Source organism: Cyprinodon tularosa, unplaced genomic scaffold, assembly GCF_016077235.1.
Source record: "Cyprinodon tularosa strain WSP-4 unplaced genomic scaffold, ASM1607723v1 ctg84, whole genome shotgun sequence".
NCBI lineage: Eukaryota > Metazoa > Chordata > Actinopteri > Cyprinodontiformes > Cyprinodontidae > Cyprinodon > Cyprinodon tularosa.
In genome coordinates, this window is record NW_024039607.1 from 1,298,180 (window position 1) to 1,410,455 (window position 112,276).

The following is a 112,276-nucleotide window of genomic DNA, read 5'->3' on the forward strand; positions in this document are numbered from 1 at the left end:
TGAACGGGTTGTTGAGGAGATGAATACCGTGCTCTGAGAGAATCCCCAGACATTCCTTGGGGAAATGGGTTGATCAGAATCACACCCTTGAATCCTCATTTCATCTTGATTCTCAGAAGATCCTTCCAGCGGAGAGAAGGTCCAAAACATCCAGTTGCAGGTTGACTCCCTGCCGAGAGGCAAAGACAAAAAAACGATATTAAAACTCAAAAACTCAGTCTGACTCAGCAAAACTCAGCTTGGCTAGAGTACCCAAAACTGGCAAACACTCTGGCGTCGAGGTAGTGGCAGTCAGCAGCTTAAGAACACTCCGTTAACGAGGTAACCCTCCGCAGGTGTGTGAGGAGGCGAACCAGGACCAGGCGCCGCCTGGTGGAGGAAGGAAGACAAACACACAAAAACACAAACCACACAGACAGGAGTCCTAACACTATGTAACATAAAATTCAAACGATATTGGAAAAACTAGGTTCTTTGTGGCTTCCTCTAGGTAAGAAACCGAGTTTAACAGATGAGCTCTGAGTTAGTTGTGAGGTCTGGAAGACGGAAGAAGGAACAGTTTTTAGCACCCCGCAGGAGCGTGTCACAGCTGAACAGAGCTCCAGGCCAGATGCTGCTGCTATGAAGAGAAAAAGATAGGTAAAACAAGAGTTACCAGTCGAAAAAATCTGCACACAACTTTCAATTTCTGAATTGTAGGATAATATGGTAGAGAGCGGAAGATGTTTTTGTCATGATCTGGCCTGTTTGCTCTCCCCTAATTAGTAATTCCTCTCATCTGCCCTCTTCCTTCCCTGCCTCCATTATAATTTATTCCTCTCACCTGTTTCCTCTGGTTTATATTCAGTTCAGCCTGAGCATTCAGTGCCAGATCATTGCTTGTCTCTCTGTCAGTCTTCCTGTTCAGTTTTTATTTGGTTCATGTCCTGGATCCTAGCTGCCAGTGGAAAGAGGGTTTTAGTGTTTGTCTCATCTCCTGATTGTCCACTGTTCCTCCCCCGTGGAGTCCTCTCGGTTTTTGGCTCATTATGGGGGGAGGTTCAGTTTTTATCAAAGTAAGCCTGGCTCCAGGGAGGAGACCAGTTTAAAGTCCTGCTTCAAGTTCCGGTTCCTACGTCCTGTCTCGGCTACCCTCTTCCACTGTGCCTGCCTGTCTGCACCTGATCCTGTCTGCTCCTGTGCATGACCACCTGGTCATGCTTCTGGTCCCACTCAGACTCTGAACCCTCCTGGAACCCTGTGCATGCCTGGAAGTCTGGATCCTGCCACCTGTCTCTGTTCCTGCCTTATCTGGATCCTGCCTGTTTCTGTCTGTTCCTGACTGTTCTGGATCCCTCACCTGGATCAGCTTCCAGCATGACCTCTGGGACTGCAGCACTGGGGACACTCGTGGTCTGGACTGTTAAACCAGAGTGTCTGAGATTTGGCAGTGCCCCGCCCCCCGCCTGCAGTGTCCGCGAGCCACAGCTCCACTTTTGTTTTGTTTTTATTTTAATAAATCTTTTGAACTTTCCTACTGACTGTCTCTCCTGAATACTGGGTCCATCTGTCCTCGTTTCATGACAGTTTTACTATCTCTTCTAGCAGCTGAATACTATAGAAGCATAGGCCAGGACAACCCACACAACTTTAACTGTATGCTTTATCACACAGGAACATTTAAGTCTTAAAAATAGTTGATGTGTCTGCCCTCTAAACTAAAAGATCAAACTTCCATTCGTCTTTCAGAAACTCTCTAGAACCTTCAACAAACCTGCAGTCTGGGAGCAAAGTGTTCTGTTATGCATTTATGGAACAGTCATATCTCTGATGTGTGATAGAGATTAATAATTAAGAGCTTTATGTTTACCCTGTTAAATTTTTTATGCAGCATTAAACTGCAAGGGTTCCAACTGCAATAGTGACCCTGAATGCATGGTACTTATTAATCAACTAACACTACTTGCATTCCAAGCAGCGCTTTGTGATATGTACTGTATGTTGTATAAAGTGATCATAAGATAACAATAAGATTGCCAGATATTGAGCAGCCTTAGTATGTAAAAATAAAAAGCATTTGACTTTGTGTTTATGGCTTTTGTAGTAATTTGTTCCTATCTAGTTGGTAATACTGCCCACATATTTTTGGATTGTTGTAGGTTTATGTCTTTGGCCACAGAAAACCATAAGGGAAGTTATTTAAGCAGGTAGTCCCTGCTGTACCAGTGAAGCTGTCTGGCCTTTTTATTTAGTGTCAGTCCAGAGCAGAGTGGTGTCTGGGACGGAAGAATCGCTCTCAACAAAGCAGATATTGATCTTCCCCTAGTCAGTTTTGCTTTGACATGTGCACATTTTAAGGAATACTTTTAACCAAATACCCCAAAGAGATTCTGAAAATACTATCGTGGGGAACTGACTTTACTTTTCCGTCTACATAGAACTCACTTTTACCAGTATACAAGTTGGAGACCTGTTTTTAGTGGTCAGGGTGATGGCTGATTACTCAAAAGTAAAATTCAAGCTTCACTTCTCTATCAAAAAAATTCTGGTTATACAGATTTTAAATTGCCTTAGTTGTTACACTTAAAGTTTTATTTTCTTAAGGCGTCCTTTAAAAAAGCTAGAAAATCATTTGAAAAATAAGTGGTGTTAAGCATGCATTCATGGTATTGGCACCTTGTCCACCTGGTAGCTGATTAGAGACACTCTGTAGCAGTGAGTGGGTGTGCAGTATTTATGAAGTCATACAAAAAAAGTCAAGGATCAAGAAAGAAACAATTTATTGGATATAAATTGGCAGGTTTAAAGGCCAGATGGATGATTGCAAGAACGCTGGCATGCCAAGAACAGGCATCAGAGGATATTAGGCTGGTAACAGTCATACAGTCATCTAAAGCAGTGAGGTCACCTAAGTTTGAGGATGTCTGCTAAACACATTAGATAGCTGATGGTGTTACCACTTCAGAATTTAAAAGAGGTCATAGTTTGTCTTGTTCAGAAACTGCTCAGAATGAAATGTCCATTAAACTGATCCACAGTTGGAACCAGTGGTTTTCAAAACCAGTTTCGGGTATTCCTTTTTTTTTTTCAGGACCTCAAGGCTACATGTTCCCAGTATTTTTTCTTTTACGATCCCACCTGTTTCTCTAGTCCATTTTCAGGCGGATTTTTTTTAGAGTCCTCCATTGGTGCACCAGGTTTTACTAAAATAGGTGCTTTTTCCAACGCAACACCATATCATCACTGCATTTGGGGCTGGCTAGCACAACACCGGCTAATATATCTTTAACACGTGGCTTAGTGACAATCTGCTGTAAACTGAAATAGGGCTGGGCGATAATTCAATAACGATATATATCGATCGATAGACGTGTGGCGCAATAGAAAAAAAGAGGGTCGATAAAAGTTCGATAAAAAAGAAACGCTGTTTTCCTTCCTTCTCATTGTAGCCTAGCATGTAGGTTTATGCTAGTCGCTACTTCCTCCCAACCAATCACAATCGCGGACCCAGGCATGCCGTCACCAAGCGCCGCCCTCTCAAACCACAACACAGAGCACATGAAGATGTCGCAGCAAGGAGAGGCGGAGGAAATTGTTTCAAAGAAGGGTTTTTGTAGTTCGGCAGTCTGGCAGTATTTCGGTCATGGCAAGTCGGACCAAAAACAAACCACAGTCATCTGTAAAATGTGTCGGTAAAAAGTGAAAACGAAGTCTGATAACACAACCAACTTTTTTTTTTTTTTTATCATCTCAGCCGCTCACACCCGCAGGAGTACGAGCTGTGTAGGCGCCGGCGCGGCTCTCCTCCGAGGAATCTTCGGAAAATATATATATATATTTTCAGTTCTGGGCAGTTTCCCACGTAGTTCTAACAATTGAGAGAAAAATGCTGAGGGGCCAGCAACTTCAAAGTAATAACTCAGGTTAAAGCAGGAAACGGGGGCGGTGGCGGCGGTGGGGGGGCATTTATTTATTTGTTATATTTATTTTGGTCACTTTAGTTTATTCTTTGTCAGTATTTAACAACATAACTCAGGTCTCTTAAGTTATTTTTCTTTAAAACAATTCTGTTATGGTTAAAAAAGTTGGTTAAATAAAGATTTAATTCGAAGTCTGTGTTTGTGTTTTTTATTAAAATTAAATCATTTAGCAATATTATAAAAAGTCCAGGCAGACCTGCACATAAAATATGGTTTCAAATCTTTTCAATAATTATCGATATCGATCAATATGCATTTTTTTTTTATCGATACGCTTTTTTTCTATATCGCCCAGCCCTAAACTGAATTGATAAGTAGGGTTCTACAAACCTTGTTTGATCAGTAAATCTTGAATTTTTTTTTGCTGCACCTCATATGACCTCATATGGCAACATTAATGGTAGAGGAAAAATTGTGTGGTGAGATTTATGTTATGTCTTCAGGTAACCTATAGTAGGGATTTCACAGATTGCATAGGCATTGTTGTGCAATTTACATCTACTGGTTCCTAGTGGTTTGGTATTTCAGCAATCTATAAGGGAACGCTGCTCCAACTCAGGGGTGCTCAAGAGCTTCCATCCAGTAACTTTTAGATGCATCTCTTTAACACACCTGAATCAAAAGCCTCAATCCCCTTCTTTAGCCCAGCAGGGGCATGGTAACGAGCCACTCATTTGATTCAGGTGTGTTAAAAATGGGGTGCATCAAAGAGCTCTTGAGGACTGGACTAGAGCTACCCTGCTCTAACTGAACTGGGTCCCTCAAGGTTTTCTTGGCGGAACATCTGCAACATTGACAGCAATCTATTAAACTGTTGGATTCTCATCCAGTTCGAATATCTGTGAGGCAACTTGCCAGGAGAGAGAGAACCCAAAAATGTCATGTTCTGTATTAGCATCTATGCTACCAATTAATTTATGGAGAAACTTTATCTCCCCGACAATGGGAACTCCTACAGGACTATTGGAAAAGAGTTTGAAATGCTAAGAATGTTCAAAGCAATAATCAAAAGAAATAGGTACCATTTTAAAATATCCAATTTTTCACAATTTCTGTAGAATTTTGCACAGTTTGGCTTTATAGGTTATATTAGGGCTGGGCGATATAGAAAAAAAGGTTATCGATAAAAAAAAATGCATATTGATCGATATCGATAATTATTGAAAAGATTTGAAACCATATTTTCTGTGCAGCTCTGCCTGGACTTTTTATAATATTGCTAAATGATTTAATTTTAATAAAGAACACAAACACAGACTTCCAATTAAATATTTATTTAACCAACTTTTTAAACCATAACATAATTGTTTTAAAGAAAAATAACTTAAGAGACCTGAGTTATGTTATTAAATACTGACAAAGAATAAACTAAAGTGACCATAAAAGTGACCAAAATAAATATAACAAATAAATAAATAGAATACCCTATTTGGGTGGGAATAGTACACCACCAGCTTGTGGTAATTAAAAGATTGTAGGACTAGGCTACCATGTAAACTCCACTCAACAAGAACAAAAACCCAAATCAGCTCACCCTTTAGCCTAGCATTTCTATGGGGTATTTTTTCTTACCCCTATTCTTCTAGAGGTGCTGCTATCGCCTCGTTATGGTTCAGCTTAGTTTCCTGATTAACCTGAGTTATTACTTTGAAGTTGCTGGCCCCTCAGCATTTTTCTCTCAACTGTTAGAACTACATGGGAAACAGCCCAGATCTGAATATATATATATATTTTTTTTTTCTTTTCCCGAAATTCCCGAAGATTCCTCGGAGGAGAGCCGCGCCGGCGCCTACACAGCTCGTACTCCTGTGGGTGTGAGCGGCTGAGATGATAAAAAAAAAAAAAAAAGTTGGTTGTGTTATCAGACTTCGTTTTCACTGGTTCCCTACACATTTTACAGATGACTGTGGTTTGTTTTTTGTCTGACTTGCCATGACCGAAATACTGCCAAACTGGCGAACAACAAAAACCCTTCTTTGGAACAATTTCCTCCGCCTCTCCTTGCTGCACATCTTCATGTGCTCTGTGTTGTGGTTTGAGAGGGCGGCGCTTTGTGACGGCATGCCTTGGTCCGCCATTGCGATTGGTTGGGAGGAAGTAGTGACTAGCATAAACCTACATGCTAGGCTACAATGAGAAGGAAGGAAAACTGCGTTTCTTTATTGAACTTTTATCGACTCTCTTTTTTTCTATTGCGCCACACGTCTATCAATCGATATATATCGTTATTGAATTATCGCCCAGCCCTAGGTTATATATATTTAATACATAGCTAAAACAGAATGTAATAAAAAAGTAAAAGTTATAGAAGTCGAAAGGTTTTGTGTGGTAAAAAAACGTATATGAACATCTGCATTGTGTCATTATAGAAGGTTATTGACTCTGAAAGAAGGTCAATCACTGAGAGAAAAGGAGTTTTTATTTGGAAAAACACCAATGGACCGGAGATAGAAGCCAGCTGACTGGATCGCCCCTGTTCTGCAAAGAAAACGGGGATCAAGTGTAAATCAGACAGAAGCTGATCAGTAAAGGTGAGGAGCAGCGGTCTTACAAGGTAGTTGTATTACTCCGGGGAAGGTGACACTCGGGGTTTTCAGAGAGAAGCTGGTGCTGTTGGTTCCGAGCTGATCATTCCTCGCTTGGTTTGAACAATGTTGGAGGGTGGACAGGCAGGTGTGGCTTAGGCAGGAGAGCAGAGGCAGCCAGGCAATGGAGGATTTCCTTGTTCCAGGAACCAATTCACGATCTTGATTACTAAGAGAGAGAGACAGATGCACAGAGTAAGAAACATGCCTAGATAATAACTGGGAAATTCAGCTAGAAGTCGGTCAGGTACCGTGCTGGAAGCTCATTATGAAGATCCCTTGATTAGCGGAGATGAAAACACCTGCAAACCACACCCTGCAGAGAGGAAGAGAGAAAGACCCACGCCAATACAACCTGCACTTATAACCATAAGTATGACACATTGGTCTGTTTTGACAAATCTGTCATTAATGTAATACTAAAGTAGTTGAACCATACCTCACCTACAAAAGGTTGCTAATGTTTACCTTTATTTTCTGATGTAAACAACAAACTATTTGAAACTTTGCTAGACAGAGAGAATGATGTGTGATTTTCCTTCCCTTCTCTCAAAAGGAGATCTGTGTATTGCATACTAATGTAAGCATTGATCTATGAACTGCCTGGTCTCCCTTTTTACTATAGAGTCTATTTTTCCCTTAATTATAAAGTACTTGCTTTCAGAAACCAATCGAGATCATTCATATGAAAGGCATAATTGATCTTCAGATACCCTATATTTGAGACAGACAAGAGTCTACTTATTAAATTTTAGACGAATATTCAGCTTTTAGTTTGATGTTGGGTTGAAAAATGTTTTTACTGCATTTCAAACAAGATGGAATAATATAAGTTTATACCTAAAAGCCTTTTTTTTTTTGCTTTAAAGTAACTTAAAATACAAAAATAGAATAAAAAAAATTGGCTGGAGGGAATATTTAGGATGAACATTTCATCCAGACTGAAAGACAGGCCAACTCTCTTACCCTGATTATTCAGGATCTCCCCACACTGTCTTCCTACTTTCTCAATGGTCATCTGCGAATATAAAGCCTCACAGGGTCAGTTAAACACACTGCCGCTCTTCCATTTATTAATTAAATGACTATACTTCACAACCTGCCCTAACCTGAAGAGGAAGCACTTGATTGGAAGCAGGACCAGGGGCTAAACATTATATTAAAAATTTTCTGGCACTTTGTTAAAGTGGTGTGAATTAAAATGTGATTAAAACTCGTTATCAATTCAGGGAATGTTTTCATTAAGCATTAAAAAGCAGGTACTGCTTTGTGAGGTACAGAAAAACTAACTCTTAAGGTAAGTAACTGGGCAGTTTGAAAATGGCAGAGCTGCTGCATCCTTTGCCACTGCAGCATCAGTTGTTCAAGGCCACATTTACCAGGATGGGGCATGCTTTTTTTTGTGAAGGTACAAAACAAAAGAATAACACAATAATAAAATAAGTGCCATATTTTATCATTAAAAACTATATATTGACTGAAACAAAGAGCCACTTTTATCTTTGAATCTGCTGGTTGTAAATCCCGGTTTTGGCAGATGAATACTGTGTTTCTACCTTATGAAGCTAAAAGTATAATAGCTTATTTTTTTTTATCATTAAGGTTAATCTGTAAAGGTAGAAATTAAATGTCCAAGCAAATTCTCTAATATATTTGTAGTCCAGGACACTTAACAAAAGCAGTCACCCTTGTTGGCCCGTATCTGGAATGTCCACTTCAGAAAGCCGTACATTTATACAGAAAACTAAATAATGGACTGTAACAGGGCATCAGATGCACAGCTCAGTTATTTAATCATTTTATTAAGATGAGGATAAAGATTAAGTTGAGCTGTAGGGTATTTCAAGGTGAGCCAGTATCAAACCAGGTGTAACCAGGTTAATTTAACTCTCACACCCTACAAATGGAGCTGCAGCAACCTGCACAGCTCCTTCAACTCAACTCATTTATGATGTAGAGCTTAGCCACAAGGGGGCAGCAGATGATCAGTCATCCTACTCCAAAGGCGAAGAAGTCCCTGCTCTCTGTAACAGACGGCAGAGTTTTTTCTAGAAAAACCTGGATCATCGCCGTCTGCGGTTGGCGTGGGAGGCAGAAGTAGAGAGCTTACAGTGATAAGCAGAATTGCTGTTGTGTTACCGAATTAATCGGAGAGGATTTTCATTTCTATGATCGTGCTTGGATTTCTTTGAGTTTTGTGTGACCAATATCCCGGTGAGTTTCTAAGTTGCTTACACTGTGTTAGCATGCTAATTGAGTTAGCAAAGTGTCAAATGCTACTAAAGGAGTTCCTTATTTTATTAAAAAACCAGTCGGGAAAGATTTTGAAGGGATTTAAATGAACAAAGTTAAAATATGTGATGGTTTAGGTGCATTTTATTTAACTTGTGCTGTAAATATTGAATTTTTGGATTGTTGTTTCAACCACTTTATTGGTATACTGAGGGGAAAATGTTTTTTATATGTGGTTATTGCTTGAGTAAGTGAGGTTCCTATGAGTTAGATGCAGTAAAAGAGTATTTGTGGAACTAGTCATTAACAATGATCTAATAAATGCAAATTTGTGTAGAGTTAGAGAGTAATTTTCCTGCACATCTGTGCAGGCTGGTTTTTTTCCTTTTGGAGATTTCAGCAGAGGCGAGTCCGTACCTTGCTGCTTCCACTTGTTCCATTGGTTCCCACTGTGGCTGGATCTTCTACTGGGTTGCACCGCCTCCCTTCGTATTGCCTGTTCTGGACCATTTTCCATTCATGGACACTTATTGAGAGGGTGGTAGGACTGAGTGCACTCAGTATTTTTATTTTATTTTTGGACCTTGAACTTTTTATGCCTGAGATCTCAGAGTGTGTTTTTTTAAGTCCTTCAGTGGTTCTAATTGTTGTATATAAGAAGGAAGGACTTGATGGACTTTTATTTTTCTGATGTTGAGTCAACTGTTTACATGTGACTAAGTTCAATACACCTTATATATTTCCGCTAATCTGTTGTCCAGTGTGTTATTTGGGGTGGATATCTGAACCTTTGTGCAGGTGAAAAAACCAACAGCCTCCTCACTGAACCTAGACTAGATTCTCCTTCTGGGTTATAGGTACTACATATTTGTATTACTAATACTAGTAATAAAGGAGGGGTTACAAAGTGGCGAGCCAGCCAGGAGGCTGTTTAAAAGTCCACCCCAGATTTTCACATTGCAGATTTTTAGCAACAAGAAACTGTAAATTTCTTTAATAAAAGACAATTACTTAACAGACTTTTTTTTGGAAGATGGATCTATGTAATAAGTTCAAAGTGCATGGACAAAGCTGTCTGTATGTAACAGGTATAGATCTAAATTACAGTGAGGAAGAGATAGCCGATTTTTTCAAAGTAAATGGAGATGTTACAAAAGTAATCAGGGTTCCTGATGATCCAGATCAACCCAAGGGAAGAACACTTGTACAATATTCATCAGACCGAGCAATATCAAGAATTGATCCTGCCAATCTTGGTGATCAGCCAAGCCCTAAAGACCCCAGTGCAATTTGGCATGTTTCTACCATCCGTGAAATGTGTCAAAAGGAGCTTGGAAGAGAACTAGCCCAGAAATGTCTGGCTGAATTAAGCACACTTGCTGAAAAAAGTAAAGCTGGGTTTTGGGATATGCTACAGCAGGAGATGCACCATATGTGTTCTGATTCTGTATCACCTCAGAGTCCTGACACAAATCTTTACTCACCAGAACAACAAGCTCCCGAACCAATCCTCAACCCTCCGGTCACTGATGGAAGTAATCAAGATTTCCTTGCATCAAACCCATCTGATGCAGCTGCTGGCACCCTACCCCCAAGTCCTCTGAGCCCAGATATGGTAACTCCACCACAGATCCAGAAGGTAACTGTTGAGCATTTCATCCGCAATGATGCAACACCAGCTAGTTACAGCCAAAGCAGAATTAGGACTTTCTCTGGGCGACTGCCAAAGCCAAATGGCGAGGTTGACTATGAAGCCTGGCGCATTCAGGTGGATCTTCTTCTTTCTGACAATTTGTTGTCTGATTCTCAAAAAGTTAGAAGGATTTTGGAGAGCTTGCTTAGCCCAGCATCAGACATTGTCCGGCAACTTGGGACAAATGCACCCCCTAAAGCTTATCTCATTCAGCTTGAGTCAGCATTTGGAGTGGTGGAAGATGGTGAAGAGTTGTTTGCAACCTTCTTAGGCTCCAACCAGAATTCAGGAGAAAAGCCCTCTGTCTTTTTGAACCGGCTACAGACCCTTCTCACTAAAGCTGTTTCTAGAGGGGGAGTTCCTGCAGCTGAGTTTGACAAATATTTGCTCAGACAATTTTGTCGTGGCTGCTGGGATCAGGGCTTAATCGTTGGCCTTCAGCTTGAGCACAAGAAATCCAATCCCCCATCTTTCCCTGACTTGCTGCTGCTTTTGAGGACAGAAGAGGACCAGCGCGCAGCTAAGATGGACAGAATGAAAAAACATTTGGGCAGCACTAAGGCAGCACTACATGCCCACTCAGTTTTAAGTTTGGCACCAATTGATAAGGAGCCTGTTACTACATCTCCGAGTAAACAGGATGCCTGTTCTAAACTAGAAAAAGAAGTTTCTGAACTCCGTAAACAAGTTGCACAATTAAGACACAAAGAAAAAGTGGAGGTCGAACATGAAAAGCTCTTCAGTAGAAATGAGCCAACCCTGCCAGGTGAAATGCTAACTCTTCATGTCAAAAATCCCAATCCCACATATAGGGCCCCCAACCAACCAAAGCCATGGTTCTGCTTTAAATGTGGGGGTGATGGCCACATTGCTGCTAACTGTTCCAGTGACCCCAATCCTGAACTTGTGCAAATTAAGAACGCAGAGCTCAGGGAGAGACGTAAGAAGTTCTGGGCCCAACAGGGAGCTCAGAAATATTCTTTAAACCTGTAGAAGCTCCTGGTGTGGGACAACCAGGAGCTAAGGAATCCAGGTACTTAAGTCCCTTAGTAATGACACTTGATGTAAAGGATTGCACATGGCCTGTGGCCCTCGAGGGGGGTGGTTGGTCAAACAACATCTTACCTGCTGGACTTATTGGTCCCCGCTGCCTCTCCACAGTTTTAGTAGGAAACATAAAATGTGAATCTATTCTTGATACTGGGTCCCAGGTTACAACAATCACAGAGACTTTCCTTTCTAGATACCTGCCATGCCTTTCTGTTCAACCCCTTAGCCATTTACTTGAGATTGAAGGAGCTGGGGGCCAGTCTGTTCCTTATTTGGGCTATGTTAACCTACCACTAACCTTCCCTGACAGTGTGACTGGTAGGGAGGAGGAACTGACTGCTCTTGCTCTTGTGGTCCCGGAGTGTTCATTTAACAGTAGGACACCACTGCTAGTGGGCACAAACATCTTGCTCCAGCTCCACCAACGGGGGATGAGCCATGATGAAATGAGGTTCCTTAAAAGATCAGATAACTTTGCCCTGCTGCTCCAACATGCAGCCAAGGTGCTTAAGAATGAGACCAAACCTCATCTTGTTAAACTGCATGGGAGAAACCATATCACTGTTCCAGCAAAGCAAAAGTTGTGTGTGATTGGAGATGTCAGGATTTCAAAAGCAAATCCACACAGATTTTTTGTTCTCGAACCCTGCGAGGCTCCGACCCTCCCTGGCGGGCTTTTTATCCAGTGTGCACTGATGGACATCACCTGTAAAGCTTCAAGTAAGATTCCTGTAACTCTCACAAACACCACGGCTTACGATGTCACATTGCCTCCAAAGTGTGCCATTGGTGAGGTGTCTGTGGTTCAGTCCATTACACCCTTGAACTTAGACTCACCTGTGTCCAGTGATTCTGGCATGTCTTGCAGAAAGATTGAATTCAACCTTGATGATTCCCCTTTGACTGAGGAGTGGAAACAACGAGTTGTTGAAAAGTTAAACTCCATCCCAGAGGTGTTTGCTTTTGATGAACTCTCTTCTGGTCACACAACTGTTGTGAGGCACCATATCCGGTTGCAGGATGAGACCCCTTTTAAGGAGCGATCGAGACCCATACACCCCAGTGATCGGGAGGCAGTAAAACAGCATCTCACAGATCTCCTTGATGCAGGAATAATAAGAGAGTCCGAGAGTCCATTTGCATCTCCGGTGGTGATAGTAAAGAAGAAAAATGGGAAGATCAGGCTGTGTATTGATTATAGGAAGCTAAATAGTCGAACTATAAAAGATGCATATGCCCTCCCTAACATTGAGGAAACATTCTCAGCCCTGAGTGGAGCAAGATGGTTCTCTGTAATGGACCTCAAATCTGGTTACTACCAGGTGGAGATGGCTGAGCAGGATAAACCTAAGACAGCCTTCACATGTCCCTTGGGCTTCTATGAATTTAACCGAATGCCCCAAGGTGTGACCAACGCACCAAGCACCTTTCAGCGCCTCATGGAAAAGTGTGTAGGGGACCTTCATCTCAATGAGGTTCTCGTCTTCTTAGATGATCTCATTGTTTTTTCAGAGACTCTTGAAGAACATGAGCAGAGACTCATGAAAGTCTTAAATCGTCTTAAAAGCTATGGTCTTAAACTGGCACCTGAGAAATGTCAGTTTTTTAAGTCATCTATGAAATATCTAGGCCATGTGGTGGATGCGCAAGGGGTCCACACTGACCCAGGAAAGATCTCTGCTCTCAAAGATTGGCCTCGTCCTGTGAACCAAGAAGAACTGAAACGTTTCTTAGGGTTTGCTGGATATTATAGACGTTTTGTTGAAGGCTTTTCTAAGATCGCCAGACCCCTTAATTCACTCACTGCAGGATATTTTCCCTCTGCAAAGAGAGGGAAATTTTACAAAAGAACAAGACCCAAACATCATGTCAACACACGGGTTCCTTTTGATGCAAAATGGACACCTGAATGTGAACTTGCTTTCAAAACACTGATTGAGAAACTAACATCAGCTCCTATCCTTGCGTTTGCAGACCCAAGGCTTCCATATGTGCTCCACACGGATGCTTGCTCCAGTGGTTTGGGGGCGGCTCTTTACCAAGAGCAGGATGGGAGGCTTCGAGTGATAGCTTATGCCAGCAGAGGGTTGTCCAAAAGTGAGCAAAACTATCCAACTCACAAGCTAGAATTTTTAGCCTTGAAGTGGGCCATCTGTGATAGGTTTAAAGATTACCTATATGGCGTGGATTTCACAGTTTTGACGGATAATAATCCACTTACATATATACTCACTTCAGCTAAACTTGATGCCTCCGGACACCGTTGGTTGGCGGCCCTTTCAACATTCAGATTTAACATCAAATATCGGGCAGGGGTCACTAATCAGGATGCAGATGGTCTGTCTCGACGACCACATGCAGCGCCTCATGAGGATGAAGACTTCCTTCAGGAAAAAGAGAGGATTAGTGAGATGGCAAAACGACTAACAGAAGGAGAAAAAAGAGAGATCTCCGCTGATGTAATCACAGCAGTAAGTCAACATCACTCTGTCTCCTCACTGCAACTTCCAGTTCTAGCAGAGTCTCTTGCTGTGGATGCTCTCTGCTTACCAACTATGTTTGTTGATCAAGGCCAGAGTACCCTACCTGGAATGACCAAAATCAGTTGGCATAAAGTACAAAGAGAAGATCCAATAATCCGGAAGATGATCTCCATGGTGGGAGGTGCGCAAAAGCCGAGCTTTAAAGCTGTCCATGCAGAGCACCCTGAAGTCAAGCTGTTGTTAAGACAGTGGAACCGGCTTGAGCTTAAGGATGGGATTCTTTACAGAAGGTGCATTGATAGGGGAAGGGTAACCTACCAGCTTGTGTTGCCTAAACTGTATAGAGAAAGAGCTCTTCGGGGGTTGCATGATGAAATCGGACATTTAGGACCAGATCGTGTGCTCAGTCTTGCCAGAGCAAGATTTTATTGGCCAGGAATGAAGCAGTCTATTGAAGAAAAATGTCAAACCTGTGAAAGGTGTTTTCGGAGAAAAGCTCAGCCACAAAAAGCAGCACCTATGAGTAACATAACAACAACTTTCCCACTACAATTGGTCTGCATGGACTACTTGTCCTTGGAGCCTGACAGCCATGGCACCAAAAATATTTTGGTTATTACAGACCATTTTACAAAGTTTGCTGTGGCTGTTCCGACAAAGGATCAGAAAGCCCGGACGGTTGCCAAGGCATTTTGGGAAAACTTCCTGGTTCACTATGGGTTTCCAAGTCGTATCCATAGTGATCAGGGAAGGGACTTTGAATCAAACTTAATCAAGGACCTCTGCTTATTGATTGGAGCAGAAAAAGTGCGTACCACACCATATCATCCCCAGGGGAACCCAGTGGAGCGTTTCAATAGAACACTGTTGAGCATGCTCGGGACCCTGGAGGAAAATGACAAACAAAACTGGAGAGAGTTTATCAAACCCCTTGTACATGCGTACAATTGTACGAGGAATGATACTACAGGGTTTTCCCCATATGAGCTCATGTTCGGCAGGCAGCCAGCCCTCCCAATTGACCTCATATTGGGTACTGATATTCAAGCAGAAACTCATGAAAATCATTCAGATTATGTGCAGAAGCTGCGTCACCGGCTACAAGAGAGTTACAAGCTGGCTGCAGAAAACTCTAAAAGGTCAGGTGAGAAAAACAAGCTGCGATTTGATGCTAAGGTGAGAGCTGCTGAGTTGGTTGAAGGAGATCGGATCCTTGTGAGGAATGTCAACTTGCGAGGAAAGCAGAAATTAGCTGACAAATGGGAAAAATCCATTCATGTTGTGGTGAGGCGAATCGATGATGGCCCAGTATATGTTGTTAAGCCTGAGAGAGGCAATGGTCCTCACCGTACGCTCCACAGAGATCTTTTACTGCCATGTGGATTTTTGCCAGTGGAAGAAAATTCAAAGGAAGGACGACAGTCAGGCAAGCCCAAGGAAATGAACTTACGTAGCAGAAAAGTCGCAAATCAACAAGTGGAGCTTGAGGATCTAGATGAATCAGAGGGTGAAGAGGAGGAGAGTTATTGCTTTGAACCCCCACAGCTCACATCATGGGGTCCATATGTGCAAGAGCTAAATAGGACAAATCCAAACTTGATGAGCACCGTGGGTCCAAGGTTGACAATACACCAGCGAGCGTCATCGGACCTAGTGACCTCTGACGAGTCAACAAATTCTCACAAGGTTGTGCCAGAGGCAATGAGTTCTCAGGATCCATTGTGTGTTCAAAAACATGACCACATCGTTATAGAGATGCCAGAATGCGAGCCTCCTCAGGAAGTGGACGATATCAGAGTTGTCTCACCAGAGACAGGTGAAATTGGGACACATTCATTTGTCCAGCAGCATGATTATACTTCTTCAGACACCATAACAGCAGAGGAAAGCAGGACTGTGATCCAACCATGTGAGCCCAGGCGGTCCCAAAGGGAGAGACATCCACCATCTAAGTTCACCTATGATGAGTTGGGGAAACCTCTGATCCTCGCTCTTACCTTATTCTTCGAACATCTGCAGGCTGTCATCTCTCCTACTGACTCAGAAAGCTTTTCTGGGGTGTAAGGTGCATGCAGGGACTCATGCAATCAAGAGGGGGAGAGTGTAACCAGGTTAATTTAACTCTCACACCCTACAAATGGAGCTGCAGCAACCTGCACAGCTCCTTCAACTCAACTCATTTATGATGTAGAGCTTAGCCACAAGGGGGCAGCAACTGATCAGTCATCCTACTCCAAAGGCGAAGAAGTCCCTGCTCTCTGTAACAGACGGCAGAGTTTTTTCTAGAAAAACCTGGATCATCGCCGTCTGCGGTTGGCGTGGGAGGCAGAAGTAGAGAGCTTACAGTGATAAGCAGAATTGCTGTTGTGTTACCGAATTAATCGGAGAGGATTTTCATTTCTATGATCGTGCTTGGATTTCTTTGAGTTTTGTGTGACCAATATCCCGGTGAGTTTCTAAGTTGCTTACACTGTGTTAGCATGCTAATTGAGTTAGCAAAGTGTCAAATGCTACTAAAGGAGTTCCTTATTTTATTAAAAAACCAGTCGGGAAAGATTTTGAAGGGATTTAAATGAACAAAGTTAAAATATGTGATGGTTTAGGTGCATTTTATTTAACTTGTGCTGTAAATATTGAATTTTTGGATTGTTGTTTCAACCACTTTATTGGTATACTGAGGGGAAAATGTTTTTTATATGTGGTTATTGCTTGAGTAAGTGAGGTTCCTATGAGTTAGATGCAGTAAAAGAGTATTTGTGGAACTAGTCATTAACAATGATCTAATAAATGCAAATTTGTGTAGAGTTAGAGAGTAATTTTCCTGCACATCTGTGCAGGCTGGTTTTTTTCCTTTTGGAGATTTCAGCAGAGGCGAGTCCGTACCTTGCTGCTTCCACTTGTTCCATTGGTTCCCACCGTGGCTGGATCTTCTACTGGGTTGCACCGCCTCCCTTCGTATTGCCTGTTCTGGACCATTTTCCATTCATGGACACTTATTGAGAGGGTGGTAGGACTGAGTGCACTCAGTATTTTTATTTTATTTTTGGACCTTGAACTTTTTATGCCTGAGATCTCAGAGTGTGTTTTTTTAAGTCCTTCAGTGGTTCTAATTGTTGTATATAAGAAGGAAGGACTTGATGGACTTTTATTTTTCTGATGTTGAGTCAACTGTTTACATGTGACTAAGTTCAATACACCTTATATATTTCCGCTAATCTGTTGTCCAGTGTGTTATTTGGGGTGGATATCTGAACCTTTGTGCAGGTGAAAAAACCAACAGCCTCCTCACTGAACCTAGACTAGATTCTCCTTCTGGGTTATAGGTACTACATATTTGTATTACTAATACTAGTAATAAAGGAGGGGTTACACTAAGCAACAGAGCATACAGCGGTAAAACCCGCCGAAGGGTGGACCTGTTCGAATTTACAGCCAAAACTCTTCCGGCCTCCTTATTTTCAAGGACTTCGAAGGATCCAGTCAAGGTAGACCGCGTCCTTGGAGGATGCGTCCTAGGTTTTCGAACAGAGCCTCTGATTAAGAACAGGGCTGCCCGCACTGACGCGGCTCAGGGATTACGTCACACGCAGCGTCGAAAAAATCAGGACATTTCCTCACTTTCTAAAAAAAACCCGGGACGCCCGGGACAGGATGTGAAATACGGATATGTCCCGGAAAATACAGACGTTTGGTCACCCTAGCTCATGGCGAGGTTGAGATGTAATCCTAGGCAACACCACAATTTAGATCAGGAAAAGGCAGCTGCAAAACTACAAAGCAACAAAAGAAATACATTAATTTTACTTTTCTGTAGCCTATCTTTACTGTCCAAACATTAGCTTCACTAAAATGTTTTCACTGACATGCAAATACACACAAATATTCAACGAAAAAGATCTCTGTAGATAAAAACAAATACAAACTCTCTGTTACGATATTGCCCATCAGAGACTTTTTCTCCTGTAAGGACAGAGTTGAGCCACTGGAAGTCCCGCAAACCTTCAGGAATCAGGACATACTTTATACCCTGTCAGAAAGAAGAGCAAGACAAACTTGTTTTACAGTTTATGGGAAGTGCACGCAATAGTGCACATATTTGTGCTTTTATACCTCATCATGCGGAGCTGCCTTGTATCCAAACTTGCCGTAAAAATAAGGGGCTGATGTTATTGAGTGAGCCGTGTGAACATACACTGATGTTCTGCTCCCGACATCTTCCTCAAAACCATTGGTCACTGCAGCATTCATCCTGTCACACAAATTAAATAAAGACTTTCAGCTGTTGACCTGCTGTTAAGTTGCTTACTACAGCAGTTTTAAAATATTGTTAGATGGTCACAACCTGAAATATCTGGAAAAACTGACAAATACTAGGATTTGACTGATAAAATGAGAACCTGAAGAAGTGGTTAAAGAAAGAAAATCATCAGACTTTCATTTTCCAGAAAAATCTTTTTCCAATAACACTTTGTTTATAATATGTCATTTTGAGAAATAATAAAACAAAAAATGCTAAATAAACAGGTTTGAATTGTTTTATTGTGAAATCTAAAACTAACAAAAGCTTCTTTCGTTTTTAGATCAAGTTAAACATTACCTATTTTAATGCAGCGATGGTTATTTTTAAAATAGAAATAACTTTAAAATTTAGAAACATTGGTTCCTGCCTGCAACAGCTAAAGTTAAGTACGGTAGTTAAGTTTAGTCTATTTTGCAACCTTAATAAACCTCCTCTTACCTTTTTAGTGAATCCAAAGAATAAAATAAAGCATAAAAAACGGCAGCAAGCCAAAAAACTTTCAAACTTTCCAAGGCGACCTTTGAACTAATTTACAAGGTGAATAAAGTTACAATCAAAGGTGGTCCGGTCACTAATAAAGGAAGGCCTTTTCATCATGACACGTCCTCATGGTTTAAAAACACCACATGTAACAGATGCCAACATGTGCTTAAAATAAGGATCACTTGTTCCCTTTTTTTCCAACGGGAAATAATAACCATAAGAGAAGCACAGAAGGTTAATGGTTACAGATTTCACAAGCCATATAGTTAAACTTTAATAATACTAATATTTATATTTGTTGTTTTTTTTTTATTGCATAGCTTTACTAAATCAGATTAAAGTATGCATTTTCTATTAGGTGCTTTGTAATAATGTACTTATACCACCCTTGAGCCTGAATTACATAATTGGAATATAAAGTTCCAGAGGTACTCAGAGCTATGACTGCTCATACTGCTATAAGGACAATGAATCAGCATTTAAAAACTAAACATACTTTTATTTAATGACTGTCCTCCTCCAGTGTTTGTGATGTGCAAAGGTGTGACAGAACAGACTTCAAGCCGACTCTTTCCGCAACGACACGGCGTCTCTCCCCTTCCCGTTCAGGACCTAGAAGCTACACCAACGCGCATCTCCAGACCTCCTGTGTTACATTAACACACAGCCTACCCTCTATATAGTATAAAGCTATATTCTATATATTCTATATAGTATATTGTATGTTTTATATTGTATATAGCTATAGATTCTTAATTCTAGATATATACCTAATTTGTCTGCACCATCAACACCAAGTCAAATTCTTCCTAAGTGCAAACCTATTTGGCAATAAATCTAATTCTGAAATTTCTGAAATTTTTCTGAATTTTATTTTTTTTTTTTTATGTTAGTTATGCTTTAAATAGTGTCTGCATAAAATGTACCTAATATGAGGGATGTAGTTACATGAAATATTATAATTTACAGAATTTCACATTTAAACAGTTAAATTTCCTTTTTGAAATTTCCTGGGGGGGAGTAGTTTTGCTTTACAATAATTCTACATTTACTCAAATGATATCAGTGTGTGAGCAACCAACTCTTACATAAGTAACATTTCTGATTACTCTGTCCACCACAACACAATAACCAGGTATTCAAGATCAGGTAAAAATACCATAAGCGATAAATATTGTTGATGGAAGTTCTTTATCCTTTCCTGATATAATCTTTAACCTACAGACAGGATTTCTTTTAGAGTTATAATGAAAATTATCATTTAGAAAACTTTTTATTCTTCTCTGGATTAGTGATTTTGTATGGAAGCCGAGAGCGGTCGTAATTCTTTGTCTTCTCGAGATAATGACATAACTATCTCATTATAATTAAGAAAACTCCACCAGCCGCCACTGACTTGAGTGATTATTTTACCAAGTCCCTTTTACTCTTGATTCATTTCTTGCATGATTAGTTTCTACTTTTACTTGAGTAAAAAAAATGTTAAGGTAGTGCTACTGTTACCTGTGTATTGTTTTGGGTACTTTTTTGGTGTTAATTACAAAAAAAAACACAGAGAGACATTTTCTATTTTTTGTCTTTTACTTTATTAGCACAAAATGCTGATGTCAGTGAAGAAGTTGTTGGTCAACTGTAACGAATATCCCTGAGGTGTCTTTACAAAGTCTCTCTGTGATTGCCTGACAGCACTGATTGTTGCCATGGTTATTTGGACTTGCAGGGGGTCCCTTCGCGGTATCTTTACTCATTAAATGTTTATAGGTTGAGCCGGTCAAAATACATGTAAGGCTGTGTCATTTTGTCAATCTGTGTACCTGAGTTTTGATAATCTGAATTCTGTTGTGTGCCCTTTCTAAATTTCGCCCTACCAAAAATTTTAGCATGTAATTGTGCAGCCTTTTCTACCTTGGGCCCCAGGTTTTCGTTTTTTTGTGGTTTGTTTAGTATTACCTTGTTGTTAATTTATGTTTTACTAGGTTTTGCCAAATTCATTTGTTCGTTTTTTAGTTTATTTTCATGTTCTGTTCTTTCTATTACTGGATTTTTTTTTATTTTTTTTAGATTTCTGGTTATCTCTTCATCATTATTGATCACTTCTTTTTGTTACAGCTCTGCAAATTTTCCACATATTTAATTACTGTTCTGGTTTGATAGTAATTTCTACACCTTTGCCGCTGTATTTAAGCTCCCAGGTTTTCATTTCTCTTTGCTTAATTCTTCTGTATGCTCTCCTATTTGCTCTCTTTGGTTGTGTATTTTGTCATATTTGTTCATTACTTTGTGTTTAGCTTCTGATGTTTATCTTATGTTCATGTTAAACTTGAAGCTCCTTTGTGTTTGAGTTACGCTTCCCTCTGTGTTGACTGTGTAATGAGTCTCTTTCCCATAGCCTTGATGCTAGCACTCTCCAAAAGCTGTGCTCTATTCAAATGATTAGTTTTCATGTCACTGATAAAATCTTCTCTGCATAGAAACTCCCTTGTTTTATTTGTTCTTTGATACAGTACATGCTTGTGCTACGGTCCTCTGCCTTCCATGTCCTGCTCTCCTCATATAAAAACCTGTATGCTCTGCCAATTTTAATTTGGGCCCTCGTTCAAACAACACCACTTAACATCCACAATTCCACCCCTGATCTGTCTGTTGTGTTTAGACTGTGATAATTGGATGAGTTTTTTTTGTTTTTTTTACACAGGATTAGATTTATGCAGAGTAAAGGTTGTTGCAAGTGACTCAATGCTACATGTGAAATTTTGTTATAAACTTCATAGCTATCAATTGTTAACTTTATTGTGGTTATCACATCTAAGACACAATAAAGATTGTGGTTGTAAAGTGATAACCTGGGGAACTTTAGCGGGTATAAACAATTTGGTATCTTTTGTTGGTAGGTACTAAATTTCAACAACCTGTTAATTTATTACCAGCTTATTATGACAAACTTGTAATTTGTGGGTTTTCCAACTGTCACTAAGCTGCTCAACTATGTCAACCGACAGGTTTAGGCGCTGTTATTTTCCTACCCAAAATTAGGATGAATATCAACGAAACTGTAATTCAGACTTCCTCAACCGTGAACACACCTCTCATTGTCAAAAGAATTTTAGAGAATAGTTAAAGTTGATATTGCATCAACAAGTTGGACCTTACAATTTAACAACAGGATGCCATCAAAGTTTGTGCACATGTAAAACACTGGTAAACACATCCAGTAATATTGTTTATTTATCCTCAATATACTGACAAAAAATAGATAATCAGTAAAATCTTAACTGCCTGGATGCCTTTCTTGACATTACCTGACACTGTGACCAACCTCATGCAAGAATGTGACTGAGAAAACATTCAGTTCACGTTAAAAATCCCAACTGCGCAAGCGACTAAAACAGCCTATTTAATCTGATTTTTTCTTACCGAAAGACGTAGTCATGAGCATCAATCTCGGCGCCCATTTTTGAGCCGTTCATGATGCCTGCAGTTCCCACCACAGCACAGTGCACACAGCCATCCCCACCTGGTTTTGGGAGAAGCAGTGGTTCTTTTGGCTTTGGGATGAGTTTCACTACAGGCATTACATCTGAAAAAAAAATTTATTTAAATCTGTCAGATGATAAAATAAGGGAAGGAGATGAGCACTTGTTTGGGGGATTACCAAAATCTAGCTGTGAGATAAAGACAGTGATCCAAAAAACACACCAGAAGTGATTTTTAAATTAATAAGAAGCTATAATTAAGATGTTTAAACCTCTCTCAAATACCCTGAACCTGACTTAAAATGTTAAAATGTGTGTAAAAAGGCAGCAAACCAACCAGTTTAAATAATCTAGTAATCTTGGGTAAATAGTCAGGTATGAGGGACTGTGGAAAAAACAGCATGATGCAACATGGGAAGGGAGGCTTAAAAAAATAAGTATTAGAGGGGAGGACTTTCGTTTCTCTTTGCCCCAATAGTGCTGCTTAAAAAAAGGATAATATATTTTTAAAATTGTAGATTTTTTTTTTCAGTTCCTACATTAAGAGTGAGTAAACACTCTAAAAAATTAGCAAGTTTAAAGACAACGAGGGACACAGGTTTCTTAAATTAAGAAAGCGTGAGTTACTCAGTTTAGGAAAATACCTACCGTCATACTTCATTTCCATAAAACCAAAAGGATTGTTAAAATGTGAAAGTCGGTTCCACTCTCTAATGTTAAAGTTGTTTTTGTGCATATACATGCGTATGTTGGGAAGGAAGGCTTTCTGGAATTCCTGATCCTTGGAGTTACGCAGAGACTGCGGACATGTCTGCACAGAAGATTAAATGAATTACAATAACCCAAGCAAAGGTGATTCATAGAGGCAGGGCAAGTTTATTTATACAGTGCATTTCTGAAGGGGAAAAACATGAAATGATCAAAGCAATATGCTAGTTCCAGTCAAAGTGTGATTAAGGTACTTCCAGGACATCTGTTATTTTGAAGTAAGAAAGCTATTTTCCCCCACTGCCACACTGAAAAGGCTATTTTATAGTTTTTAATAAGATAAGATAATAAGAATAGGGCTGGGGAATGCAAAGGGGGAAAAAGAAGGGATAATCCTAATTTCCAGGGGGATTCTTGGGATTAATTAACAAATGACAGTACTTTAAACAATTTAAATAATATAATGAAACAAATTGTTCAGAGATTTGGAAATTTGCATTTTGCTTTAAATTGCTGTTAAAAATACAAGCAAAAAAATTATCCATATTTATGTTTGGAAGATAATCAGGTCCAAATTATTTATCCTGGTGGATAACGATTTAAAGTAATTATATAATATATTTCAGGTTTTTCAGTGGATTCCCAGCTCATTTCACACATTTGTGATGAATGTGAGCCTGCCTCAAATTCATCACAAATGTGCTTAAAATTAAGGCGATGGTAATGGGGCTCATAAAAATGAGAACTCATCAGAGAAAATATAGAAACATGCAAAGTTTGTTTGGCACCCTTTTTTCAGTTGATTAATGTGAAAGGTGCAACTAAATTAATAATTTTCACAATTCCATTTATCAAAATGTAAGTTAAAAAAAAGATTTAAAAAATTTTAATGTGGAATTTTTGGTCAGAATGTAAATAAAAGCATATATATATATATATATATATATATAATTTTTTTTTTTAACCATACTTAGAATCCTTTTACATTCTTATCTTCTAAGAACCATCTTTCTAATTTCCAATCGGAGGCAAACTTCTTGGTTTAATGATATAAAAATCCACCAGTGGTATAAATCATATATATATATAAATGATATTTGTGCATGTAGTTGGGAAATAGTACAACATATTTTCAGGCAGCTAATTTCTTTGTATTGCTCCCCATCAAAACATTTTCTCAGTGTTTTTAGGTACGACTTTGTTTTTTCCTCTGGTATACTATAAAAAAAACTTAGTTGGATAGATTCTGAATCAAATAATTCTCTAAGGCAGGTCTAAATTTATAAAAGCTTTTTTTCTATATCCATAAAAGTAAAGGCAGCTTTTTAGTGCTTTTTTAAAAGGCAGGACTATGTTAACGCTTGACGAACACAAAGGCTCCAGACCTGTAAAACTTGTTATTGATTATTGGACACTGAAACCTTTCCTCTATGAATTTGAAAAGTTAACAACAAAGACAAACCAAGGAGGATTGTTAGTTTCATGAAATATAAAATGTCTGATATCCGATAATGACTAATGCACATAGTGAACTTTAGTTCATCTAAATACACTGATTTACAGTGATATCCGGATTGAGGCTCTAGCTCGGATAACAGCTCAGCACACAAGGTAGGCAAATATTTATTCAATCCACCCGAAAGACAATCCCGGTAAAAAAATAGCCTTTTCTTTCATCTAAACCCAAAAGGAACTGCCAACATCTGCAAACTAAACAGATATATAGATATATATATATTTTTTGTCTTTTTATCATGTCTCAGTAAGCTTACCACCGGTCTTGGGGGAGCATCCAAGTTGTAAATATCTTCAAAGCTCCACTGAGGAAGCTTCTTGAATCTTTTTTTCAATAAAATGGGTATTGGAGTCTCAGAAGGAGTTGAAGTCACTGAAACATTCCTTTGAGATGTGTCTGCTGTTGGACTTAACTTTTCCTTGTTTTGCAATAAATCGCCAATTTTCAACAAGTTGTATTCTCCACTGACTCTGTTTCTTTCTGAGATGGCCGTCCAGGTAGAGTCGAAGCTTAAGGACATTTAAAAAGAAATTTTTTACAAAGATCAATCATGTAATTTGGAAACAAAAGATTACGTCAACAGTATTCATTTATAAGAAAATAAATAAACAATTCACATTTTCCCTTACCCCATTACAGAAAATAAAAAGGTACTTACTCTTTTTTTATGGTCAGATTTTCCAGTGCAAGCAGAAAAAAAATAATGGTGGCTGTTAACACCAGCACCAAAGAAATAAATTTAGTTGATCGACCAATCATGGCTAGAAAGCGGAGGTTTTGCTGCTCAGCTAAACAGCAATTTAGAATCAGCTCTCTAAGGGTGCTGTTTAAAGGAAGTCTTTTTTTAAAGTGACATTTCAGGGAGCAGGAAAGAAATATACTTATGTCATAGCATCAGGTTAGTCAAACCAGAACGGTGAGAAAAGTCAAGTGTCAATGCTAGTTCATTCCACTTAACCACTCTATTGACCACCCCATTGAAATACAAGATACAGGGCATGGCCAAAGCAGGGTGTTGTGACCAAAGGCCACTAAGAGACAAACATTGTAAAAACTTTGCCTGCAAGCATATCATTTTAATATACCATAAAGGGAAACATTTGAAAGGAAGAAACAATGACCTTCTGATATCAGTTCTGCAATGCCATCTAGTGTGGACTGGTTTTTATGACAGCGTGGAAACTTTAATCCAGGGATGTCAAACTGGTTCCAGAAAGGGCCGTGTGGCTGCAGGTTTTCTTTCCAACCAAGCAATAGCACGCATGACTGCATTCATCACATCAAGTGAGTCCAGTCTTAACATGATGACTTGATGAGATGAATGGAATCAGATCCTGGTCCCCATATTGTAAAGCTATTTTCTTTAAGCCAGGGTTAGGTTTTGGACTGAGGTGTAAATTCAGTTTAGGTAAATGCTAGGGTTAGGTATATCTTGGTAATAGTTAGGATAAGGGTCTGGGCTAGGCCATATAAAATGAATTAAAGTCAATGAAATCTCCCCATATGTCATGAAACAAGAATATGTATGTGTTTGCTTGTGAAAAAATATACAAGTTCTGTTTGGATAGTTGGTATAGCTAAATGCAGACTTATACAAAAAGATGGATTTAAAGCTTACATACAGGATAAGTCCTGCACTTCATCAGCAGTCTTTCTAACTTTGCTTTTTTAGTCATCTAATTCCAATCCTAAAACAAAACAGCTTAAAAAAGTATTAATTCTTTCAGAAAAGATGTTATCACATCCCTTGCACCTTTATTCTTGCATTTCCAGTTTTCAGTAAAAGAAAAATATTTACTCATAGTCATAAGGCATTAGCTTACATACTATCTCAGCTGATTGTCGATCCCTCTGGAGGAGGGGTGTGGATTTATTTCACTCTTTTTACTCTTTTTGTACTACAAAAAACATGGGAATTTACTCAGCTTTATTGACAGCTATTTAATGGGTAATATACAGACAAGCATTACCCTGTAAGACCAGGTAATTGTCTCTTATATCACCCTTGGCACCAAAAGCAACCCACATGCTTTTTAAATAACGGCAATACGTTTTTTATGTTGAGGTGGAGGAAATTTTATAATAGGATATTGAGGTGTGTTGGTGAAATGGCCATCTGGTGTGGCGTTTTTTTTTTTTTTTTCTAATTCCCAACCTTTGGACTTTGGTTGCCTGAGGCATATTCCTCTGTCTTCTGCTTGTTTTTTAACTGTGGAAGATTATTTACCCATCCATGGAGCTATTATTTGTATCTTTAGAGAATCGCTGGTGCCTGTTTCCAGCTGCCTTGGTAAGAATTAAACGGGCTAATACTCCATCAGGGCCACAGAAATCAATAGTAAATTTCTAAAATTTAGTAAAGTGAAAGACCAGACTTTGAATAGGTTCATTTATATCTCAATCTGCAAGAGATTTAACCCGTAAGCTCTACCTTACCTGTAGCAGAGAGCTTGTTGGAACTGGTGGAAGGTTTACAGTGGTTGTACAGACTGAGACTGCTACTTTATCAATCTCTTTCCTAGTTTTTTCCAGGCTAGCAGGGGGTATTTCCATTCTGTTTGAATGGATTCTATATCAAAGCCAGCTTGCAGGGATCTGCATAGGTTTAGAACAAATGTGGAGTTTAGCTCAAACTGCTTAAATGGTGACAACAGCCCTTCCTGGGTTAGCCTCAAAGTTGTGCTGTGTGACTGCTGATGGGCTGTGTTTGTAGCCATGTGACATGTCTGTCACAGTCTTGGTTCTGTTATCTTTTCTTTTGAGTATTCAGTTTAACTTTGCTCCATGTTTTCTAGTTTTATTGGTTTAATTCTTATTTTGTTGTGTTTTCTGGTTATATCTCAGGTTTTTATTTGTTGCACGCTTGTGTTGATCTCCTTTTTCCATAGCCCTTTAAACTGCTCTCTTCACACCTGCTCCCAATCTGCTCGTTAGTCCCCTCTTTGTTCAGTTAGCCATAAATACTCTCCTTGTACAGTTCGTCGGTGCTGGTCCTCGTCTAACTCCGTCTTACCTCGTTGTGACTGTTTTCCCCTGAAATCTCCATGGTTATGGTTCGTTTTTCTTGTTGGGTTTTTGGATCCCTGCTTCTGTTTTTTATAAACCACTCATTAAATCTACAAGAAACTCACCTCTGCCTTCCTGCCTCTGCATTTGGGTCCTCAAACCACAACCTAACCCTGACAATGTCAACTGCACATAACAAGATAGAAAGGTACAAAAAAAAAAAAAACTCCCATAAAGTGTTGCTGCATTTTTTTTTTTTTACTTTCTACTACATCTAGATAATTTACTTGTTTTCTTTTTTTCAATAATTGGTACCAAAGAGAATTTAGTTGATTCTGAATCTGGGTGCACTGTGTTTTTTATTTTTATTTTTTTATGAGGATTTGGATGTAAATTATACCTACGACTCCTCTCTAAAGAACATTTGACTCAGATAAAAAACAAAAAAAAAAAACATAAAGACAGAGTAGATTTTATACATTATATTAAAAGTGCTTTTTTTTGCTGCTGAATTAACACCAAAAAAAGTAAACAGATTTGACAATTTGACTATTTTTGCAAATCCTGAATTAAATAATGACTTCAGAATAATACATTGATAAACATAGAAAATAATCTTCATTTCAGCAGCTTTAGCTTTAAAAATATTTGTGCCACTTGTAAAGATTTTAAGTCTGTGTTAGCTGCAAAATAAGCCTAAAGTAAGGACAGTTGTAACAACAATAATGCCCAACAATAATATTTTGTCTAGATGATAAAACAGTTCTCCTATATTCGTCATGCTCAACCAGCCAGCTTTGATTAATCACAGATCCTTTGCTTTTCCATTACATCCAAAAAATTAAAAACAATCCTCTGGACTTGGTTTCCGAGTTTGATTTTTTTGGAATGACTATGACTTGGATGACTGAGAACCTCCACCACCATTTTCCATTACTTGTTATCCAGTTCTTTGATACAGCTTCATTATTTTTTTATCATGAAATCTTTTCCACAGATTCTTCTCTAAAATGAGGTCGTGGTTAATATAGAAAATTACTTCGCTCCTCAGATGCTTTTCAACGTAGTAGCTCGAGTATTTGTTGTAGTCGTCAGTCATGAATCCATAGGCACTCACCTGTAAAAAAGAGTGAAAAAGTAGAGTTTTAACATTTTACGTAAAAAAAAAAACAGTGTGCATAAAGGATTCTGCTTTATTTAGCCTGCTTTAGACCTTTAAAAGCTTCTTTATATTATTGATCAAAACAAAGGCACCTAAAACCTGAGATTTCTTTTAGCGGTCCAGTTTGACAAGTAGAAAAGGCATTCTTTAGAAGAAAAAAGAAGGCTGAATCCATTTTTTGTTGTTTACTAAAAGCTGCAGAAAATACTACAATACAGGAGGTAATTGTAAAAAAAAATTAACTTTTGGAAGTATGAGTGTAGATGATTGACCTAAAGATCAAAATCCATCATAAACAGACTTTTTAATTTTGAAATCTAGATATAGATATAAGTGCAATAGTCATATTCAAAACAATTGTAAAAAAAAATCCAGTTAATTTATTTCATCACCTCAAACTGCTAGATTAATAATATGAAGATTGATGTGCTTAGGTCTATATATGTGTTATATATTAAGGTTTAGCTTATGGCTATTTAAAACAAAACATTTCATTTTGGAATATAACATCAGACTGATAGAAACAATTTTTAAAAACATACAGGTGCTGGTCATAAAATTAGAATATCATGAAAAAGTAGATTGATTTCAGTAATTCCATTTAAAAAGTGAAACTTGTATATTATATTCATACATTACATACAAACTCATATATTTCAGATGTTTATTTTGTTTAATTTTGATGATTACAAATGACAACAAATGAAAATCTCAAATTCATCATATCAGAAAATTAGAATATTGTGAAAAGGTTCAAAATTGATGGCCCCTGGTGCCACACTCTAATCAGCTAATTAACTCAAACCACCTGCAAAAGCCTTTAAATGGTCTTTCAGTCTAGTTCTATAGGCTACACAATCATGGGGAAGACTGCTGACTTGACAGTTGTCCAAAAGACGACCATCGACACCTTGCACAAGGAGGGCAAGACACAAAAGGTCATCGCTAAAGAGGCTGGCTGTTCACAGAGCTCAGTGTCCAAGCACATTAATAGAGAGGCGAAGGGAAGGAAAAGATGTGGTCGAAAAAAGTGTACAAGCAAGAGAGATAACCGCACCCTGGAGAGGATTGTGAAACAAAACCCATTCAAAAATGTGGGGGAGATTCACAAAGAGTGGACTGCAGCTGGAGTGAGTGCTTCAAGAACCACCACACACAGACGTATGAAAGACATGGGTTTCTGCTGTCGCATTCCTTGTGTCAAGCCACTCTTGAACCACAGACAGCGTCAGAAGCGTCTTGCCTGGGCTAAAGAGAAACAGGACTGGACTGCTGGTGAGTGGTCCAAAGTCATGTTCTCTGATGAAAGTAAATTTTGAATTTCCTTTGGAAATCAAGGTCCCAGAGTCTGGAGGAAAAGAAGAGAGGCACTTCATCCACGTTGCTTGAAGTCCAGTGTAAAGTTTCCACAGTCAGTGATGGTTTGGGGTGCCATGTCATCTGCTGGTGTTGGTCCATTGTGTTTTCTGAGGTCCAGGGTCAACGCAGCCACATACCAGGAAGTTTTAGAGCACTTCATGCTTCCTGCAGCTGACCAACTTTTTGGAGATGCAGATTTCATTTTCCAACAGGACTTGGCACCTGCACACAGTGCCAAAGCTACCAGTACCTGGTTGAAGGACCATGGTATCCCTGTTCTTAATTGGCCAGCAAACTCTCCTGACCTTAACCCCATAGAAAATCTATGGGGTATTGTGAAGAAGAAGATGCAATACACCAGACCCAACAATTCAGAAGAGCTAAAAGCCACTATTAGAGCAACCTGGGCTATCATAACACCTGAGCAGTGCCACAGACTGATCGACTCCATGCCACGCCGCATTGCTGCAGTAATACAGGCCAAAGGAGGCCCAACTAAATACTGAGTGCTGTACATGCTCATACTTTTCATGTTCATACTTTTCAGTTGGCCAACATTTCTATAAATCCTTTGTTTTTATTGGTCTTCAGTAATATTCTAATTTTCTGATATGATGAATTTGAGATTTTCATTTGTTGTCATTTGTAATCATCAAAATTAAACAAAATAAACATCTGAAATATATGAGTTTGTATGTAATGTATGAATATAATATACAAGTTTCACTTTTTAAATGGAATTACTGAAATCAATCTACTTTTTCATGATATTCTAATTTTATGACCAGCACCTGTAAATATGGACTTATTAAAGTAGGTCTACTGCATGCTTAAAGTTTTTTTTTTTTTTCTTTTCTGCATAAACCACAAAGTCCATTCAGGACTTAATAAGGCACAACTCGAAGGCTGATGCCCAATTTTTTCAGGAATACTTTTCAAAATAAAAAAACATCTGAAACACCAGGAGTGGATTTCTTTTTCAGATCTATTAGCCTGTCTTTTTAGATGTGTCTCAATCCTTTTCTGCATCTCTAACCTGAAAGATTTGCTTGTTCCTCTATGCAGAATATTTCAACCTAGACAGATGGAGAGAAACTGTGAACTCTGTGATTCTTTTACACAGACTTTGACTAGACCATTCCAACACATGAGCCTGCTTAAATTCAAACCATTCAATTTTAACTTTGGTAGTAAACATTTTAATGGCTAAAAACCAACATCAAGACAAACATTTGTCCCATTCTAAAAAATTTTTAAGTTGTAATAGTCTTTTCTTTAGAGGCTTGTACTCCATACTTTTCCGAATCATTTTTTAGCAGCTGTTTTCCTTACAGCAAGGTGCTGCTAAACCTTTCTTTAAGCATATGTGAGTTGTTCTTTCCAAACACTGTTTGGCCAAAAGTAATTTTTGTATTGGATTTAAGCCTTAAGGATAACAAGAGGACCAAATCTGTTTGTGGTTAAAAGGCACTGCCTCGTTTACTATCCTTCATATTTATGACGCTGAGCTAAGAGAAACAGGAAACTGTTATCAGTAATGTAATATAATAGACTGGTGAAGCTGCACTTACTGTGTCGCAAGTGTGCAGAGCCAGAAAGAGAGTGAATGCCCCGTTGGTTGGTCGTACAAGCGCCCAGTGTTCTCCTTTGACATTACTTGAGTTTAAAAACCTTTAGGCCGCAAAAAAGCAGAGGATGGGTAGTAACAGTTATAGTTACATTTACTCATGTAATATTAAAAAAAAAAACAACCTTTGGGAGTAGCTTTACAGCTTTGTACTTTCCAATCTTACTTGACTAAAATTTCGGCCTACTTCATCCATTGTGAGTAACTTCACTTAATGAAAACACAGGTTATTAAAGGCTATTTTCCATCTGCTGAGTCTGCAGTGTTATTTGGGTCAAAGGTTACACAGTGTTGCTTTAGAGGTTTTAATTAAAATTCATTCAGGGTGTTTTTTTTGTTTTTAGACAATAAGGTTTTGTATCTTATTTTCAATACAATGTGAGGAACTGGATAGGCCTGGGATCAAAGACTGACCTGTTTCGAACATACCGCAGAAAATCCTGGTGTAGAACATAGAAGTGGCTCTCATTGAACTGTCCCGAATAATAACCTCTGGGTCTGGATGGAGAAAGCAAGACATGTGTTGTTTTGGTAGAGAGATACATACTTTTTCAAAAAGTTTTTAGCAAGTAAACAAGAATGCACATATATTCCATGTAATGTAATTCACTGAATCCTTTTTTAAATATCAGACATACTCGAAGATTTAAGCTTATTGTCAGTGTTCTCTGAACAATTTAGGATTTCATCTAAATAAAAAATATGCTTTTACCAGAAACTAAAAATCAGGGCCGTCAGCTGACCCAATACTATACAGGGGCACAATAGGGCACCAAAAAATTTTATTTTGGGGGCAATTATCTATTTTTAAAAAGCATGGCCACAGATAATTACAGAAGAGGATTATGGCCACTGAATTATTTTTTTTTAAATAGTTAACAGATTTTTACATTTTATTTCAGTATAATATGAGAAAAAATTCAGAATTCTGACTTTAGTCTCAGAATTCAGATTTTTTTCCCCCTCAGAATTCTGACTTAAAAGATAAGACTTCTAAATGAATTCTGACTGAATTAACAAACATGTCAGCATCAAGCTGTACCCATGTCTGTTTAGACTAAACTAGCTCTCTTATTTTAATCTCCTCCTGCTTTTCCATTAATGAAATAGCATCACCGGGGACCCCTCGGGCACGTAAAAAGTCGCCTAATTCCGTCATTTTTCACCAATGTGTCACTGGCCCTCCCAAACAACGCACATATTTGTCAGCGAAGCTGAGTGCTCCTAAACCTCTTCCCATCTACATTAAGATCAACAAGTCTGAGATTAAAGTCTGAGAAAAAGGTCAGAATTCTGACTTTTTCCCCATATTAAACTGAAATGATATTTAAAAATTTGAATTAAAAATCAGTAAAAAAAAAATTTCCCATGGCCCTAATCCTCTTCTGTCGATAATTAATGCAAGCACGCAAGCAAATATTTTTATAAATAAATAAATTGCACAATCACATTGTTATTTTCTGCATCATTAAATATCTACCTGAACCAAACTGAATTGAATTAGCCCACCTGTGAACTTATCTGAATATCTCTAATCCACTACTGATGAAGGCACAATTTATCTTCATAAAATATATGTCAACAAACATGAACTTGAACACTGAAAACAACTGTAACTGCAACTGTAAAAGGAAAAACGCCTCTACATACATACATACATGTGTGTTTATCATTTTTGGCAGAGCATACAGGTTCTATCATGGTTCTATGATCCTATGAGGTGTGATGGTGAAGAGCCTATGAGGTGTGATGGTGATGATCCTATGAGGTGTGATGGTGGAGGTGTGATGGTGATGATCCTATGAGGTGTGATGGTGATGATCCTATGAGGTGTGATGGTGATGATCCTATGAAGTGTGTATATCATGGCCAGAAAGATGGGAGAGCTGGATGTTCATTTTTTTTAACAGTAAACGGTAGCGTCTCGGCTTCACTTTTGCAAAGCTGTCGATCAATTGTGATTTGGAGAGTTCTCCTCTCTCAACCCGCTGTGAGAGCAAAGCAGATTTTTTAATCAATTAAAAAATCAGTGCCCCTGATCCACAATGGTGCACATGCCCCTGTGAAAAGGGTCTGCCGATGCAGATGATAAAAATCCTTCTACATTTGTATGGTTTCCTGACAAAGACCAAGCTTTATTGCATACAATTTAGTTAATGGCCATAAGAATAAGTTACTGAATAAGACGCTTTCCTTAGAAATTAGCAGTCAGAATATGTTTAATTTTGTGTAGCTGATAAATAAAATATAAAAGAATTTTAAAACTGTACTCACTCATGATCTAGATATTCACCAGAGGAAACATTTTCTCCTTTTAAAAGACCCTGGAGCCACTGGAAATCCCTCAGACCCTCAGGAATTAGGACATACTTTATTCCCTAAAAAGAAAGAAAGAAAGAAAGAAAGAAAGAAAGAAAGAAAGAAAGAAAGAAAGAAAGAAAGAAAGAAAGAAAGAAAGAAAGAAAGAAAGAAAGAAAGAAAGAAAGAAAGAAAGAAAGAAAGAAAGAAAGAAAGAAAGAAAGAAAGAAAGAAAGAAAGAAAGAAAGAAAGAAAGAAAGAAAGAAAGAGGGTAATTCTTTGCTCTTCAGGAAATAGTTTTAAATATCGTTTGTTTCGTAATTTCTTTGCACCTCATCATGTGGGGCGGATTTGTATCCATACGCTACCAATCTTTTAAGGGAAGTTGTAATGGAATGTCCAGTGTGAACATAAATTGATGTTCTTTTCCCTACGTCTTCTTCATAGCCATTGATCACAGCACCGTTCATCCTGCCACACAGACGAATCAAAGATTTAGGTCACATTTTCAACATTTCTATTAGGGTTGTCAAAAGTATCGATACTACAAAAAGTATCGATACTGAAACGTTGTATCCGGATACAATACTGATTATCAAAAGTATCGATATAGCCATCTAAAGTGCAAAATTGTGGAAAATGCACTTTCTGAACACTGTGTGATTGAATAATTCTGTGCATTTTTCAGTTTCAGACTTTTTCTGTAACAGGTGCAGCTGCTGAGAATTATTTTTATTTAACTGGTTTGGCTAGTGTCATTGTTATGTCTGCAAAACATAGCCAAGGAAGGAACACTTAATTTTAATTTTGTAAGTTTTTTTATCAAGCTTGCTTAATATTGCGCACAGCATACAACCTCAAAACATTATTCTTATTTTTTTTATTAATTAAAATATTTCTGTTGAATTTTAGAGTATTTTTTTTTATTCTTGTTGTATCGAAAAGGGTATCGAGTATCGAATATTTTACTTAGTATCCGTATCGAGTTGAAAAGTTTAGTATCGTGACAACCCTAATTTCTATACACAAATAATGCTATCAGAAGTTGTTATTGATCTCATCACATCATCTATTTTTAGCTGGTGGCTGTTAAATCGATTCTGCATTTTATCCAAATCTGTTGCCTCCCCTCCTTCCTTAGAGTTATTCCATGCTGAGGCTTCTTCAGCAGAAACAGTGCAGGACTTTGAATGTAACCCGGTCTGCCTGTTGACAGTCTGAGATTGAAAGACTGATTTTTCCATTTGATTAAGGTTAGAGAGATCTTTTTTCCGGTTTCATTTCTTCCTAACAACCAGTGACAGGCATCCAGAGATTCACAGAACCACGGTTACACCACAACTCCCTCCTGTTGAGGTTAACCTGAAAAGTTGTTAAAAGAGGGAATTTAGGACCCTTTTAGCTAATTTGCTTTATATCAAGCCTTTGCTAACAAAGTTTCAGAAATGTCTGATAGAGTCTAATTAACCATTGCAGCTTTATGATTGCTGAATGTTCAACCATTAATTACTTTTTTATCTATTAGTAGTAGTTTTTTTCCTTTTTCAAAAAAAAAAAATTAAAAATAAAAAAAATTCACTGGACTTAGTTTCCAAGTTTGAAGACGTTTCGCTTCTCACCCAGAAGGCTTTTTTTTCAATTCCAAATGTCTGATTAGCATTGAGTTCAAGGCTTTATAGAGAAGACATAAAAAAGTTGTTACAAAGATATTACTAAGATGTGAGGAATGATTATTTTAATAGGTTTCATTGTTTCCTTAGCTATTAAAGTTAACTTCTGAAAGAACAAAGCCTAACCTTTGTTCTAAATAGTATTACGCAAATAAACTTGTCTTGCCTCGCCTAACCACATTTTGGCAAGGCAACACTCTCATTGTAATGTAACATTCTTTTCTTTTGTGTTGCTCATCAAATACGTTTAAAATAAGTTCTAACTTGTCATCTTGCAGTTTTATTGATTACACAGCCTTTTTATGGAATTGTGGCTACCAAATAGTTCCAGGCACACATCCACATTAACACAAAAAGATGCATATTCCTTTACCTATAAAGTAAATAAAAGGAAAGAAAGCAAATAATTTATTAATGTTCCGTCATAACAGTCAATGAGCCTTATTAAAAGCCATAAGGAGAGTTAATCCTGTTTAAAATAGATCTAAAAAAGTGATTGCTGGAAAGTATATATATATATAAGATTGCTGAAAAAAAAAAATAATAATAATATATATATATATATATATATATATATATATACAGTGCTGCTTGAAAGTTTGTGAACCATCCAAACATGGCCATTGTTTTCTAAAGAAAAATTATAATAATCATGTAAAATGAACATCCAAAGCTCAAATTGTAATGCGGACCTTCCAGATAAGGAACACAAAGACAAAAAAGATGCATCTTTTTATTATTTATTCAACAAAAGTATTTTATCTGTCAAAGACAGAAAATATGCCAAGTGCAAAAGTATGTGAACTCTTTCAGTTAGTACCTTGTGGCACCGCCTTTTGCAGCCATTACTTCAACTAAACGTCTTCTGTAACCACAAACAAGTGTCTCACATCTGCTTTTTGGGATTTTTGTCCACTCCTCCTTGCAGAACTCTGCCAGTTGAGAGATGTTGGAGGGACATCTGGCATGTACTGCCCGTTTCAGAGCCACAGCATTTCTATGGGATTGAGGTCTGGACTTTGACTGGGCCAATCCAGAGTGCAAATCTTCTTTCTCTTAAGCCATTCTTTGGTACTTTTGTTGGAATGCTTTGGGTCATTGTCTTGTTGCATAATCCATTTCCGTCCCAGCTTCAACTCCCTGACTGATGGCAAGAGATTCTGATCAAGAATTTGTTGATAGCCCTGGGAATTGACGGTTCCCTGGATAATATGGAGTCGTCCAGGTCCAGAGGCAGAAAAGCAGGCCCAGACTTTCACATTTCCACCCACCGTGCTTCACTGTTGGCAGGAGGTTCTTCTCTTTAAATTCAGTGTTTACTTTTCTCCAAACATGGCGCCTGTGATTGTGGCCAAATAATTCAATTTTGGACTCATCCGTCCAGAGAATGGACTTCCAGAAAGCCTCTGGTTTGTCCAAGTGTTCTCTGGCAAACTTTAAACGTGCAGCTTTGTTCTTTCTTGAGAGCAGAGGCTTTCTTCTAGCAACTCTCCCATGAATGCCATGTCTATTGATATTTTGCCTGATTGTAGACGCATGTACATTTATCCCAGACGCTGACAGAGAGGTCTGCAATTCTCTGGAAGTGATGTTAGGGTTGGCCTTTACCTGCATCATTATTTTTCTGGTGGTTCTTTGTGAAAGTTTTGACGGCCATCCACATCTGGGCAGAGTTGTAGTGATGCCTAGTGCCCTCCATTTGTAAATGATTTGTCTTACAGTGGATGGATGAAGCTGGAATCTTTTGGAGATGGTCTTATAGCTTTACCCAGTCTGATGGGCTGTCACCACCTTCTTCCTGACGTCCTCAGATGTCTCCCTTCCTCTCGGCATTGTTGATCTGGTCTTTATGCCTTGACACAACAGTGGTTTGTTTGGTTTCGTCTCCCTTTTACCCAGTGCACCTCAAAACTTTTCCCAAGGACGTCTCATTTGATTGGTCTGCTTAATTGATTACTCAAGCACTAACATGTGCTTCACCTGAGTCTTTTACCTGATTGTCTTTACCAGTGCAGCTGTGGTTCATTTACTTTTGCAGATGCTCTGATTCCGTTTATCATTTAGTTTGCTTTCAACTCCCACATTTTCCTCAAAACAAATGAATGGAATTGATGAACATAAACCTGACATTTCATATAAAAAAACTGGTGATGAAAAAATAAGAAAATCATGATAAAAATAAAGAAAAATCTAAACTACTCAACTAGTTCACAAACTTTCAAGCAGCACTGTATATTAGTGCTGTCAAAATTATTGCGTTATTAACGCGAGGCCATTTTAACGTCGATAATTTTTTTAACGTGAGATTAACGCTATGTGGTTTTATGGTACAATTTTCCAAGTACATCCCGCTGCAGCCTGCGAGAAGGCGGGGCTATTTCCCCCCAGTCTATGCATTTCTCTGATGCTGCGTTCACACCGGGGGCAGCTGGCGCGACAGAAGCAGCGAGTTTACATGCAAAGTCAATGGTTGACGCGCGTCAAGGCGCAGCAAAAGGTCCCGCGGCGCGTTTTGAGCAGCAGGCGCAGCGCGTCTGAGCAGCTGAAGCAGCGCGTCGGGCGCGTTTAAGCATCTGACGCGCGTGACGCGCCGCAAACGCGTTGCTGCTCGAGATGGAAAAATTGAATTTTTGCTGCTCGACGCGCCGCGTCAACCAATCAGACAAGCTGATCTGGGAGCTGGCTGGGAGAGAGACACAGCGCTGATGACACAGACCGCTCTGATTACTCCTCTTAAACAGTTTATTAACGCATAATTAACTTAAAATATATACATCTGCCGGCAGAATATGTTCGCTTTTATTATTCTGGTGCCTGCAGATCGGATTATTTAGATGAAAAACACCTACCAGCCGCCGCGGTAAACCGCGAGGAGGCGACCCGGCCAGAGGCTGCTGATGAAGGGATTCCTTCTGTCGGCGCACCGCCGGTATGTGGGGGTCTGAGGGGCTCCGACAGAAATAACATTGGGAGGCAGGATTGTAATCTGGATGAACTGACTGCACTGATGAAGTTTTCAGGTGTATTTTCTCACTTAAAAACATATTAAAACTACTTTATTCCCACTGATCACAGCAAATATAGCTGCAAGGCAGAGAAAGGATAGTGAAGCTCCGCCCAACGCGCGTCAGACACACTTTTGCACCACGCAGCCAGAGCAGCAAAGCTGCTTCAGCCGCGCGTCAGAACTAACTGGTACAAGCAGCAAAAATTAAGAAGCAGACGCGATTTTGCTGCTTTTGCAGCGTCCGGTCTGAACGTAGCAATAGGCTTCGAGAGCGGAGCTCCTCAAGGGAAAAAGACGCTCATACACTGGGTGACGCTAGTGCCTTTTCTTTAAGCCCCACCACCAACAAACAAGTTGAGTGTCTGGTAACTAGTAGCAACCTGAAATACGCTGAGAAAACAGATTACTGAGGTGAAATGGAATCTGCTACGGCACTCTTGCTGTCTGTGTACGCCACAGGTCAGTATCGTGTGTGTGTGTGTTCTCATTTTTGTTAAGAGTCTGAAAAGTAACTTTCTAGAGCATAGACTACCTCCATCTAGTGATGTCGGTCTATTGATTTTGATGTATTGATTGAAAATTTTTCATTATTATCTTGGTTAATTAACATCTAATGTTAACTCTACTACATTTTATAGAAGTAGGGTAAAATGCTTGTCTTTGTTCAAAAGACTGTATTAACTGTAAAGACTGTCTTTTACATCAGCCTGTTTTCAGGATCTTTTTTCTTTGGCTACATATTTGTTATTTTTTGCTACATGCCTCCCCATCTTCTTGCCATATGTTTCTATGGCATAAATCAGTATCTGTGACCTGTTCTCATTTAAAAAAAAGAACATTGGCACAAACCTAGCCTGTATGTATTTTTTTGTATGTCATCGAGAGTATTTAAATGATTTTCAATCAGAAAAAAAAATGTGCGATTAATCGCGAGTTAACTTAGGCATTGATGCGATTAATCGCGATTAAAAAAATTTAATCGATTGACAGCACTAATATATATATATATATATGGCAAATATTGTCTGGATTTAAACAGAGTACCAATATTCCTTTGCTGTGTTAATCAGCTATAATCTGTCTAAACCTTGGTTATATTCATGTTACTTTTAGAACCATATTGCAAAGAAAATTACAACAACACTTTTAGACGTATTTATATATTTTTCTTACCGAAAGACGTAGTCATGAGCATCAATCTCAGCTCCCGCCCTTGAGCCGTTCAGAATGCCTCCGGTTCCCACCACAGCACAGCGCACACAGCCATCACCGCCTGCTTTTGGGAGGAGCAGCGGTTCCTTTGGCTTCTCGATCAGCTTCACTACAGGCAATATATCTGCAAATAAGCATTTCACATGGAAAGGTAGAGATAATGTATTGTCAACAGTTAATCTCAGGTAGTGAATCCTGCATGAAGACTACCACTGCTACATTTCTCAGTGTTTTAAGTAATTATTTGGACTTGGAGAGCAGCCCAAAAAAAGACAACAATGTTCAACTTTGTTTTGAGACTGTACCTTGAAAAAAAAAATCACATTTTATGTAAAAACTGTCATAGGGAAAAGAAATCCCATCCTATCAGATCTATTCTTCATTCTAAAATCATGTTAATTCTAAATTTGTGCAAAAATAAACAACTTCACATCATAGTATAAAAAAGCTATGCGTTGGAGCAAAGAATACATCGCTGCTTTAATGTCAGGAAAGTACCATCCAAGTCTATGATTTTCAACAACTGTGAAGAGCTCAATAGAGGAGGATTTTCTGCACTTTATGATGCTCAACCAGCAAAGCTGTTCTTTGACACAGCCTTTTATCTATCATCCATCATTCCCATGTGGTGTCCTTACAACAGAATGAGAGCAGTCAAAGCTCTTGTTTTGAAATTAGCTTCAAATTATAATTATGTGGATTCAGGTGCAGTTTGTTATCTTATAAACTGCTATATTGACCCACAGTTCCTCCCAGTGTTTCTCCATGATACTGGTAAATCTAACTCAGATAATAAGCCATGCATCATTTTCCACAAGATCATTAAGATCTGTCAATAACATGCTCCTTTCTTATTCTTCAGTTGCAATGTTCTGCTAGAGAGCCAAGGCTGCTATCCCTCAACAATAACACAGCTATTTATTGACATGTGTGATTGTCTACAGCTTATCAATCTTTTGAATCATTATATCTCCCTTTTTTTTAATTAATCTGTTGATTGGCCTCTGTTTGTGTAGTTTGTTGTTTTCTTTCCATTTAGAATTAAAGTGCTCCTTTGAAAAATGTTTATTATCCTGTGGACACACGCCGTGGCTCATTTACCCAACCAAAACAGAGGACTATATTCATGGTTCACATCACATTTAGGTTGTGAAAATTTTTTAGGGGTTCTATTCATTGTTTCAGAATAAATTGCTAGTGTAATAATTTAAGCTTTACTCATAAAAGCTAAAACTTTCATACAACATCAAGGTTGTTGCCCCTTGTGTTCAATAAAAATTCAGTCATACATCTTTTTCATTAAGTGAGGTTTTTTTGCTTTGTAGTTTATTTCTTAGCTCAAAAAGTTTGAATTGCCAGAGGCGTAGCCAGAAAATTTTTATAAGGGTGGCCAGGCATGAACCAATGTACACTGAGGGGTGGCCGAAAGTGGACAGGCGCCAGAACCTCAGGATCAATTTACAATGTTCCAACAGGAAAATTAATGAGCAAAACATCCATATTCACTAAATAAAGACTAACTATACTTTCCTAACAAATACACGCATACACTCACCGGCCACTTTATTAGGTACCCCATGCTAGTAACGGGTTGGACTCCCTTTTGCCTTCAGAACTGCCTCAATTCTTCATGGCATAGATTCAACAAGGTGCTGGAAGCATTCCTCAGGGAGTTTGGTCCATATTGACATGATGGCATCACACAGTTGCTGCAGATTTGTCGGCTGCACATCCATGATGCGAATCTCCCGTTCCACCACATCCCAAAGATGCTCTATTGGATTGAGATCTGGTGACTGTGGAGGCCATTTGAGTACAGTGAACTCATTATCATGTTCAAGAAACCAGTCTGAGATGATTCCAGCTTTATGACATGGCGCATTATCCTGCTGAGAGTAGCCATCAGAAGTTGGGTACATTGTGGTCATAAAGGGATGGACATGGTCAGCAACAATACTCAGGTAGGCTGTGGCGTTGCAACAATGCTCAATTGGTACCAAGGGGCCCAAAGAGTGCCAAGAAAATATTCCCCACACCATGACACCACCACCACCAGCCTGAACCGTTGATACAAGGCAGGATGCATCCATGCTTTCATGTTGTAGACGCCAAATTCTGACCCTACCATCCAAATGTTGCAGCAGAAATCGAGACTCATCAGACCAGGCAACGTTTTTCCAATCTTCTATTGTCCAATTTCGATGAGCTTGTGCAAATTGTAGCCTCAGTTTCCTGTTCTTAGCTGAAAGGAGTGGCACCCGGTGTGGTCCTCTGCTGCTGTAGCCCATCTGCCTCAAAGTTCCACGTACTGTGCGTTCAGAGATGCTCTTCTGCCCACCTTGGTTGTAACGGGTGGTTATTTGAGTCACTGTTGCCCTTCTATCAGCTCGAAACAGTCTGGCCATTCTCCTCTGACCTCTGGCATCAACAAGGCATTTCCGCCCACAGAACTGCCGCTCACTGGATGTTTTTTCTTTTTCGGACCATTCTCTGTAAACCCTAGAGATGGTTGTGCGTGAAAATCCCAGTAGATCAGCAGTTTCTGAAATACTCAGACCAGCCCTTCTGGCACCAACAATCATGCCACGTTCAAAGTCACTCAAATCACCTTTCTTCCCCATACTGATGCTCGGTTTGAACTGCAGGAGATTTTCTTGACCATGTCTACATGCCTAAATGCACTGAGTTGCCGCCATGTGATTGGCTACTTAGAAATTAAGTGTTAACGAGCAGTTGGACAGGTGTACCTAATAAAGTGGCCGGTTAGTGTATATTTCAACATCCATGCTTTCTAGATTAAAGGTATAGTGGAAACAATTGTTTCAAGTTTGAGTTCTGGGGCGAACATCTTTTCTATTGTTTTTACTTAACTACTTTTATCAATAATCATTATGCATAAATTGATATTTACAAGTGTCTACATAAATTAATTATTTAATAAGTTTTTACTAAAATAGTTATCTATGATTTCTATGAAGACTCAAGAAGACTTGCAGAGACATCATTTTCTCTTTACCGCATATAACGCAAAATCTAGTTCTGAAAAGAGCATGAATTCTGTACTTATCGTCCTAAATTTTAGTACATTGATGTGTATAATTAACAACAGTGTTTTTGTTGTCAAGTAAATGTTAAAGTATGACAAATTAAAATGTTTTGAATATTCCACCGGAGAGTATTACTGCTGCCAACATCTGTATTAGAAGGGAAAAAATGGTAGATCTATCTAGCTCCGCCCCTGCGCATTGCTGCAAAATATTTTTACCGGAGGCCAAAGTTTTTGTGAATTATCCCAGAATTTTACAGAGCAATAATGCTTGTGCATGCCAAGTTGTGCTTAAAATATTACAATGCAAGTTTTTTGTCCATAAGCAAACCTGGAATGTAGAGCTCTTCTTTGGATGGCTTTGCATGATTGCAGGGCATCATATAAATCTGCAACTAAAGTCATCATATTAACATTAAACAAAATCACATAACAAACACCTACCTTCATATTTCATTTGCATATATCCAAAAGGACTGTTGAAGTGTGAAAGCCGGTTCCACTCTATTATGTTGAAGTTTTCTTTGTGCAGAAACATACGTATGTTGGGAAGGAAATTTCTCTGGAAAGTCTTGTCTTTGGAGTGGCGCAAAGACTTGGCACATGTCTGAGTATGTAAAAATAAATGTTATTAAATTATAGATAACTGAAAGTGTTGGTTTGGTTAAGGAGGCGGAGAGCTACACTCCGGCGCCAGAGTGTTTTGCCAGTTGTGGTTAGCAAGCCTGAGCCAACCTGCCTGTCTGAATCTCTGACTCCCAGAAAACCTGAACCTTAACCTAATCTGTTTTGTCCTCTCTGCTTCCCAGGTTGAACCTGCCAGAAACCTGAAACCTTGAAGAGTTTCTCTGTTGGAAACCTGTCAGTCTGATTTCTGAAGAACCCTGGAAAATCAAACTTGTCAAAGACCTGCCTGCCCGCTCTCTGAAGAACCTGAAAGAGAAACTCAAATCAGAACCCCCCAGCTCTCAAACCTAGCTCTGCCTCCACCAAGCCCTCAGCCTGCCGACAGCCTCTGGACCCTCCTGGTTCCCCCTCTCTGCCGCTCTGCTCAAACTCCAGAACAGATACAGACCTGCACTCACTCATCCTGCAAATTACCTGGACTTCAGCTAACCACTCTGTCCCCCTCTGCAGTGAACCCAGTCATGACCAGTCCTGGATCTGATAATCCCTTGGATCAGTTCTTTATTCAATTATGTTGTTCAATAAACCTTTGAACTTTTTCTCCTGTGTCCGTGTGTTCTGCATGTGGGCTAGAAACCTTAAACCAAACATGACAACATGAATCAGTTTGACTGAAAAGATATCAATAATTTCTTGTTCAAAATATATAAATGTTTATTTCTGGTTATGATGCCAACATTAACACAATAGGATTTTGTACCAAAGGGAATAGTAGGTTGAAATCCCATGAGATGGAGCTCAGGTGTTGCTAGTTACTAGTAGCTCTCTAACAGCGCTCACAAATGGCTTCTTACCTGCCTTAGATTTCTCAAAATCAAGCCTGATAAACAAAATAGAAGCCAGAGAACCCACACATGCATGGGGAGAATATGTAAGCTCATTGGGAATTGAACCCAGGACCTTCTTGCTGCAAGGCAGAGGGATTACAAATTGCGCCACTGTGCAGCCCTAATTAATTAATGAGTTATTCACTTATTTTCTTCCAGTTTTCTGAGGCTCCCCTGGTGCCTGCAGGCAGACTCCACTTTAAAAAAAAAATCGATTTAGACCAGAGGTTCACACTTTTTTTATTTCTTATTTTATTAAAACAGTAACCCAAACTATTGCCATGGCTACAAAAAATAAATTCTAAAAAGCCTATAAATAGAAATAAAAACATATATTCTAATATCACTAAACACGTATAGTTTTTTTTTTGTTTGGGTTAAGTTCTGTAGAGAAACTTAAGACCTCCATACTTGTTAATTTGTGATCCCAAGAGAAGTCATGACTAAGACTTTGAAAAAAACTGGCCTAAACGGCTGAAAATAAGTTGCCTCAAACTACCAGCATGGAGACAGTTAAGGAGTCAGCAGCTTTGACTGCTGATGGTACAGCAAAGAGCAAAGAAAACGTGAAAACACAGCATAAAACACTTTCTAGGTACTTACTGTTGGTCTCGGAGGAGCATCAAAATTATATACATCGTCAAAAGCCCATCGAGGAAGCTTGCTGAAGGAACTCTTGTTCATGATGGGAATTGGGGTCTCAGCAGCTGTCCTTCGAGGTAAGTCATGTCTCAATGAATAAATGCTAGTTTCATCAATTTTTCCAGTCTGTGTGGGTAAACCAGGCTGCCGATTCAACTGTTCCATTCTTGGAATAAATCCATTGAATAATCTGCCTGCACTTCTGGACAGTTCTTTTCCCAAGAGGACTCTCCAACTTTAAGTGAAACAAACAAAAAAATGTGGAGTGTAAGCTTTTAACAGAATGAATAATGTTGAATTATTTCAGAAGCATCTAACAATGAATAAATAAAAAAATAAACTTACTTTTCACCCCCTTGGTCATTTTTGTGGGAGATAACAATAAAAAATATTACTTCCACCGCCAGTATAAGACCAAACACCTTCAGATTTCGAGCTGCCATCCTAGATATTTTAGAGCTACTGTTCAAACCAAGGCTGGAGCAAAATTGACATAGACACCATCTGAGTTTAAAGAAAGAACTGAAACACACCTTTTTGGTTGATTTTAAAACAAAAACGCCCATAAGGTCTATGGGTAACTTTAAAAAAATTTAAAAGGCAGACCTATAGGCCTCTCTTCAGAGAAAAGAACAGCAGTGGTTAAAAGAAAAAAGCTGCTGTCTTTATAGACTGAAGAGAGAAAAATGTATCTGTTTTCAGCTTTATACATTCATTCACTCTGAAACAAAAAGAAGGCTCATTTAAAGATTAGAATGTTATGAAATGGTAGAATTCAGTAAGCTGTCTGAAACCCTTAAAAGTCCCTTACCTATCCTAGGATGTGGTTACATGAATCATCATCCAACAGAAACCTTCCTTACCAAATAGTCTGGAATTTCCCAGACACAAATGGATTTTTATTTTTTTTTTTAGATAGAAATTTAACCACAAATAATAATGATGACTTTTATGTGCTACTGAGAGAACTTACCACTACTGTTATGACACAAGCCACGGCAATATGTTTTAACATTAGGAACCAATGCCCCTGCAGTTTCACTGACAACACCTTTTACGACTATGTTTCCCAACATTTCTTTTTACTTTTGTAACCCTTTGGATATTTTGTCTTACCATGAGTATCCCCTTCAGTCAAAAGTATTGATGATTGTCCAAAAGTGGAAATAATAAATAAATATAAAATAAAGACTATTTTACTTAATCTTTTAATCAGGGCATTTAATTCTTATATTTGTATTTGTTCCATCTCATATATAAAAAAAAACATCATAAATATGTTGCCTGGAAGTTGGTAAGAATTCAAAATAAATACAAAATAAAATCATATTATAAACCTGTATTTATAAAACTGGTGCTCTTTTGAGTAACTCCCTTATAATCACATTTAAATTTAATGAATTGGGAACAAAATTCAGAACAAAAATCAGACTGACTTAATTAGTTTAACTTTGTTTTCATCAAGACACCTGAGCTGCTTTGATTAGCTCCACTAGCTCACTGTGATAATAAGGAAGATAGGTTTATTACAAACGCTGGATTAATCCTGGTTTAGTTTTTCTTGATAATAAAAACGAAACAAAATAAATTAATAAAGAAAAACTTGCATGAATTTTCCATTTATGATGTACAGCTGTACCCGGATTGCTGGCATCATCAATGATGTGATTCCCCTCCAACAGTATATATATTCATGCTTTGTCTTGCTGTTTAATGCTGAAAACACAAAGATTTTCTATTTTACTGTGGGATTTTCTTTTTATATTTTTCTTCTTCTTTTGGGGCCCCCCTCATTCAAGGACCCTTGAATGAGAACACCCCCTCACACCCACACTATGGACTGTTCTCCCTCCTGACCCCTGGGAAGTGGCTTACGCAGCATTCTCTGCAGGTCTAGCAGGTTCTGAAACAACATTTCCCTGCTGCCATCAGACTGTTGAACTGTTGAAACTCCAATCAAGACTGCACCATATTTGAAAACATATTTGCACTACCAACGTGACTGATTTTTTCATAATCCTTTTTAATAGAACATAACTCAATGTTCTACTGCATTTTGCACCATTTTTATTTATTTTGCACTGCACTGAACCTTTCCATATCAATACATTTTGCATCACAATTAAACTGGTTTTCCTTTTCTCCTGCACTGTCAACATTCTTGATCACTGCTGCACTTTATATATGGAAATGTTCATTTCACTGTTCTAAGCTGCTCATTTGCTGCTGAAAAACTGTATGCATCAAAATTTCATTTTGTTTATACTGTGTGTATACAACATAAAAATACAGTTTGTCTAAATCTAAGTCAGCTGCAGGTGTAGAGACCAATAGGTCTATCATCAGCAAATAAAATGTTTACTTACTGCAGAGTTACATATGATGTAGTCTAATAAAATGGACTATTGCTTCTAAGTAAAACAAATGCTGTCATTTAGTGAAAAACTAGATTTGAATAAAAGTTGTGCAAGACTCCTACATGAAGTCTGGGGCACTTTGTAAAATTAGTTCGTACCTGAAAGAAGATTAGAAATAGAAGAAAATTGTAAATGCATCATATTCTCCTAAATCACTCGTACAAACGATTTAAGAAAAAACTTGTGAGTACAAAGAGTTCTTGCATGAGCCCCAATATCCCTATCAATTAAAGCTGAAGTCTGTAAGTTTTTAAAAATCCCTTTTTTGTCATATTGGCTAAAACTGTCCCTATGCCCAGACAGCAGTACATGTGATATGTAACCTGTGAAAAAAAACTGCTTCAATTGGTCCCGCCTACTGCCTGTATTTCAATCTGGAAAGAATAATTCGGGACGAGTCAAAACAACCAATCACAGCCAGAGGAGCGTCTGATGGAGTGTCAATCACAGCTCACACACGCTGAATCCCGCCCCCCCCCCTTCTGGTCGCATGCGGTAGCCGCGCAGATGCTGTGAGAGGGGTGGAGCTTGGAGGTGGGGCATGAGTGCAGCAGAGAGGGTGGGGGAGTGGCGTGAAACCTGTTCTTCTTCAAATTTTCAGTCGAAGTCTGCTCTCTTCTCAATGTTACAGACTGCAGCTTTAAAGGGGTTAGGAAGAAAATAGGGCAGGGGTCTTGTTTAAAGTTGTTCAAGGATCCTATAGTTAGAGCCTGTACGCTTTGAAAAAATCGTATAAGAGCTTGTGGAATCCAGTGCAAGTAGAGTAATGTATACTAGAGTATCCATCTAGAACATGTTTATATGTTTAATATTAATTTATTTGTTTCATATCCTATTCTAAAGTATAAACTAATTTGCGAATTGCATGTCACAGTGTTATGGTCACTGACCTCTTGGAGCTCTCTTCATGAGAGAACTCTCTCTTTGTGTTTCAGGTCTACCTGGCTGTTGCAGGTGCAAGGTTGAAGCTCGTCAGCCACCTCATAAAGAGCTTCAACCCTGAGATGTCAGGCCCCTTTTCTCTTATTCACTGGGCCTTGATCTGCAGTGATCTTATCTGTGAGCTGAGTGTTACTGTATGTTCATGTTGAACAATTGGCTAACCAAAGCATTTTCTGTTCCCAGTGGAAGCTGGTAGGGGTGCTCTGCCATTTTTTTTAAAACTGTTTTTCTCCTTGTTTCGGGGTTGACCAGGGAGTTCAGGTATTGTACTTTCTTTTCATTTCTGTGTTAGAAAATGGTTGATTTTATAAGTAAGGGGTGTTTTGTTTGTTGCTTTGGCCTTGGAGACCCTGAGCCTTAAAGCTGCCCTGTTTTGCTGTATTCTGTGACCCCTGAAAACTGTGAATAAATTATATTTTTCTACTGACATCATCTTTTAGTTTACTGACTTTTGTGTTACACCTAGTGCCAGAATTTGGTTTGAATTGGCCAATGTTTGGTTTGTTCACAGCATAGGAACTTTGTCCACGGCATATTTTGATGATTTTCTTAATATATTTTATGTTCATTCTTTATCTATTCTCAATAATTGTTACACAGTGAACCTAATACTCCTATAAATAAAACAGTATCATTCAGATAAACAAAACAGGTGTGGAATCAGCTTGATTTCCTTGAGAGAAACTTTTGATCAATTGGTGTTAATTATAATGTAAACTGTCACCATGAGATCTGTTAGACCTTATACTTCAGATATCTCCTCCAGCTCTCATGGGGGAGGCACGAGACCCCTCCGGGCAAGCTGAGAGACATAAGTCCTCCATCGTGTCATGGGTCACCATCTAGGCCTCCTCCCGATGGGACGTGCCTGGAACACCTCCGAAGGGAGGCGTCCAGAGGGCATCCAGAAAAGATGTCTGAGCCACCTCAGCTGTCTTCTCTAAATATGGAGAAGGAGCTCTACTTCAAGCCTCTGCAAAATGACTTAGCTCAGAACCCCATTGCTAGGGGAGAGTCCAGCCACCCTGCAAATAAAGCTCATTCCAGTCGCTTGTATCCGGGACCTCCTTTAGATCATGATCCAGATTTCATGACCATAGGTGAGGTTAGGAACGTAGGGTGACTGGTAAATTGAGAGTTTTGCCTTTTCACTCACCTCTCTCTTCACCACGAAAGACTGGTGCAGCATCCGCAATATAGCATCAGCCGAACCGATCTGTTTGTCGGTCTCCCACTTCATTCTCCCCTCACCCGTGAACAGAACTTTTATACTTGACTAAAAAGCTTAAGTTGATACTCTAACTTCTACAAAGTGTTTTTGAACAGTATGATTCATACTTGTACTTGACTAATAAACATAATACTTTTCTAACCTTTTGACAGCTCTGCTGTTTACCCAAGGATCCCTTCACCATTTGGCTGTATGATCTGGTGAACCGTAAAGTGCCTTGAGATGATATGTGTTGTAGGGGTGAAACGGTTCACAAAATCCACGGTTCGGTTCGGTTTAGTTTCGTGGTCACGGTTTTCGGTTCGGTAAATGTTGATTGTTAGGAAAATCTCTAAGCTGACATGTTGGTAGTGTTGCATTTAGCTTTAACAACACAATGCTGGCACACTGTTGCACTTTTATCCACAACTTTCTTTCGGCCGTCATCGTAGGTCACTCTACAGGTGCTGGTCATAAAATTAGAATATCATGAAAAAGTAGATTGATTTCAGTAATTCCATTTAAAAAGTGAAACTTGTATATTATATTCATACATTACATACAAACTCATATATTTCAGATGTTTATTTTGTTTAATTTTGATGATTACAAATGACAACAAATGAAAATCTCAAATTCATCATATCAGAAAATTAGAATATTACTGAAGACCAATAAAAACAAAGGATTTATAGAAATGTTGGCCAACTGAAAAGTATGAACATGAAAAGTATGAGCATGTACAGCACTCAGTATTTAGTTGGGCCTCCTTTGGCCTGTATTACTGCAGCAATGCGGCGTGGCATGGAGTCGATCAGTCTGTGGCACTGCTCAGGTGTTATGATAGCCCAGGTTGCTCTAATAGTGGCTTTTAGCTCTTCTGAGTTGTTGGGTCTGGTGTATTGCATCTTCTTCTTCACAATACCCCATAGATTTTCTATGGGGTTAAGGTCAGGAGAGTTTGCTGGCCAATTAAGAACAGGGATACCATGGTCCTTCAACCAGGTACTGGTAGCTTTGGCACTGTGTGCAGGTGCCAAGTCCTGTTGGAAAATGAAATCTGCATCTCCAAAAAGTTGGTCAGCTGCAGGAAGCATGAAGTGCTCTAAAACTTCCTGGTATGTGGCTGCGTTGACCCTGGACCTCAGAAAACACAATGGACCAACACCAGCAGATGACATGGCACCCCAAACCATCACTGACTGTGGAAACTTTACACTGGACTTCAAGCAACGTGGATGAAGTGCCTCTCTTCTTTTCCTCCAGACTCTGGGACCTTGATTTCCAAAGGAAATGCAAAATTTACTTTCATCAGAGAACATGACTTTGGACCACTCACCAGCAGTCCAGTCCTGTTTCTCTTTAGCCCAGGCAAGACGCTTCTGACGCTGTCTGTGGTTCAAGAGTGGCTTGACACAAGGAATGCGACAGCAGAAACCCATGTCTTTCATACGTCTGTGTGTGGTGGTTCTTGAAGCACTCACTCCAGCTGCAGTCCACTCTTTGTGAATCTCCCCCACATTTTTGAATGGGTTTTGTTTCACAATCCTCTCCAGGGTGCGGTTATCTCTCTTGCTTGTACACTTTTTTCGACCACATCTTTTCCTTCCCTTCGCCTCTCTATTAATGTGCTTGGACACTGAGCTCTGTGAACAGCCAGCCTCTTTAGCGATTACCTTTTGTGTCTTGCCCTCCTTGTGCAAGGTGTCGATGGTCGTCTTTTGGACAACTGTCAAGTCAGCAGTCTTCCCCATGATTGTGTAGCCTATAGAACTAGACTGAAAGACCATTTAAAGGCTTTTGCAGGTGGTTTGAGTTAATTAGCTGATTAGAGTGTGGCACCAGGGGCCATCAATTTTGAACCTTTTCACAATATTCTAATTTTCTGATATGATGAATTTGAGATTTTCATTTGTTGTCATTTGTAATCATCAAAATTAAACAAAATAAACATCTGAAATATATGAGTTTGTATGTAATGTATGAATATAATATACAAGTTTCACTTTTTAAATGGAATTACTGAAATCAATCTACTTTTTCATGATATTCTAATTTTATGACCAGCACCTGTAAATACAAAGTGGTCCCATACAGCAGACCTATAAAGTGCTGCTGGCGCGTCTTCCAACTCCTGTTCTTTCCCACTCACCACACCCACACAATTCTCCACAACAACTGATTTTTTTCTGCTACACCCGGCTACGCTGCTTCGCTTTTTCTTCTTGCTTACTACTGGTGGTTGGCTTTGGTCGCAGTACCGCCACCTTCTGCTCTGGAGTGTAAACGCTTCGCCTATGAGAAAAAGGAGCAGCGAATGAACCAAACGCAACACACACGAACCAAACCGAGACAGTCGAACCGAACGGTTCGGACGGTTTTCATAAACCGTTCCATCGCTAATGTGTTGTGATATGGCGCTACATAAATAATCTGAATTGAATATATATATATGTGTGTGTGTGTTTGTGTTTTTTAAAGGGTTGAACTTTGTAAGTAGTAATTAAGAGGGATTAGCCTTCAGACTTCACACCACATTGTTGCTGGAAAATTCTGATGCATGTACTGTGGAAGCTGTGCTGATACAAAGACATGTTTTCTCAGAGATCATATATACACTGCCTTTTAAATAGGATGGGTCGTTTTACATTTTTCAGACAGGTGTGGAACAATGTAAAAGGGCAAAGAACAAAATGAGAACAGACTGGTGCAGCTCTCACAGAAATTAGACTGAACACATATTCACACAACATTCTGGTTTATTACAACAGGTCCAATGTTATCCCAAGTAACCAACAGAAACAATGATCCATTGTAATTTTTTCAAGGTTATATGACAGGTGGAGGAGTGTAAGTGTGTGTGATACAAATTATAAACACAACAAAAAAATACCGGTTAGTGAGATGGACAGCTGTGTTGAAATACTGCAAGGGAATTAAATTATTTGGAGTCCTGAATACGTCCTGCAGATGATAAGGTTCAATAGAAGCCTCAGATAGAGTAGAGTCTGAGTTGCTCCTCCAAGTCTCCTTCAGACATGTTCCCAAACGTCTCCTTGTTGTCTTTCAGCAGTTGGAAGATTGCAGCAAGCTGCTCCCTCTGTACCCTGGGGAAAATACCACATACAACGGTTAAATTCTTAGAATGTTTTTTTAGAGAAAGATTTCTCTAAGATGAGAGGGCAGTTTCAAAAGAGCAGAGTTTAGAAAGCCATGACGAGGTATAAAGCCAGTTCTAGCATGTTCTGTGGATCCTGGCATAATGTTTTTTAAAAAGGCTAAGCTGGTCTCGACAAGTGTGGCTTTGACTAATTTAAGTAATCAGCAAGTAATCCTGACGAATACACGTTTGCTGTTTTCTTTAAGAGACCGTGAGGTCGATCACAGATTCAATGATGCAGTGAAGTATAGTGGATTGACTGAATGCCTAAATAAATCATGTTCTAAAAGAGCAGCTGTAAACTTAAAAGCTTCTCAAACTAAAATTGTAAGATGCATGAATCTGACAGCTGTTTTTCTCACTTTTCATCCTTTTTTAGTGATAAAATTTTTGTTATGTCAAGAATGGTGTTTGGCATGAAAACTCTGGAAAAGCAGCAGCAAAGAAACCCACTTTTTTCCCACAGTTAAGAACATTTAGCAGATTGGTAGTATTAAATCGAAATAAGGTACAAATTATTTGTACTAATTACTTAAAAAGTGCCTTCACACATATTTGATTATCTTATCCAGGTATTAAAAAACAAGTCTTGTGTGTCTGGCACTTTGACTACATGTTGCTGAAAATGCAGTCAGCATAAAAGATTGTCTGAAGATTAATGCAACTCATAAATTGATGTAGTTAAGTCATTCTTACTTAAATATTAATATGGTAGAAGTGGGGCTAGACGATTTGGCCAGAACTTATATCGTTCCCAATTTCACTTACTATGATGTAATTAAAATATCTATAGAAACAAAAATAAAATCCTGCCAAGAAAGGCCATAACAGATGCCTATCCAAGCTTATTAATGTTATGTCAAGTCCATGACCCTCCTCCAATATAAAAAAAAAAAAATGTTTTAATTGTTGTTAAAAAAAACAAAAGCAGAAAACATGTTACATTTTCTAATGCTACAGATAAGGGCATTATCTTTCCCCCATTTAGTCCATAGCTTCTTGCCTCTTTCACATTCGTTGTCATGGCCTGCTTTATTTTTTGTAATTAACTTTCATAAGTTCAGGAAGAAAAAACAAACGGGGAGATTATGCTCCAAATTCACTATAATACATTAGCAAAACAACTAATAATGTATAAATAGCTCTAAAAAAAAAAAAAAAAAGACTAAACTGATTGAATTCCAGAAATCTAACAGTTGATAAACCCTCATTGATGCTATAGGCAGCACTTTCCAATAATAACTTTTTTGGTTGTTTTTTAAACTTCCCATGTTACTAAAAACAAAGCTACGGAGCCCTCTGGGTGTCAGGGTAAAAAAAAAAATAATAATAAGCCGGTGGAAATCCATGGGCACGGATTGATAAACTGAGTTTTTCCAATCCGTGTGCGCAGATTAAGAAACTATGCTCTCTGTTTATTAATCCGTGCCCGCGGATTGAGAAACTGTGCTCTCGGTTTATTAACCCCTGCGCTAGGATCAATAAACTGTGTGCCCTGCTTTGCATTCGGTCCGCACACAGCTGCTCCGGAACCTTCAGAGTTTGATGCATGGGTCGCACCTACAAGGTAAGTTTAGTCAATTAATTGTTTTTTATATATATATAAACATATAGACCTAGCGCAGTGGGATGCTTTAATGAGCATGCTTTAGAGCTTGAACTTGTATGGAGTAGGATGAGTTGCGGTATCTAATATGTACTTCTGAATACTTAAGTATTTTCAAAAATTAGTACTTCAATACTTTAGAGCAGATGTTTGACTGAGTAGCTTTTACTTGTAGCTGAATAAGATTTGACTCTGAGTATCAATACTTTTACTCAAGCACTACTGTTGAGCACATCATGTACCACTGGCTGGGTGTTGTCAGCTCGGGAGGGAAAGCCGCAACAAGTATAATTGCAGCAGATCCATTGACAGACAGCTCATTTTCCGCATGGAATGTACGCATGTCAAGCATAATGAGCACTTAAGGGAACAAGTTAGACGAACTCCAAGCCCTAACAGGTAACGAGCAAGAATATAGGCTATGCAGTATTATGTGTTTTACTGAATTTTGGCTGCCGGATCATATTCCTGAATTCAAAATGTCTCTATCAAGCTTCCTAACTATTCAATTGCAGAAATGCCCTGGTCACATCAGAGAAGTACAAGAAGCTGGGTACAGGGAGCTGGTGAACTGCTTTGTGGAATAAAAAAAAAAAAAAAAGTCATCTGATCTCAAAAGTGAGATGATTGTAGATTTTTATAGAAGAAACAGGAACAAATAGAATTTTTTAACATCATGGGATAGGAATTGGAGGTGGTGGAGAAGAATAAGTTCCTTAGTGTTCGCCTGGAAAATAACAAACTTGACTAGAGAGGCAAACGTTAAACAGTCAACAAGAAGGGACAGAGCAGATTGTACTTCTTAAGAAAGCTTGGAGACTCCAGGATTGGCAGCAATATGCTGGACATCTTCTATAAGTCTGTTGTGGAGAATATCATCTTTTCTGCCATCAGCTGCTAGGGTAATAACATTAGAGGAAATCACTTTAAAAATTGGAAATATATGATAAAGGATAAAGGTTCTAGGAGCTCATCTAGAACCTGTAGATGAATTCATAAAAAATAAGTCTTCATAAAATAAAAAGCACTATGGACAACAGTAAGCATCCTCTCCAGAATACTGGTAAATACTAACATATCTAACGCAAATCAGACTGCTACCAAAGATCCCTTCTGCCTACAGTTATCCATATCTACTACTTGTTAAGGAAAGCTGGATGAGATACTTTAACATTTAATATCCCTTTTAATAAAGTATTAACTGAATTTGCAGGTACAGGTCACTCAAAACATGGATGTTTGGTGATGTTATCGTGGGCTCTCTTTTTTTTTTAAGCTAAAACTTTTAAGCCTAACAGCTGAGCAGTGCAGCCTAGAGCTGCAAAGCACCTGTTTGTGGTGTCCGCCATTGCTCAGGTAACCAATACGCTGCTGCTTTTTCTGCTTGGCTCGAAAAACCTGTCCCTGGAGTCAGTCGGTGACAAAAGCTGTAATCCCTACTGCATATGTTCAGATCTCATATCGCCATTACTGTGTAAACTGTATTGCAATGTATATTACTATTGAAACATTATCCAGACATACCCAGATGTACCCGTTGCCTGGCAGCAATGGGTACGGTGGCCAGGAACGGCCATGGTTATCTGGTTCCTTTGGTTGGATGGCTCCCCACTCTGGCGTCTGGGGGCAGATATGTGGTTCATGGGGGGTTGCTGTGGGTAGGTTTTGGCTGGCGTTGTGAGGGAGGTGTCTGTCTGAGGGCTGGGTTGTTTGGGGGTTTAGCTGGGTTGGTAAGGACATGTGCCAGCCATGGCCCCAGCTTTGGGACCACCCTTGGTTGCTGCTAAGCTAGGTATGATCAGGTGAATGATTGGCAGGACCTGGGCTCTTCCCCGTAGGGTAGTGCTGAATCCTAGTCTTATTTTTTCCCCACAGCTGGAACCGTAAAAAAGGGCTACCTCTGCACCTGAATATCGATCTGCATCAGTGTTAATATGATGTAGGCTGATAAAAGTACCAAAACACATGGGCGAGAAAATGTAATTACTGACATAAATCAATGGTTTTGGCATGAGCACTGACTGAATAGATAAAGCACCAGGATTAAGTAAGGCTGGTTGTTAGCCTGTTCTGTACACTTTAAAAACAATCTAGAAATAAGTAAAGAGTAGAGAAATAAGTGTATTTACCCTTAATGTGAGTAGGTAAATAAGACGATTTGCCAGTGGAATGAGTATTTTTACTCTTAAAATAAGATAATTAGATAAAATGCACTTGAAATAAGACAATGCAATAATTTTTTTCTTATTTTAAAGGTTAATTGTCTTTTTCCATTGGCAAAGTGTCTCACTTACCTCCTCAATCCAAGAAAAAATGCGCTTATTCTAAGAAAAAATTACTTGTTAAGATTTTGCAGTATAGGAGACTAGATGCAGGCAATAAAATACCAGAGTTAGTTATGTTTTGTGAAAATGAGTCAAGGCTTAATTAAACCAGGGAAAATCCCGGCTTAATCCGCTTCCTTGGTTTTGCGAAACAGTCCTCTCGTCCAGGAAACTGTGTGTACCAAATCCAGAAAAACATAAGCAAATAGAATCTACATATAAAAACTATTGCATTCAATCATTTTTGAATGTAAATCATTTAAACAGAAAACCGTGTATACCTGGCATTACTTAGAAAACAACCTTACCAATGCGTGCTCACATCTTTCACTTTTACATTTCTACAGACCTCCACGATTTTATCGATGGTTTAAACTCAGAATATCACAATTTTAACATGAGAAAGAATTATTGATGGTCTTGATTAAATCTTACAAATTAATATCCAAATTATTAAAAGTGTGTTGTGCATTCATATGCCGCCCACTGAATAAAATAGAAGTCTATAGCAGCAATAAATTAAAAGAAAAGCTCTAAACACCATATGGGATGCTTTTCTTAAGCAGGGAGCGTTAAGCTGGTTAGGGTTAAAGGTAAGATGGATGGAGCTGATCCAGGACAATCCTGGACAAAAACCCGGCTGTAGAAGACTTTATTCTGGTGAGTCGGTTCAGTAAAAACCAAGACATAAATAAGTAACATAATAGCTAAATAAAAGACTTGAAAATAAACACCTCTAGATGACTATATTCACTTTCATTGAGTTATTTGGCAGAGATTTTTAAAGCTGGTACAGAAATAACGCAAAAGAATAGCAGCTGTAATTGACTCTTCAAATTCTTAACCCCATGAGTACTGTAAACAAACCCTCTCCACACTATTCAGATATTCTTGTATAAAATTTTCTCTAAAACTGTCTAAAACTTTACATATAGCTTGCTTATTGTATATTTCACAATCTTACATTTTTGTCTGTTGCTGTGAAGTTTCTATACTGATAATGATTAGTTAATTTATCCGTGTTTAATTGTAAAATAACTCTGTATGTTCTCTAACTGTACAAATAACTCTTCAAGTGTTGAATAAAAGTCATGTGCTATAACTCTTCTCAGAGGTGCATTAAGATAACAGTTGGTTATGGTAAAGTTACAGAGAAAGTTCTTGAAACGTTGGACAGATTTGGTTGTGGGCAAACCTTCACTGACATGAAGAGCTTAAACCAAAGCTGCCTTCCTAACAATAGAATAGCTTTTATTTAGTTCTAGTAATGTTGGAATTGCACATTTTTGGGGTAGATTGAAATAGGCTGCAATATAGTTCATATTAACAAAAAAATAATAAAACCCAGTGTGATGCAAACTCATCAAATACTTAGCTCATCTGAGTGCAGAGCAATAACCTCTGGAATCAAAGGCCTATTACATACAGAAACGTACATAGAAAGAAATAAAACAGCAGTTTTACGAGCAGTTTTACATATGAAAAGTTTAAGGCATTTGTTGAGCAGAAATAACTGAAATTTTTATTAAATAAACTGGAATACCATTTTGTTTGGAATCTGTGAACAACTTTTGAGCATTTATTAATTACCATTAATCCTTTTAAGATATTAAGCGGATGATGTAAACTGTGCACCGCCTCTTGTGTCAAAGGATATATTGCAACATATTTTCAGTGCAGTCTAAGTCAGTATCAAACTGATCCCCGTTGAAGCAGACGAGTGAAGTGGAAAATATTTTTATGGGATTTAAGCTAAAAGCAGGATGGCTGACCACAAACCTCCAATCGTCTGGTTAGGTGAGTAATCAAAGAGAAAATGTCGACTGAGAGGGAGCGTAAAAAGGAGAACCTGACTGATGCCTAATAACTATCTATTTTTCAAAAATAACTAAATTAACTAACTAGAAATATTTTACTATCAGCCTCATCTTTCAGAATGAGATACCATACTTTCCAACTCTCCCTTTTTTTAATGCAGGAGACTCACGATTTTTTATGTTATCTCCCGCCAAACTCCCAATCAGTAATTTCTCCCACTAATCTCCCTATTTTTACAGAAAAAAAAAAGTATGATTGTGGGGGATATATACATTGTCATAATGGAGGCAAGGTATGCACACAGAGTCCCTATATGCCCCTCCCCGGACTTTATTCAGCCGTTACAACAGTTAAACTAGTTTTTAGCGTGCAGTAACTTCTTTTTCCGAGCTGTTTTTGAACACACCATAGGCATAAATATGCTAATACAGAAGTTTGACACGAGACGCAATGCTAAGTAGAGGTGAATGTGAGTAAACCAATTTCTAAATTTCCCACAATGCACCTTGAAAAGTAGTGATCATCCAGGGTCACTAGACGAGCAGATATATCCCGGAATGCTTTGCGAGGACAGCTCTTCTTGCAAAGCATCATGGGATTTTCCTGTCACGGTGGCCCGATTTTGGTTACAGTTGTTGCTACCCGACAGCAGCAACAAATAAAGATGGCGCAGGCACCGTGCGGGGAGGAGGAGTCATGTGACAAACAGGGAGCAAAAAGAAGTGATCATCTGTCTGAACAGTAAGTTATCTAAGTTCACTACAAAGTCCACTATATAGTCCCCGCCCTATATAGGGAGTGAGGGATTTAGGGGTTAAGGCAGACATTTGGACACAGCAAATATCTGCAAATTAGACTGATTAGAAAATATGTACAGTAATTTCAAAGGTTGCTACCTCCATAACATTACTTGCTAGCTCTTAATTCTTGGAATAAATCCATTCCTCTTTCATTTCTGGGGAGACGTCATGCACACAAATGCTCGTTATATATTTAAAATGAGTATTATGGTCACAACAGAGAGACGAGAGTCAGGGAAGAGATGTAAAAAAATAAAAAATACATGACATAAAATGAATTTAAATTCAAAGGCCATCACAGTTTTACTCTTCTCTTCCTAATTCTATCTCAAAATGTTACTTTCTCCTTTTTTTCCATCAGGAATTAGAGGTAGGGAGAGATATCATTATCTTTTGCAGGGAACCAGGCAGGTATTATGAAAAGGTTTTCTCAGATATTTCACAATAAAGGTGAAATTGACTTTAATAGACTGATAAATCACTCTGAAAAATGAGCCCTGATCACTTCTAAGAAGATGTCCCAGGATAAATGTCATATTATCTGGAAACTGGTTTGCCAGATACTGTCATATTATCCCCTTAATTTTGATATTTTCTGCACACTAGTGGCTGTATCTCTGCTGGTATTAAATTAAACAATTTTGTTTAAGTTGTCTTTTTTTAAATGCATGAATTTGAAGTTAGATGGATGTGGCCACTTTTCTTCATAGCAACAGCCAATTAATCGTTGAGATGGTGTTAGTCAGTGGTCCACAATTTTCAACTTGATCCCCAACGCTGCATACTAAATGCATTTCAGGGTAACTGCCTCATTATTTATCCTTCTGCGAATCATTTCAACAATTAAAAAGTCTTTTTTTTTTTTTTTACGTTTCCTTAAAAATTATCATTTCAATGACAGAGAAACCAACTTTTCAGAATACAGTTGCTTCTTCTGGTTTAAAACAAGGCATGAAAATTACACAACCCAATGGTTGGTAAGTATGAGAAAAAAATGACTTCAGTGATATGATAATTCAACGCTAATAATTATAATAAATTAATTACTCATATACAATTATAAGCAGGACTACTATTATAATCAACTACAACTCTATTTAACTGGTCAACCTTGAAAATTGTAAGTGATGTGATACTATAGCGCCCTCTTGTGGGAGAAGACAGAAAGAAACCCATCAGGGATACAATCAACACCTGCGGATGGACACCTGTGGACCACACATCTAATACAGGTTAACAGGGCTGCAGGGGGGGAGAAGAAGTGGGAAGGTGTGAGCAACACTGCATTGTTAACCACTTCATGGCCACATGAGGCTAAAGAGCTGCTGACTGTACATCACAGCTGAGGTTAAGGTCGACAAAATACTAACTATGCAAGTTGTTTCATCCATTGGCCAGGAGGGAGCTCTCTAAGGACTGCTAGTAAAGTATATCTCATACTTAACTATGTGTCTGCTCCTTTTTCCGGCTATCAGACACATATCGTCTGCTTTGCATTTACTGCTGCAATGATAGAAGCAGGATGTGCATATTTGTTATAGAAAAAAAATCCAACCATCTTCGACTTTTCTTCCCCAAGTAGTGATGACCTAACGCTTGGCTTTGTGTCTTTAAATCCCCTGTTATGCATCCGTCAGACAGCTAAGGGTGTTAAGAAGAGGCTCAGTATCATCTTTACTCTGTCTCGCGTAAAGCTGTGCCCTAATGCAACAGACAAACATGCACCATGCAGGACTAGAAGCAGAGAAATAAGAGGATGGAGGACGCCCCGACTTTTAATGGAAAGAGAATACAAGCTTTTCTTTTGGTCTGGAAACTGCTTTTTGGGGGTTATAGGTTAGATTTTTGCTATTCTTAGATGAGAACTAGTTACAGGCTGCCAATTTATGCACATTTTGGAGCAAACAACACCAGAAAAGCACCTACCATCTAAAAAAAAAAAAAAAAATTTTTTGATCTTTTTATCCTGATTTGTCAATAATTTTGTAGAAATGAATAAAAGGGCAACTTTTGGCAGGTTGTTTTGAAGGCTAATCCTTCATAAACCACTGATTACGGATCAACGTGTAAATTCAGCAACTTTTTGCGCACAAACAAGCAATTTGACTTCGGTTTCACACCTTCACAGCATTCATCCATACATCAACTGTCCTCCACTTATCCGGGATTGGATTGCAGGGATTACAGGTCTAGGAGGAACCTCCTTCAGATCCCTATGTGTTCTAAGGCATGTGAGGACATGTAGTCCCTCCAACTATAGCTCTAAGTCTTCTCTGACGTTTAGTTTATAATATTTACTCACAGGTAAGGACTTTGAACTAACTGGGATTAAAAAAAATAAAAGTCAAAGGAGGAGAAGTCTTTGTTGTTTAACTTACATTTTCTACCAAATAGGGGATTTGATTTCAAAAAGCAACAATGGCATCTAAATAATGTGATGAGTAACATAGCTGTTATTTCCTGCATGGCTATCAGTCCCATTAACTATTCTCATACTAAAACAGCAAACTGCTGCATTAAATAGAAACATGATTTATGTTTGTAGAGTGAAAAGCATGAAAAAAGAGTGAAACTAGCGTCTAATTGAATATTACTTAGATATCCATTACATTGCAGGTGAATGATGAAATGATTAGGCTAGTCTCGCAGCAAAGGAGCAGACTGTTTAGTCTCTGTTTACTGCATGAAGATGCATCTAAACAAAACATGACAAACTTTAATTTTTGGGAAATGCTCTGATGCGACTCAGGGGATCTATAGCTCATCTGTTTTAACAAAGCTGAAGAAGCATCTAGACATGAGAGGCAGCTGAGAGGCTAGGATTTAGCATTTAAATAGCATATGTACTGTATATACCACACTATACTGTTTAAGGTGCTCAACTTGAGGAAGTTTGATTTGTTTTTGCTCTGAAAGAAATCATTTGTTTACATGTAATATGGCTGCTTTGAATTTTGCATACGTATCACCCACAGAGCATCATGGGTAATTTTAATATGGTACATATGTGGTGCATCTTATAAGAAATGTGTTTTTCACTGACCTTTGCTCCTCTTCCAGCTCTTCTTTGGACATCATTGCCTCTAAATGGTGTGATCGTGCCTTTCCAGGAACATACTTCAAGGAATTATTTGCATCTGATTCCACTTTCACCATTCAAAGAGGAAAAAGAAAGGGGACACAAAGATTAAACGTCAATAAACAATAGATATATTGTAATCTTAAAGGATTTAATGTGGCCAAAAATGCTTACGGTTGTCCCCAGGGCTCTCTGTGGCTCCTTCTGTCTGAGGAGAAGAGAAAGCACACTTTAGGAGCTCCGTACCAGAGAGCCCGATGAACGACCCGCGGCTCCTCCCTGACGAGGCTTCGCACGAGTCCACCTCTAAGCTGGAGCTCAATGTGGAGGACGAGTACTTGACACATGCACCCTCTTCTGTCTGAAAGTGGGGGTGTTCCTGCTCCTGTCAGAGAATTTCAAAGAAAATCAGAAGCTTCCTGTCTGTTATTTTGCTGTTGTTGCCTCTACTGAATCTCATGTGACCCAGGCGACTGCGTGCGCTTTCATTTTGAGGTGTGCAAGTTATTCTCCTGTCTCAGATGACATATTATGACCATTTATAAATGGTTAACATGGGTCAGGTATGGCCGGAGAGAGGATAGTGAAAGCCTTCTCCACAGGTTACCATCGTTGGACCTTTCAAAATAAAAGCCAAGCCAAACAAGATATTGTAATCTTGAATGTTTAGAACTTTCATTTTTGCTCTACATGATTTAACATGAAGAAAATGGAGCCGATATGATAAATCAGAATCAGAAATACTTTAATAATCCCAGAGGGAAATTACTTTTGTTACACACTGACAAATGACAGTAAACTTGGATGTTCAGCTAGTATTAGTTTACGTTTGTAGTCCAATTTTCTTTCATTTTATCAATAAATCCTTGTATTCTTATTTTCTTTTGTAAGTACCCCCCCACCCCAGTCTATATAAAAAACTTGTCTGCAAAATGTCAGAGTAGTCATCCATTTTCCTTCCCCATTATTATTTGTTGTGATTCCTCGCCTCAATTTACTTGCAATTAATATCACTATAGTGTTCAATTCTTTGTCCAGGATTACTTTATAAATTCATTCCCTGTGTGCACCATTTAAAAAGACTTGCAAAACTGCAAATTTAATATTTAAATTTAGTTTTTAAGTCTTTTGGAAATTACTATCAGAGTTTCGATGAACCAGTTTACTTTTAGGCAGTATTTAAAATGCCTTGTTCGCTGACTTTCATCTTATTCAATGTATGATTTATGTTTATTTTAGTTCAGATGGGTTTGATGGCAAGTTAAGCATGGTAATTACATGGTCTCAGTGACACCTTTGGCATTATAGGTTGGTACTAAGGGGTGCAGCTATCTTAATTATTATAACCAGTGTTTTGCAAGAAAAAAGGCAATTACTTTATTTATTTCTTTACCTTACCCTCTTGTTGCAGTGTCAACAAACTTCCCCATTAAGGTGTAAGACATCACATATGCCATTTTTTTGTAGATTTTATAAAAAAAATTAAAAAACAGGGGTTTCATTTTTGTCATTATTTTTGAAATAAAAGTAACAGCTGAAAATAAATCCCCCTATTTATCTTTATATCCTTTTTTTAAAGGGTAGTTTTGAACCCTTTAAAGGGCAGTCAGTGAAATACTTTAAATATCTAAATTTCAAGTAAAGAGTGCACTGCAAAAAACTGAAATCTAAGTCAGTCAATTTTTCTTAAAATAAGTGCAAGCTTTTTGCCTTTTTTCTTGCCTTGTTAACCTTTTTTTCATCTTAATTTACAGTAATATATCATTAAAGGCTCATCTAATTGGTCAAAGGCCAAATTAAGATTTAAAGCCATGTAGCAGCATCGTTAATGAATGGCTGGATATAGATCTTGTGCTTCTAGACTTCACTGAGGGATGGGGGGAGACTCCATTTCTAAGGGGTATCCAAGTGATCAGAAATGGTAACTTGCCCTATAAAGGGTTAATGCTAAATAACGTATGGAGTTGCATCGCATCCCTTGCACCTTGTTAAACCAGAGCTCCCTCAGGCTGTGTCGTCCAGACGCTGCCTGCACTCAGCAGATTAAGGGAGAATTATGCAAAGAAGCAAATCTCTAAAGCGATCGGAACTTCGCTGCAGGAGGTCGGGACCTACTCACAGATTTCACTACATCCCAGTGGTCGTGTGAGCTCCCACTGATCTCGCTCCAGTTGTCTTCCTCCTTCTTCTTCCGCTCGGCTGCTACGTGACCGTTCAGCTTCGCCGACCCTTCGGCCGCGCGCTCTCCTTTACGACTGAAGCCACCGCGCGCGTTCGCCGCGGGCAGCGAGCCTTTCAGCAACGACGTCGCGACCACGATTGCGAGCAACGTGAAAATGACAGCGGACAATATGAGAGTGACGTCCATTGTTGGCCCGCCCTCCCCCCTTCAACGTTCACCTGAACCGCCAGACAGCATTTACTTCAGCTAGCCATCCCGCTGCTGCTGATAACCCTGCAAACGTCAAACATCAACGTTAACGAGCAGTTTATCTCACCTAACTGAACGTCACATCCTCCGGTTACGCCCCCTCCCCTCCATCTTTAACGCCGCCCTCTTGGTCAGCATTCGCTGGGCAGGTGGGTTGGCACGAAACGGTTCAACGTGTCTGCGTCTGGATAATCCCATAAAGGACAGGACAATCTGGCGGATTCAAATAGTCCCTGACAAGGTCCCGTGTACTGATGAACCTGTTAGCTTTAGTGAAAACAGTCTTATTTACCAACCAGCGGAGTGTATGGCAAGCCGTTTTAACATACATTCGGTTTCGTCTGACCATCCATAATTACGTTCCAGATATCTTAAAATACATTTTGATTAGACAGAACTACATTTTGACTATCCGGAAAGGTAATTTAAGATATCTGTATTTACATTCTGATTAGGAAGAATAATAATTCAAGATATCTTAAATTACATTTAGACTAGTCAAAATTCTTTTCAAGTCATCTCAAATTACTTTCCGTCCTTTGGATTAAACTGACTGTAAGAAATCTTTTAGGAATGATCCTCCTGGACGCTCATTAAAAAGATCATTACACATTTTGACTAGTCAGAATGTCAATTTAAGATATATTTAGTTAAATTCGAGATATCTTAAAAGGAATTTAGAATAGTCAAAATTACAATCCAAGATATCTTTCAATTTTTTCTGTCTAGTCATTATTTGCTTTTAGGATATCTATAATTGAGTTTACTTTAATAATAATCAATTTAACTTAGATATAAATACATGTAATTACTAGTTTTATAAAGAACAATTATTGATAAAAGTATGTTAGTAATGACAATGAATAAGATGTTTGCACCATAACTCAACCTGAAATTTGTCCACACCTCAAATTTGGACAGCATGGATGTTTAAATGTATGCGTCTATTTGTTATCAAAGGCTGTAGGAAAGTATAGTTGTGCTCGTTCATTTTCCTGTTGGAACAGTGTAAATTGACTGAGGTTCTGGCACCTTTCGGCCACCCCTCAGTGTACATTGGGTATTGCCCCTTATTAAAATGTTATGGCTACGCCTCTGTGTTGGATTGAACCACTAACCTTTATTCCAGGTTAGACCAGTTATTTCAGATTATGATTAATCTTTCTGAAGATTAACATCCAGTACAGTTATACAATTTAACAGCCTGAAACTCAAAAGCCAAACACTACATTTTTGCATTTGTACATCAATTGATACTTAGATGGGTATGGGGCATTGCAGGCTAACAAAAGAAGCCAAACGACCCCCATTCCAAACAGGTGGACCTGTTCATCCATTTCAATTTGCAGGTTTTCAAAAACAAGGCTTTGTTGGTCTACTGTATACAACCTTAACGCAATTCCTGATATTTTGATTTGAAAAAGCTTCCTGGATGAGAAACGAAACATCTTCAAACTTGGAAAAAAAAAGTCCAGTGGTTTGTTTTTAACTTTTTTTTTGAATGACTGCCTGGATGACTAAGAATCTTCAACATGTTCACCAGAAAAAGGAAGTGATTCAATGTTTAAGACTAATCCACCACAACTAAATTTCAATTCAATTCAATTTAGTTTATTTATATAGCGCCAAATTCACAACACATGTCATCTCAAGGCACTTTACAGTTCAACCAGATCATACAGTCAAATTTATAAAGTTTTCTAAGGAAAACCAGTTGATTGCATCGACTCATTGACTCAAATACAATCCCTCACACTAAGCATGCTTGTAGCGACAGTGGAGAGGAAAAACTCCCTTTTAACAGGAAGAAACCTCTAGAACCAGGCTGTGTGAGCGGCCATCTGCCGACTGGGGATTAAATCCAATTAATACCAGTTTCCATAATCCAACTGTGAGTTAAAAGGCTTTAAAATTGCTCTACTGCATTTCTATTTGCATGTTTGATTTTGGCAGTCCCCCTTCACCGAAATCCAAACATGATACAAATGTAGTATGTCAGAACAATAGGCATTTTATTTCATCTGTAGTACCTAAACATATGCTTTTATGAAGAATCCACTCTAATTGGTGAGAACAGTTTAAACCCGCTTAATAGAGTTGATTAAATCATGTACTCATTATCCACTACAGGATTAGAAACAAATTGGATCATCTGCTTCTCAACACTGGCTTCTTGTCAAAAAAAAAAAAAAAAGAAAAAAGTGAAAAGGGCTAAACTCACTGAAGGTCAGATATTTTTCCTCCAACCTCCAACTCCTGTTTAGGGATGTTGAGTTTACATCATTTGGTTTTCAGCAGTCCAACACAAAGTTCTTATTTAGTAAAAATTGATTCTGCCAACAAACGTTTCTAAAGTATGTACACCAAATATCAAAGAATTAAAAACAAAAAACCAAGGGAAACTGAGGTAAGAGTCAGTGTAATTCTGCTTAGCCTCAACCATCTTCAGAGATGAACACGGTTGCCGTTCATAAACAGATAATTTAAAAAAATTCAGAGGGCTGGTGTATCATGAAAATGTATTTGATGAGTTGCTCTCAATCTCAAACCTTGAAATCTCCCTTGTAGGCTGGACCTTACGATCCTCATGGCTGCAAGTTTTCCTTCCCCTCAACCTTCCATCAATTTGTATAGAATCAGCACTCAAATGTAAATGATTAGATTTTTTGGGGGGTGAACTCCATAAAGAAAAAAAACAAAAACTACTCACAACTACTACATAGAAACTAAAAGATGTAGAGAACCAGGACAATCATTAGTTAAGAATACGGTCAACATCAAGCATCAAGTGTTGTGGGGGAAAAAAGCCATTAAAACATTTAAGTTGAACACAGACCTTTATTGGCATCCATTTGAAGCAGTTACAACACATCTGATACACACAGAAGTTTGCGGTTCAGAATTTTTTATAAGAAACCATTAACTGCCCTGTGACCATTCTCTTCCGAGTCCCACTGGACCAGTTTTTAAAGCAAGCAAGACCAATTCAGTGGATAAGCCACAGAGGGAAGGCTGAGGGTGGGACACACAAGAGAAGGAAGGGTAAAAAGGATAGAAGACAATATATACAGCACATGTAGGGAAGTAGAGGTCACAGACAGGAGAGGAACGATGATCTGCCACACCTGTGAGCTTACAAACCGGCAAACGGCAGCGAAGGGTCGAGCCCCGGAACTGCACCGGGCACTCAGCACCGCAACACGCCACACCATGTCACCACCGCACTGCACCGCATCTTAACAGCTAACCAGCATTATTCAACTGCTACACAACTGCGCCTAGTGCACAAAAGATACACAAGAAAGAGGGTTAGAGTCATAGGAAAGCAACTTAAAACTAGACAGAAAAAGCAGAACACATGTCGCTGGATTAAGCGAAACACTAATTGAAGTGGCCTTTAATACATTTTACACAAAAAAAGCCCCCCTGAAAGAGTGACAATACAACTAAATGCTGCAAGCAAAAATTTAGATGTTTTCTACATAAATTTTACAAATGGGTTTCATAGTCAATTAAAAAAAAACATCAATGGAGCCTAAAAAAAAAAAAGAAAACAAGGTGATGGAAGAGGAATTTATTACTTACAAATTGAAAGAAAAAAAAAGCCCCCCACCCCCCTAAAAGGTAAACTGAAAAACACCTCCCTTTCATATACTCAGCTTTACAAATTATGCCAAAGTTACAGAATTTGTTTTGGCAGATTACAAATTTCAACATTTAAAACAAATTATACCAAGATCCAATTAACCTTTCAGTCTGCATTCAGTGGTAATAGGATTGTTCTTGCTCAAACTGAGGCAGTTCCGAAGGTCCTCAAAGGCTCAATGCAACAGATCTGGAAGGAAAAATAAACCGTTAGTCAATAAGAGTGAAAACAGAAGCTGACATCACTTCCTGCAGCTGATCTGAATATTTAAATGACTGCAAGATTTGAACTAAAACTGCTTAATAAAATAAAGCACACAGATTTAGAATAAACTCAGTAACTTGCTTCGCTTTTTTTTACATTTTCCCAACCCAGCTTTTCCCACACTAGCTCTAACACCTGGCCATATTGGGGAAAACAAACCTCAGGGTCCGCTCCCTTTCTGCGAGGCGGAGGAAACCACAGGCACAGGTGGGTAAACTGCTTAGTGCATCTGCCTGTGTGCCCCACAAGAGAACGTACCTCTGCACACCACCTCATACACCAACTGACAGCTCGAACCACCGCCATGACGACCTGCTTCATAGCAACCACCGTTGCCTCGGTGACCTGCTCCTTAGCAACTGCCATGGCTCTCAGCAACAGGCAGGTCACATGGGAGGGTCACACACTAACTGCTCTCACACTGCAACACCCCCATCTCCTCCTCTCTTTGCAAACAGGACTCAGCAGCTTGGAGGAAAGAATTCCACATTTAGGTGAACGATTTGATTGAGCATCCCACATTCCAACCACCCGCCTCCCCTCCCTGAACAAATCAATTTGAAATCCGAGTACCCCATAATAATGATGCTTTTAAACCAGATCTCCTGTTGCCTGCGTGTGCTTTAAATTGGTTTGAGAAATGTTCCAAAGTAAAGCACACACAAAGCTAGCACTAAACATGTTTTTTTTTTTGTTCTAACAGCATTCTGCAGACTTTACTGTATTTAAGAAGCTTTTTTTTGTTCTAACAGCATTCTGCAGACTTTACTGTATTTAAGAAGCATAAAGACTGCAGAAAACACTATAATGACTAAACAATGCAATACATAATTAAAGAGTAGAATAAAAAGCCCGTTCCCCTGAATACCGTGATATTGCATCCAAACTTGGGTTAAGGCTCTGCTTCGTTGTTTCCTGGTGATTTAGGTGCACTCTTGGACTTAGACCTGGACCGGGACTTCGATCCCCTGTTGGAGGCCGGGGTTGGACTCCTTGACTTGGACCTGGAGCGTGATTTGGACTTGGAGCGAGACCGGGATCTGGAGGGAGACTTGGACTTGCTGTGCCGGGGTGTTCTGGACTTGGATTTGGATTTTGACCTGGATCTCGATCGGGACCTGGAGTAGGAACGGGACCTGGAGCGGCTGTAACGGTTACGGCTCCTTGATCGGGAACGGCTTCTGCTCCTGGAGCGGCTTCGGCTACGTCTGCGGCGCCGAGGGCTGGCTGATCGACTGGACACAAAGAAACAAACATGTTGAAGCAAACAGCAAATAAACAGAAAGCAAAACTAGGCAAATCACCACAGTTTGGACAGTTTTTTGTTTATACCAATTTCCAAATAGGACGACTTCATTGATTTTACAAATTAAGATTTTCAGTTTAAAAATACATTGCATATTAAGACATGAAAATGTTTTATACGTTTATTCAAAATGTAAAGTTTAAAATTATAAACTCAACCTATAGCTAGTTTAGACAGAAACCACACATGATAGTGGTTTAATGTAAATTATTTAATAGCAAATTAAGTAATTGTAAATTTTAAGAATCTGTTTGGATCTCAATCTTGACTCATATGCAAGTTCTAATAGTCTAAATTCCATATTTTCACAAACTTAATGGGAATTGAGGATCACGTGACCACGTGCTCTTAGAGCACATGCATAACCAAGAAGTTATAACAGCCCTAAATGAATTACCTCCTACTCCTGCGTCCGTAGCCCCCGTATCTGCGCGGTGGAGCTCCTCTCCTGCTGTACATGGAGTCCGGTGGACGGCCGTAACGGGCCATTTGAACTCGCAGCTCGCGCCCGTCCAGCAGCGCTCCGTCCATGGCGTCCATTGCGTCTTCGGCGTCGCGCTTGTCGAGGAAACGCACGAAAGCGAAACCGCGGCTTTCCTTGGTGTACCTGTCGCGGGGGATATACACGTCCCCCACCCGACCGTACTTCTCGAAAACTCGACGGAGAGTCTCCGGCGAAGTTCTGTAAGTCAGGTTATCCACTTTGAGGGAGGTCATTCCCTCCACGTCTGGTGGCGGCCTTCCGTAGCTCATTTTCTTTCTTGGTCGTCTCCAAGCAACGGAGCGAGGCTGCTTAGACTGAAATAACTATGCTTCTTTAGCGTAATACACTCACTGAAGCTGACTTTAAAGTACATAGACGATAAAATCACGCTGACTGAATCAAATTTCTGAAAATAGGACTACCCAGTAGTGGTCTGAGCGCGCTGCTTTTCACGTGAAATGGCGGCAGCGCAGCTTCCTTTTACCCCTTTCTTTGCGCTCCTGTTGGCCTCCTCTTATTGGCTGTTGAGATATCCGCCTCTTTCTGTGTTGTTTTTACAGCGCTCCCTATCGGTTAGGGGTTTAATTTAACGATAAATTTGCTTTTATATTGTCGTCTAGTTACTAGATACATAAATCGTTTCCAAAATTCAGTAGTTTAATTTAAATATAACCTCAAAGATTCACAATTCTCCCTTTTTTCTACTCTAATATAGTAAAAAAGCCCTCTTTTTTACCAGCCTGTTTGTCAGCCAGAACATAGAAAGGGATGAATGTTGTCCAAATCAATAGACGAGGGATTCATTAGGATTTTTTCTAATAACGTTATAATAAACGTTAGGATGATATCTGTCTTTATTTTATTTTATTTTTTAAATTACACTGGCATGACAGTAGGTTGCAGTGTGCAGTAGTATACTATAGTAAAATGAAGTAGTTTGGTTTCCAACCTTGCTCCCCAATTAACCCTCCCCTTTATTTTACTTGTTTCTGACATACAGGTGCTGGTCATAAAATTAGAATATCATGAAAAAGTAGATTGATTTCAGTAATTCCATTTAAAAAGTGAAACTTGTATATTATCTTCATACATTACATACAAACTCATATATTTCAGATGTTTATTTTGTTTAATTTTGATGATTACAAATGACAACAAATGAAAATCTCAAATTCATCATATCAGAAAATTAGAATATTATGAAAAGGTTCAAAATTGATGGCCCCTGGTACCACACTCTAATCAGCTAATTAACTCAAACCACCTGCAAAAGCCTTTAAATGGTCTTTCAGTCTAGTTCTATAGGCTACACAATCATGGGGAAGACTGCTGACTTGACAGTTGTCCAAAAGACGACCATCGACACCTTGCACAAGGAGGGCAAGACACAAAAGGTCATCGCTAAAGAGGCTGGCTGTTCACAGAGCTCAGTGTCCAAGCACATTAATAGAGAGGCGAAGGGAAGGAAAAGATGTGGTCGAAAAAAGTGTACAAGCAAGAGAGATAACCGCACCCTGGAGAGGATTGTGAAACAAAACCCCTTCAAAAATGTGGGGGAGATTCACAAAGAGTGGACTGCAGCTGGAGTGAGTGCTTCAAGAACCACCACACACAGACGTATGAAAGACATGGGTTTCTGCTGTCGCATTCCTTGTGTCAAGCCACTCTTGAACCACAGACAGCGTCAGAAGCGTCTTGCCTGGGCTAAAGAGAAACAGGACTGGACTGCTGGTGAGTGGTCCAAAGTCATGTTCTCTGATGAAAGTAAATTTAGCATTTCCTTTGGAAATCAAGGTCCCAGAGTCTGGAGGAAAAGAAGAGAGGCACTTCATCCACGTTGCTTGAAGTCCAGTGTAAAGTTTCCACAGTCAGTGATGGTTTGGGGTGCCATGTCATCTGCTGGTGTTGGTCCATTGTGTTTTCTGAGGTCCAGGGTCAACGCAGCCACATACCAGGAAGTTTTAGAGCACTTCATGCTTCCTGCAGCTGACCAACTTTTTGGAGATGCAGATTTCATTTTCCAACAGGACTTGGCACCTGCACACAGTGCCAAAGCTACCAGTACCTGGTTGAAGGACCATGGTATCCCTGTTCTTAATTGGCCAGCAAACTCTCCTGACCTTAACCCCATAGAAAATCTATGGGGTATTGTGAAGAAGAAGATGCAATACACCAGACCCAACAATTCAGAAGAGCTAAAAGCCACTATTAGAGCAACCTGGGCTATCATAACACCTGAGCAGTGCCACAGACTGATCGACTCCATGCCACGCCGCATTGCTGCAGTAATACAGGCCAAAGGAGGCCCAACTAAATACTGAGTGCTGTACATGCTCATACTTTTCATGTTCATACTTTTCAGTTGGCCAACATTTCTATAAATCCTTTGTTTTTATTGGTCTTCAGTAATATTCTAATTTTCTGATATGATGAATTTGAGATTTTCATTTGTTGTCATTTGTAATCATCAAAATTAAACAAAATAAACATCTGAAATATATGAGTTTGTATGTAATGTATGAATATAATATACAAGTTTCACTTTTTAAATGGAATTACTGAAATCAATCTACTTTTTCATGATATTCTAATTTTATGACCAGCACCTGTACACTTGACTTATATGAGGGATTCACAGGTTATTGATGGGGTCATGCGTTTATTTTTTTAATTTCTTATTTATTATGATTTTTTTTTTTTTTATCCGTAGCGTTTATTTTAATCACATGTGCTGGAACAGCTAGATGGAACCAGCCATATAGGTTGGCATTTGACGAATTGTCTGTAAAAAAAAAACATTGTTATGCTTGACGGGTTGGTGGATGGAACAAAATTGTATTTTTATTTTATATAACTTTTATTTAACCAGGAAAAAACCTTCCACTGAGATTAAAAACCTCTTTTTCAAGGGAGTCCTGTCCAAGAGGCAGCAAAGTAACATAAGAAACAGAGATACATTAAAATAAATGACAGGTACATAAAAAAAAAAACATAAAGTAAAACAATTACAGATAATTGAGGTTGCTTCAACCTGGTGACGAGGAAGGCTGGACAACAGTTTCAAATAAGTAAGAGAAAGAGGAAGTAAAAGGGGAAAAATTGGCAACAGCCGGATGTCTACAGCTGGTGACTCATCAGAGTCACCAGCGATCTGCTGATGGCTTCTGATTCCGGTTTCACGTCCCTCCTCATTCTTCTCGACCTCTCTGCTGCGTTTGACACAGTAGATCACCACATCCTCCTCCACCGCCTCCAGCATTTCATTGGTCTCTCTGGCACTGCCCTCCACTGGTTTCACTCCTACCTTACTGACAGGACCGAGTACGTGGCCCTGGGGGAGGCAAAATCCAGACCTCACACTGTCACCTGTGGGGTCCCCCAGGGCTCCGTGCTCAGCCCTACCCTGTTCACCATCTACATGCTCCCCCTTAGTTGTGTTGTCGGCAGGCATGGGGTCAACTTCCATTGCTATGCTGACGACACACAACTTTACATTAAAATGACTCCTCCCAGCTCCCCCGCCAACTTTGTCACCCGCCTTAGCTCCTGCCTGGAGGATATAAAGGCATGGATGAGTCAAAACTTCCTGCAGCTTAATGCCTCAAAAACAGAGGCCATCCAAACTGGTACTCCTCATCAACTTTGTTCCTTTCCTCTCACCTCTGTTTCATTCTGTGGTCATACCATTCCCCTGTCTCCCTCTGTTACAAGCCTTGGGGTCAAGCTTGACCCCCACCTCTCCTTTGACAATCATGTCACCTCCATCTGCAAAACGTCCTTCTTTCACCTCCGTAATATTTCCAAACTCCGCCCCTCCCTATCCCTCCCTGCTGCAGAGAAGCTCGTCCATGCCTTCGTCTCCTCCAGGCTGGATTACTGCAACGCTCTCCTCATCGGGATCTCTGGCAGGAGCCTTCAGAAGCTCCAGTACATACAGAACAGCGCTGCCAGGGTCCTGATGAGGGTGAGGAAACACCAGCACATCACTCCCATCCTTCACACTTTACACTGGCTCCCCATTCACGCCCGTATAGAGTACAAGATTCTTCTGCACACCCATCACTATGTGCACGGTGCGGCCCCCACGTATCTCACTGAACTGCTCACACCACACACCTCTTCGCGGACCCGGTCAGGCCAACAGCACCGTCTGGCCCCACCCAGGACACGGCTAAAAACAATGGGCGATAGTGCCTTCGAAGCCGCAGCTCCCCGTCTGTGGAATGCCCTCCCAGACCACCTTAGGGCCCAACAGACGGTGGATTGTTTTAAGAAAGGACTAAAAACTTTCCTTTTTAGAAATGCCTACAATTGTTGATTTTAGTTTTTTTTTAATAGGCTATGTATGCCTTTTAATGTATTGATTTTAATGACTGTCTTTTTACTCTGTTTTTAATGTTATGGTCTTTTAAACTTGTTTTAATTTTCCGTTTTTAATGTAGCACTTTGAGATTTGAAGTTAAATGTAAAGTGCGTTATAAATAAAATTCCTTATTATTATTATTAAAAATGTGGTTTGAGAATCAATGAATTAAACGGGAATTAGAAGAAAGCAGTTTAGATGAAGAAAGAGTTGTGCGAAGAAAGGTTGTGAGAGGAGAATTAAAATAATACTAGATACGGTGCTGAAGATAAACAGAATCGTCTGAGCCCCATTTTGATTCCCAGAGAAATAAATGAGTACATTTTGAAATTTAAATTAGTGAAGGAGTTGAGAGATGGAAACTTGCTGGTAACTTGCAAAAATGAGGTGCAAAAAATCTAAGCATTGGATGTTGAACACGTAGGAAAGCGAGAGGTAATTTATATAAAAGAAGTAGGAGAGAATAAAGCAGTGAGAGAAGTGATAACAGGAGTACCAATTAATGAGGATTTAGATTGATTAGGAAATTACATTATTGGAGGCAAGGTTAACAAGATACAGAGGCTTTATAAAAACATACAAGGGGAAAGAGTGTCAACAAGTCACTACTGATAGAGTTTTCAGAGTCAATTCTAACAGAGAGACTCAAAAAAGGGTTCATTAGATTCCCAGTTAGGCTGTTTATTCCGCCTCCACTCGCTTAGTGTAAGCGCTACGACACCATGGACAGTTCTCCCTGCTTCGAAGCATTCGATGCAGGTCCAGCAGATTCTGCAGCAGTTTCTTCCCCATTACCAAAAATACAGCATATTTGCAACATATATAATTGTCTTGCAAAGCTCTGACCTTCCATATTAATGCGTTTTTTTTTTTTGCACCATGTTTTTTTTCTCCCACACTATTTACATTTGATCACTGCTGCACTTTAAGAAATGGAAAATTTCATTTGCTGTCTGAAAAGTTGTACTAAATGAAATTTTGATTTGTATACACTCTGTGTTTACACAATGACAGTAAAAGTTGTCTAAGTACGGACAAATGGCAGCAGTTGTGTAGTTGTTTGTAGGGGGAAGCAAAGATGTTCAAAATGTGGAGAAGAACACAGAATCAAGGAGTGCAGGGAAGATGCTGAAGAATGGTGCTGCAACTGTGGAGGCCAACACAGAGTTAACTGTAGAGGATGTGAGGTGAGAAAGAAAGCAGTGGAGATAAAACACATTAAAATGACAAAAATTTGAGCTACGCAGAAGCAGTGAAGAGAGTTCAATAACAAAGAGCAGGAGAAATTAATCAAGCACAGAATTGGGTACAAATGTAAAATAAAGTAGAAAGAGTAGGTAATTTCACTCCAAAAGTAGAGAAACTGTATTTATTTATAGTGTATGTCATCAACTGCACAGACCAAGCCAAACAGGAAACAGAGAAAATCAGGATCATTGCCAGATAAACTGAAAAGTTTTTGGGACTCAAAAAAGTTAGTTGGGAAAACATTGTAACACTGTTGGAGATGTAGAGAAGAGCAGGAGCATCTGAAACATAAATGATTAAGATATTGCTAATAATAAATAGCAATTATATTAGATAAAGATTTAGGATATTACCCTATTATATTATAGATATAAAGTAAAGTAGATACATTTATTGTTTAAATGTTGTCATTTTGTTCTGCAATCCATACTAGTAGGTGGTAAATTGTTTGCCAACCGCCATTAAACTTAACAAAAGAAAGAAAGAACAGAGGGATTTTTCAAACATGGATGGTTTGGATGCCAGGGAGATGAAAGCAACACCCAAACAGCCACTATTTAAATGGTATAGCACTTCATGCTTTTATCTGCTGACAAGCACAATGGAGAAGCTGTTTTTGTTTTACAGTAAAACTTAAAACCTCCCACTGCCGAAACGTTATAATGCTGGATTAAATGAACACCCACTATATGGCAACCCTGAGTCTTTCTTTCTTTCTTTTTTTTTTTTAACAAACTTTATTTACAAATAAAGAATATACAATTGCAGACAGTAGTATGCTCGAGGTACTGGGGTAACAGAACTACAGGGTCCATGAAACAGAAAAAGAAATAGATTACAAATTAAGTTCACCACTCAGGGTTATAAGTTCCATAGCTTTAGAGTTGGTGCATATTTTTAAGGAGTCCAAAAAACATCTTGTTTTCAATGTTTTTAGGAGTCCTAAAAACATTGAGGTTGGGTGCAACCCCGTTTCTGTCAGGCTGTCCCAGGGCAGCTGTGACTACAATGTAGCATGCCCCGTTCTGAATCACCCTAAAGAGCTTTGGGGACCTAAGACTTGATAAAGCTCTATATTAATAAAGCCCATTTACCATTTGATGAATTACATATAATTCAGGGTCATCGCGAGCTGATGTTCTGCAACCTTTGATGCATCCATTTTACATCACAGTTAAATCGAATATATTGACCTTTACTAGGGTTCTGTGAAGCTGGAAGAGATACTGATGATGGACTTCACTGATTCAGGTGTGCTGAAGCTGGGATGCATCCCAAAGGTGCAGACAAGGTTGAAGTTGTATTTAAAGTACTTCTGGTACTTCATGTTGGTCATTCCCTAATAGATACTTCTTACAGTAGCGCTTTAATCACTCATGTGTTGGAATTAAGATTTTCACATTCACCTAGTAATTAAATAACATTTATTGTAAAATTGTATGCTCTTTTTAATAAAAAAATAAATAAAATAAACTGTTTTCTAACATCCATTTGCCGGTTTCCAAGAAGAATTTACCCCTCACAATATGGAGGACGGGCTGACGCATAGTCTGTAAGGAGCCACACTTCCGGTTCCGTCTTAGTCTCTTCTTAGTCTCTTCGACATAGAGTCACAGTGATTAGTGACTGTTTTGAAATTTTCACAGAGAAACCAGCTAATAAATGAATGCCAGATCAAGTACTGTTTCAACTTTCTTCTTCTTTTTTTATTCTTCTTTTCACACAAATAGAATTTTGCTTTTTTTAAAGTTACTTTTGAAAAATAACAGCAAATCAAATATAAGTTTCACCATCACTTCAAATATTAACAATGTTTCTGAAGTTGTAAAAATGTGTGTACAATAAAGAGTGGAGTTTGAAATTTGAAACAAGCGTTGTTATTATCTTTTCAATCAAGCAGAGAATTTATGAAAATGCAATACAAAACCTCAAATACATAAATAATGCAGAACAGTGCAAAGCTTCAAATGTTTTACTTTGTCTTCCTCCCTCGTATATAGCAGATTGCTCTTTAGATTAAATTAGAAGATTTTCATTTTCCCTGGACTTGTTTTCACTGTGGTCTTCCGTAGAGATATGACCTAACAGGTGATATCTGTGAAGAAGACTGCAGATCCCAGTGAAAACAGGCCTGGGTAAAGTGAACAGCAAATACAGTGTGCAACTTATCAATGTGCAAAAATTCTGACAAGTTTTTCCGTTCAGTCTGATGAGCAGCACAAACTACTCTAATAACTGCAGCGATCTGTGCAACTGCCCACAACATCTGCCTTGTCACTGTAATAATAATATCGTTCCCTAGCAGCTTTAGAAAGTTTGTCTGGGTAGGGTATCCGTTCAGTTTTCTTGTTCTTTTCCATTCAACTGATAATCCTCGCTGCTGGCTTGCAGCGCTCTCCTCTTGTTTTCTGCTGTTTTGTTTTTCTTCCGCTCACCACAAAAATGGCGCTAGGGGGCGTGTCAGTCACGTGGCTGACAAAGACCGATTGGCTACACGGTAACCGCCTCCCGGTGTTGTGTCGTTACACTGCCCCCTGTAGAACTGGAGTCCATAATAGCCATCGCCGTAGACATGTATTTCTGTCTTTTTTTTTTTTTTAAAGCGACCTAGGTCATCGTCGATGGGCAGCTCGGGTGGTTTTTAACGTTTTTTTTTCTCAGCCTAACGGTTTTATTTCCCTTTTTCTCTTTCCTTAATCTCAGATGTATTGAATTAGAGAGCGACACATTTTTTTTTTACTTAAGCCACTCACTGCAGTGTAACAGGAGAAAAGGGGGACTGCGCAAAAAAAAAAAAAAAAAAAAAAAGTCGGTCGGGATTTGCGCCGGTGTGACGTCATGGGGATCCACGGAGCTCTCTGACAGAATCAGGAGTGGAAGTGGGGAGGAGGATGTATGATCAGCCTCGTCGGAGGTGTCGAAAAGCGTCTCTTTGCCAGGAGATGTAGGAGAGGATGCATGCTCGGGGATTTTTTGCTTCCTAGCAGTTAAAGCGACTGCTGCCTCTATTTTCTACCCGAAAAAACACAGACACACAGCAACAGACAGAGGGGGGATAAGCGGCTACTATATAATCCCTGGAACGGTCACATTCACGGCAGAGGCTTGGATCGGACAGAAATGAACAGAGGCAGCACCATCTGGATTAAATGAGAGCGAAAGAAGAGTCTGGGCGCACAAAGCGAGCCTGAAGTGTTATGCCCGTTCGGCTGTACGGCGGTGATTGGACTGGAAATGGGAGCTTTAACCAGCAGGCAGAACATCGGCGTGGAAGAAGTGGACATTCCGTCCAATTCGGTGTATCGTTACCCTCCGAAATCTGGTAAGTCACCAACTAACAGGTCGGACTGTGGTGGATTGATCGCTGCAGCTCCATCACTAAACCTGCTGCTTATCTGCTGGCTGGGCCTGCAGAGCCTCAGCCTCTGTGCCCTCAGACCTTCTATTAGAATCTATGCTGCAGTTTATTTAAAACATACACTTTATATCTATAGAGATATTTGTTGAATATAGGGCTGCAACTAAAGATTATGTTGCCAATGATTAATCAGTCGATTATTTTATCTATTAATAATCATATAGCAAAAGGTTCCGTAAAGAAGATTTTTTCTAACATAATAAAACCAGATGGAACTTAAAAAAAAAAAAATCTACTAGAGCAGTTCTGGGTAGAGCATATTGACAGACAAAAAGCTATTTGTTTCATCTTATATATATATATATATATATATATATATATATATATATATATATATATATATATATATTCATACATTAAAGTAATTATATATATATTTGAAAATAGCAGCAGCATCAGAGATTAGCAAAATGATAGCAGCATATATATATATATATACACACACACACACACACAAACTTGTTATTACTGCTCTAAGTGGGTTGTTCTGTCAACTAAAACATGTTTTTTAGTCTCTATACTGATGTTACCATGTAATCCATTACATGATAAATTGACAGTTATTTTAATGATAGATTAATCTGATTAATTGTTGAATTGAAAGATACTAGCAGATATGTTCTGCGTTAAAATGTATGATTTTGTTGTTTTTTCTATCACCGTTATTCAGTTTGCAGGATGATGGGCCTTGGATGTAATTTAAACCATTTTTGGTCAACTGTTTGTTCAATATGCTATAGAAATAAATATGAAATTAACCCTCAACACATCCTCCTAAATGCAAAAGTCTGGATTGTGGGAACAAGGTGGTGGGAGAATCATGCTGGGGGGGATGCTGTTCTTCAGCTGTGAAAGGGATGTTGAAACAATTCAAAAATACTTTATAAATCATAAAAGGGAACTTCAGTTAAGGATTAAATTCAGTTAAGAATTAAGGAGTTAAATGCAGAGCTTCCCAGGAGGACTCCATGTTTGCAAAAGCGTTGGATGGAAGATCTTTTCCACGTGGGCAACCTTGAACATACAACAGGATGCAAAATGGAATGATTCAGATCAGTCGTCTCCAACTTCTGTCTATGGGAATTGTGTGTTGCAGGTTGTTTTTTATGCATTTCTGGCCCAATGAGTTTAAATCAAATAGCATTAAATCAAGTTAAAACAAGACCTACTGCTAACCAACACATTTGCTTTAGGTATGTTGAAGCAGATGAAAACTACAAGCTCCAGAAGCCTGGAGTTTAAATTACTGGATTTAACCCTGGCCCGGACAAAGTTCAGGCTGAATTCCAATTAAAAATCCGTTACAGTAAGTCGTGAAAATGGCTGCTCAGAAAAAAAAAAGTTTTCTAAATCTGAAAAGCTGCAAATCATTAAGTCATCATCAATCATTCTGTTTCTAATATGACATAAAAATGTTGAATGGATACTTTTGGGCAGCATTGTTTAGCAAAAACAAAACTGTGAAGATTTGAACTGCGCCTAAAGCTGCTTCTGCTGTTTTCTGCTTCAGTTTTTATCCCCTGTCTGTTTCTTCTTAGCTCCACCACGCTAAGCTCCCCATCCTGATTTAGGATTAATCCTATTTTAGTGTCAAAAATGAGATTGTGTTGGAACACATCAAGATATTACCCCTCAGAACTAGGGTTATATTAGACATGAAGTAAGACGATCGTTTTACCAAAAAGAGGTCGGAAACATCAGGCGATATATTTCTAGTGTTATTTTAACAATAAATGCGTTGCATTATTTTATTATTTAGATAAAACACTTGAAAGATAGACGATTTTATGTGTTGGATGCTGTTTCCACGGCAGCCAGTGAAACCAGTCTATCAGCCCCAGTTCCCGTCTGTGGGAACTGGCGACAAGGCCACTTTTCCCACATGCTGTAAATAATAAGAAAAAGAATGTGATGAGGATGAGGAGCTATTTTTTTTTTCTCTCCAGTGTGGTAATGGCTGTCATTGTATGACAGAAATATAATTCAAAGGAGCTATTTTGGTTTTCCCCAGGCAGAAACATCTCTTGTGCGCTGCATGTCATGTGTTGAGACCATGAACCACCATTATGGTCTTATGATATTAGCCTCGCCTGTCATTAAAAAGCAACACGTCCATTAAAGCCTCTTGTTGTCCTCCTTGGATCTCTGTTATCATCAGAAAAAGTTTCTAGCTGGTAAAAAGATTAAAATTAAATTTTTTCCCCCCAAACATCTTACTTTCTAATTATTGCAATTGGATATAATTGGTATAATTTTTTTAAACTGTAATGAAGCCATTTTCTTCATATTAGGTTCTTTTTTTTTATTAAAAGCTCTTACAGCTTTTAGGGTTTTACTGTTTTTATGCTTTATTTTCACAAAATGTGTCATTTTATGGAAGACTTTGTATTTAAGTTTATGTCTTTAGTTCTTTAGCTTTTATGAGTTTGAGTTTTATTCTGGTTGTAATTATAATATATTTTTTAATCTCATATATGTTTAAAATATATTCCTTCTTTCCTCATTCTGCAGGGAGTTACTTTGCAAACCATTTCATCATGGGAGGGGAGAAGTTTGACTCCACCCATCCGGAGGGCTACCTGTTCGGGGAAAATACGGATCTCAACTTCCTGGGAAGCAGACCAGTAGCAGTAGGTTTTTCTTTTTTCATAATAAAGGTTGTTTTGACTAGAATTGTCAAATTAGAAATAGTTTAACTTTGTTAGACGAGAGTTTTAATTCTTTTTTCATTATTGTTCCTTTATCCTCCCTTCACACATCCCTCATGCTTTCTCAGCGTTTGTCAATTAGCTGCTGTTAATCTATTTATGATAGTTTTCTATGGACAGAAGCAGATATTTATGTTTTTAGGTCATAAGAATTATATAATTGAAAATAATCTGTAGCTCTATAGCACATAAAACATGTTGAACTGAATACTATAGAAAAAAAAAGAAAAATATGTTAAACGTTAAATTAGAAAAGCAATTATTTCATTTTAATTATTATGCATTTTTTATGTGCTTTTTTTACTGACCATTGACAAACAAGCCTTTTGTAAAAAGTTGAACTAAAATTAAGCTTCAAAATGTTTCTCTTCGAGGTCCAAAAAGTGACCAGCAAACAGAACTTAAGTCCCTTTCTTTCTTCATACCGATCACCACACTGATTGAGCATGCATTTAAAAAGGAGCTGCTGACTTTCTGACTTGTGCAAAGACAATTAGCCGCCCTTCAAACCATCACAGATTGAAATTTATTTCGTCTCATTAAGCTAATTAGACTGGAAAATCATTATCTGCTGACTCCATGTGCTGCGAGACGGACAAGTGACACATTCTCTGGAGAGTTTGTTCAAACTCCATCAAGAGCCTGAAGGTCAAATTAGAGAGAGCTGCAGAATAAAAGCCCTTGCGCCTGCAGAGGGAAACAGGGAGTCAAGCTAAAATAAAAATGCATCCTTTTCTCAGCACCGATCTCAGTGGTTCGGCTGTTTCTGGCTCTGCTAGAGCTGAAATTAGTCAAACGGTTTTCCCCTGGTTTTCTGGTTGTGTGTAATCCCGCCGTAGGCACATCATTTAGATAGTAGCTTCAGTGTTGGTTTTCCATTTTGATCTGTATTTTTTTTTTTCAATGCTTTAGCAGCGTTGTATAATGGGGTTTGGTTTCATAGGACTAGCCGCAGTTGTTCTTTCTGTCTGCTGCACCACACTGGCGCCACAAGTATGCCAGTGTCTGAAGCTATTTTTAAGGGTTTAATAGAAAGTCTTAGGAATAAAAAATGTTCTTAGACAGCTTTTATGAACTATTGAACCATTCAGTAGGGCAGCAAGGTAGCAGTAATTTTACCGCAGCAGTTGTTAAGCCCATTTAATGTTGACAGCCATTTTCCTACATTCTACTGTTTTCTGTTTTACACTCAAATAAACTTAGAAACTTGCAGCCATTTAAGCTAGTCTGTTTCCTAAATTACTCTGTTATCTTTAAGTCCATCTGTCCAGCAGATAAAACTTAGTTGAACTGTCTTTTATGCAAGGGGTGCAGTTCTAAGCAGGCCAGTGGCCGATAAGTGTAAAAACACAAAGACAAAAAAATCTCTGCCACCATAAAGGGTTTACTCCCTAGTTATGACTTTATTTAACCAATGAATAGGTTGCATCATATGTTAACATATTGTTCTCACAGGATGGATTTTTACTCCTAGTAAAATCCTGAGTTTGCTCCTATTATTTATACCTTAATATGCCGAATGTAGGCCAGTAAATAATATGCAGAATGATGTGGTGTGGATGGGAGCAGGGTCACAGCTGCACCCTGTCGTCACTGGATGACGGTGATTGTCATTTAAATGGCCTGAGAGCACATATCCAGGTGAGCATTGCTAGATAAAAGCTGCATGTAATAAAAGATCAAATTAACCCTGAGAACATGCGCAACGATGCCTATGATGCTTTATGTAATCTGTCACTGCAGAATAATAATAAAAAAAATGTTTAAAGTTATCAAGATAATAGAGTTTCTATTAGTTTATGATAATTTTTTGTGTGGTTAGTTTCGGTTTCATCAATCGGATACAATAGGGGGTGATTCTGCTAAGGTTCAGCTACTTTAGACACAATGTTTTCCTCTTTATCTAATTCTAAAGCAGCTGCAGTGCCAATAGAAAACCAATTAAATGCTCCTTACTTTATGTTTTTGCAAATTGTTATGGTAATTGCATATTAAATATCATTTCACATGTCAAATGTTTTGAATTGTTTTTTTTTTCCATAAGTAAAACACACAACATATTTCAGCATGTCTTTTTTCTAATGAGAAATATACCAAACATTACAAAAAAACAACAACATCATCCATTTAATCAAAAATGACTACATTCACATTTCACAGCGAATTACCTTTTATTTACTCTACTTTCTATTTTCTAACGTTACACAACATTGTCGATGGTTAATCAGTCAAGTGGGTTAAAGATAGCCAGACTAAAGTTACGCTAAATACTATACTATTGGATATATTGGCGCATATATGGATTTTCTTGGTTAGTACATCCACTGACTGTAAAATTAGCTGCGAAAAGTCTTCTCAGAACCAGCATACTTCTTGTTTTTGCAGCCAAATGCTACACACGTAGGCATTTTTAGCCACGTCTCAGTGAGAGTGGGGAGTAGCAAGATGGCGGCAATTGACTTCACCTTTTTCGGGGTTTCAGAATCCAGTGAATAAATAGAGATCAGTGCTTTAAGTTCATTAGCCCTGCTAACAGTTGCAGATTTCGGAAAGAGATCTAGTGCCATAATATCCTGGTACTCAGCAAGAAACAAAAAACAACTGAATTTGTGCAATATGCACCTTATCAAGATATTTGGTGATATTATCGTGATAACGATAAAAGTAACAAAAAAACCAAACATAATTCTCCTGTCTTTTTTTATGTAACTGTATGGCTGTGACTGTGTACCACTGCAATATACACATTGAAATGCGGCACCTTTAGGACAGAGGTAGGATATGCATCACTAAACATCTCTAGGAGCTGCATTTAATCATATTCTTCAAATATATTAATGCCCCACTGGAAAAAGACAAAGAAAGAAAAAGTAAAGTTCTGATAATTCCCCCCACTTTCTGGTTTTTAATCATCATTGATTCTAATTTCTCATATAGACTATAAATCAAAACTCTTATTATGACCAGAAATATATCATAATAAAAAGTACAATAAATTCCCGCCCCTAGCTGAACAAAAGGAAAATTGTCTTTTTAAATCTAAAATCTTTCTGCATTAATGTTAATCCACACATTCACATAGCAAATTTTGATTAATTGCAACTCTATCTTTTGTCAACATAATTTTTTACTAATTTCTATTTAGTAAAAAGCTCAAATAGTTTCGACTGAACCTTAAGTAGCCGTGTAGGTAGGTAAAGTGACAGAGTGCAGCCAGTGAGGTCTGAGTGAACGGTCTGTTTCAGCAGCAGCTCTGTGTGTGTGTTTGTTTGTGTGGTTTGCAGGCGTGACTCCTGCTGAGCCCAGATGTGTAATAGTGCTGAATATGGTGTTATTCAAGCCACACAAACACCCTTAAACACACGGGAACTCAGATGAGGGGTTGTACTGTGGAGGTATCCCGACCACATCCTGCATGTTTCTTCTCCTGGGATCCTCAAACCGCTCCGGCTCGGCCCTTGCACTCATTCAGCAGCTTTTGGCCTCAAACGCGCACGGAGAGATTTTTTGGCAATGAACCGCAAACAGCCCTGTTTAAAGGTTACGTATAAAAAGGGCAAAAAAATTAGATTACTGTTTGATATCTTTGACAATAGCTGCAAGCCTCACCTGCTATTTTGTGACAAAGTAAATGTACTCATAGTCATTTTAATATTTTGCTTGAATAATAAAAAAGGCCATTACAATTAATTTCCTTTTTGCCCAATTTAGTCACTTTTGGCTCACTACACTGGAAAAAATCGAAATCTAAAAAAGTCATTTTTTCTTAAAATAATTGCATTTGTTCTTGGGTTGAGGAGGTAAAAGAGACATTTTGCCAATGGAACAAGACAATTTACACTTCAAATAAGAAAATGCAATTGTCTTGTCTAATTTCTAGTGCATTTTTACTAATTATCTTATTCTAAGAGTAAAAATACTAATTCCATTGGCAAACTATCACAATTACATACTGAAATTAATGGTAAATTAATTTAATTAATTTAAGACATTTTTATTTATTTCTAGATCGTTTTTCCAGTGTAGTGTAAAAAAAGCTCCAACTAGTTGGCTTTTTCTCATACTATGTAACTAGTAGTTATTAAAAACCTCACAATGTTGACGCCCCGACATAACTATGGGCTCACTAGTGACATTTTAATAAGCACGCTAGTTGTTCACTATGGTTAGGGTAATGTGAAAATTCAACTTGTTGTCTTGGTGGCCAAACCAGCTCACTAGAGAAGGTTCCTGCACACTTAGGAGCTCAATGAACCAATTAGGGTGTTTTCATTTATCAAACTCAAATAAAAACAACACATTATTTTCATCTTTATAGACCAGACTAAATATTTTAACAGAAAATTTTGAAATTTTAATTTGGTAAACAAAGAATATTGAAATTCAAATCTGGTAGGAACCCTGATGAACTGCTTTAAAGTGTCTACAGCTTGGTGAATAAATAATTTAGGTCATTTTTTTAATCTATCTATTTTAATCGATCCTATTTGGACAATTGGCGTTTTTTTTATATGCACCAGTGTACTTTTTAGGAGTATAAAAGCTTTGCTTGGTTTTTCTAGACAATGTTTTTTAATGTATTTACATGCTGACATACAGTGTTCAGTAATGAAAATAACAGCCATTTATGCTTCTAAGCTACTGTTAAAAATGCAGAGAAAAGGGAATAATAAAAAACGGGTAATAAAATGACACCTTATATACTTTTATAGGCTGTTTTCTTTTAAGTTGGTGCATGTATTTACAAATAAATTTCCAATATAAGAAGTATTTGTAGTATATATGAATAGGCTCCTAATGTCTTAATAAATATTATACTTTTTCCAGTTATCATCCTTGTGTCTAAAGACAGCTTTATAGACAGTATTTTTTTAATTTTTAAGTCACTTTCTCCTGAAAATACTTGATTATAAAGCTTTAATTAGTTAAAAATTAGACATCTACGGTGGCCGGGAGGTGCAAACAAACATTACAAAATCAAAAAACTTTTACAAGTTCCAAAACAAATTAGCATTTCAGAAAACAAATGTATATGTAAAAGAAATAAATAAAAATAAACAAAACACTTCTAAAAATTCAAAACAGATAGCATTTTAAGAAAACAAATAAAAAAAATTTGAAACACTTTTACAAGTCCCGTTGACATCAAATAAAAGTCAAAGTCATAGCTTGTAACTTTTGGCCACTAGGGGCACTGGACCCGTAACTGCCCGTATTTTGCTTGTCCTAAACGTACAAAAAATAATAATAAAGATATAAGACTGTTTACTAGGAGCAAAGTGTTAACTTACAAGCCTAATAATAAAGATGAGAAAAGAGAATCGGTTTTACATCCGGCTTCTTCTTCTTTCAGCCTGCGCCAACGAATAAACTCCTTTCCAAGACTGACTCTGGTTTTTCCTGGCGTACGATCCTTTTCACGTTTTCTCTTTTTAGCTTCCTCAGAAGGTTTAAAGTTTTTTCTTTCCTCAGCCATGACCAGTAGTCGAGCAGGCAGAAAACTAGTAGAGCAAACAGCCATAGCTCCATGAGGATATAAGAGCCTTTTGGCCATTAAGCGTTACGTTCTTTCAGGTCACATGACCTGACCAACGACTGTGCGTCTTCTCCTATCTTACAAAGGTGGTATTGAAAGAGTGGGGCCCAGCTCGTATTATTGATAGTGTCAACCTCTCTATATTGGCCTGAGGAATCATTTAAAATAACTAAAAGCATTCAACTCTTTAGGTCACAAAGTTCGCAGTGTGCCTTTAAGTTAAAGCCCCTCCCATATGCTGATAAGTTTAGACGTATTAGCGAAGGTATTTTGTCTTTTAGAGGTTTTACCCAATTGGATCCAGGGTAGTGAGACATCTTTTTCAAACCAAGTCCCACTGTTGACAGATTTTAAAATGAGTTTTATGTTTTCTTGTTGGCGTCTTTTTTTTTTTTTTTCCTGAAACAACAACATTTAAAGCTTCATTTCTCTCTATAGTGCATCAACTAGTTAAACAGATTTACACTAGTTAGTTAAACTTTAAGGTCAAAAGATTTCAGCAAATATTTGCCTTTTGCAATGTGGTTGTAAACTACAAGGTCAGATTCTAAACATTTAAATATACAGCAGTTTGCATTTTACCTAATGGGTAAATGATAAAAAAAAAAAAAAAAGTTTGATTTAGTCCAGGAAGCACCTTGTAAATATTACTAACTGTTTGGATGTTTTCTTTTTCACATTGGTCTCATTTTGTAGTGACTTCTAAGAGAAAACAAACATTTCTTATAGTGTCAGCTGTAACTGAGGAGATTTCTTTTGCCCAGACTCAGCATTTGTCAGCACCAGCTAGATCCGTGCTGACAACCTAAGGCTCTTCCACGTTAAGATAATCAGGATCTATTGAGGCCATTGTCCAACCCAGAGTTTGATGTTTGTCAAGAAAAGGAATGCTGGGTTGATCTAAGAGAAAAAGATGGAGCTCTCCCTCCTTGGTCTCACAGCATGTATTTTATATCTAATTTCTTTCTGTGTGTGTTTTGTGTCCAGTTCCCATATGCAGCTCCGCCACCTCAGGAACCAGTAAAGACGCTACGAAGCCTTATAAACATTCGAAAGGACACGCTGCGGCTCGTGAGGTACACGCCCCTTTCTAGGTGGCATAACATGCCATTAAGCAACTCGCACAGGGTTTGGTCAGCCAAGCAATTTTTATGGCACAACTTAAAAGAGGTATTTATAGAGAGTGTGTCAAATCATTCATTCTTTTAAGTGACGCTGACATGTACCTCTTAGCATTTGGCCATTATTGTCACACACTCATGTCTGAGGTAAACAGAATATTTCTTTCATCAGCTTAATTCATATTGTTATTACATGTCTATATAATGCAAGTTAAATTCCTGTGCTTTGTTTTCAAACCTTTAGATCTGTGCACAATTTCCAATAAAAAGAAACTTCAATGTATATTCTCAGGATCTTAGATAATGAATTTAAACCACTATAGCTCCATCTGTAAGAGTTGAAGCACTTTCCCCCCCTTTTTTTTTTCCAGATGTAGCGAGGACCTGAAGTTGCCGGGTGACGAGGTGGCGGGGAAGAACAGGGCGTGCTACAATGTAGAGTTCACGTTTGACGCGGACACGCAGGTCGCCATCACCATTTACTACCAGGCCATAGAGGAGTTTCACAATGGAGTGCCAGTGTAAGTTAAAGTGCACACACATTCGTGGGTGGAAATAGTCCAGATTCTTGTTTTTATTTGGATTGATCACAGTTGAATTCTACAGTCTTTTTTGGCATACTTGCAACGTATGATTCTTAGTGGAAATTGCCAGAAAATGTTGCTAGATTGAGTTATGTTAAAATGTGTTTAGAGTTATAAATTTTTTTTTTCTTAACTAATTAGTAGAAACTACCAGAAGAATTCCTAGTGATTCGGGTATCCTGCCACAAGGTTGTAGCAGTAGTTTGTCGAGATTTTGGCCCATTCCTCCTGACAGCACTGACGTCATTCAACCACATTAGTCAGCTGCATCTCTCTGACACGCCTTTTTTCAGCTCTACCTAAAAAAATGAAAATCAGGCCTTTCTGATGAAGACCCCACAACAACTTCTTGTTTTCACCTAGAGAATTATAATAATGGGAGCATTCTGGGAAGAACCCAAAGTGACAGTTTGGAGTCTGCAGTCTCTCCAGAATGATAACGTCCTGCTTTCAGCCTTAATTGGAAAATCAGAAACTTTCTTTTAAGGTTAACCTAACCCTTTTCTTTGACATCTTAATCATCACCTCAATTTCAGTTTAAAAGCTTTTAAGGACGACTGTCCTAATATTACAGTTGTTGTCTCTGTGTTCATTTGAAATCTATAATCTGGCTATTAGGCTTTAATCTGCTGTTTCTTTTGGATTTTGGAGATTCTTCTGCCTAAGTCACCTTTTATACCTTGAAGGTGAATCCTTTTTTTTCTGGATGTTGGCCCTCTCTGACTGGCTTCATCCGTCTCCTCTTAAGCTTTTTTCTTTATTACTGTGGTTGATATTTAATCCACACCATAACAGGTTAATCTCTAACTGGTCTAAATCCGGAACTGTTTAATCTGCCTTAACATCAGTCAGTGTGAACAAAGGTTATTTATTCATGTTTGTAAATATCTGATTTTTAACAGGATACAAACACGTAGCACAGGAAAAAAAATCAAGGGCGGTCACCTTATAGTTGCTGCTTTGTTTGTTTTTTCTTCCTCCCCTGCTTTTCTTCTCAACATTTTCAATAAGGTGTTTTGTTTCAGGGTGTTCTATTAAATAATTTAGCTTTACGCTTTCAGCTAAGAAAGAAACAGTTTAAGGAAACTCACCAAGCAAGACACTTTAAACCGAGTTTTAAATATGTTTTCAATGTGGTCACATCTAAACCAGTTTGGACTTGTACATGTAAAATGTATATCCTATTCTGAGGTGGTCATGAAGCCCCAAAAGGAACTAAAAGCTTCCCTTTTTTTGTTTTTCTTTTTAATAGAACAGATAAATTAATCATAAACTGTGTTTAGTGCAGAACAATCCTAATTTTAGGATCCGCTCTGAAGCGGCTCCTAGCTTCATAATCATGCATGTTCTGCCAACAAACACTTCTATTATATAACATGGAAATCCTTGCTCTGACTGTAGGTGTTCGCATAGTTTGCAGCCACATACACACGCACAAAATTTGTATTGACATGCATTTATAAAAAGTACAGGAGTAGCAATTTTTTTCAGGCTTCTGTTAAGATTCCTGACCTGCTGGCGACTCTCTTTCTGACCTCTGCAGCTACCTGCCACAGGACAGCTCGCTGCAATCAGAAACGGTTCACTTTAAGAGAGGAGTGTGCCAGCAGTTCTGCCTGCCCTCGCATACCGTCAACCTCAGCGAATGGGCGGACGACGAGGTAAGCTGCCTCATCCTGAATCTGCTGGCGAGGGAAGGCCGCCTGTGCGGCATAATGAATGCTTGCGTCTCTCTCTCTCCTCAGCTGCTGTTTGATGTAGACAAGGAGATCTTCCCGATGGTTGTGCAGGCTGTGGTAGACGAGGGAGAAGGTAAGAGGACGTGTTAAGGTGGGGTGTAAGTACCGCAGCAGAATTTAAGGTGATCCACGGTGTTTTATCTCTCCAGAACATTTGGGCCATTCTCACATCCTATTGGCTACGTTTGAAAAGGTAAAATGAGCCAGAACCTGGAACCAAATGCTTCTGGATCAAGAACAAAATATATTAGGTTTTACTTTTTTCTTTAATGTGCATGTCATGTTGTTTTGCAGCACATGGATGGAAGTTTCTGTGTAAAACCTCTGAAGCAGAAGCAAGTGGTAAATAAATCAGATACTTTCTTCCTCCGAAGACATAAACATTTTTAACAATTTTCTTTTTCCTGTTGAATAAATAACGCCATACACTGTTTGACTTTATTCTCTGTGTTCCTTTTCCCAGGTGGATGGAGTTAGCTACCTGTTGCAGGAGATCTATGGGATCGAGAACAAATACAACAGTCAGGAATCAAAGGTAGGAATAAAAAAAACACAAGAGGAATTAATGTCATCTTTTATCAGGGCTGTCTGCTTTGGTCGGTTATGCTCTTTGAAAATTTTCTCTTTTCCTTCTTCTTCTTCTTCAGGTGGCCGATGACGAGATCAGCGACAACAGCGCAGAATGCGTGGTGTGCTTGTCTGATGTGCGAGACACCCTCATCCTCCCGTGCAGACATCTATGTTTGTGTAACGCCTGCGCAGACACTTTGCGCTACCAGGCCAACTGCTGTCCCATCTGCAGGCTGCGTGAGTTCACCTTCACAGAAACTAGCTTTCACTGGCAAAATAAATCTTAATAGCCACTTTAAAACACAGTTTATTGCTTTAAAGTAGCACTAATCCACATTTTTTACCTCCATATATCTTCCTATAAGTCTTTATGATTGTAAAAAGAGTGTTTCAGACAAAATTACAAGCAAACTTCCCAAGAATCTGTTTTGTATTTTTGCTGGATCGTTATATTTACTGTAGAACAGGTCCAATAGGTTTTGCAACAGGGCGTCCACTGCTGCATGATGAGCGGATAAAAGGAAGATCCTGCCGTTGATCCATAACTGATAAAAAAAAAATGTCTGACCATAACATTTTGAACTCAAATCTATCTAAGCGTGTCATCAAACACGGCCTGCAGCAGATATGGAAAGCCATTAGTTCCACAAATACAATCCATTAAAAAAGGCAATATTTGAGGGAAACAAAAAAATTCAATGGGATCTAAGATGATTGCATCAAACTAATCATATTAATTAAACTAATAAATAAATTCATATATTTTTATTTACATTATTAGTCATTTTAATTTAATATTTTTACTTTTTTTTGTTTTTAGGTATTACCGTACTTAATCAGTATGTGATTAAGAATGTGAATGCTTGAGTAATGAGTATTAAATATGAAAAAATATACTTATTTCAGCTCTGAATGTTTTATATCTTGTAGCTTTTATGGGAATGTGGATCTTTTAGAATAATTTAAGAAGGACTTATGAGGTGTGCGATGCTGGTCTTAGACTTTTTTCAGGGTGTAAAGTTGCCTGTTTTAATTCTATATATAAATCGTTGCTGACTTGGATCTGTAGGGTGTAGATACTCTAATTAAAAGGAAATTTTCTGAAGGATTTTTACAGCGGATTCAAATTGCTAAATAGTTTCTTCAGAATGCAGTAAAGCCGTACAACGTCAGATTATTGGTGCTTTGAGGTCAAAATGTAAAAGTACGTAGATGGTCAGCCATGTTTTATATGGTTCGGTCTGTTTTCCACATTTGCTCATCATTTTGCAAACACAGAAACTTTACTCCAATTTCAGGTTTAAAGATTTCTTTAATTTCTTACCTAGGTAGGTTTTGAATTACATCAAGTTGAAAAGAGCAACCTCCTCTAATTGACAGCTGTTTTTGAACTGTAAAAACTGAACTTAAAACAAGTAAAATTCTTTAAATAAAGTGTATTTCCCCTAATTTGGGCAAGTAAATCTACCAATGGAATTAGTATTTTATTTCCCTTAAAATGGAATAGTTGGATATTCAGCACTAGAAATAAGATATTGGAAAAGTTTGACATATTTTAAAAGTCAGTCATCTTATTTCGTTTTTCGTTGATAAATTGTCTTATCTACTTGAATAAAAGGGAAAATGTGCTGTTTTCGACCAAAAATTTACTTACTTTTTTTTACAGTTTCAGCAGATCAGAGGATTGTCCGTCTGAAGGGGGAAAGGTCAAAATGTTAAGCATTTAATCTGAAAGGATTTGGCCATCTGATAAATCTCTTTTTTTAAGCTCTTCCTGTTTCCACTCATAAAGGTGTTCAGCTGGTTTAGTGTTTTAATGGTTAGGGTTGAAGTTGCTGTGTTTTCAGGACCTTTGTCCCAGGCATCGATCCATTTCATTAAAGATTAGACTTTTGCTGATACGAAGTCCAGTGGCGCATGTGTTTTTGATATGGGAGTAGCCTTAAAGTGCAGAGTAACAGCTTAATTACATGGTCTGATTGTTTTTGATGACATGGTCCATTTTAGTTGTGATTAAGTCCCACCTGATTAAGTTATTAATCAGTGACTTCATGGAGCTTTCAGTGTCCATCATCTGGACTGAGAAAGCTTCAGTAAGGTTGGAAAAATGTTCCGCCTAAAAATAAATAACTTTATAATTTGTTTGGTGTCTAATAAAAGCAGCAGGTTTGCTTTGACTCCATCGTTGCTTCTATGAGGGTTTTTTTTTAACTGACCTGCTAAGACATCAAATTTGCTTTCTGATATCATCATTGCTGTTTTTTTTTTCACTGTCAGCCTTTAGAGCTCTGCTGCAAATTCGAGCAATGAGGAAGAAGCTCAGTCCTCTGTCGCCCACCAGCTTTAACCCCGTCATCACCTCCCAGACATCGGACTCGGAAGAACACTCAGTGAGGCTCAGCCGATGCAGGAAGAAGGTAAAATGTTCCTAATGCTTTACTGTAAACTTATTTTCCTGCTCTGGTTTTCTTGCAGCAGGCATCGGAACACATCCCTCCCGGTTATGAGGCTGTTTCTCTGCTTGAGGCCCTGAATGGGCCCTTGAACACCTCCTCTGTGGATCCTCCTCCTCTCCACTCCGGTCCCAGCCACGTCGCTGGTGTGTTGCCACCATATAGCAGTGAGCCCCACCCGGCCAGATCCCTCTCCCCTCTTGACCAGTCCAACTCCAGTCAGGGAATAAAACTGAAAAAGAGTGGTTCAAAGTAAGTATCTCCTTCCTCTTCTGACTTCTTCTGATCTTTATCGTTAAGGTCAATAACATCCAGGGTCTAATTTATCAGAAGAGGCTGTTAAAGTTACCTTGTGTTTGAATTTAACTACCAGGTATCAATCTGAGAAAGTGTTTGCAGAAGGGAGAGACATTCACTACAATTCTTCAAGCTAATTGGGTAAATCAAGCAGCACATGCCTCCCATGTCGAGTTTTTAGCCAATCGCAGCAGCAGTAGCAGCTGCGACGTATCACATTCTTGATTTGGTTCACAACTAGCATAGTTAATGGATAAATCAAATTCTTACCAAATCTGATATGGAGGAATATGCAAACATCTTTCCCATCCACAAAGGCACAAATCGCGTCCTTTTGCTCGTTTTTCAAAAAGAAGTAGAGGGTATTCCAGCTAAAACTAGTGCAGCCATGTTTGTTTTACTTAGGTGTTCCACCTCTGGTTGACGTCATCCATGTCACTGCAATTCATCGGCCCGAAATATTTCTGTATCGCGGCTTATGCATCTGTTAGCTTCTGGAAAGATGTATTTTGGGAGTTTATGAATTAAAAAATCTCACCATATTTAATCTTACTTGCAAGGTAACAAAAATGAATCCCTGCTGCAGAGTTGTTTAAATTTAATAGTAGCTACCATGGCCTCATTTGCACAGTTGAAAGATAAATATCACCTTTTAAATTCTGATTTCTTTCGCTATCTTCAGATACGACACTTTTTCGCTTCACAATTGCCCAAATTCTCAACTACCATAAAGACAGAAACCATTGATGAAATTTTGTCGCTAAATCCGTCAAAGAAAGGTCTAATTTCTAAATTGTACAACATTCTACTGGATCTTAAAAACCCCTCTGTGGATAAATCCAAGATGGCTTGGGAAAAAGACATAGGTCTCCCCATATCTGATGACACCTGGTCTTCTGCTCCTGGGCTGGTCAACTCATCCTCATTTTGTGCTCGGCACCGGTTGATCCAGTTTAAGGTGGTACATCGGGCCCATATTTCTAAGGCTAAGCTGTCATCTATGTACCCTACAGTCAGTCCACTAAGCATCAGATGTAATCTTACGGAGGCCTCTCTTTACCATATGTTCTTCTCATGTCCTCTATTAAGCAACTACTGGAAGGCAGTCTTCAATACATTATCTTGCACATTTAACACCAAATTGGAACCAAATCCAGTTGCAGCCCTATTTGGGGTCCTTGGATATTAGATATTATGTCTTGTCTAAAACTCGAAAAGATCAGGTACTCACTTAAACTGTCTCTTGATACATTTGAAAATTTGTCGGGCCATTTCTTGAAAGCATTTCCAGCTCTTTAATTGCTCAGACAAGCTAAACTGCACTGATTCCATCTTAGGCGGGTCCTGAATGTTGTGGAGTGATCATATAGTTTTGGCAGTGACGGGTTGGGTGATGGGAAAGGGGTTATTTTGTTTGTTTTATTGTATTATATCTTTGTGCTTCACTACTTGACTTGTTCTATTGTAGTTGTCATGCTACTTTCTCTATTTCTTTTACTTTAACAAACTTTTGTATGAGCAACTTGTTCAATTGGCTTCTATAAGCCTACCTTGCAACATCTTATAACTGTGCTCTGCTTTTTGTTTATGTAAAACTCAATAAAAAATATCTTGAGTAAAAAAAAAAAAAATAAAAATTATAGTAGAAAAAAGACCATTGAAAAAGTTTTATGCAAGGGAAAAGTAAAATATATGTATTTTTAACAATATGTTTCCAAACACTATGAAATGGAGTGGTTCCTCTGTATTCTGACAAAGTGTGGATTTTAATCTTAAGGGTTTTGTTTTTAGGTCTGGATAAGATGGGAAAGAAATGAGAAAAGACACTTTTACTCCTAAATTTTACTCCATATCATATTTGCTTCCCTCTGTCTCTCCTTTCTTTCTTACATACTCTCTCCCTTGATTATTTTAGTCCTTCTATCTTTCCTAAAACAAATATAAAGAATCTTAAAATCAATGAAAATAAATGATGCAGATTAAATTTGGAAGCATTCATTTCAGTCATCACATGTTTCATGTTATACAATAAAATATTCAGATTTTGATGCATCATCTTTGTTTGTTGTAGATCACTTTCCCAGAACTCCTCCGTGCTTCCCGAGGAAGAGGACGAGAAGTCTGGCAGTGAATCGGATGCATGTTGTCCCAAAGTGGCCGTCGATCAGCAGGAGGTGCGTCTGTCTGTCTGTTTTATGAAACAGTTCAGATATTTGTTTGTTGTATTTTTGATAATCGTGGCTTACAGATGATGCAAACCCCAAAATCTAGTTTCTCAGAAATGTTGAATAATAAATAAGATTTAAATGGCATCAATAATGAATTATATAAACAAAAATATCCGAATGTCCATTAGAATTCTGTCCATGATTGGTCAGGAATTCCTGCATCAGCCCACGGTTCTACTGAAGTGGAGTAAAAACCCCGGATTTTCCATCTGCTTTGTTGATCTTGGTATCCCTCATCTTCCTCCTGACAATAATCTGTAGATTATCCAACAGGGTTCCTGCAGATCCTTAAAAAGACTTAAAAGGCATTCAATTCTTCAATATAAAATCAAGGCCCTAATTGGTATTAAAATGTCTTAAATCAGTCTTTCATAGGTCTTAAAATTGTTACCAAATCAGAAATAGGATTCTGTTTTGGTAATCCATATCAAACAATAAAATAATTGACAGTATTTTTCTTAGATTTACCAAACCGCTCCCTGTAACCATTATTGGTTCCGTCCCGATAGCGGAACCAATAAAAAAGATGTTGCGGCCGGACCTTGGGATGATGTGCCATTAACTTTTTATCCGGACAACATGGGGAAGTTTTAAATTCAACATAAAATAGGCTATCCATCCAAGAGTTTTCTGCATGGGAATCAAGGCAGTGGAGAAGCATCTGCAAAGTATTAAACTCAAAGCGTCAATATCAAGTTATGGAGAAGCAGCAGGTTCTTCTCAGTTCTGTTCCACCCTTGTCTCTGCAACGCCTTCACAGCATCTCTCACATCACAAACAGCGCCAGTAGAACCACATCTCATCTTGGCGTACCGCCAAACATTATCCTGCCAAAAATGAGAGTAGAGGAATTCAGTAGGGAACAAAGCAAAGTTTGTGAATTCAGTTCAGTATTTGTTAAAAATATGTTTGTTTTTAGCTTTCTTCCTATATGGGAAGTTTTTCAAAATTTTAAACGCATCTACTTGGTCAGAAAGTAATGGTTTATGTTAAAATAAACATTTGGGGTAAATTTGTCGCTACCAGGTTTATCTTTTATTGTCAAGTTGGTCCTAAATTTTTATTTTAAGTGGCATTAAAAAGTTGTGAATTCAACTTCTGCTGTAGAAACCCTGATCCAAGGGCTTCACGTCTGAGCGGTTAATTGACCGATGAAGTACTGCAACACCGTGGTCATTGAACCAGCTTGTTGGACCTTTGGCAGTGTTGGCATTTGCCAAGTCCTGCTGAAAGGGTGAAACCAATGTCTTCATAAAGTTTGTGAGCAGAAAGAAGCATAATTCCCTCAATGTTTCTGAGTATGCTAAACAACTAGCTTCTTTAGCTTTAGCTTGTGTGGCCTATGCTCCTTGCTGAGGATGCTAATGACTCAGCAGTTTTCCGAGCAGCTGTATCAGCCATAATGCAGTCATTACTTAACTAACTAGTACATTAGGGAATGCTTTTTAAGTTTTTTTTTTTAATCCAATAATTTTCTGAGATGCTGAATATTAACTTTTTATGATCAAAATGTAAATAAAAAAAGCTTTTTTGGGATCACTCTGAAAGGTTTTAGATTTTCGGGACAGTGAGGTTTTTGTCAACCTAAAAATGTCTTTGAGATGTTTCTCCATACGCTCACCGGCCTGTCTTCCAGTGCGGAGTGACTCCAGACAGCGAGAACCTGACGCTTTCCTCCTCTGGAGCCATCGATCAGTCGCCCTGCACCGGCACCCCTCTCTCCTCCACCATCACCTCCCCTGAAGGTACAGAAAACAGGGCAGAAACTGAGTTTGCATCATCAAATAGGACTCCTGATGGCATCTTGATTAATAACAGTATCAACAAGACAACTGTTGTACATCAGAAGATTTAATATTTCAAATGTTGGTTCTGCTTTGCTCCATTTACAAAACAATCTCTCAGTATATATATATATATTCATTATATTGCTGTCTATTTAGACAGCAATATAATGAAATAAAATGAAAAACAGAAAATGTTAACATTTTTTATTTTTATTCATTTATTCGCACTTCTTTTGTAAATGTACCATATTCAGTTATGGTATAAGTTGAGAAAACCCTTACTGTTAATGTGAAGGAATTAAACTTGCAGACTGGTGCTGCCAATCAAATGACCAGACTTATAAAGCAGCAGTTTTAACTTCCTGGAGCATTGCAGTGTGTTAAGGCAATATTAGGTTGGAGAGACAAAGACATTAGAGGAGCAAATCTTTGCTGCCTGTCTTTCAGAGAAGAACATTTGCTAATCTTATATTCATTATTCTTTACCAAAACTATTCTTCTCTTATGGAAAAAAAAAAAAAAAAAAGAATAACAATTTGTTTAGAAATCCTTCTGGTCAATCTGGTCTTCTAGAACAGAGTCCATTATGTGTTGTTCCATAATGCACAGACTATGTTTAGACAAAACTACCCACAAAAACCCTTCAGACCAAATGTCAAGCTTGGATATGGAGGTAGGATGCAAATAATGTATGAACTCCTCTTTTTGTTTAAATATTCTAGGTTTTAATGTGTGGCTATTTGTCCAAAATATGAACTTGGGTCCAAAATTGGGGAAAAATCCCAAATACAGCAGAAGAGCTGAAACAGAGTTGTGAAAGAAGGAAATAATTGATCTTCTAAGGAGATCCTGGTCTTAAGTTGAATGCTGTGGTCTGACCTGAAGACTTAACTAAGAAAAAATGGCAAACCTTAATGATGGGAAGAAGCATGCAGTGAGAAGTATGGATATTATAACCTCTTATTCTTTGCTGTATAAACAGTTTCCATGACCTTTTGACATTTGCCTTGTTAAAAACACAAACTTGAATGTATTAAAAGGTATTTAGTGTCATCCATTAACCGACAGAAGGAAATGATAACTTTTGTGTTATTTTTATTTTTTTATATTAGCCCCTTTTGTTCTGATACCATAAATGATTAGGGTCGTATAAATCCAGTGGTTCTCTGAAGGTCGTAATGTTTTGCTCGAGAACATTAAGAATCAAATGTACTGGAGACCAACAGATACTGTGAACTGGTGTGGAGAAATTTAAAGTCTCATATTATAAAAACAATAACAAATTCAATTTCAAGGCTTGTTTAATTTCTTTAAGACATTAGTTGCATTTGCTTTTGAAAGGATAAAGAGCTCCTTATTTTTCTGTCCCAGTTAAATGAAATATCCAGTGGATATTCAGTAGAAATCATAAAGTCCAAAAATTAAGCTGGACATCATCATGTCTCCTTCTGTCTGTCAGACCCGGTGAGCAGCAGCCTGGCCCAGTCAGTGATGTCAATGGCCTCGTCCCACTCGCAGCACTCTCACATCAGCGCTGACACCATGTCCTCCATGTCAGGGTCCTACCTGGCCGGCGCTGAACCTGAGCCCGCTGGAGTCGGGGAGGGAGACGTGGATGGAGAGGAGGACCGAGACGCTCCGATGGAGAGCAGAGCTGCACCACACCAGGACGGGGTGAGATTTTTATCCTGGCGGATAAAAATGGCTTCATGATGATCCTGTTGAGCTAAGACAGTCCCTGCTTGAATTCTCTCCTTTTCCCCCCCCTCATTTAGGAGTTTTCCAGGGAATCAAAGGGAAACAATTACTCTTTGGCTGTAGAGGAGCAGGATTCAGAGGTTACTGTGACCGACACACATAAGTAGATTTATTGGAGCAAATTTTTATTTTCATGTTTCAGAGCTTTCATCTTTTATTTTATTTCAGGGAAATGATGTCACAGAAGAGGACTGCTCCTCTCCGTCAAACGGGAAAGGTAACTATGAGACTAATCCCTCACTTCTCACTCAAAACAGCTCACCTCCCTCTGTATGTGTTACACCGCAGTCATAAAGGCCACATTAAATATGTCATCGTCTGAATTGCTGATTTTGCTTTGTTTTCTTGATATCAAGGCAAAGAAAAAGTAAAACCTGCAATGGCAGTCTTTGTCCTCTAGATGGGGCTGTTTATTTTCTAATGCAAGCTGTTTGTCTGACTCCACTTGCTTCACATGGGCTTGGCTGAATCCTTATTGGGTGGCATCTTATTTAAAAAATATAATCACTAGAAACTCTTTGATCTGGTTTTCCCGTCTGAAATAATCAATCCATTAAATCCTTAAATATATTTAAATCAGTGTTTCTAAAAGTTTATCTAGTTAAAAGTCAACAATGACTACATGCTTCAGCCATTATGTGTAGTTTAGGTTGGACTTTTCCATTTTCTGCACCTGCATCATCAACAGCTTAAAGAGCAACCAATAAATATTTAAAAGATAAGGCTTTAAGCAAATAAACAAATAGCTTATTTTGTTATAAATTATCTCTTAATATTATATTTTATAAACTGATACATATTTCGTAATTTTTTATATATTGATTTAACATATTTGTGCAGCACATGCGTTGTTTTCTGTTTCAGTCAAAGGCTGTGTCTGAACGTCCCCCATTATCACTATATAGGGCACTGTATAGTGGTTTACAGCATTTTAGATGAGTTTCTGAATGTCTAGTAGATGAAAAGTGGACTCAAAATTTCCCATAATGCACCTTGAAAAATAGTGATCATCCATGGTCACTAGAGGAGATCTCTCCTTGCAAGGCATCATGGGATTTGTGGTCCCGCTGTCGCTACCCGACAGTGGCAACAAATAACAAAGATGGCGTAGGCTCTGTGCGGTGGAGGTGGAGTCAGGTGACCAACGGGGAGCGAAAAGTAGTGATCATCTGTCCAAACGGTCAGTTAACTGAGTTCACTAATAAGTCCACTATATAGTCCCCGCTCTGTATAGTGATAAGAATTTAGTGGTTCAGATGGTTTCCTGTCCCTGTTAACCGACAAATAGTTTAACCACAGTAATTTAGATAATAATCATTATGAATTGTTAGAAAAAGTATGAAATAAATAAATTAATTGATTCTTTAATGGTTCAATAACTTTTACATTTACAATTTATTTAGTAAAATACTGACTTGTAAGAAAAAAATATTCATAGCTAATTTAATTAGTAACTTGTTTATTAATCAATTCATATTTTTTTTTAGAAATGTGTGACCAAGGATGAGAATATTGTGTAGTTTATTGCAATGTAACACTTCTGTCTCTCTGCCCAATTTGATATAAATGTGATATGAACTTTAGATAAACTTTATCAAAAGTTTAATTTGTTTGTATAAGGCAAGCCCTTTTTTATATCTCACTTCTGAATTATAATTGTCTACACTTCTCCTAATCATAGGTTGTGTTTGTTTTTGAATGAGGAAAAGTAAAGTGATGAAGAGCTACATAAAGGCTGATTGTGAACCAGTGGTTCTTGATGCTTAATGCCAAAGCAACAGGCTAGCTGATAAATTTACAAGAAATATTGTCGCATTAAAATGTGATGCCTTTTTTTATGTTGAATTTATAACACAGAATTTTTATCATTTGAAATCACATATTTATTTTACTTTAAATTCAACAGCAAAAAAAAAAATGCTTGTAAAAACATACTGTATTAAAAAAATGTCAGCTGCAGAGGCAGTCCAGTGACTTTTGACCAATCAAATACACTCATTGGGTCACATGACACACCAATAAAGTAGGAAGAGATGGGTCCCTTAACAGATCAACCAAACACTTCACCCACCGTACGTTCACCAAAGGATCGGCGTAACGTGTTTGTGTGCCATGGAAATTCAGTGCCTTCTGATGTGCTGAAACCCGTTTCCACAAGTTTTGGAAAACCCGCCTTGGTCATTAACAGCAGGTGCTATCCAAACCGGAGGGTTTTGTAACGCCCCTGTATTTTAAAGCAAATGTTTGCACATATATTTTAGGAGATTCATTTTATTAAGTGGGAATTTCTGCAATTGAATTCTTATAGGTACAATTTTTGCTAGAGAATTGAGAGTAAAATAAAATTAATTCACAAACAGTTCTGCTAGAAGTTTACATACCCTTTATTATAATTTTTTCAGTTTTGTGTTATTGGAATAACTACTGTGAATATATAATTTTCTTTACAACTGTAAATGCCCAAGATAAAAGTTCAGCGTTATAAACATAATATAAAATCAATGCTCTGATTCTGCTATATTTCTTCCATCATTAAACTGTTAAAAACCTGTTTAAGTAAGCAGGTTTCTCTGTGGATGGTGTCATTGTGGGTGTTTGATGGAGTGCAACTTAGCAACTGACCAGTATTAACAGAAAACACTCAATAGGATGTATGTTTAGAAGCACATCTGTAAGGGCTCTGCCAGATGTGTTCTGAATGTTTCCCACTGATTTTTGTGACAAACTGAACACCAGGTCTATGTGTTTACTAACTTATTGTTCTGCTTTTTATTATGATTTTACAGCACATATGACCCCAAAAAACAAAGGCTATATCTTTTAGTTGTTGCTAACAACAGATTTAGATGTTTTACTGGATAAAAAACATCTTTAGGTCCTTTTTTATGTTTTAGATCCACTGTCATCTCGTGTGCACCTGCTCTAATCTGTTCATACTGTGTTTTTCTGCTAAAATTCCATTTGAATCTTATTTGAAGCCTTAATGAAGTGGAATTAAATCACAGGAATGTCTCATCACGTTGTCAAAATAATCCTTTGAAATAGCTTACTGAGTCTATAGTTGGAAAACCATCCACTCTCACCATGATCTGGTCAAGTTTATATTGTGTTCACTGATTTTAGTGATTGATGAAGCTGTTGAACTCTGGTCAACAGAATGTTTCTCACACATCCAGCGACGTCAAACCTCATCAAGGTAAAAAGTCCTGATAAAAGAAAGGAAAGATTTTTGTCTCCATGAAAAAAAAATTGCAAAAATATGAGACAAAGGTATAAACAAATCTGATAAAAAGCAACTCTTGCTAATTCAGCCGGACTAATGTTCGCATTACAGTGTTAAAGCAATTAACCCCCTGAAAGGAAAGGTTAACTAAGTAAGTTGTCCTTAAAACCTTTAAGGTTAATTTGAGTGTTTAGGCAGGAAAAATGTAGCTTTTTATTCTTCACAATGGACCTGCAGATACATATATGGCATCATATTCACACCTTTTCTTGTTCTAATTAAATCTTACAGCCCTTTGATTTGTTGTTACTGAAAATGCCTCTTTGTTTTACCACTATCGAATAAGTTTTGGATCTAAGCAAAAGGCCAAGTGTAACCTTTTGATCTAAGTCCAGTTCAAAAATAAGTTTGCAGAAATGCTCCAGAGATCTAACTTATTCCCAGGTTGGCTTTACAGCAGATATTCTTCTGACTGTTGATGTATTTAATCATTTTTCACTCCAGCATGGCCTCCCCCCTTCTCTCCTTCTCCACCTCCTCCCTGCTTGTCTCACCCCTCCTCCCTCCCACCTCCTCCCCTCTCACGCTGTGCCTGGCTGCTCTTGTTTGACCTTTGCCCTCGCTTGCAGGTGGGCGGAGCAGGTGTCCAGAGTTGGCCAATAACAATCAGGGCGTCGCCCACTGTGACACGCCCTCTTTGGGGTTGGATAATGAGCAGGCTCCAGACAGCCGATTCGCCGGTGAGTGGCAACCTGTCGAACATGGACCAATCAGAGCTTGAGGATAGAGGAAAGGAAAAGTGAGGTTTGCATGACTCAGCAACTGCAGTTAAAATAATAAAATAAAAAAAAGGAGTTGGCAGAAATAATTAATAGGGGTTTGTTGCCTTTATAAAAAAGCATGAAGATTCGGTGCCTTCCTTTTCTTCATTTTAATTTTTCCAGATTAATTAGCCACGCACTATTTTCTTCCTCTTCCTTTGAGTCCAAACCTTGTAGGTATGTGAGCCAGTTCACCTGCAGGATGTCGGAGAGGTGACTTCTGCATGCAGTCATTTAAAGAAAAAAAAACAACAACTCTATTTGTGTGTGTGAGACTGAAACTGGTATTTCTCAAAGACTGGAGTTCATGTTCGGTGTCTGCCAGCTCCAAGCCGCTTTGCAAAACATCTGCACACCCAGTTCTCATCCATCATTCTAACCCCTTCATTCTTTCCCTGAATCCTAATATTTGGTTCAGTTTGAGAAGAGATGAGGGTCCTTGATGGAAGGCTGGCTTAATGAACAAGTGCATCTTGGTATTTATAATATAACTAAAATTCAACTTTATCTCAAAGAGTACAGTAAGTATTTGGTTGGGGCTCCTTTTTCACGAATCTGTTCATTGCAGCATGAAGGCAGATGTTGTTAACCGTCTCATTGTCCCATGAACACTAAATAAGGTATTGGTGCTTCTTGTAATGTGATGCGGAGGTTCTAGTGCACATTTCTTCTCAGCAATGGAACATAATCTAAAGGTTTGAAGACTTCTGATTCTGCTCTTGATGAGGCATATTGAAATAACACCAGCAATTGACTCAACTCAAACTTTATTTATAAAGCACGTTTAAAACAACCATGGTTGACCAAAGCGCTGTACAGAAATCACAGTAACAATAGACATGGTAACCCAAATCATCTGTCACCGTACAAACATCTCTCTGGACCCCAAGCAGCTTTAACCTTGATGTTCAAATGAAATTCAACATCTGCTCTCATCGGAGGTTTTGTCAATCCAGACACTTTGGCACACAAGTGACCAAATACAAGTAATGTAACATAATAGAAAAAAAGAAACAGCAGCTGCATGAAAAAGCAATCGAAAATGATTATATTCTGTACAGTAATTATAAAAGAGATGCTGTGCGGTTACCCAACTAAAAGTACAAAATAGTCAGGTGACTGAAAATGTGTATTTTTTACAATGTCAAATTAAAAAGGAAAAAAAAACTGCAAAAGCATTGAGCCTGATGGGAGCATTGATGCCGATCAATTCTGAAAGCAGGATGGAGTCACCTTTCACTGAAGGATTTAATTCGCAGCTTCATGTAGGCTTGCATTGTTCAAAAGTGATGGTATTTTTGCTGCAGTCCGTCTCCCCCACCTGCAGTCGCTCAAAGACCCATTTCCGGACTAAGCTTCTGCTCAGACAAATTGCACCACTATTACAGTTGTAGCTTAATTCGTAGATACAGATGCGTGAGGTGAGTCTCTGCTCAGACTCTACCTTGTAAAAATCGCCACCGTATTCTTAAATTTCTCTTACAGTCCCCTGAAAGCTGTGCTATTTGCTGTTGTTTGTGCATCACTTTTCCCTTTCACCAAATTTCAGCTAAACTTCTTTCATCATAGATGGAGACAACAGCATGTGAAGAGCCTGCTTGTCTAACGATGATGTGTTATAGCTTCTCTATAATTGTTCAGGCCATTATAAGATTTAACATAATTTGTAGTTTTTCTGTTTTAGCCTAAAAAGGGTTGTGAATATGTTTGATTTAAAATAGAAACTTATTTGTGCTACATAAGTTCAAACTTCCCCAAAACCCTCATCTCTTTCTCTCTTGATTTTTTTTTTTAAACCCTTCCGCTCTCCACTCCCTGATGCCCCTCATGCCCTTGACGATGTTTTAAACTGAGCGTTGTGACATGTTTCCTACTCTTGTGTCGTAAAACTTGTGTTATTTCTCTGTTTCTCTCCTTTTTCAATCCTGCCACCATTACTCACATCTTCTGTTCTTTCCTCAACATTGTTTCCTTTCCTGCCCTTTCCCACATATCTCTGTCTCTTCTTTGCCATCCTTATTTCCTGTTTGGCTCTCTTTCGGATGGACAGATGAGGAGTCGTGCCCAGTGCACATTGAGGACTAGGTATGAAGTTATGGTTAGATGAAGAATCAAACATCAGGATGACGAGCTTTAGCTGGCGTCAGATTTTCCGTTTATACAGTAAAAAACAGTGTATACACACTTTAGTTTCATATTTCAATGCATCGGTGAAAGGCTGATTGTGGCATGATGCTTTGGTATTGTTTTAAGCTGATGGGAACAAAAAGTGGAATGAACAAGAAGTGGAATGAAATAATCTTACATTTTTCTTAATTTTTTTAAACTTAGAATGGGAAAAGTTCACTTTCCAACAGGGAAAGAATGCTCCTTATAGCCAGGGGCACAAAGCATCGGTTAAGATTAAACATATTTACACTTCAAAATGGCTTCATTAGATTGTAGACTGAGACTCTAAACAGACTTGAAAGTTACTGTTTGCAGATTTCTTTTATCTAATTTAACCGTACCTAAAGAGCAAGGTGGTTCTACAAAGTACTGACCCATCAAGGCTGAATACAGAGCGAGCAGAGGTTGGTAGAGTACTTTAAAGATGTACTAAAGTAAAAGTAGCACTAAGTAAACATAATTTCTACTCGAATAAAAGTAAAAAGTAACCATCGTATGAATTATTCAAGAATAAAAGAAAAGTATTTGGTCAAAAGGCTGCTCAAGTACTGGGTAACTGTTTTACTATTTTAAAATGAACTTAGACAGACCATAATAATATATTAATAATATTAGGTTATGTACACTATTTTTTGTTATTAAAGACTAAAAGAAAGTAATAATAAAAGGAAGAAAGTATTCAAGCAGAAGAAACTAGAAACTGTCGAAGAACTTTCTAGCTTCTTCTAGAAACTAGAAATGAAGACCTGAACTGAAGTCCAGCCTTTTCTGTCTGAAAGGTTATTTTGTTTATGAAGGTTTAAAAAATACAAATTATTAATTTATATCGGATGATTATTATTTTTTTTCTTCTGTCTTTTTCAGATTTTATGTATCTTGGGGGCTACAGGCCTGCTCTAGATCCCCTCCCCCACCACTTCTCCACCAGCAACATTAACCTGGAGGAGCAGGGGGCGGAGGACAGGGACGGCCAGAGTCCGAAACACCCCCGCCGCGGGCCGCTCATCGTGTAACGGTCCAACCAATCTAACATCCCCCGACCCCCACACTTTAAATCAGCTTTTCCACCTCCCGGCCCATAGAGCTGTGTGTTGTGGGTACCGTCTTTGCCGAGCAGGGAAGCTTTTCCCCATCTGTCTAAAGATTGCCGTGACGATCTGTTGCCGCCGCTGCTGCTGCTGTTGGACCCTGGGTCAAATGGAGAGAGAAAGAAAGAGGAACCACCGTTACCATACTTGGTGCACTTTCATCTCATTTTATTTGTTTTATCGTCTGTGACTATTTCTGGGAATGATTCTCCCATCCTGCTGTGTTATTATTTATTACCTGTAGGTTTTATGACGGCTCCGTATTGTGTTAGTATCTTTAGAAATATTTTAATCCTCCTCTTCACCCTTTTTTTTCTTCCTTCCTACTGATTTACCAGCCAAACAGTCAGGGGCTACTGTGAACGGCAATCTGATTTATTACTACTAACTTCTTCCTCTGTGTAAAAAAACTGTTATAAACGAGTGGTCGGACACTTTGACGCTAAACATCAGCTCTCACCGGACTACCTTACTGAAGTAAAACAACACTGACCCCTTTCTTCGGATCAGGGAGCTACACTCTCGACCTTTGCATGCAGCTTTTTCACCTTTTCTCTCCGTTTCCGTCATGCTTTGAAACTCCTGAATGTAAATTTAAAGGCAGTCGGACTTTTTCGACAGATGAGCCAAGAAGCGGCGGCCAAAATGACCTGGAAAGGAAAGAAATGTGGAATGTAGGACAACAAGAGTGGAGTTGGGGGGAAAAAAAGGGAATATAAGCGACACCATATAATCTTCACTGAAGCTGGAATCAAACCCTAATTTCGGCGCACACAACCTTCCATCCCATTCTCTCCTTCTGCAGCTCTGTTATGGCATGTCAGTATTAACCCAGTGCAGCAGCACGTACGTCCAAGCAATAAATCAACCCTGCACCTTCATCTTTTCACCTCCTGCACTAATTCTAAGACCGAAATGTGTTTGCACTGTCCTAATACACTTCAAACCTTCCAGTATGTTCTATGTATTTAACCTTTGTTGTTGCCATTTTGAACAGAAAACCTCCTATGATGTAGCAAGGACCCCCCCCCCCCCTTCCCCCATGATCCGTCCTGATCCAGCAGCCTCCTCTCGTTTTTGAACCTCTTCAGTTGTTTTTAGTTTTGTAAAAAAACTTCGATGTACATCTCACCTGTTGTCGACGCTAATCATTTGTTTTGTTTCAGAACACTGTGCTGTTTCTTAGAATGTGGATGAAATATGTGAAAATTTCGTAAAAAAGGTTTACATAATCATGCAAACTTCATGGATAAAAAGAGGATCAATTTCTGCAATTAATGCACTACTAGCTGACTCCTAGATGACACACTTTCTGGTGCATGAGGTGATGATAGAAGTAAAGCATGTTAGTCTAGGTCAGCCTGCACCCTCCTGTAGACTTGATAATGGACCACTGCACAACTCTGAAGCGGTACCATGTCTCTCTGTAATGTTATATTTCAATTGTAGGCGCCCTATTTCTATTGGCCTGCTCAGGTCAAGACTTCTGCACTACTATAACCGAGCTGCAAACAGTCATGTGGTCACAGTCTGAAAGTGCAGACCGCTGCTTTCTGGCACCAATCTCAGTATGAAATTAAAGTGAAAATCACAAAACCCAACTTTTCTAGAGTGAACATGAAAAAGACACTCAAACAATAAAGATTTTACAACTAAAGAACTGGAGTCATTTATTTTCCTGTAAGTTTTGTTTGACTAAAATGTCAGTTATTGATACTCTCCCTGCACATAGAAGTGTATGTCAATAACTTGAACATTAAAGTTCATCAGTAAATTGTTTCTAAAAAGGGAAAGCATGCATTTTAAACGCTCATTACACACATATTGGTATATATTGTTTATTTTAGTTGATTTTTAGGGTTTATTTGAGACTACGCTAGATTTTATAACGGTTATTAAAATATGATGTTACAGCCCACAAAATGTCTGCTAACTTATTGAGAATATGATTGGTGTCATTGTTATGCAGACGGTCAATGTTGGCTCTTCATTGACACTGTATACAAACGTATTAATGGAAAACTGAGTGAAAGGGGGAAAATATGTGCATTAGCTACAATGATAAGCACAGCATTGAGAAAGATTTGGTGAAGATTTGAAGGCTTGAACTGAACAAAGAGTTGTTTTGAAAGAAACCGCCCACAGACATATCCAGGACACAATCCAATCCAGTCCACTTTATTTATATAGCATGATTTCAATGCCCAAAAAAGATAAAATAACTAAAATAAATATAAAATATGCATGTGTATACATATAATCAACATGTGTATACATAATATCAACTGCTGCCCTTCTAATGTTGAGCTGTTCTAGAACCAGTGGTGTCATCAAAACCTTCATGTAAAACAAATCACCATTCCACTAAAAAAAAAAAAAAAAAAAAAAAAAAAAGAACGTAAAACTAATGGTCTACACTAAATTCACAACTGTAATCTAGGCTGTGTCAGTCTTTTTATTAAATAGAGGATTTAGTTATCCGGAGACAAATTGTATGGATGAGACTCAAAAATGTGAAATTTGGCACTTGCTATCCTATTTACATCTTTTTAATTCTATAATTTTCTTTGCTCTGAAAAACGTTAATCAATGTATCAAACCAGGTGCAATAATTCACATTTTCATGTTTTAGCTGTTACTAAAAAGGAAGGAGCTATGGAAACAATTTGCTCATTAAGGCTTTTTTCACTTGCAGGTACCGTAAAGAGCTCCAACCCTTTTATATAGAAGAAAATTTTGAAAGTTTTTTAAACAATTAAGCAGAGAAAATATTCCTTAACTGTATTTAGGGGGGGGGGACTGATGCCAGTATGTCTAGTTTAAGAAATAAATAAATAAATTAGAAGCATTAAGGTACAGCTTCATTTCTCTGTCTCCACTTAAGCCAATCTGTAAAACCACAGGTCTCACTCACTTCCCACAAGCATCCACCCACACATTAACAAGAGATACTTGGTGCAGATATGACATAAGTCAATGAAGAAGATCTCTGATACAGAAGTGTCATGATCATGACAGTGATTCTCAATCTCTTTTCCTGGGTAGCACCTCAACAGCCACCATAACATTGGAAAATTCTCGAAGTCTACTTTGCTGCAGAAATAGTTTGCAATGGAGACACAGTGGTTTTTAATGTATATTTTGAAAACTATTTATAGTTATTTTACTTCTATAGGTGTACACATTTTATAAACAGTATAAATATGATATATTTTGTTCATAGCAGTACTTTGCAACTAAAATAAATGTTGTTTAAAGAAAAATTAGGCCATTTACAAATGCACAGATAATCTGCACTGCACTGCAATCACAAAAAACAACTGGATGGAGACATTAACTGTATACCATTGTAGCAGTTTAGTATAGACATTTTAGTAGGTGTAGAAGTGTTGGACACAGGAATAAATTTCAATCATAAGAAGGTAATGGGTCGTGTGTACTTGACTCTGTGAACATAGTCTTGAAGGAGTGAGAAGTAGAGAACTTATCTTGCTCAGAAAATCCATTCTGCCCACTGACTCAGAGCTGGTCTGGCCCAGATGTACATGCCATGAAGGTAGATCTAAATACCTAGAATTGGTAAAGATATTTAACCCACAGAGGAAGTGGTTGCTGTAATAAGTGCTGTCTGAATAGTGCCTGCAGTAAGGAAGGAGCTCGGACCCAGGAAGCAGGATGCTTCCTAGCACAGATGTGGCAAGAATTGCCACTACCCGATCCGTATCGGAAGCACGATCCCAACTATCTTCTCACTTGTGCATGTTCAGATATTCATTCAGGTCGCCTTAAATTATATAATCGTGGTAATAAAAGTACTTATTTTTATCTTTAAATCAATAAATAAAGCTACACTGGATCTCTAAAAATTTGTAATAATTGTATGACTTTTCTGAGACCCTTTGAATCTTTTTACTTTTCTTCGTGAAACTGCTTTTGTGACGTCATCATCCAACATACTACATGTTTATCTGCTGGTTGCTGGTGTTTATCTGCATTTTAGTTGTTTATTTCTTTAGGTTACATACTGTATACCATAAGGTTAGCATGAAAGGAAAACATAAAACTCAAAAAGACTAGATTTATGTTTAAATCCAAAGCCAAAAAAGTTAGCTCCCGGAAGTAGCGTTTTAATGCATTTATTTTCTCAGGAAAATAAATTATTTACCTTTAATGCATTAAAATTTTATTCAATCCAGTTTATTTATATAGCGCCAATTCACAACACGTCATCTCAAGGCACATTACAGTTCACCAGATCATACAGTAAAATTGATTAAAAGTTTTCTATCTAAGGAAAACCCGTTGATTGCATCGACTCATTGACTCCTATACAATCCCTCACACTAAGCATGCTTTTAGCAACAGTGAAGAGGAAAAACTCCCTTTTAACAGGAAGAAACCTCCAGCAGAACCAGGCTCAGTGTGAGCAGCCATCTGCTGAGGCCGACTGGGGTTCAAGGAGATGGAAGCAGAGATTCAAAAAGCAGCTGTAAAAGGCGGCCCCGTCCAGGAAACACACAGCCAGGAAGACTACCTCTGAGCTAACTCCCATGTCAGACGATGAAGAGAGCACATCCCATCAGTTCCAATCAGAGAAACAGGACTACACTAAGTTTAGTACACTTACTACTTTTAGGGAGGAAAAAACCAGGA

The 112,276-nt window shown here is 38.4% G+C and overlaps 6 protein-coding genes across 13 annotated transcripts; 2 read left to right on the forward strand and 4 right to left on the reverse strand.

Annotated features, from left to right (window-relative positions):
* The first annotated feature begins 8,457 nt into the window (after window positions 1–8,457).
* Window positions 8,458–11,462, forward strand: LOC119774888 (zinc finger CCHC domain-containing protein 18-like). The gene is made up of 2 exons (XM_038272607.1): window positions 8,458–8,758; window positions 9,148–11,462. Exon 2 carries the CDS (start codon window positions 9,810–9,812, stop codon window positions 11,460–11,462), a length of 1,653 nt encoding a protein of 550 aa, XP_038128535.1. The 5' UTR covers window positions 8,458–8,758; window positions 9,148–9,809.
* Window positions 11,463–17,665: 6,203 nt separating this feature from the next.
* On the reverse strand, window positions 17,666–25,505 carry LOC119774900 (alpha-N-acetylgalactosaminide alpha-2,6-sialyltransferase 1-like). Its single transcript, XM_038272629.1, has 6 exons — window positions 25,141–25,505; window positions 24,739–24,991; window positions 22,907–23,069; window positions 22,200–22,362; window positions 18,113–18,251; window positions 17,666–18,029 (listed from the first exon to the last, which is right to left on the reverse strand). The coding sequence occupies exons 1-6, from the start codon at window positions 25,239–25,241 to the stop codon at window positions 17,886–17,888; spliced, it is 963 nt and encodes a 320-aa protein (XP_038128557.1). The 5' UTR covers window positions 25,242–25,505; the 3' UTR covers window positions 17,666–17,885.
* A 2,875-nt stretch (window positions 25,506–28,380) lies between these two features.
* Window positions 28,381–45,539, reverse strand: LOC119774889 (alpha-N-acetylgalactosaminide alpha-2,6-sialyltransferase 1-like). Its single transcript, XM_038272608.1, has 10 exons — window positions 45,371–45,539; window positions 44,987–45,260; window positions 43,314–43,476; window positions 43,201–43,264; window positions 39,785–40,018; window positions 34,267–34,405; window positions 33,911–34,014; window positions 32,051–32,134; window positions 31,581–31,680; window positions 28,381–28,605 (listed from the first exon to the last, which is right to left on the reverse strand). Exons 1-10 carry the CDS (start codon window positions 45,466–45,468, stop codon window positions 28,429–28,431), a joined length of 1,437 nt encoding a protein of 478 aa, XP_038128536.1. The 5' UTR covers window positions 45,469–45,539; the 3' UTR covers window positions 28,381–28,428.
* Window positions 45,540–52,335: 6,796 nt separating this feature from the next.
* LOC119774981 (matrix-remodeling-associated protein 7-like) lies at window positions 52,336–64,873 on the reverse strand. 2 transcript variants are annotated; one of them, XM_038272820.1, is made up of 4 exons: window positions 64,501–64,873; window positions 62,556–62,766; window positions 62,346–62,454; window positions 52,336–52,701 (listed from the first exon to the last, which is right to left on the reverse strand). In XM_038272820.1, the coding sequence occupies exons 1-4, from the start codon at window positions 64,747–64,749 to the stop codon at window positions 52,587–52,589; spliced, it is 684 nt and encodes a 227-aa protein (XP_038128748.1). In that variant the 5' UTR covers window positions 64,750–64,873; the 3' UTR covers window positions 52,336–52,586. The 2 variants fall into 2 exon arrangements, with proteins under 2 accessions (XP_038128748.1, XP_038128749.1); XM_038272821.1 differs by having other exon boundaries at window positions 52,564–52,701; window positions 62,556–62,589.
* A 2,757-nt stretch (window positions 64,874–67,630) lies between these two features.
* Window positions 67,631–70,992, reverse strand: srsf2a (serine and arginine rich splicing factor 2a). 2 transcript variants are annotated; one of them, XR_005279595.1, is made up of 4 exons: window positions 70,426–70,992; window positions 69,591–69,957; window positions 68,561–68,647; window positions 67,631–68,090 (listed from the first exon to the last, which is right to left on the reverse strand). XR_005279595.1 is itself a non-coding variant. In XM_038272690.1 (3 exons), exons 1-2 carry the CDS (start codon window positions 70,779–70,781, stop codon window positions 69,615–69,617), a joined length of 699 nt encoding a protein of 232 aa, XP_038128618.1. In that variant the 5' UTR covers window positions 70,782–70,992; the 3' UTR covers window positions 67,631–68,647; window positions 69,591–69,614. The 2 variants fall into 2 exon arrangements, 1 of the variants encoding a protein (XP_038128618.1); XM_038272690.1 differs by having other exon boundaries at window positions 67,631–68,647.
* A 7,911-nt stretch (window positions 70,993–78,903) lies between these two features.
* rnf157 (ring finger protein 157) lies at window positions 78,904–109,280 on the forward strand. Of its 6 annotated transcripts, XM_038272617.1 has the most exons (20): window positions 78,905–79,445; window positions 82,053–82,171; window positions 88,773–88,861; window positions 89,278–89,427; window positions 91,034–91,151; window positions 91,236–91,302; window positions 91,379–91,422; window positions 91,524–91,571; window positions 91,693–91,764; window positions 91,877–92,036; window positions 94,077–94,189; window positions 94,275–94,504; window positions 96,621–96,723; window positions 98,414–98,522; window positions 100,024–100,238; window positions 100,340–100,402; window positions 100,491–100,539; window positions 104,175–104,285; window positions 106,417–106,451; window positions 107,400–107,537. In XM_038272617.1, exons 1-19 carry the CDS (start codon window positions 79,358–79,360, stop codon window positions 106,449–106,451), a joined length of 1,983 nt encoding a protein of 660 aa, XP_038128545.1. In that variant the 5' UTR covers window positions 78,905–79,357; the 3' UTR covers window positions 107,400–107,537. The 6 variants fall into 6 exon arrangements, with proteins under 6 accessions (XP_038128542.1, XP_038128541.1, XP_038128544.1 ...); XM_038272614.1 differs by lacking the exon at window positions 106,417–106,451 and having other exon boundaries at window positions 78,904–79,445; window positions 100,123–100,238; window positions 107,400–109,280; XM_038272613.1 differs by lacking the exon at window positions 106,417–106,451 and having other exon boundaries at window positions 78,904–79,445; window positions 94,278–94,504; window positions 107,400–109,280.
* The last annotated feature ends 2,996 nt before the right edge of the window (window positions 109,281–112,276 follow it).

Bases quoted from the DNA above. Each gene is read 5' to 3' on its own strand.
- LOC119774889 (XM_038272608.1), bottom strand. From the start codon at position 45,468: ATGGCAGCTCGAAATCTGAAGGTGTTTGGTCTTATACTGGCGGTGGAA. The intron at 45,261-45,370 runs GTAAGTTTATTT...TTTCACTTAAAG, and splicing joins AATGACCAAGGGGGTGAAAA to TTGGAGAGTCCTCTTGGGAA. The intron at 34,015-34,266 runs GTGCAAAGAAAT...CTTTCTTTTTAG, and splicing joins AATCCGCCCCACATGATGAG to GGAATAAAGTATGTCCTAAT.
- LOC119774981 (XM_038272820.1), bottom strand. From the start codon at position 64,749: ATGGACGTCACTCTCATATTGTCCGCTGTCATTTTCACGTTGCTCGCA. The intron at 62,767-64,500 runs GTGAGTAGGTCC...ATTCTCTGACAG, and splicing joins ACTGGGATGTAGTGAAATCT to GAGCAGGAACACCCCCACTT. The intron at 62,455-62,555 runs GTAAGCATTTTT...CTCTTTGAATGG, and splicing joins AGAGAGCCCTGGGGACAACC to TGAAAGTGGAATCAGATGCA.
- rnf157 (XM_038272612.1), top strand. From the start codon at position 79,358: ATGGGAGCTTTAACCAGCAGGCAGAACATCGGCGTGGAAGAAGTGGAC. The intron at 88,862-89,277 runs GTACACGCCCCT...TTTTTTTTCCAG, and splicing joins GACACGCTGCGGCTCGTGAG to ATGTAGCGAGGACCTGAAGT. The intron at 100,403-100,490 runs GTTACTGTGACC...ATTTTATTTCAG, and splicing joins TAGAGGAGCAGGATTCAGAG to GGAAATGATGTCACAGAAGA.
- LOC119774888 (XM_038272607.1), top strand. From the start codon at position 9,810: ATGGATCTATGTAATAAGTTCAAAGTGCATGGACAAAGCTGTCTGTAT.
- LOC119774900 (XM_038272629.1), bottom strand. From the start codon at position 25,241: ATGATTGGTCGATCAACTAAATTTATTTCTTTGGTGCTGGTGTTAACA. The intron at 24,992-25,140 runs GTAAGTACCTTT...AATGTCCTTAAG, and splicing joins AATCTGACCATAAAAAAAGA to CTTCGACTCTACCTGGACGG. The intron at 23,070-24,738 runs GTAAGCTTACTG...TCTTCTGTGCAG, and splicing joins ATGCTCCCCCAAGACCGGTG to ACATGTCCGCAGTCTCTGCG.
- srsf2a (XM_038272690.1), bottom strand. From the start codon at position 70,781: ATGAGCTACGGAAGGCCGCCACCAGACGTGGAGGGAATGACCTCCCTC. The intron at 69,958-70,425 runs GTAATTCATTTA...CTTTGTGTCCAG, and splicing joins TACGGACGCAGGAGTAGGAG to TCGATCAGCCAGCCCTCGGC.